We start from the raw sequence: 144,179 nt of genomic DNA on the forward strand, positions 1-144,179 counted from the left end.
AACTCCCTTTGTAGAGGAGTTTTGCTTTATAGTTCTCGTAAGCACAGAAATTTTAAACTTTTTTTGTCTTTTGTTTTCAAGACAGGCTTTCTCTGTATACCTTGCCCTGGCTGTCCTGGACTCACTTTGTAGACCAGGCTGGCCTTGAACTCATAGAGATCCACCTGCCTTTGCCTCCCCAAGTGCTGGGATTACAGGTGTGCACCACCATGCCCAATTAAATTTTAAACTTTTTAACAAAGTTAGTCATCAACACAACATTAGCCATCTCAGTATGATTTCTGACTCTTTTATTCCTTGTCCAGGTTTAGTTATTTCCTTACCCTCCCTTTTTCTACTTCAAATTCTGCCTGCAAAATCCTCAGAAGGTCCTGGACACAATTGGGACTAAAGTGACAGTACTCTCTGTTTGGACTGAGAAATATGGGTTGCTGTCATCTTAAGAAGATAGAGCAGGTACATGACAGAGAAAAAGGTAATGATGCATCAAGAAAGATAAGAACCAGATGCTGACCAGATGATGGCTCACCTATCATTAATCATTTTGGGTTAATAGAAGTAGGAAGGACATAGCCTTCTGTTCTGTTAAAAGTAGAGATGATCTCTCAAAACAGCTTTAGAATTTTTGGGGCAGAGCAGGGTGAAGGGCTCCCATAAAAAAAAATTGGTGTTTTATGTGCTATGATGCATAACAGTTTCCTTTGAGATTGAAATATTCAAACCTGTAGCAAAGATAGAAGAAAGTAAACAACTCTGGAAGTCCCTGAAATTGAACAGATTCACTAGGCCCTTCCATGCCAGAGTAAGCAATAAAGATGGCTGACTCTCAGACAAGACAGCTGCAAAGAAGAGGCTTAAATAAACCAAGCTTCAAAGATGAGTTTCAGACAAGCAAAGCTCAAAGAAGACCCTGTCACAACCTGAATTGCCTGGAAGAAACAGAAACCAGCAAAGCAGTCTGGAAGAGATTTAGGCCAACTGAAGCACCTGGAAAGGACTCTCTTCACCCTGTTGAGCTGCCTACAGGCTGTGCAGTGTGTTCTAGATTTCCAGCTTTTGTGAGCTGTCACCCATGCTAGGGTGGGCTTTTGCAAAGCAGCTGAGTTATTTCTGCTCCTGTAAGTAATCCCTCTCCTAAATTCCTATAGGTAACTACAATGAAACTCGTTGATTCAAGTTGGACTTCAGTGGTGTCTATGTTTTGATCTGTTGTGGGCTCCCTATCTGGGATGGATAGACATGTGTATTATGTCTCCCCAGAAAAACTCCAGGAAAAGTCTTGTTATACAGCATCTGGAGTGCACACACACACACACACACACACACACACACACTACCTCCATATGGCAAAGTAGTGAGAAAGGGTAACTGTTAGTGTTAAATACAGAGACAGGCATGGTGGCACACGCCTTTAATCCCAGCACTGGCAGAGGCAGAGGCAGAGGCAGAGGCAGAGGCAGAGGCAGAGGCAGAGGCAGAGGCAGAGGCAGAGGCAGAGGCAGAGGCAGAGGCAGAGGCAGAGGCAGAGGCAGAGGCAGAGGCAGAGGCAGAGGCAGAGGCAGAGGCAGAGGCAGAGGCAGAGGCAGAGGCAGAGGCAGAGGCAGAGGCAGAGGCAGAGGCAGAGGCAGAGGCAGAGGCAGAGGCAGAGGCAGAGGCAGAGGCAGAGGCAGAGGCAGAGGCAGAGGCAGAGGCAGAGGCAGAGGCAGAGGCAGAGGCAGAGGCAGAGGCAGAGGCAGAGGCAGAGGCAGAGGCAGAGGCAGAGGCAGAGGCAGAGGCAGAGGCAGAGGCAGAGGCAGAGGCAGAGGCAGAGGCAGAGGCAGAGGCAGAGGCAGAGGCAGAGGCAGAGGCAGAGGCAGAGGCAGAGGCAGAGGCAGAGGCAGAGGCAGAGGCAGAGGCAGAGGCAGAGGCAGAGGCAGAGGCAGAGGCAGAGGCAGAGGCAGAGGCAGAGGCAGAGGCAGAGGCAGAGGCAGAGGCAGAGGCAGAGGCAGAGGCAGAGGCAGAGGCAGAGGCAGAGGCAGAGGCAGAGGCAGAGGCAGAGGCAGAGGCAGAGGCAGAGGCAGAGGCAGAGGCAGAGGCAGAGGCAGAGGCAGAGGCAGAGGCAGAGGCAGAGGCAGAGGCAGAGGCAGAGGCAGAGGCAGAGGCAGAGGCAGAGGCAGAGGCAGAGGCAGAGGCAGAGGCAGAGGCAGAGGCAGAGGCAGAGGCAGAGGCAGAGGCAGAGGCAGAGGCAGAGGCAGAGGCAGAGGCAGAGGCAGAGGCAGAGGCAGAGGCAGAGGCAGAGGCAGAGGCAGAGGCAGAGGCAGAGGCAGAGGCAGAGGCAGAGGCAGAGGCAGAGGCAGAGGCAGAGGCAGAGGCAGAGGCAGAGGCAGAGGCAGAGGCAGAGGCAGAGGCAGAGGCAGAGGCAGAGGCAGAGGCAGAGGCAGAGGCAGAGGCAGAGGCAGAGGCAGAGGCAGAGGCAGAGGCAGAGGCAGAGGCAGAGGCAGAGGCAGAGGCAGAGGCAGAGGCAGAGGCAGAGGCAGAGGCAGAGGCAGAGGCAGAGGCAGAGGCAGAGGCAGAGGCAGAGGCAGAGGCAGAGGCAGAGGCAGAGGCAGAGGCAGAGGCAGAGGCAGAGGCAGAGATCTCTGAGTGTTTGAGGCCAGCCTGGTCTACAAAGCAAGTCCAAGACAGCCAGACACAGAGACAGGGCAGGGTCATTTCCCTGAGGGTGTACAAAGGCTTGCCTCTGGATAGAGGAAACAAATAGGAAACCATAGGAAACCATAGGAAAAGGATGTTTATAAAGGTAAAAAGAGAAAACCCATTTTAGGATGAGGTATTTAATTTTAAATGGTTATGTTAATTAGATGAACCAAAGGGGGCTTTTGATTGCTAGACTTTAATACTTTGATAGCTAGACCTTAGTTGTCAGCCTCAAGAGGAGGAAGTAGCCAAAGAAGGGAATGGAAGGGAATGGACCTTAATGGATAGTTTTAGGAATGTAATGGTCTTTAGCGAGACCAAGGGAATGGGGGAAGGGCACAGCGTGCCAGAGCAATGTCTGCATGCTGGGTCAGGCTAGAGTTCCTTTCCTAAGTACTTCCTCACACCAAGTGCTTCCTTCACACCAAGATGCAAATTTTTATAACTTCCTTTTATGTTGAGAATTTCATATATCCATATAATAAAGGTCAAGTCCTTCTCCCTTTCCATCCCTCTAATTCCTTCACTATCCTCTTCACATGTCCTCTATTTTTAGACCCTGAGTCCATTTAGTGTTTTGTTTTGTTTTGTTTTTTAAACTGCTGGTTATTCCTGATGTCAGCAAGTCTCGGGGGCAGGGTGAAGGAGTTGACCTATGCATGAGCTGAATAGGCAAGCCAAGTGAAGATGGCCACTTTACAATTCATCAAAGACCAACACTGTGATCTAGGTAGTCATGAGCAGTTATAAAGCGTTGAGACCCTGTAGTACAGATGGTGGTAGATTTCATCTAAGGCTGTTTCATTCATTCAACAGTCATCAAATTCATTAAAAATGTGCCACAAATGATATTAACCATTACTGCAAAACAATGATGATGTAATATGATTTAAAGGACAATGTATTACAGGTGTTGTCCTAGCCTGTGGTGCTTTTGGAAGGGGATAGGGCTTGAAGCTACAGCCGAGCAAGAGGGTGCCCTTTGGTGCATGCCCTGGAAGAATACACTGGGATCCCACCCACTTCCCTTCCTTTCACTTACTCATTACCAGGAAGTGAACAGCCCCTGTCACATGCTCTCACAATAACATATTGCGTGTCCACGCGCCTGAGCAACAAGACCAAATAGACATGAGCAGAAACCTCTGAAACAATGAGCCAAAACAAACATTTCCTCTTTTATAAGTGCTTCATCTAATATATTTTTGTCTCAGAAGAGAAAAAAATAACACAAACTATCTATTTAAAAAAAAAAAGTCCTTGAACTTCAAAGAACATCCTAGTGGCAGTTTTGAAGTGTCTAAAAGTATTAACAAAGGAAATGAAAACACAGTAAAACCCAGAGCTTTTGTGGTCAGAGCAGCTAGAGAGCTAGAGCAGCTAGAGAGCCTGTCCAGCTATCTGGCTTACCACCATTTTACCATTCTACAGAGGCTCAGATGGGACAGGAAATGCATATGGGCATCTCAATCTCAAAGATGTTCACAGCCATTCTCCTTCATGCACAGCTCTTTCTGAATGTGTAAAACTGTGATAAGCTAGTGTGGACAGGATTGCTCCAGGGTTTACATCTGCTAATCCAGTTCTGGAGATCTGTCACCCCAGCATTGTTATCTTCTAGTCAAAACATCATTGTGAAATGGTTGTGTAAAATGAGGAGTGTTTGGAAGATACTTATCTTTTAAGCAATTACTACCTGTGGGTTATCTGTACCATTCTGGCAACCGACTGAAACAGATGGCAGCCTTCTGGCTGCATTGGACAGAGGATGGTGAGCATTAGAATGGCAGAGACCTACTTGAGATGAGTTCATAGGAAGAAAAGAAATGACATATTTGCACACAAATAGCTTATCAGAGTTCTTTTCTTTTCTCTCCTTGAAATCAGAAACAATGGCATATATTCTCTTTTCTTCTTTAGCATCCAAAGTACAGAGTGTATTTTGTTGAGTTCTCTTGGTTATTCGACTAATTCATTAATTCATTTGCATACTATGCTTATCATGGGTACATATTTCAAACAACTTTACTGAGATACAGTTTATTTACTACATGACTGAGTCACTAAGTGTACAAAATCAGTGTTAATATAATCTCGTGGCAATATTATCAGTCACTACAATTAACTTTACTCTTACTACCATCAAAAGTAACTCTCTGCCTCTTTTTCCCCAACCTGCCCCCATTTCCTTTGCCTTAGCAATCCACTAGTCTTCTTTGACTATAGATTTGCTTATTCTGCATATTTCATAGAAATGTAGTCATACAATACTCGACCCTTTGGTTTCTTCCAATTAGCAAGTTTTCAAGGCTTAGCTGCCTCATAGTGTGTATGTATATATTTGTGTGTGTGTGTGTGTGGAGACAGGGTTTCTCTGTGTCCTCTGGCTGTCCTGTGAGTCACTTTGTAGACCAGGCACGCAGAGATTCACCTGCTTCTGCCTCCTGAGTGCTGGGATTAAAGGTGTTTACCACCACTGCCTGACTCACAGCATAGACTTTTATTTCTTCTTTACTGCCATGCAAGTATTCCATTTCATTGAACTGTGTTTGTCAATTAGTAGATATTTGTGATGTTCCCTTTTTATTATTCTAAAATCCACTGTGAATTGTTGTATATGAAGTTGTATTTGGACATGGGTTTAATTTCTCTGAAACATATACCGAGGAGTGAATCTGCCAGGTAATGTTGTAATTGCATGTTTAGCAATTTGGAAAACTGCCAGACTGTTCTCCAAAAGAATTGCAGTTTTAAAATCATGCTAACAATATGTGATCGTTTTGATTTTTCTTTTTCACCCACTTTCTATTTCCTGTCCGTTTAATTATAGCAGTCCTACTGGGTGGTGTACTCTCCATTTCTCTGGTGGCTAATAATATGGAGCATCTTTATTTGTGCTTATTGGCCATTTGCAAATTTCTTTGTAATGGTGTCTGCTTATATTAGTGCCCCTTTTAGTTGCTGTGTTGTTCTTTTAGTATTAGTCATTGTTCTATTTTCTAATATGCTCTACAAGACACATGCACCCTCTCATTCTACTGTTTGCCTTTTCACCTTCGCAAATAAGAGGGATTTTGAAGGCAAGAAAAAGGTTGAGAGTAGTTTACAACTTGTAAAGACAGCAGCATTCGATGGACCTTACCCGCAACTGCCTGTTAAGTGTTTAAGTGTCAGTAACTCCTTTTTCCATTGTTTGGTCAGCTGTCCCCTATCCAATCTGACTTTATATGATTTAGGGGAACTGATTGCTTTACCCAAGCTCCAGAGAGCAAGAGGCAGGATTGGCCAGTTAGAACTTCTCCATTAGCTCAAGAGGGAGAAAGAATCACAGCACTTAGGCAAACAGAGAGTATTAAAGAAATGCTAATTAGATATAAAGTCAACAACTGTTAATTAGAATTTTCCTCACTGTGACAAATACATGACAGAAATAATTTAAAAAAGGAAAGGTTTGCATATCCCTGCAGGTTTGTTTGTTTTTTTTTTCTTTCTCTCTCTCATTGGATTAATTGTTCCTTTGCATCTATTTGTATTAAGAACTTGCTGTTTTGCTGGGCGATGTAGCACTTGTCTGCAATCACAGTGCTTGTGGAGGCAGAGGCAGGCGGATCTATCTCTATGAGGCCAGCCTGGTCTACAGAGACAGCCAAGGCTACACAGAGAAACCCTGTCTCAAAAAACAAAACAAACAAAAACAGAACCTTCCAGTTTGCCATGTTGAACATGGTGAATTCTTAACTCTCCTTGTCCACCTATTATTCTCAGGCAATCAGAATGGCTGCCTTACTCCAGCATGTAATGATGACTGTGATCTCCACTACTCTGCCCATGAGGGCCTAGCTTTTGATTTACTCTCCTAATAGAAGAAATCCCAACAACTTAGACTTGACTTTTCCTACCCTAATAATACATTGTCTATACATGGAGACAATATGACGACAGATACAGTTTCCAAGTGTGTCTAACAACTATAAATTCTGAAGCTTGGGGGAAACACCATTGGGCTAACAAACCTACTGTGCTTACTCGACTAAGAACTTATAACTCAGCTTATCTATCACCTAATCACAATAATCCCCAATGTGAATGGAGGACTAATAAGTGGGTCTAAAGGACAACACTGAAATGTAGACCAGATTGTTTTTGGAGCTTAAGCAATGATAGTTACAGTAAGCAGTTTTACTGTTTTTTATATTAAATATCTACAAGACAGTTTCTAGTGTTAAATACTTGTTGATGAGGGAGGGTGCTACAATCAGGATATAAAATGAATAAATTGTAAAAATAATAAAATTTAAAAAATGTTGTATTTAAGAATTGAGACTCTTACTCTGTTTTGTTGGGGGCGCCAGGGGCAGGAGATGAATTCTTTTCTCACAATGCTAGGTGAGCACTCCACCACCAAGTATCTTCCTAGGCCTGGTCTTGTTCATACAGTCTAGTAAACCACAAAGTCTTTTAAAGACTAAATTTGATACCTAAACTCTATGGTTTACACAAAGTACTTTTTTGAGAATTATTTTAAGATCTAACCTAAGCTGATAGACAATACTGATGTAAGACATCCTGGCCACAGCCATCTTTACCAGTTGTTTAGGAGAACAGGTAAGGGAAGCAAAAATGGCTCATGAATAACTTGGCTTAGACTGTTCAACCTTTCACTTCAAATGTTTGGTGGGTGCTGGCATAGTTAGTCATTTCTAACCCTCCTAGCAAAACGTTCCCATGTTCCTATAATGAAGTATTATTTGGGGGGCAAGTATTTTAAAACCATCTAACTTAACATTACATGTTAGGAACTCTGAGACAAAACTAAGACGTGTTGCAATTGGCCAGGACTTTTTTCTTGAAAATCAATTTAAATTTTTCTTAGACAATTTTACACAATCAAAATGGGCAGTGACTACTCTCACCTTCCGTCCTCCCACCATTCCTGCCGACAGCCTCCCCCTTCCCACACATCTCTCATTGGGGCCCGCTATGATTCACCAGAGCTGTCTGTGTGACTATGTCTTTGAAGCTATCCTTTGGAGCATGGTGGGTTCAGCAGTGGGTACATGACAAAAGTCATGATGCTCCACCCCACCCCACCCCACCCCAGGATCTACCAGTAACAAATGGTTCAGAAGTAAACAGTAGGGCCCCGTGAGACCCTCCCCAACCTTGAGGGTCAATAAGGCCCATCTCAGTTGGGCCTAATGCAGATTACAAGTTTTGAGTTAATGATTGCAGTGACTGTATCCAGTCTAGAAAATAGCATTTTGCAACCCCTCACCCCATCTTCTAGCCCTCTTCAGTATGTTTCTTGAGACTTGGATTGGGTGGTACAAAGTTTTCTTTAAGGCTGGGGTCACAACTGTCATAGTTACATCTTAGGGAGGCATGAGTCTCTATATTAACCATCATTCATTGCAGAACGAGGCTTCTGAAAATAAGGCTGGGCTTTCTGGTTATGGGTGTAAGTACCGCTATGTAAAAGGTTGTTTACTGCCATGTCATTATAAACAAGCCTCAATAATAACCTTCCCACATGGGCCTCCTGCCCAGGTCTGGGTGGTTAGCAGGATTACAGTACCTGGAACGGTCCCTCAAAACACTCCCCCATTTCTGTGGAGCAGGCTAGGGCTTTGGATAGTCTTGGATGGGTGTAACCAATCCTTCTTTCCCTCTGTTTACATTTAAACTAAACATTCTTAGGATAAATTAATATAATAAATGGCATATTTTAAAATATTATAGATTTTGAACTTCTCATTCTACCTACACGTGAAAAAAGTATTATTATAATTGTCAAATCACAGCTGTGTTTTACATAGATCCAGATATAAACATTCCTAATTCAACTGAATAATTTGAACACTTCATCAGGATACCAATTCTTAGAAAACTGTTTCAGAATTCTTGCCATTAAGGGATAGTATTCCTATCAGCTACTAAAAACAAAAATCATCATCTCATTGAACACACTGGGGCTGAAAAATAGGTTTTCCTCAGGACAATAAATAAACAAGATTTTTTTAAAAATGACTTTAAGGTAAGAATCATGTAGTTTGTAATAAAGTATTCCATGGGGAAAATGTGGCAGTACTGGTTGGTAACCGTACAGAAAATCCAAAAACTGGGTCATGAGGGCCTTTGCCATGTTACTGGGCAGTGTAGAAGACAGGTCCGATGCTGTGAGTTTCAGGAACAGCAAACAATGGAACAAATTTAACCATGCTGTGTGTCACTCTGTTTACCATGAGTAATGCTGAAAACGAGTCTGTGACACATAAATACCCCAACATTTATACATTAGAAAATGGAAGGCAGATAGCTGCTATTTCCAGTCTACTGAGGGCAGAAGGTAGCACTACAGTGTACAATCGACAGAGAAATTCAGCAACTGAATGTGGAAGGTTTCTCAGTGTCCAAGAAGCTACTTTTATCTTATATTATCTGTACAAATAATGGGGAATTCTGGCCCCTTTCCCCTTATAACTGAATTTTGCAGATTACATTTGGTATTTTTGTGCAGGTGTGGTTAGACGAGAACTTGTGGGAGTCAGTTTCTTCTTTCCACCATGTGGTCTTAGGCTCAGAGTCGGTCATCAAAGTAGGCAGCAAGCATCTTTACCCTCTGAGCCATCTCACGGACAACAGGGCTGACATAAATGTGGGAGATGACTCAGTCTGTCACATACCTGCCACACTAGTACAAGGAACTGAGTTCAGAACCCATGACTCATACAAAAAGGCATGTTCATCAGTCCAGGCTGCCAATCCCAGCACAAGAGAGGAGCCAGGAGGATCTCTGGGCTTAATGGCCGCCAGTTATCACTTGACTGGCAAGTTACTGGTTCAGTGAAAGACTCTGACGCAAAAATAAATGTAGAGAGTGACAGAGGATACCTCATGCTGACCTCTGGCCTCTTCATTAACACACACACTAATGCATCCACCACACATATACATAACCACTTGGGAAGTGAGAATGGAGAAACCACTCTTGGGAGAAACCAGATACAATAATTTTATAATAAAAAGTATCCCCTAAAGCAAGCAACTGAAGATGAACACTGACAAAGAAACCCAGCCACTCTTTAATTTAGGGCAAAAGTGTTTGTGCCAATATTAATTTACAAAAATAAGTTTAGTCCTTTGCTATAAACACTTTCACAGTTTTAAAGGGAAATGAGTCTCACACTGTCTTCCAGTGTCCACAGCACATCATCCTTCTACACCCTGCTGCTCAGAAGGTACTTTCTGCGTGGATCTGTTCCGAATCCTTTTCCTTTTCCTTTTCTTTTCCAAAGCAGGCGACTTTGTGTCCTGCGGTTTCTTCTTTTTCTTCAAGCAGCTGAGAGGATTGGGGCCACCCTTCTTCTTTTTCCTCCTCCTCCTCGGTTCAGGGTTCTTCACTAAGCCTTGCTCCTCCTTGAGTTGCTTTATACTTTGTTTCTCATGCACGGAGACCAGCTGGCCTGACTCCACTGCCTTCACAAAGGCCACTGTTTTGGGAGAAGGCTTATCCAAGACTATAGTGTTCTGAATAATGAACATGAGGGGAATTCCAGGACTTCTCTTGACTTTCACAGATAAGTTCTGATCCTTTTAAAAAGAAAATGGATTTAGTTTTTCAACCAAGTTTAGGTACCTAAAATTAAATTTCTAAGAGATTACAAAGTAAGCTGAAGCTACGTGAGTAATAGCAGTCTGGGCTAGGAGCGATAAATTATCAACTAATGAAAACTAAAAGCATTAGGAAGTTATTCTCTCAAAACATCAATGTGAGAAGAGGGTGAAGTGTAGTAATGAGCTAACTCAGAAATCATTCTGAAAGTATAGTTGAGCAAATCTGCATGTGTTTTAGTATCAACCTTGACAGTCTCTCCTTTTGCCTCCCAGTCTTTAAATGACTTCAACATTCCATGCTATTGCTAGTCTTTTAAGGTTTATTTATTTTTGTTGAGGTACACCAACACTGAGACATGTCCAGACATGTCTAGGCCTCACTGCCTAGCATAATGGCAGAAATTTTGTTTTAAGTCTCCATTTTGATCATAAGATGAAATTAAGTTCAAGTTCTCGAGCTCTGCCTGCCTGAAAACTAGAATAGCCTTTTATTTACATATAGCTCAATACTTTTTCAATGTTCTGCTTGAATTAATGATATCTGGTCTACTTAAACAAAACCACAATACCCTATGTTCCTTTCTCCCAGAACAGTGGGGAGCAAGAAGGTCCCCACACTGCTCCCATACCCTATATCCTAGACAATCAGTTTAAAATGCTTTGTTTAGCTCGTCAAAATGATGTATTGCTGCCTTCCCTGTGCTTCCTACACATGGTAATCTGGTTGTTATCTGGTTACGGTTTTTCATACAAAAAAGCCTGCCTTAGAAACAGACTGGCATCACAGCGTGACACCAAGTCCACTCTGCCTCTGACTGGTCAGTTTTTGTTCAGTATTCAATAAACTTTCATCATTCTGAATGGTGAGTGTGGGCTATTCTCCAACTCCAACAATTATGTGTATAGATGCTTGCCTGTGTATACATGTGTGTATGACATGTATGCCCTTAAAGGCAAAAATTGGATGTTGGATTCCTTGAAACTGTAGTTACAAATGGTTGTGAGCAGCTTGTAGGAAATATAACCCCAGTCCTCTAAAAGAGCAGCCAGTGCTCTTAACTACTGGGCCCTCTCTCCAGCCCATTGATGCCAGTCTTAAAAGATATGCACCATGACTTTCTGAGAAACAGTATGAATTCAGGAACATGAAAAAACAGTTCCAAATACAGAAGGCAGACACTTTGCCCTACTCTTCCCTCCTTGAAGAATCCTGAAGCAATCAACACACTTCTGCAGCAACTCATCCCCTAAAAGGAAATGACTGGAAGAAAATGTTCCGTGGGTGGACTTAAGGTTTTCTCCTCATATGATCAAGTAACTGTCTACGCTGACTCCATTTAAAACGTGCATTTTTAAAAGTCCAAACAATGAAACGTGGACTATAGCTAAGTGACAGAATCCTTGTCTAACACACAATAAGTAAATGAATAAAATTCCAAACACTAAATTCTCTCTCCTGATTATTTTTTGATTATAAACAGCTCTACATGAAGTATTTATAAAAGTGGTTACAACTGCCTTACAGTTTTAAAAGTAACATTACCTGTGTTGCCACAAAATAATGGTGAGGATTCCCCTCATCCACCATGGACAGGAGACATTCTGATCCACTCACTGCACCTTTGAAATGAGGGCAATTTCGAACCTGGAATTTCTGTGCAATCAGTTTTGCTCCATATAATTCCTTTCCCAGTGTTTCTAACTCCTTTAACACACACCTGAAGGGAAAAAAGTCATTAGAAGCCCAGAATCACAACTGACACATTCCTTTTGTTTATACAAAAAAAGCATAAACACAATACTCACATTCTTAAAATAAAAAACTACAGCATTAAGAATTTGAATTTATAATATGGTTGCCATTTTCTTCTTAAATGAAGACTTAAAAAATATACACTCTAAGCAGAAAGAATACCAATATCAGGATATAATGAGCACTTGTGTGTACAGCAAGTATGCAAACTGGTCTTCACATATATTATTGCTTAACCTCAACTGACTCCTGAAGCTGGGTGATAAATTTAATTAATTTCTAACTTATCCTCAAATCGGGCTGGAGAGATGGCTCAGAGGTTAAGAACACTCGCTATTCTTCCAAAGGTCCTGAGTTTAATTCCCAGCCACATGGTGGCTCATAACCATCTATAGTAAGATCTGGTATACAGGCAGAATGTTGCATAAATAATAAACAAATCTTAAAAAACAAACAAACGTATCCTCAAATCTGTACCTCTTTTAGAGGTGCAAGATACAATGAGCCTTCCAGATGGTATAGGGGACTCCAGATTGCTATTAAAACAAACAAACAAACAAACAAACAAACACAACTTCAGAAAATACTAACAGAATCAAAAGCAACTTGTATTTTGTTTGAATCCTGATTTTTTTTTTTTTAAATGTTCTTCATAATTGTAGGAGCCAGAAGGGTCAAGGACACCAGGAGAAGACAGTCCACTGAATCGACTAAGCAGGGTTCATAGGAGCTCAGGGACAGAAACATATGTCTTGGAGCCTGCCTGAGTCTTGAGCTAGGTCCTCTGCATATATGTTATGGCTGTGTAGTTTGGTGTGTTGGTGGAACTCCTTAGTTGGAGTGAGGCTGTCTTTTAACTCTTTCACCTGCTCTTGGAATCATTCTTCTCCTACTGGGTGACCTCATGTAGCCTTAATGAGGGGTTTGTCCCTAGGCTTAATGCCATCTTGTTTGCCATGTTCAGTTGACATCTCTAGGAGGGCTGCTCTTTTCTGAAGGGAAACAGAGGAAGAATGGGTATTAGGTGTTGAGGGGTCCTGGAAAGAGTGGAGGAGGGAAAACTGCAATTGGGATATATTTTATGAGAGAAGAATTTTTAAAAGGTTACTCATAATAAACAGCAAAAAGTTAAGAGATGCTCTAACTCGAGCTTAATGAGGTAGAGAAGAGATGGAAGTCAACAAGAATGAGCACTCTAGTACCTGCAATTGCTGGGTATCAACTGCATCATTCTAATTTTGTGTTGATGAAAAATTTCCAAAGTAGCTGGGTGGTGGTGATCCACACCTTTAATTTCTGCACCTGGGTGGCAGAGGGAGGTGGAATCTCTGAGTTTGAGGGCAACCTGGTCTACAGAGCATGTTCCAGGACAGCCAGGGCTTCACAGTTAAACCCTGTCTCAAAAAGAAGAGAGAAGAAAAGATTTGCACCCATTGGGCAGTAGTGGTGCACGCCTGCAATCCCAGCACTTGGGAGGCAGAGGCAGGCAGATCTCCGTGAGTTCGAGGCCAGCCTGGTCTACAGAGCGAGTTCCAGGACAGCCAAAGATACACAAAGAAACCTTGTCTTGAAGAAGAAGAAAAAGAAGAAAAAAAAATTTCCAAAGTTAAGTTTTTCCTCCTCTCCTCCTGGTCTTCCTCCTCCCATCCCAAAGATAGGTCCTTGCTATATATATAATCCAGTCTGACTTCAATCTCATGGTAATCCTCCCTGACTTAGCCTCCCAAAGTGTTTATAGTATACATGCAACCTGCGTTGAGAGTCTCAGAAGTTAAAGTCCTTAGGAAAAAATGCTAGAGGACATGTATAAATATATTACTTGTCAACCGTTTTGCATCATAGCAGTGTATTAATATTACTATGGTCCATGGAATAAACAAATTACTTATGCTCAGAAGCAACCAATTCCAGGGGAGAGGCTGTCAAAGGTTATAGAGGGATCCCAAGGCTAAAAGGATAAAAAAATTGAGAGTATTAGACCCGTTAAGCATTTAAAAGTTTGTATGTATTGGGCTGAATGGTGGTAGCACACACCTATAATCTCAGCCTTCAGGAGGCAAAATAGGGTGTTAGATGACCTGGACCTGGAGTTACAAGCAGTTGTGAGATCCCTAATACAGATGCTGGAAGCCCTCGTAGGTCCTCTGGAAGGGCAGAAAGCATACTTAACCACTGAGCAATCTTCCCAGCCTGTGATTACAATTTTGAGGTTATCTGCAACTCAGAAAGAACATTCCTTGAGAAATTCTAGATATGAAAGGCTGTTCACTGCAAGGCAGAACATTAACACAGCACAGCTTGGTTTGTACAAATGTATACAGAACACTCTGACTTTCTGAGCTGTAGTACTATAACTCATCTTAATTTATTTGCTTAAGTAAATACTGTAAAATCTACTAAAACTTTTAGTTGTTCATGGTCTAGCTTCAGTTCACCTTTTCCTTACTTTCCTGTCCCACAATATTAGACACAAACTCTTCTTCAGGCATTGATCAATTCTATGTGTTCCAAAGTTCTCTCAAACAGTTAACACCACTCTCTCTACCATTCAAACAGACTTATCCCCTCAGGTGTGAACACATCTCGGGACTCAAACATCGACTCCATGAAGCATTTTAAATTTTGTCCAGCCTCCTGCTCGCACTGTTCTACCTCAGATGTGTTTACATGAAGCGAGGAGGTACGGATGTGGAATGAAAACAGACATCAGATGTTGACCTTACAGACTTCAACCTGCCTATAAGGCATCCTCAGTGTCTGGAGCAACGCTTGGCACACGCTTGGTACTTATAAATGGCCTTGGGCTAAGTTTTCAATCTCCAGTCTTGACTTCTTCTCCTAGGAACTGAAGATACCTCTTTGGCAGTTGGAAGGCTTGAAAACATTTGGGTAACAACCGCTGGAGAGATGGCTCATCGGTTAAGAGCGCTAGCTACTCCAGAGGACCAGGGTTCAATTCCCAGCACTCACATGGCAGCCTGTAGCTAGCTGTGTAACTCCTGTTCTAGGTGATGCTACACCCTCACCCAGACGTACATGCAGTCAATGTCAACAGCAATGTACATAAAACAAAAATAAATTTTAAAAAAGCCAACATCATTGAAAGGGGAGTGGCATTTTGAACGCTGAAAATGTCTTATGTACACTATACCTCATCTGACCGTACATCAACTTTGAAGAAGTTATGCAACTAAGCTTTTCGGTTTGTTTTTGCCTGAAATCACAGCTGGTTTTGACTGGGACCAGGAGTCAAAGCCAAGCCCACCTTCTACAGAACACCTGTTCTGATTTCCGCAGCGATAACAAGGAATATTCGCAGGGCACAGCACCATCCGCCTGACTTAGCAGTTTCTACACGGAAACAGACTTGTCTGTTTGCACCTCGAGAGTTCTGGGCCACACCCGCGACCCCGCCCCGCAGGCCCACCTCGTGGTGCACAGCTGGGTCTCCCCCATAAGGTAGCGGGGCAGCTGGTCCCGCAGCTGGATGCGACCCCGCAGCGCCGCCTGGCAGAAAGTGCCGTCCAGAAGGATCTGGTAGGGCTCGCGGACCCCAAAGTTGTTGCGGAAGAAGGCAAGATGCTTCTTAGCGTGTTTCTGCCTGGTGATCTTCATGCCTGCTTAAGCTACCGACCCACGGGGGCCAGCCTCTCTTCCGCACTCCTAGCAGCGAGGCTCCCCCGGAAGCCAAGCGCCTTGGCCCGGAAGTACATGGCCTTGTGCCGAAGGCCCGCCTCTCTGGTTTACGTCCTTCTCGGAGGAGCGCTCACTCCGGCCTCCAGAGGCAAGCTTTAGGGGGCGGAGCGTCCGCCTGAGCAGAGACGCCTCTGAGTATGCAAATTCACGCAGGTTGGCACTTGCGCAGTCGTGAGCTGGAGTAAAAGTGTTCTTTAGGTAGCTTGCTGCCTGGCAAGTAGCAAGTCTCTAAAAGACTAGTAATATGAAAATAGCCAATGATGATACCATTGACCTAGGCAGTCAGTAATTTGCCGTTTACCATGTATCATTCCCAAGAATGTTTTTAATTTCCAAGTGAGGAAAATGAGCCAATGTTGGACAGCCATAACTTGGGAGGTTTTGCTGGCTGCTAGTCTTTAAGGAAGCAAAGCACTTTTGCTCAAGGCGCAAGGTTCTTCAGTGTCTTTTTTTTTTTTTTCTTCAGTGTCTTGAACTCATATTGACTGCCTGATGTTCACAGGTATTTTACCACACCTTAAGAATTGACCCTATGATATAAAAGAAAAAGGGGGGGGAAGGTTTGTTAATCAACACACAGGCAGTCTCTACCCCATTAACCCAACCTGGAGAACCCAGTTGAAAGAGCCAAATTTGCTGGTTGTGGTAGTGCACTTGCCTCCAGGAGGCAGAGGTAGGCTTATCTTTGTGAGTTTGAGGGCAGCCTAGTCTGCTTAATGAGTTCCAGGACAGCCAGAGCTACACAGTGAGATCCTGTCTCCGGAAACAAGAAAACAAAGCTGTAGAGCAATTTTAATTCAGAACATGGCTGCTCTGGCAAGAGATCACACCTAAAAACCTTCTAGGGCTGTGTAATCCAGCTGGAATGCAGAGATGCTGAGTGGTGTTGGCATACACCTTTAATCCAGGAGATAGAGGCAAGCAGATCTCTGAGTTCAAGGCCAGCCTGGTATAGAACAAGTTTCAGGTAAAGAAAAGCTTAAGTCCAGGAGTGGTGGTACACACTTTTAATCCTAAACAATCAAGGTAAAGTCAGTTTGTAGAAGGAAACACCCATGTTTGAAAGTGATGTCTAATTGAGTGGAGGAAAAAGTGATAAAACAGAGAAAGATTTGACAGAATAGAATATGCCAAACTCTCAAGAGGAGAGAGTAGAAATGCAATCTACTTAGGGGAGCAGCACAGAGAATGAAAGGAAGGAGGCAGTTTTACTGAGAGAGTTTTACAGAGGGAGGTTGAAGAAAAAACAAGCTAGACACATGTGAAGACAAAACAAGCCAGATAATGAGAAGGAGCCAGATGAGAACAGATTTTTAGAGTTAGTTTGAGGGCAAGCAGAGCAATTCAGAGGCCAAAAGAAAAACCAGATTGAATAAGTCAGCTGGGAGAAAAGTTTGAGTCAGAACATTTGAGTTTAACTAGCCAGCCATAGTTCAGAAAAAGCTAGAAAGGGTGAACTAATTTGCCAGTAAGTCTCAGAGGCTAAAAACATTCTAGGCCTAGATTAGATTGTACAGAGGCTACAAGCTTCCAGGACTAGGCCTACATTAGCAGAAATAGGCAGTAAACTTACATCAGGCAAATAAAAGGTACTTTTACACAAAAACAAACAGTGAAATTAATGGTAAGAAAACATTTGCTTAGGAGAGATGGCTCAATGGTTAAGGTCACTGTCTATTCTTCCTAGAGATCCTGAGTTCAATTCCCAACAATCACATGGTGGCTTACAACCATCTATACTGAGATCTGATGCCCACTAATGGCATGCAGGTGTACATGGAGATAGAGCATTCGTAAACATAAAATAAATAAATACTTTTTAAAAATTTGCTTAATGTGGCCAAATAGAGAACAGGGCCAAAAACTTCCAATGACCAGCCACTACTGCAGTCAAATCTCTGAGGTCCTAAAGTGAAATTAATGTATACATAGGTAGCCAGAGATATGAATATCTAACCCAGTGGTTCTCAACCTTCCTAATACTATGACTTTTTAATATAGTTCCTTGTGTTGTGGTGAGCCACAAGCATAAGATTACTTTCACTGCAACTTCATAACTTTATTATTGCTACTGTTGTGAATCGTGGTGTAAAATAGCTATTTTTCAGCCAGGCAGTGGTGGTGCACATCTATAATCCTAATACTTGGGAGGCAGAGGCAGGCAGATCTCTGTGAGTTCAAGGCCAGCCTGGTCTACTGCATAAGCTCCAGGACAGCCAAGGCTACAACGAGAAACTCAGTCTGGAAAAACTCAACAAAACAAAACAAACAAAAAACTGTTTTTTGATGGTCTTAAGGGACAACAGTTGACCCCAAAGGGGTTGTGACCCACAGGTTGAGAAACACTGAATTTTAACCAATCCTTATTAATGTGTGGTGCAGCCCACCGTTGACCCATCTTTTTCTGTGCATCGGTCTTGTCCTGCAAATTGTTCTAACAAGGTGTTAGAACTATGAACTCTCTTTCCCAGCAGACAAATTGAGTTCCCCCTTGATGCCAGGCTCTGAGCCTTTTTCTTCTCCCAGCAAGAAATTCCCATTTCTTGGGGTCAGTTGTTTTAATTGAGAGACACAAAAGAATACTTTTATTTCTGACAGGCCAGTTACAGAGCCGTTATTTGTAAATCCTCATCCTAAAGCCAAGCCGAAATGACTCTGTTTTAGAATTCCCAAGAGTTCCATTATCCGCAAGTCTGTGAGTTGAAGGCCTGATCCTACCACTGACCTGAATTGTTTGAGCTCAGTGACTCTCCAAGGAAGCTGTGCCCAGCTTCTTTTTCAAACCAATTTGAAGGTTGATTCAATTTTATAGGCATTTTTGTCCATAGTTTCTAACATCAGAAAAACACATACTAGGTTAAAAATAGGAACCCACATACCTAATTTAAATAATTTAGATGTTACTTAGTCAATTTGGTTAAATGGAGACAATGAACAAGAGGTTTTGAAATTTGATTAACCTTGAAGGTTATCCATTTTAAGGTAAAATGATCAAAGAATGGAGAGTATGGATTTTACATTTTTGTCTCTGCCTGGAATCTGTCCCAGATCTAGTTTTGGCAAAAGATTGAAAGAACCATTTTTTAAATGACTTATAATGTGATTGAAACGTATTGCTTGCACTTGGCATTTTATTTCAATTTATAGGTTTATGGAATTGAACTAAGGTATTCTGTAAAATTAGCCCCAACCTGAATCCCAGCACTACCCTGAGATGGCTGCTTTCATTTAACTGCAAATAAAATTAGGAATTTGAGATCATGAGAAGCTGTAGTGGGGCTGGATTCGTAGTCTTTTAAGCATAATTGCTTACTATTTTCTACTTTAATCCTTCCATTACCCCTGTATGCACACTCCTTGTCCTGAATGACCCTCATCACCTAGAAATATCATCCCAACCTTGTAAGACAATTAAAAGCTTTTTTTTTTTTTAAAAAAAAAAAAAGGCTCACATCTTTCCACCCAGATCTAACTTCTAGCACTTTTTAGTTGTAAAACAATGTGGGACACAACTAAGAATTTGAACCATATTCTATTATTTTTTTTTTTCTTTAGCTTACTGAACTACAGCATAAGCTTTTTCCAGGTCTATGTTTGACTGCCAATTTGCACATGTATTCTTCTTTTTAAAAGTATAAAAGAACCTTATAGCAGTGATTATGAGGTTTGAAATCATTTTCTTTTGATGTTTTTTTAAACATGATCTCCAGATATGCAGTGAGAGCCTTAGCGTGCTGGCTTAGGCACGTTATGAATATTGCTGCTTCAGAACAAGTTTTTCTGGAGAGATTCTACAGCAGCTTTGCCATCTTAGACTTTCTCAGTTGGGGCCTGAAATGTGGATAGTAGTGACCTCCAGATGGACTGCGTCTCCTCTGATTGATACAAGCCTGTGATAAATCTTAACTCATACATCATCACAGTAGGAAGTAGGTGTCAACAATAAAACAGAGCGGCTAATACTGCAATCAAACTTATGTGTTGTTCTCTTGTCTACGTCTGTGTGTAAGATCTGGTTTTTTGCTTCAACTTCCACCCACCTACAAGGTTTGGTAACTAAAGGTTTGGTAATATGTACAGTATTCAGACAGAAAGGCACATGAATTATGAAAACTTCTCCAAGTCATTGCCACGCTTGTTAGCGTTTCTGGCTGACTGTTTGCGGAAAAACACTACTGTTTAACCAACATGGTATTTTCATTAAGTGATCTACCAAAATCATTTTTGTTCACATGCCAAATGACCTAGTATTAATGGCAAGTCAATATTTTGTCACAGCCAAAGCAGAAGCTAAACATTGCCATTATTCAATAAACTATTAGGATATAAGTTTAATTTTTTAAAAAAATAATTAATCCTTTTGAAAAAAAATTCTGTGATATCATTTTTAAAGTACAGTAGTCTTTACCTTAACATTGCTATCCATTATCTCTGACTTGGGTTGGTGTACTGGGTACTTTCTATGCCAGACATTTATATTCAGCTGAGGTGGGTGGAAAATTAGTTTATTTTTCTTTACTTTAAAAATGCTCTTAATATTCATTATTGTGTCTGGATCAAATATAATTTATAATGTGACATTATTGTACATGGTCTTGGAGGTTTTTCTTCATGAAAGATTGATGAAACCAAGATGACATGAGAATGATTTATTCTTGGAAGGTTGTGACTAATAGGACTATTTCATGAAAGATTCATTGTCTAAATGAAGTTAAATAGGTAAACATTAGGTTCAGTTCATAAAGATTATTTTGTTTCACTCATGAATGTTGGTATAATTTTATTTAATTTCATGGACATCAGGGGATGCATGTAATATATCTATTGTGATATTATCTCCCTGGTATTCATGGTTAAATATTTATAAACATTTGTTAACATGGCATTAACTCAAAAAGAATATTACTTTCTTCCTAAATTATGCATAACATTCTCTCTAAATAAACAATTTAGCTAAATAAATTGTATTTTAGAACAAGTTAGGTAAATTGCTATATAGTGAGGTCCTATTAAGCTCTTCACTGTATAGGAAGATAGAAGCATGCAGATGTATTTCCTTCTGTAGGAGAGAATCCATGAGGACTGGACTGACCCGCTGAAGGTGACTTAAGGTTAAGCATAGAAGAGCCTGGTGCGGTAGCGCACACCTGTGATCCCAGCATTCAAGGAGGCAAAGGCAGGCAGATCTCTGCGAGTTTGAGGCCAGCCTAGTTTGCAAAGTGAGTCCAGGACAGCCAAGTATACACAGAGAAACCCTGTCTTGAGGGAAAAAAAAAAAAAGATTAAATGTAGAGGTGATAAATTTTTTTAAGTATTTTAAATTTCAAAATACAAAATTACTCATGTCAGTTATAACAAGTAGAATAAGAAATATAGGACGTTACCTCCTGTTGTATAGCAACAGCAATACTTTATCTGGGGAGACACAACACACATCTATTCACCCCAGATACAGAACCCAGGACGTATCACCAAAGTCCAGCTTGATGGTGAGTTTTATTGCAGTTACAAGAATATGGATGAGGGGTTACTCATGGGAGCAGAAATTACTCAAAGACAACTGTATCACCAAAGCCCAACCCAATATGGTGACAGTCTACAACAACTGGGAACACATGGCATAGCCTGTAGACAGCTCAACAGGTTTGAAAATGTCCTTTCCACGTGCCTCAGTTGGTCTTAATCTCTTCTGGACAGCTCTCTTCTGAGAGTTTCTTTACAGCTGGGCTCTGCGTACTCTGGCAAGGAGGAACCTAGTGAATCTGGTCAGTTTCATGGAGTCCTTGAATCTATCATCATCATCATCATCGTGAGTATTCAGTTGTTTCCTTCCTGCTTAAGGAGTTACCCTGCAGGACAGAATGTTTTAATCTAGGAGAATGTGGCACAACTTCTTTCCATCGTTCCTAGACAACACGCCAACAAACTGGTGTGAATTCATCGACACCTCCATGTTCATATACTCACATATCATTTGCATTCGTATTAATATACATCTGTAAAGCAGTCTTCACAGAAAACTGGAATCCCATTTTACCATTTTTAGAGATTTTCTTTTCTTTCCTTTCTTTTTAGAAACAGGGCCCCACTCAGTTACCATGATTGGCCTGAAACTTGCTATGTAGACCAGGCTGACCTTGACCTCACAGAGATCTGCATGCTTCTGCCTTCTGCATGCTGGCACTGAAGGTGTGTGCCACCACAGAGGGGTACATTTGCTTTCTTGCTTAACAGTCTTGTAGAAATGACCTTGATATAGAGGTGGTACACAGAGTTCTTGTTTATTATTTTTAATGATTGCATGCTATCTTCCACAAAATCAAGGATAATATAATAGATGTGGTATAGGCTGATTTTCCTCCTTGTGCCTCTTCTCTCTTTTATAGGTTTTTAAAATTATTTATTTTTTTGTGTGTAATGATGTTTTGCCTGCATGTCTGTCTGTGAGAGGGTGTCTATCCTGGAGTTACAGACAGTTGTGAACTGCCATGTAGGTGCTGGGAATTGAACCCTGGGCCCTCTGAAAGAGTAGTCAGTGCATTCCACCACTGAGCCACCTCTCCAACCCCTCTTTTTTATAGTTATAGAATTCTATTTTTACAGCAATGTGCCAGAAAAGAGAATTTATATCAGCCTATTGTGCCTTTAGGGATAGATTTAACTAAAGATACGTAAATATCAAGTATCTCAATAACTGTTGAGACGACTGATTAAAGAAATTGATGTGGCTTGGCAATGAACACCTGTGTTTTCCCCTCCTTTCTATGGGCTATAGATATGATGGATACCACTCCAGCATCCTAAATTAAGTCACGAGGTCACTGCCAAGATAGAAGCCATGAACTATGCTGGCAAAGCAAGAAGAGGAAGCTTATGTAGCTTGCAGTAACAGTACTAACTTCTAAATCTAGACTTTCTGGGTTTAGTTATCAAACCACAGGTCTGACGACTATACAATTAGACCACAAAGTTTACTTGAACATCATACAAGATTACTGCCCACTTTGACCAAAATGAATGACATTCAGTCTTCCACTGTGGTATGGATAGTATTCACCATTGCAATTTCACGACAGCACCTTTAATTTTTCATTATCACGGTGTGTGTGCTGGGGTGGGGCAAAGTACTAAGTGGAGTGAATGGTTCAGAAGTAGCACCCATTTTGAATATTGTCTGTTAAAAACGAAGCAGCTGCTTTAGGAGTTTTGCCTTGATGAAAACACATTGTCATTTGAAATTCAATTACATCATAATAACACGGGTGGAGAAGTTCAGACTGTATGTGAGCCATCATTTTAAACTAGCAAAGCATGCTAAAGATTACTGAATCCTTGATAAATTACTCTAGGTAAGCAAATATTAGTGCTGTAACTTCAAGGAGCTTAAAGATTAAAAATTATATCAAATTACAGCTATAAAAGATTTTCTAACACCCCTATTTATTTATATAGAGCAAAATATTGAAGACAACGTTTTCACCCATGGTTATGTATGTATTTTTAAGCGGCAGGAAGACTTTGGGGTAGAAGCTTAACTCCTGGAGGAAAGAAAAATAAATGTGCTCTATTAATACAGTAGAATATTATTATAAAGCCTAGTAATTATAATTGAATTACACTAACATGAGGTATTAATTACACAATATACAAAATAATCTCACTCTTAGAATCTTTGCTATTTTCTCAATTCAAGCTCAATTTGTCTTAGTATTAGTCAGTAAGTCATAAATCAACATACTGGGATGGAAAGGTCAAAGGTCATTTTAAAAGTTATTATTTTAGCAAACTTACAGAAAATGGCCACATGCTGAGTCTCATGAAAGTGAATATTATTTCCTTTTTAATGGTTCTTACTTTACCCTCCTTATTATCCCTTCTATAGCATTGAAAAAAATCACTTACCTTTTCAAAGCATAATCTCCCACAGTGCTGCACATAGGACAAAAATGGAGTTAAACTGATGCCAAGAAGAGTGAAGTGCCCAGATATAGTTGGTCCTTGTGGAGCTCCTGTTCTTTCCAGATCTTACTAACTCCCCCTTCTTTCATATGATTCCCTGCACTCTGCCCAAGGTTTACTTATGAGTCTTAGCATCTGCTTTGATACACTGCTAGGCAGAGTCTTTCAGAGGCCCTCTGTGGTAGGCTCCTGTCCTGTTTCTTGTTTTCTCCTACTTTCAATGTCCATCCCATTTGTCTTTCTAAGTGAGGGTTGATCATCTTACCCCAGGTCCTTCTTGTTTAGCTTCTTTAGGTGTACAGATTTTAGTATGTTTATCCTATCTTATAGGTCTAGTATCCACTTATAAGTGAGTATATACCATGTGTGTCTTTCTGCTTCTGGGATACCTCACTCAATGATCTTTTCTAGATCCCACCATTTGTCTGCAAGTTTCATAATTTCCTTGTTTTTAATTGCTGAGTAGTATTCCATTGTGTAAATGTACCACAATTTTTATATCTGGGCACAGGGGTCTTTTCTAAGACTGATTCTCCAACCAAGGACCATGAATGGAAATAACCTAGAACCCCTGCTTGGATGGAGTCCATGGCAGCTCAGTATCCAAGTGGGTTTCCCTAGTAAGGGGAACAGAGACTGTCTCTGACATAAACTCAGTGGCTGGCTCTTTGACCTCCCCCACCTCCCACCCCCTAGGGAGGAGAAGCCTTGCTAGGTCACAGTGGAGGACATTGCAGCCAGTCCTGAAGAGACCTGATAAGCTAAGGTCAGATGGAAGGGGAGGAGGACCTCCCCTATCAGTGGACTTAGAGAGAGGCAGGGAGGAGATGAGAGAGGGAGGGTGGGATTGGGAGGAAATGAGGAAGGGGGCTACAGCTGGGATATGAAGTAAATAAACTGTAATTAATATAAAAAAAAAGAGTGAAATGAAAGACTTTTCCTGTGGTTGGCAGTGTGGTTAGAATAGAAAACATTCCCATAGGCTCAGGTGTTTGCATACTCGTCTCCAGCTGTGGGCACTGTTTTGGAAGGTTCTGGAAACTTTACATGGTAGAACTAAAGGAAACGAGTCACTGTTGGAGGACTTTGACTGTTTTTTTTAGTCTGGCCTCACTGTTTGTCAACACCCTGTTTTAGTGAGATGTAAGGAACTGAGCAATCCTAGATCATACGCCTACCATCATGGAACTGCCAGTCACCATGCCTTCTATTACAGATGGGCTATATTCTGTCGGACTATTGGCCAAAACCAAGTCTTTGCCTTTCAGTCGCCTTTTATTTTTAAAAGTCAGAAGTCACTTGGAGAGACATTTTATGCTCTTATATTTCTAAAGATATTTTAAGGAGCTGGGATTCTCTCTCTCTCTCTTTCTCTCTCTCTCTCACTCTTTCTTTCTCTTTCTTTCTCTCTCTGTATGTGTGTGTGTGTGTATGTGTGTGTGTTGTTTCTGGTTTTTTGTTTTGTTTTTAGAGACAGGGCCTCACTGTTTAGCCCTGGCTCACCTGTAACTTACTTTGTAGATAAGGCTAGCTTGACCGCACTGAGATCTGCCTGACTCTGCCTTTTCAGTGATTGGATTAAAGGCACCCAGCCCCTTTCTTCCTTTTAAATTGACTATTTGACATATTTTATAAAAGTGACTGAATTCTGGCCAACACAGTATTTTCTGACTTTGTTCTCTGTTTTTCATTCCTTCAACTTAACTCATGAATTATGATGGCCCTGTGTTGGTATAATGTTCTTGTGGCATGTATACAGTTTACCCTTGTTCATTCAAATGCTGATTTCTCTACCCTACTATCTGGTTTCAACCGAGACATTGCATTGGGTTGTTTATTCTAAGCATCATCTGTCTCAAATGTAAACATGCCTCCATTTGTTCTTTGTATTGTCAATAAAACAGCAAGCCAATGCCGAGCAATGGAGAGAATAGGGTGGGACATCCTCGTTTGGAGGGGAGAAGGAAGCAAGCAGGGGAGTTGGAGAGGAGCGATCGGCTGGAGAGGACTTGGAACCATGAGGAGAGATGAACCGGACTTAAGATATGACTAAAGCAAGTGTAATGTGTAAAATTTGAATGGTAGGATACTATGCAGGCTTGGAGGTTTAGGACGGACTAATCATTGCCCAGCATTGTGCTCTAGGTTAACTAAATGCATCCTAGTCTCTGAGTGGTGATTTGGGTATACAGCTGGTTTAGGAATAACTGCTGTTTAAACGATAAATAAAAAATAATATTGATAATCTACAACAGCCCTAAAATAATATTGATAATCTACAGCATTAGAAGTAATGCTTTTGTTCCCATTTATGAGAAGAGAGGGTTTATGATACTTCTCCTGAGTAGTGTTAGAAGGTGGAGTTGCTCCATCCTCCTCTACTCTGTTAACATGACTCCCTGGAGGAGTGGCTCAGCTCATGTTTTAGTAGATGCATAAGCATAGTATAAAAATGGATACTTTGCAAGAGAACAGATGAAGATTATAAACTGTTATCCTTTTCTCCATCTCAAAAGATAAAATAAATTTTTAAAAAGCCAGAGAATAGATATTTAGCCTCCACCGCAGCACGATCTGAATAGACAAGAAAATAATAAGAAACCCTAATGTAATATCTTGTTAAACATCTCATTGTTTAAACTTAGCTTGTAATTGGCAATATAGACACACTCCACCTCAGGACTATGACATTCATGCAATGTCTTATGGATTAGGAGGAATAGGACATGGAATGGCTGATCTCAGTGTGCCTGGTTCCATTGCAGCAAGGCTATAATGATGCTATAAAGGTTGGCCTTGAGACCCAAGCAGAAACGTTCTTTATCTTTTGGTTCCTGTCCCATCACCAAAGGCACTGCTTAGAACCAAGACTGGTTTGGGGACTCCAAGTTACCTTGCTCCTGCCACCACAAGAAAACTGGTCACAATGGGAACAAAAATTCATGTTAAAAGAAATTCCCCAGTGTTAAATAACATTGAGTGATGTTTAAAAAGTATAGTTTGCGGGGGCTGGAGAAGTGGCTCCGAGGTTAAAAGCACTGGCTGTTCTTACAAAGGTCCTGAGTTCAATTCCCAACAAGCACATGGTGGCTCACAACCATCTGTAGTGGGATCTGGTGCCCTCCTCTGATGCACAGGCACACTAGCAGGCAGAATGCTGTGTAAATAATAAATAAAAAATTTAAAAAAAGTATAGTTTGGTCCATCTTCAGTGTTTCTATTCTTTGATTTTATTGGTTTGAAAGGGGTTTCAGTTAAGTCTTAGCCAAAGAAGAGAAAGCAAGTAGGACCAAAAGGCTGGGAGGCACTGGGTTTCACTTTCCTACTGCTTAGAGTTGTTCTGCAAAACCAGTCACACTATCTGTTTTGTTTTTTGTTTTTTGTTTTTTGTTTTAAGTATTTTTGTTTATTTGTTTCACTTTTCCACTCAGGTAATGCAGGCTGTTTGTGGTTCCTGTCCCCAGGCAGGAATCACACATCTGCAGAGGCTCTGAACTGGGTTTGAAGGCTCTTAGTGCTCCCCCTCCCCCTCACACTTGTTTTTATCTCTCTTCCCTTCCCCATACCTGTAATTAAATCTGAACTATTTTAAGCAAATAGAGAACTTCCTCCCTCCCCCCAAAAAACAAGCCTTTAATTTCTATGACAGAGAAAATGAAGAATGTAGGAAATATAGGTTGAGTTTATGTTAACTAGTAATTGAGTACTGGCAATAAAATTGGTGTCTGTAATACTAAACTGCCTTCTTGGGGCATGGAAAATATAATGGAATCACTGTGGACAACCATCTTTGGGTGATACTTGGTACTCCTGTCTAATTTACTATTTCTTTTCATCAGGATGTTTTAGGTCTCTCTCTCTAGGTTTGAAAGGGACTTTTCAATTATTAATTTGAGACATCTGGGTTTTGTTTGTTTTTGATTTTTTGAGACAGGGTTTCTCTGTGTAGCCTTAGCTGTCCTGGATTCTTTTCTAGAGCAGGCTGGCCTAGAACTCACAGAGAGCTGCCTGCCTCTGCCTCCTCAAGTGCAATGATTACAGGCGTATGTCTGTAATCCCATCTGATTTTCTAAACGGGGCATTTAGCTACAACTTCCTGTTCAGTGATAATATGTTCCAAAAATGTTGATATTTTATATACCCTGCCTTTACCTAGTAAAGCGTGTGTGTGTGTGTGTGCAGGAGCACATTACTTTTCAGGTGCATATGCACAAGTGTGAAGTTGTGTGTGTGAAGTTATGTGTGTGTTTTATTATATGAATGTGGGTATGTGCTTATATGTATATGAGTGTGCAGGTATATGCGCATGAGTCCAAGTAGGTGTGTGTGTGTGTGTGTGTGTGTGTGTGTGTGTGTGTGTGTGTTTATGCCAGAGGGAACCCTCAGGTATTGTTCCTCAGGCACCATGTGCCTCTTTAAAAGAAATTTAAAACAACACTCATTTATTTATTGTGGATTGTGTATGTCTTTGGCATGTGCCATGGTTCACATATGGAGGTCAGAGGAGAAACTGCAGTAAATTCTTTGCTTTCACCATGTGGATTTGGGGGATTGAACTTAGGTTGTTAGGATTGGCAGCCCAGTTGATTACCCACCAACCCATCTCACAGGCCTCACTTTTTTCTGAGACAGAATTTTTCACTGGCCTGGAACATGGTAAGTAGGCCAGGCTAGTCTGGCTTGTCCAGCAGGCCTCAAGAATATTCCCTAATGCTAGGATTACAAATATGCTCCACCATACCCCACATTTTCATGTGGGTTTTGAGGATCAAACGCATACCCTCATGCTTGCATGACAAGTATTTTATGGGCTAAGTTGTCCAGACCCTATTTTACTTCCAACATTATTAAATCACTGTGCCTGAAGTGAGTTTCTTCTGGTCACTTATGCATGGGTTATGTTTATAGCTATCTTTTTTGATATCTATCTTTTGCAATTGATATATCAAGAACATTTATATTTTTGTAGCTATTGATACATTAGTACTTAGGCCTGCCATTTATTATTTATTTCTGATTTATTGTCTTTATTTTATTTCTTATTCTTGTATTTTTTTCCTTTTGTTTTGCATTCTTGAGGGTTATTTAAATATTTTGTGAAACATTTATTGAGAATTGTCTTATTCTATAGGCCATCATGACCTGGGAGGAACTCCCCATCTTGCCTTAGTTTCCCCAGTTCTAGACTTAAGGTTTGCATAAGCATATCTGGTTCTGTTAGTGTTTCATTTTAATTACCTGTCATATTTCAGCATATTTCTCTGTAAAGTTTATTAGTCCCTCCTCTAGGTGTTATAACTTATTACAGCTTAATTAAAGTAACTGGCTTAAATATTTGTAACATACATTTTAACTATAATCTGCAATTTAAAAAATTTTTGCTCCAACCCTTAAAATATTTTAGAAATTTCCAACTATAAAAAAAAATCTAGTTTTACTTTTCATGTTTTAATTATCAAGGTCCAAAATTATTGTTTTTTTCTCTTTTTCTTTTTCTTAAGAGGAACTTCTTTGATCATTCTTTTTCAGTTGGTGATAGGTAGGGGAGATGAGGTTGAAAGAGGCAATGCCAGGAGACATAGCTAAATTGAAGGACATTTGAGGGATAGTATGGAAACCCAGTTCAGTGGAAACTTTCTTAAATATATGAAGACAGTCCTAATTAAATCTCCAAATAATGAGGAAGACACAGTCCCAAGTGGTCATCTCGTCAATAAATGAATTTTCCAGTTCAAGGACTTAGGTTACAGCCAATTGAGTTGCTGGTCTAAGAGGTTACATGGAAATTCCTAGACAGCCCAAGCTGTTGACAAGATAGTAGGATGTAGGCATAAAGTTATTGTGTAATTCAAATGCTGATTTGGTTGCAATTCTTGTTCTGAGAATCTCCTGACTCAAAGTGTTTAACCACTGCTCCCCAACTGTCCCCTGATATGTCAATAAAGCAATTTATAGCCAAGCGCTTAGCAGGGAGAGAATAGGGCTGGACTTCCTGATAGCTGGCTTAAGAGAGAAACTGAGAACAGACACAATTTTATAAAAATAATTTTAAGAGTAGGTTGCTTTCCACAAACTAACAGTAGGACACCATTGCTAGGACAGTACCCATACAACTCACGGGACATGGAGAGATTGATCTGATGCCTACATAGAACCTTTACCCCTACATTCTTGGGTCTTTGGTGCAGGAAGATAAGTACTATGGAGGCTACCAAAAGAGAAACATAAACACCAATACAGCCACAACTCCTTTGATGCTGTTTTGATGATGCTGTCTTGCCTGCAAAATATGCTAGGGCAATGGTAGCTCAAAGCTTGCGGGAGGAGAAAACCAATGTTTGATTTGGCTTAAGGCCCAGTCCATGAGATGGAACTCATATATGACACTTCTTGGGTCACCAAGAACCAGAGGCCAGATAGTCCAAGACCTAGGCTAAAACCAAATTCTACTAGTCTTAAAAACAAACAACAAAAACCAGAAAAACAAACAAACAATCCAACAGAAAAACAAAAGAAGAGATAGGAGGTGGTGGCACACAGATTTAATCCTAGCACTTCAGTGGCAGAGGCAGGCAAATCTCTGTGAGCTCAGCGCTTGCATGGTGTACGGAGTGAGTTCCAGGATGGCCAGGGCTACACAGAAAAACCCATTCTCAAAAAACAAAATCAAACAAAGAAATAAACAAATTGATAAAATGACTCCTAATGATATTCACCTATACTCATAGATCAGTGCCTTCTTGAGTCATCACCAGAGAAGTTTCCCCTTGCAGCAGATGGGAACAAATATGGAAACCCACAACCAAACCTCTCTCTCTCTCTCTCTCTCTGACACAAACACACACACACACACACACACAAGAGATAGAGAGACAGAGACAGATAGAGACAGACAGACCCTGGAACACAGAACTTTAAAATCCCCCCACTCCCCCAAGCTAAGGGAATCTCTCAGAACAGGAGGCAGAAAGAGTGTTAGAGCTGGAGGGGATGGAGGACATCAGCAGAACAAGACCCTTTAAATCAACTGAGCAATGCTTATATGCACTCACAAAGACTGAAGCAGCAAGCACAGGGTCTACATGAGTCTGCACCACGTCCTCTGTGAATATATTATATTTTCCAGTTTAGGGTTTATGCTTGTTTGTTTGTTTGGCTTGGTTTGGTTTGATTTTTTTTTTTTTTTTTGAAACAGGGTTTCTCTGCCCTGGCTGTCCTGGAACTTGCTCTGTAGACCAGGCTGGCCTAGAACTCATATAGATCCGCATGCCTTTGTTCCTGGGTGGTAAGATTAAGGGCATGTGCCACCACCTCATGCTTTTTAAAATAATTTAAACATTTATATCTGTGTATTTTGGTGCTAACCTCTGGGCTATTACTTTGGCTGCTTCATATAATACAGAGCTTGTAATGCAAGAGGAATTAATAGGACCTCTGTGAAGGACTCTAGGCAGCCTGAGCATGGCAAGCATGGTTCTGGCAGGCCTTGCCCTTCTCCTCCAATCCCTCTGCCTAGATTAAAACTGTTAAACACCAAGGTCTATTTCCTTTTGGTCACTTCCTCCTCCTGAGGGTAACTACCAAGGTTCAGCTACCAAAGTATTGAAGTCCAGCAATCAAAAGCCCCCTCTGGCTCACCTAATTAAAATGTCCAATTAAAATTAAATACCTCATCCTAACATGGGTTTTTCTTTGTACCTTTATAAACATCCTTTTCCTAGGGGCCACATCTGTCTCCTTTCTATCCAGAGGCAGTCCTTTTGTCCCCCTCTCCAGGACATATATACCTCCTACCTCTCACTCATTTCCTTCTCCTTCTCCCTAGTCTTCTGTCCCCTGTCTTTGTCTGTTATTCCCTACCCTCCGTCTCTCTGGGGCAAACACATCTCCTTTGTGCTGAAAACTTGGTTTTGGGAGGCCTAAGCTGATACCTGTCATTCCATTCTCTACTACTCTTCTGAGAGGATACAGTCATGTTATGTGTTAATGCCAGGACTCCTCTGACTTTCATGAGGATGGTTAATTCCTTGTTAGGCTAGGGAGATGGGAATTTCATCCCTCCCTAAGCATTCAGTGAGTGAGAAGAGTCTCATAACTGTTCTACACAATAACATTTTCGATACCACACACTATGTATTACCTTATTTCCTTCTGGCTATGTTAAACTCTTCATTGTCCTCTAGGTACCTCTGAAGTCACTCTATCAGAGGGTGACACTGTGGTGAGCCTGGACTCCTTCTCATGTGGTCTCCACTCCCAGTGTGCAGGGAACAGGCTTTTGTTGGCAATTTTGTTGTTGTTGTTGTTGTATATTTTTTTGGTTGCTATTTGCTTATTTTTGTCTGTGCCTGTAGCTATTTTCAGCTCAATGAACTTTAGCTCATGTCTGAAGTATGTGAAGAAAATTGACAACCTAAGAAATAAAAACCATGTTGTTCTTTGGTTGTCAAAGTCAAAGCTGGTGCACTTCTTCTCCCCTCATTCATATTTTTATCATCTCATCTTATCTTTAACATACAATGTTCTTAGGTTTATTTGAACTTAATGGGAAGAATTGGGAAAATACATCTATATCTTCCCAGAAATACCAATATAAAGTCTGAATGCCCGTTTTTGATGGAATTTATAACACTTTATGATAGAAAGAAAAGCAGCATAAGAGTTGAAGTATTACCAAGAGTTTTGGTTCTGTTAACAAAGCATGGAGTTATCATCAACTTATATGGAGAACAGTAGGACTATTTTATAGAAATGGTAAGCCTGTTTTATATGGGGTGGCATTTGTGGATTAGTTTTGAAAGGCTGAATGGAAGGTACCTATTAGACATTGACATGGCAGGGAATAGGCAAGTGGACACTGTTTTGTGGATAGTGGAGAGTTATATAAGGAATATAAAGTTGGGAACATCAGCCTATGAATTACATTTAAGATCATTGAGAATGGATGATAACACCATGAAAAGGAATAAATGTAAAGAAAAGTAAAATTTGAATGCTTAGACTGAGTCATTTTCAAGAATTAAAGATTGAAGAATGGTAGACAAACCAACAATGACAAGTGAGAAGCGGAGTTATGGAATGAAGAGTAGAAATGCAAATGAAGAAATCACTCTTGTTTCTAGGCTCTTTTTCTGTAGTCAGGGTGATCTTACAGAATTATGTTTTGATTGTTATATTTGTTTGTTTGGGACAGGGATTTTTCTGTGTAGCCCTGCCTGTTCCTGGAACTCACTCTATAGACCAGACTGGTCTCAAACTCAGAGATCTGCCTGCTTGTGCCTTCCAAGTGGTGGGATCAAGGGTATGTGACACCACTGCCCTGCTGATCTTAACTGAATTCTTAATTTAAATTTCAAATTATACTTCATAGTTTTTTTCTTTTACTTCTTGTATCCAGGGTATTTTATACAAAAGGCACATAAACTGTCTTGGGACAGGTAAAAAAAAAAAACAAATAATGTGTTTGGCAGATTTGACTGCAAAATCCTAGTGAGATGTTAAGCAACAACAACAACACTACAAAGACATTTTATCTTTTAATTTTATTGATAGTGAAAATGTTAGTATTTTATTATACCAACATTATGTAAAACTATTATAAAAATGTGTTATGCATGTTGTAGGATTAGCTAGTTTTTTTTTTTCTTTTTATATACCATACAGTTTTAACTCCCATTTAAATCTTTCTAACGGTTTTATTTTTGCTTTTTACCTTTCTGCTACTGGTTTCTAGCGTAACTCTTCTACGATCCACCTTTGATATTTTCTTGTGGAAATTTTCCCTGTGGTCCAGGAAGCTAATATTTCTTATAGACTTGAAAAAGCAGACATTAAATCATTAATAACATTTCAGGTGTAATAATTTGTGCTGTCAGATTGATGTATAACGGACAAAAACTGTAACATCAGGACACAGTATTTTCTGCCATACTGTAACCGTTTCATTACTTTTGAGTACTGAGTGAAGGAATACTTATTGCCAAAATAAGGAATAGGAAAAAAGTCACTTTCAAGTAGAGAATTACTTAAAATGGATTCCTACAACTTATGAAGTGTGCTGCAGCCTTGATAACACACATTTCAGAGCTGCATATTGTAGGTCAACATTCTTTGTAGGGAATATATTCTGAATACTAACTATTACATCACCGTCAACACTCCAAAACTACATAAAAGAACTTTGGTCTTTCACTCAGGTAAATCTTTGATTCTGGTGACTCTGATCAAAGTTAACCACGTTTTAAGTATTTTCTTGTATATTCTGAGTGGTTACAGACTGCAATCTGAAACTTCATAAAACAAGAAACTCAATATGGCTTGTCACTTGTTGACGTTATCACCTTGTCTTGGGATCCTTGACAGTTGGTGAGGAGAGCGGGAATTAAATTAGCAGTGGAGCCATTTTTCAGCTAATGCTCTTCCACCTGAGCTATTTCGGCCCCACCCAAAAGAAGGCCTTTGTACATTGGAGACGCTACAGAAATTCGTTAGTCGTCGGCCTAATGGAGAATAAGTCCACATTTAAAAAGCCTACTTGGGTTTTAAGCAGTGAGTGACCATCCCTAAACCATGCACAGCGGGTGGAATCTGACACCCTGGGCGTGTGCGCAGAGGATGCCAGCACGCTCGGGAAGAAGGGAAGCCACCGGCAAGACGGCTGAGTTCAAGGCCGGTGGGGCTACCCCAGACTCCGCCCCTAACCTTTTACAATGACGTCACGAACTCGTAATTCCGCTTCCTGTGCCTCACGCCTCTCTTTCTTCCTGTCTGGCTGGAAACATGGCGACACGCAAGGACGGCACCGGCTCCACCGCCGCTTCCTCGGGCTCGGCCGGCGGCGCGGTGGGGAAGGGCAAGGGCAAAGGCGGCTCTGGAGATTCGGCCGTGAAGCAGGTGCAGATCGACGGCCTGGTGAGTGCGGGTCGCGCTCACAGGCGCACGCGGGGCGCAGGTCCCTGCCGAGCGCGCTTCCTGCCGCTTTCCCCTGAACAGGCGGACCGCGCTCTCCCCTCACCGCCTTGCTCCTTCATCGTCACTTTTGCTCAGAAGACACCACAGCCTTCCCTGTTTTCCGATGAGAGAGCTGGGGACTGAGAAGAGGGGCCGGAATAGGAATATGTGACAGGTTCTGGCGGCCTTCTTTTTAGATGCTCGGGAGAGGGAGAAAGGACTGGTTACAACCAGGTGACAGTTGTGATGAGAAGGATTTAGGGCTCTCTTTAGGGCTCTAGGAAGGGGAGAGAGAGGAAAGGAAACGCCGTGGCTTCACGGACGGGCTTTTGACAAGTGCGTTCTCAAGAGATGTACTACTTTTTACCATGCTTTTGTGCTAGTTCACCACTTTACCTGGAATTTCAAAAACGGGGTAAACTCTCAGAGTCTTCAGTCTAAACCACAAAAAGCCATAGCCTTAAGTGTATTTCTGGTTAAGGTTCATGATCTGGGGTCCTGTGGAAGTTGGGCGTAAGGAAATGGGTGGAACCGAAAAGATGCGAATCTAAAATGATTTGTGTTTCTAAGCTTTAGAAGAGTCCCTCCTGCAGGTTGTGGTGGCACGTCTTTGCACAGCACTGGTAAGGCACAGGCAGGCCAGTTCAGGAGATTGAGGCAAATGGGAGGTGAGATCCTGTTTCAAAAAGAAAAGAAGGCATTTGTAGAGGAATGTTAATTCAGAACATGGCTGCTCCAGCAAGAGATCACATTCAGAGACCTTCTAGGTCTGTGTGATATGGGTGGAATACAGACATACCTTTAATCCCAGGAGACAGAGGCAAGCAGATCTCTGAGTTCAAGGCCAGCCAGGTACAGAGCAAGTTTCAGGTAAAGAAAAGCTTCGGTCCAGACATAATCCCAGCACTCAGCAGACAGACATGTTGCTCTTTGAGTTCTAGTCAGTTCTTTCCAGTCACTTCGCTTGAGTCAGTGAGTTGAGAGGCAGTGCTGCAGGGGAGTTGAGTTCATGGCCGGTCAGTTCCATGAAATTCAGAGGCAATTATCTTGAGAGAATTTTACAGAGAAAGGTTGAAGAGAGAAGCCAGAAGGTTAGAACATATTGCCAAAGTTAACATGAGGCAAAGCAGAGCAATTAGAGGCTGAGAGAGGTCAGATTAAATCAGCTGGGAGAGGAGTTTGAGCCAGAACAGCTGAGTTGAACCAGCCAGCCAGAACTCAGCAAGAACTACAAACAGTGAGCTTATTCATCAGTAGGTCTCAGAGGCTTGAGAACATTCTAGGCCTAGATTAGATTGTGTGGAGGTAGGAAGCTTCCAGGACTAGGCCTAGGTTAGGAGAGGAGGCAGTAAGCCTCTGAGATGACAGTTACATCAGGATGATACAAATTACTTTTACAGGCATACTCCTGACTCTTCCCAAAGCACCTTTTTTTTTTTTCAAGCCAGTTTTCTAGATATTTTCTCCTAGCAAAGATACTTGTAGTATGGCTTTAAAATTGATGTGAAAATTGTGATTGCAGCAGGCAGTATTTAAGTGGAAATTATTAGTAATTTCACTTCAGAATATAGTTGATTTTTTAGATTGACATGAGGTTTTTGAATTGTCTTTGTTTGCGTTTTAAATATAACCTGATACTTAAAAGTCTAGTTTTCTCAATTCTGCCAGCTCTAGTCCTGAGAAAGATGTTACCCGTGTCAATTATGTAATGTGTTGAGATGGAAGTGAGTAGTTACGCATGGGTGTGTGGTTTGGAGAAACCTTTTTATGTGATGATCTAGAGTGAGCATGTGAGGCTCTAGCTCTGGTTTTTGTTGGCTGTGATATCTGTGGATGTTAGAGCTTGAAAGCTGCAGGGAAGAGCTTAGCTTTGGAAAGTTTTATCACACCGTAGAATGTCATTTGCATCATACTTTGAAAAAACAGTACGATCTCTTTGACTTAGATGACAGTTTCAGCTTTCAATGGCTTTTTGAGGCAGGTGCCTTCTGGAATAAATATTACGTTTTTTTGTTTGCTTGTTTGTTTTCCGAGACAGGGTTTCCCAGTGTAGCCTTGGTTGTCCTGGAACTAACTCTATAGACCAGGCTGGCCTCACAAGAGATCTGCCTGCCTCTACCTCCCAAGTGCTGGGATTGAAGGCGTGGGCCACTACCGCTCAGCTAAATAGTGCACTTTTAAAGACTGCAAATTAGTTCTTAGGTTTACTTGTAGAAGTGCCATTTCAGCACTCAAAAAGTATTTTAATTCTTAAGAACTGCTTTTTTGTATGTTTTGAAATCACTCTTTGGATTACTTAGCTAGTTACAAAAGGCAACAGGTAGCTGTTATAAATCTGTTTGGTGTATGTAATTACAAATAAATATTTTAGGAGTGGGGTTGGGCATGGTGGTACACTTGTAATCCTAGCACTTGGGAAAGTACAGCAGGATGTGAGTTGTCTTGTCAGCCTGGGCTACATAGTGAGACTGTCAAACAAGACAAAACAATTTTAGGGCAGTCTTGTCACTGCTGAGCTGTCTAACGTGGGGCAGTGATATAAGCACAGCAGCAGCAGTGTCGGGTGCCTTAAGAAGTTTGAAGCAGTAAGATTGCTGCAGGTGGCAGTTGACACAGGGTTATTTGAGTTCAGCAAGCAGGCAGTGGGCTCAGGAAAGTCAACACATTTGTTCTCAGTTCTGGATTCACTGTTTTCTTATATCTGGGAACTGATTAATTACTGCTCTTCACAAGAGATTGGGTCAAAAGTTTAGATACTGATAATTTACTATGACTTTTTGCGGACAAAGTACTTATCTTCAATCAAAAGGGCCTCTTAATTATGAGGTGTTTTGGCAAAATCATGTTGAGAATTTGAAGCTTATGACCTCCCAATGAGTCACAAAAAGGGACTCTCAGGTTAAGTACCTTTACTTGCTTAGCCATCATGCTGGCCCTTATTTCAAATCGTGATACCTCCTTTAATGAAATCTTATTTTTTTCTCATTCATTTAACTTCAAAGTTCAGATAATACTTCAATAACTCTTTTCAGTGACTTTTTCAGTGAATTCTAGGCCCACAGAGGTATAGTTAGTCCTTGCTGTGCCCTTGTTTGTTTGTTTGTTTGTTTGTTTATTTATTTATTTATTTTTCCCTCAGCTCTTTCCACATTTTTATCCAGAAGGTATGTTTCAGTTCCATGTGACCAGTTAGCCTTTCCCTGACTAGGTCCTACAGTTTGTCTTTCTTTTGTCTATGGCATTTCTCGTTCCCTCCTTTTTATGTACAATATTAACAAATTTGGCTTTATAGAGCTGTGTTTTTAATTTCTATATTCTGTTCTTAATTCATGTATTAAATTCTTGGATTACCTATCTTTTTTTTGTTTTTGTTTTTTTGAGACAGGGTCTCTCTGTGTATTTTTGGTTGTCCTGGAAACTAACTATGTAGACCAGGCTAGCCTCAAAGTTCCACTTTTCCTTTTCCTTCCCTACCACACCCAGCCCAGCTATGGTTTACCTATTTTTAGTAACATCTAGCTCTGCCAGGTGCTGGTTCTTTTGGTGAACAATGTACCACCCTGATCATACTTAGCCTTGCAGGAGAGCCACTGGATCATTAGCTATGGAAGAAAAAGCTTCTAAGAGAATAGCTTCCATACCATAGTTTACTAATTTCCCAGAGTGGTGATCATCTCTAAAAACCTCACACAGTTTCTCAACTAGATAGGCGAACCAACTAAAGGGTTTTAATTTAGGCCAGTATCGATGAGAGGCAATGAGTAACAGGAACTGTCAATTCTTTCTCCCTGACAACACAGAGGCTCAGCTTATCAAGAAGCAGGACAAAGGATTTCCATAAATATCTCAGCTGTGAGGAAGGTCACATTGTGCGTTTTGATGCTACCAACACTATCAGAGAATGACGATCATTGATTCTGCAGTTTGCTAAAGAACATGGTTACAAGATCTTTATTGAGTCTGTTTGTAATGACCCTGACATGATTGCAGAACACATAAAAATGGAGCATGAGAGAGGTCAATACTGGAGATTCACTGATGCCACAGGGCCTCGGTGGGCAGAGCAAGCCTGAGCTTGCCCAGTCCAGAACCACATTGCTGGGCAGGCAGAGCATCCCTGAGATCACCCCTACCTGGTGCCACATGGTATGGGTAGGACATAGCACTACTGAAGTGATCCAGACGACCAGAGGCCCTGGGAGCCACTAAAATGAACAAGTGGTGGAGAGATGAAAGAGAAAGAGAAACAAGGATGTGTGCACAATGAAGAAAGGCAGAACTGGAGATTTGAGGGTAGTGAGAACAGTCTGATGTGAGTACCCAGCAATGCCACCTAAGACTGTGGTAAGGTCTTGGCCCATATTGCTGCCGAGGGCCATGTATGGGTCTGTTATCAGAGGCTAGCAGACTTACCTGTTCTGAGTTATCACATGGGGCAGTGTTGACATCTGAGGGCCATGTAGAGCTGGCATCAAGGGACACCTGGCCCCAAAGGTGTGAGAGCAGGAGAGCTGGTCTGGCCCCTTGTCAGCTTGAGCACTGGGGAGAGCGGGCCCTGCACCTTGCCCAGGAAGCACAGTGGAGCTGGTCCTGGTTGTGGAGGTGGAGCATGAGCCAGCCCTGAGGTTGTGAGTGTGGGAGAGATGGCCCTACCACCTGTCTGCTGTGTGATATCATGGGTGAGGAAGAGATGCTCCTCCCTTGCTTCTTGCTACCTGTGGCCTGCAAGAGAGCTGGTCCCAAGGTCTTAAGTGGGAGAATAGGCCCTGCATCTTTCCTGAGCAGCATAATAGAGCTAGCCCTGAGGACATGAGAACAGTGATCCTGCCTCTTGCCAGTTGTAGCTTTGGTTGAGTTAGGCTAGCACAGTGCTGGAGAGCTCTTCCTGGTGGTGTGGGTTCAGGAGAGCTGGTGGGCTGACCAGCTCAGCTACCACCCAGGTCCAGATCCAGGGCTTTGAGTTGGCCCACTCCAATATCTACCCCATCTTTGAATTGCTTCAGAGTGTAAACGGATGGTTCTACAGATCCAAAGCTGCAGGATCTCCATGACACAGGGCAACAATAGCATATGTGAGAGGAGTCTGGGTGAGGATCCAGTATTGATAGGTTAGCAGAAGCCAGAGGCCTCGAATTAGACGAATGACTCATTATAGTGAACATTTGCAAGTAAGGAAGTGTGAACAAAAGGGTATACTGTGGGACTCACTTTGACACATGCTTAGTTTCAACTCTACCTATTTGTTTAAAAATGGCTGGGAACTTGCAAGAATGGAGAATGGGTACAAAGGAACAGGGAGTAGATTCAGTAGTTCTCAGGTAGAAATGAGAGTAGCAAAATTACAGTTATGAAGTAGCAACATAAATGATTGCTGGGGTCAACATTACACCTTAGGACTTGTATTAAAGGGTTGAAGCATAGGAAGGTTTAGAAGCACTGAAGAAAGGTAAAGAATAATGTATTCCTTGTTCAGTTGTTAGAAAACACTTTCTAAAAATTTGTTCTCTTACGTGATATTTTTCTGACTTTTTTTTCATGTACCTTAGATAGTTCCTTAGACAAATGTCTGATTTTAGCAGTTACGTGAAATCTGGTTGTGTTTGCTTTTACAAGGTAGTTCGTAACTTTTGTATGCTATTTAATCCATGGTACTTGGAGAAATCTCATTTGGCAAGGTATAAGGTAGTATATTTATTCAAAGAGTTGGCTTCTGTAAACTGCTATTAGATGGTCATTCTGTAAAGTGGCTGCATCCAGTCAAGATGAAAGACCAGAGTGCAGAGTAGCTTACATGCCTATCTTACTGAGGACAGGTTTTATTTCTTTCAGTAAAACTAAAAGCTTAGAAAGGGATACTTACATATGTCAGAGTATTATTAGTACCAAGACCAAGCATATAAAATTTATATTCAGAAAAATAGTGGTGATTCAGCTTAATATAGTCAAAATATGAAGCTTTTACCACTTCAGTTTGAGTATCAGCTGCATAGTTTTTTAAAATTTTATGTTCTATTCCAGGTAAAGTTTCTAAGTGTCATTAATACTCACTGGACCCTGATGGTTGTGTGATGTTTTGTTTTGGTCATTCTATCCCTTCTCTTATCCCCTTGTACAACTAGCTTCATTATGTAAGTGACAGATGCCTCCCTGTGATACAGTCCATAAAGTATAATTTTTAAGAAGGAAAGCTTTGAACACTTATTGTAAGGGAGGTTTGGAGAAAACTCAAAGAAGAAAATTATTTTGGGCTGGTTCACACTCTTTAAAATTTGGAAATTATTTTTCTAGCATTTTTCCTATTTATAAATTAGTTATTTTTAGTTTACGTACATTCTCCCTGAATGTATGTCTATGAGGGTGTTAGAACTAAAATTACAAACTGTTGTGAGCTGCCATGTGGGTGCTGGGAATTGAACCTGTGTCCTTTGGAAGAGTAGCCAGTACTCTTAACTGGCTGAGCCATCTCTACAGCCTCTTTCCTACTTTTTAAAACAAATATGTAAAGTTGAAGTGAAGTGAGTTGAGGACAATTCATGTTTCTAATCTGCTGAGCATGCTGCCATATTGCTTTCTTCAGTGGCCATACAATGCTCTTTATTCTCCCACCTGCAGAGTATTGGCTCCATTGCCAACTAAATGCTTTCTTAAAAAAAACCAAAAAAAACAAAAAAAAACCCTCTCTCTATTTTAAAAATTAAGTGTTCTTGTTAGTCTGCTTGTTACATTGTTGATTCTGTTATTAGTGATTCCCCTCTCTGCCTAAGTCATCCAAGCTTCTGAAACATTTGTTTCCTAAAGGATTTCCTTGGAATCTTTGAAGATCACTTCTGAGCTCTCTTCATTTCTAGCTCTCCTTTCTCATCTCTTGAAAGAACCTCAAGTAAGTTGTCTTACAGGCTGTTTTTTTGTTTTGTTTTTTTTTTTTTTCGTTTTTTATTTTTCATTGTCCCAGACAGTGCTGTTAAAGTGAACTTTTTTATGGGACAGCTGTAGCCCTAAAACTCAAAAATACTGTGGAAAATCCCCATATATCCAAAGCAAACTCACTTCACTGTGTGATATTTAAATTCCTCTTTTCTTTTTGGAGAGAAGAAAGCACATTCTGTGAGTACTTAATCATCAGCTCATTCAGAGGTACCCTGAGCAGGAAGATGAACAGCCACTTTAGGAGCTTACTAGAGTATACTTTCCCCTCCCTCACCTGAGACTGAGTCTCTTTGTGTAATCCTGGAACTCTCTTTGTATGCTAGGCTAGCCCCCAACTCAGAGCTGCCTTCCTCTGTGCCACCATGTCTGGTTTATAGTATGCAGTTATAGTGATGAAAAAAAAGTCTGTTTATCTGCACACCTATTGCACTAGGTAACTTACATGTACACACAGAACGCAGACTGTGAGAAAAAATGAGCAGGCAAGAAACTGAACCACCTGTGTTCCATCCATCTTTCCTAGACAGCCATAATTAATTACCCTTTTAAATGGTCAGGGTTACCTACCCTTTTTCCTGGGCCTACGTTAGCAAGTACTGAAGCATGTGATAATCTGAGTGCCCCCAAATTCCAGAATGGCCTCTTAAGTAGTAATTGCAGTGTTTTAAGGAATACACATTTTGTTACAGTTCTGGAATTTTATTTATTTATTTATTGCTTTGTATGAGAAAAGAAACCATTTTGTTCCAGGTAAGCCTTTCTGTCACTAATTTTACTTTAGAATAATTACCTTCCAGGAAAAATTCCAGGTTAGAGTTACATATGATAATGTAAAAACTTGTGAATTAAGCATCCTCCTTAGTTAACACTTAATTTTGCTTGTATACATTTGGTTGTACCATTGTGCTTCCTGTGACTAATTGTAGGATGAAAGAACTGTTACTCTGTAGAATGTCATGAAGTTGGACTTCCATTCTCCTTCACAGCAATTAGTTGATTGAACTTTAAAAGTGTGAACCATCAGTGAGCATTAGATCCAAGAGAATAATTATGAATGACACATGTTCTTTTAAAATGAAATATTATAGAGGTGATATTGATGAGCTATTGGAGAGCATTGGAGCCAAACTCATATGTGTCAGGGGCAAAATAACTACCGCCACCATTGAAGTTACTTAAGTTTCATTCATACCAAAACTTTACAGCAGTGATTTAAATCCCATTTATTCTTTGACTCAGCCAGTTGTGAAATGGAATGCCTATCCCACTTGAGCTGTAAAATGTGTTAAATTTAAAACTAATGCAGTGTTCTGCTTTTTGAATTTACATTTTGGCAATAACTACTTTCTTTGTTCAGTGTTAGAAAAAAACGATCTAGGCTTAACCAAATCAGAATATTCAAAGTTCACAGATCTGACAGTGAAAGAAGCCAGAATCAAGTGAAAGTCTAGAGATTGACTTTAAAGAATATGCTAACAGGAGATTTTGTGACATTACACTTTCTTTGAGAATGAAATTCTTCTACAGTAAGAAGAATTTGTCCAAGAATTAGCTGGTCTTTGACAGAGATTGATATGAGATGTACAGGCTGTGGGCCTCACCTTGCAGAAGCTGCAGAAACCGAGTAAAGCCAGCGAGGAATTGTTCATCTCTCCTGTGCTCTTTAGCCCAACAGTGCCTGCTGCAGCTTGGGCCCTGCTGCCTTGCTTTGAACTTTTAAGGGCCTCTCAGTGGACATCGCCATGGTTTGTAGCTAGAAAATGTGATTTCTTAAGTGAGAACGTTTATAACAAATACCCTTATTCCTGGCTTAGTTGTATTCTAAATTTTTAAATACAGATTTTAAATCAAGAGCCCTAGTTCAGGACTTTCAAGGTAATGGTATTGTAAGTGCTTTCTCAGACCACTGTCTCTCCTGAGTAGTGCTGTTTAAGTTTAGTGTTAGGTACATTATTATTATTATTTGTTTGTTTTTGTTTTTGAGACAGGGCTTCTCTGTGTAACAGAGCCCTGGCTGTCCTGAAACTCTAGTGGTATTAAGTGATCACATTATATTATGTGTTGTGCTTGTATTAAATATTACTGTACTGGTTAGGAAAAGAAGCTGTACTCTAAACCAGATATGAAAATAGTGTATTCCAGTACATCTAGAGCTACCTGTGAAGAACACATCTCCACTGTTTACCACAGTCCAACACTTCGGGAAAATGGAGGGAGGTGGAAAGATAACTTATCTTAAGAGGAAGTGCGAGCCCAGGGGTAACACATTTCAGCTGCACAGCAGGGTCCAAATGCTCCCCAAGTTCCTTCACACTCGTGTCAGCCTGGCACTCAGCTCACAGACCACCTTGCAGACCACAGGCCCCAGCTGAGCAGTGCTGCCTAGCTGTACCTGTGACAGGTGTGGCTGAGACAGCAGATGGTACTTTTTTCCCTTTCCATTCGGTTGTGTTTCGAGCTCTTATCCATTCAACCAACCCCAGCTGCCTTGCCTTCACCCTGCCTCTGCCTCCCAAGTACTGGGATTACAAGTCAGGCACCAGTCCTAGGTTTTTGTTTTTTTTTTTTTGAGAGATGGAGAGTGCATGCACAAGTGAGTGCAGCTGTCCTACAGTCGGAAGTGTTGGGTCCTCCATACCCACACAATTAGCTACTTAGACTTTAGAATTGAATAGTTTATGTCACAAAAATAATGTTTTCGAAATACTACAAATTAATAGGTGTGAACTTCAAACTGTTTGGTACCAAGCTCCTGGTTTTCTCTACCAGCCCCACTGCTGCTTACAGATATATTATATTCTCTTCCACTGTGGTCATTCCTATTATTCCCTTAGCTTTAACTCTATTCTGCACAGTGTATTTTTATGAGGAGTGAAGATTAATCTTCTTCCTTAGCAAGGTTTCTCCTTGAATTCCAATCTCTCTACGACAGACAATAAGACAGTGCCATATTCATCCAATTAATAAACCTAGCTGGAAGCTCAACATCCCAAAATCTAAGTGCCTTCCAGCTGCTACCTAGTAACAGGGACTTGAAAAACACTGTCCACCCTAACCACCTATCACACAGGACCAATTAAGTCCTCAGTAAACACCAGCAACCTTACAGTGACTACACCAATATATAGCCCACCTATTTTTATTCATCTATATATCCAGCAAACATTTAGTAACTGAGTAAAGTATGCCAAGATCTAGAGGATACTGATGCTACTATCCCTCTAGAAGTTTATATTTCAACAAGCTTATTTTTTCTTTTTAATCACAACAAAATGTTAATTGTAGCTATTAAAAATAATCTATCTGAGGTAGGTGGTGGCGCACACTTTTAATTCCAGCACTGGGGAGGCAGAGGCTGAGTTTGAGGCCAGCCTGTTCTATAGAGTGAGTTCCAGGATAGAGAGGTGTTGCACAGGAAAACCCTGTCTCCAAAAAAAAAAAGTTTTTGTCTTAGGGTTTTTATCAGCGTGAAGAGAAACTATGACCATAGCAAATTTAAAACATTTAGTTGGGGCTGGCTTACAGTTTCAGAGCTTTAGACCATTATTGTCATGGTAGGAAGCATAGTGGCATACAGGCAGACATGGGGCTGGAGGAGGAGCTGAGAGAAAGAATCAGACCCTAGACCTTGCTTGAGTGTCTAAGACTTCAGAGTCTATACTCTAGTGACATACCTCCTCCAAAATGCCACACCTACAAGGCCAACCTCATAATAGTGCTATCCCTATGGGCCTACTGAGACAATTTTCATTCAAACCACTACAGTTTGTTGGTAAAATATCAACTAAATGAAAGTGTAATGAAGTAGTCCTAGTCCTAAAAGGATGAAAAAAAAAAAAAAGAAAAAAGAAAAATCCTATAGTACTAGAAGCCAGAGTAACTGCTGACTAAATTCTAACTTTTAAAAAGTTAATTTATCTTTGAAATTTCAATTAAATTATTTTCCCCTTTTCTTTCCTCCCTTCAAACCTTCACATGTACCCCTCCCTGTTTCCCCATAGACAGACAGACAGATGGATGAAAGATTCCTAAATACATAGAAATACAACTTGCTCAGTATACATGTTACTTACATATATGTTTTCAGGGCTGACTGCTATTTTATGAAATCAGCAGATATTAAGTAATGTTTGCTTGAGTTCTGTAAGCCTTTTAAAGCAGATTGTTAAACCTGAGAAGGGTATTATGGCAACACCTGATTTATAGTCAGTTGCTCCGAAGTACCTGAGACTGAAAGGAGGATAGTATTGTAGGATGGAGCTCATAACTGTTGGGATCTGATACTCCAGGTAGAATTGCCTTCAAATCTGACACACTCAGATTTGAAGTGTGTCACACTCCCTACCCAGTACACTCCTTTATAGGATTCTAGTTAGCACTAGATTTTGAGTCTTGAAGTCACGTCACCACCCTGAGATGTACTGGACTAGGGAAAATTTATGTGCTTCCTAGGGTTTCTGCTGTTTCTCTTCCCTCTTACTTCTGTACTATAATGATCTTCCAAGTAGAGCTGAGCTTCTTTATTAGGGTGATATTTTTGCTTTTATAAATAGAATATTCATATTCCATCTCTTTCTTACTGTACTTTGTTGGGAAAACTGGAGGACATGCTTGGTATGGAACCCTCTCACATATTTGAGTGAAAACAAAGGGAAACTGTATTTGACTTGCTGTCCTAAAACTTGGAACCTCATGAAAGCATAGACTTTATTCATTTGACTTCATATGATATTCCCAGGGTATGGAAGAGCTGACCTGGCTGTAGAATTAAGTTGGTAAATATCTGAGCAAATGAATTAATTAGGGAATGAGACAGGTAGAAAGTGGCAGAAGCCTGGTAAATCTGTGCAGAACATATTTGCTAGGCAACGTTCTTCAAAGGTGTGCGTTTGACAGAAAACAGTTATTTGTCGAAAAACATTTGTGTTTTGGTAAGATTTAAAGTCTTTCCTGTAGGGCATTAAAAAGGGCCCTTTACACCCTCTCTCTCTTTTATTTTTTATTTTTTAATTTTTTGTTTTGTTTGTTTGAGGCATCGTCTTTTGTAGTCCAGGCTAACCAACTGACCTCTTTTGTAGATGACCTGGGGTTCCCAGTACTCCCCAGCCTGTGGGATAGCTCCTAATTTAGTTACAGGGAGGTCGTAGGGAATCATGAAAAATTTTGCTCATCGTTAACACTTCATACTTAAGCATTACTGATAGCTAGTGTAATAAATAACTTATTTGGCTGTTTTGGATTCCTATTTCTATTTCCCCCTGTATGTTTTAAACTGTTTGCTTGTTTTTGTTTTTACAGGTCTTTCTTTGTCATTCTGGCTGCCCTGGAACTTGCTATGTAGACTAGCTTAGAAAGATCCATCTGCCTTTGCTTTCCAACTGCTGGGAATAAAGGCATGGGTCACCATCACCTGGCTTGTTTTAAACTTTTTTATTGAAAAATATTTTTTTGTACAATTTATTTTGATCATGTTTTCCCCTCCCACAATCCCCAGATCTTTGCCACCTCCCTACCCAGTACTCCTTAATAGGATTCTAGTTAGGATTCTAGTTAGCACTAGATTTTGAGTCTTGAAGTCACGTCACCACCCTGAGCTTCTTTATTAGGGTGATATTTTTGCTTTTATAAATAGAATATTCATATTCCATCTCTTTCTCACTGTACTTTTCAGAAACAATGAGAAGTCTTAGAAGAAAGAAAGCTTATGGTATTAGAGCTTTTGAGTTAAACCAACAAAATAAAGACAAAGGAAAGCTGACTCATGTTCATTAAAAGTTAGACTAGGGTTGGAGAGATGGTGTAGTTGTTAAGAGCACTCACTTTTGCTCTTGCAGAGGACCCAAGTTTAGTTCCCAGCACCCATGCCAGGTGGCTCACAACCACTTGTAACTCCTCCTGTAGCAGATCCAGTGCCGACTTCTAGCTTTCACAGGCTCTTCATACACATGGGCAGATACCTGCATGTAGACACGTATACCTACATATAATAATTAAAATAAATTAAAATTTAAAATATTAGAGTTAAGTAGGGTGTTATAGTAACCTGGAGAATCTAAATGCAAAATTCCCCCAAAATATACACATCTAACTCAGATAAGTTAGCTCTGAATTCAGAGAGTAGGATTGGGCACAAGTATATTTTAGGGCTCCATAGACAGCTTTAATACATATCTAGTATAGTGACTTTATTTATTTTGAAAACATTTGTCACTTCATTTTATTAAGCTGACAACACGTGATGTAGGGCCTTGGAGGGAGTGGAATCATTTAGGACACATTAAAAACAAATTATATATATTTTGGAGCCTTCTGTGCACCTGCTTTTGAAAACAAGAACAGGGAGCCTGACAGCAATAAGCAGGATTAATTAAATGTCATCACTGTTTTATGGAAAAAAACACAGGTGTTTGGAGGGAAAGAAAGTGACCAGGTGAGCATGGCTGGAAATAGGATTATTGTGGGTGGACATTCCCAACTTGCAACTTGTAGGTTGTGAGACTGATGCATAAAGATTAAAAGCTGCCTTGCATTTTGGAACATCTAGATAGTTGTTGGCTTTCAGTTACCAGGGCACAATTTGATCATCATCACCATTTCTTCACAGACTTCTCTTGCCTGAACTTGTAAGCTTGTCCTTCCTGTGTGAACCCCTTAGCTTGTAACCATAGGTACAGGAACATTTCTTAGAGATGCTGACACTGTATCATAATTGTCTAGCCTTTACTGTAAACATGTTTAGCACACCCATACTTTCTCAGTTATTTTGCAGTTACTGTGAAGTAATTTAAAGTGTCAAGGTTTACCTGAATAGTCCTTTCATGTCAGCAAACCTGTTTCTTAGAGAAGATAGGAAAATAGTATAATTGACTTTCTAAAAAGGTGGCTGTAAGGATTAAACCAAGTCCTTCATTGCATGTAAGACATTTGGCAGAGGCAGAGGGTTTAGTGGATCATGAATTACTGATAATGTTTATTTTCCTATTTTTTTCCCCCGAAAGACAGGGTTTTTCTGTGTATCCTTGTCCTGGACTTGCTTTGTGGACCAGGCTGGCCTTGGACACACAGAGATCCACCTGCCTCTGCCTTTCTGAGTGCTGGCGTTACAGACGAGAGCCATCATGCCCAGCTTATTATTCATTTCTTGAACAAACTACATTTGGAGTATCTTTGATGTGCCAGTGTCTGTGTTAACTGTGGAGGATGTAAAGCAAAGGAAAGCAGACCTTCCTTTCCTTCTTTAAGAGGAAATGCAATAAAAAGAATGTTGATTCTTCCCAGTCCCACACAGCTACAAAAGTTTTAAGCACATGTGTATGACAGACTCATGGTTATGTAGAATTATAAAAATATGTGTGCCAGGTTCTTCTGTTTAGGATATGCTTTTGTTCATTCAGTTGTTCTTTTAAAAAAGAAAAATCTATCCAATAAATAATTTAGAGGGGTTGGAGAGAGGGCTCAGCAGTTAAAAGGCCACATTGCTCTTACAAATGACCCAGGTTTGGTTTCCAATACCTATGATGTGGCTACAGGGGATCTGATGCTTTCTACTGTCTCTGTGGGGTACTGCACACACATGATGCACATAGACACACAGACACATAAAGTAACAAGTAAATATTAAAACAATTTACAGACAAGACAGAGTCAGGAATTGGAATGAAATATTACATGACAAAAGAACACATTCAAAAGATGAGCACGGGTTTCTCAAGAAAGAAGCACTTTTTCTTCCCCCCCCTTTTTTTTATTTAAGTCCTAATTTCAAGTTTGTGAAGGATTTTTACTGAGTTACTTGAATAAGAGATTTGTTAGTATAATACTCTTATGATTTAGATATGAAATCTCTTTCTAGAAGATGTTGTGTTGAAAGCTGAAATGCTACCTGAGGGGTTTTGAGACGTGATTGGGTCATGAGGGTTCTGACTTAATCAGTTAATTCATAGTTTGATGGTGTTGTTGAGAAGTGGAAACTTCTGTGGGGGGTTTGGCTGGAGGAAATAATATCTGGGGCCTGCTTTGAGGGGTTGTTGTTATATCTCTGGTCCTTTCTTGTCTTTTGCTGCCGGCTGCCACGGCAACTCCTCTATGCTGTCTGCATGATGCTCTGTCTCACTCTTTTCAAAACATGGTAAGGAACCCCTGAAACCGAGCTGAAATAATCTATCCTCCTTCCAAAGTTGTTTGTCAGGCACCAACAGAAAACTAACACCGTGTGCAGGTGTATTCGCATTGCTGTGTGACAAACAATTTAAAGGAGGAAGTTTTACTTTCGTTCATGGTTTTCAGATGGCTCAGTTGATGGTTGCATGGCCCCATGTGTTTCATGGAGTACCATCATAGTGGCAGGAGTGGATGACATAGGAGATTGTTCACCTTATGAAGATGGAGAAACATTGCAAGGAAGGCATTGGGGACCAGGTATGAATTTCAAAACCACGCCCCCAGGGACCTACATCCTCCAGTTGGGTCCAACCTTCTAGAGTTTCCTGAACCTCCAGAATACTATCACCAGTTGAGGCACAGCATTACACACAGGAGTCTGGGGCCATTCATATTCATAACAGATCAGTATGAAAGCAGGAAGACCATTCAATTTCAAATGATGAGTGAAACCACTCAAGTTTGGTTTTGTCTTTCTCTTCCTTCTTTCCTTCCTTCCTCTTTTCTTTCTTTTTTGGTTTTTTTTGAGACAGAGTTTCTCTGTGTAGCCTTGGCTGTCCTGGACTTTGTAGACCAGGCTGGTTTCGAAATCACAGAGATCCACCTGCCTCTGCCTCCCTAAGTACTGGGGCTTACATGTGTGTGCCACCGTGCCTGGCTAAGAACCTACAACCTCCTCAGAAATCCTTCCTAGTACTACCTTCTTTTACCTGTTGAAGTATAGTGTGGCTTGCTCAGGTTTGATGAGGATGTGGTTTTGATTTGTTTTTGAATGCTTTATTTCATGAGATTGAAATGGCAAGATCAGACATTTATTACTTTGGTAATGAAATCTTTCTTGATGGCTTTTTATTTTGGCCAGTTCTTTCTCATCTATCTATCCATCTATCTATCTATCTATCTGTCTGTCTGTCTGGCTGTCTAAATTGTAATCACAGGTCATTTACTTGTATCCCAGCCGTAGACCCCTCCCTCTTTCCCTCTCAATCCCCCTTCCCTCATCTCCTCCCTGCCCCCTTCTGAGTCCCCTGATGGGGGGGGGGGGTCCTCCTCTTCTTCCATCTGACCCTAGCTTATCAGGTATCTGCAGGACTGGCTGCAATGTCCTTATCTGTGGCCTAGCAAGGCTGCTCCTCCATGGGTGTGTGTGTGTGTGTGTGTGTGTGTGTGTGTGTGTGTAGAGCTTAATGAGTTCATGTCAGAAATAATTCTTGTCTCCCTTACTAGGGAACCTACTTGAATACTGAGCTACCATGGGCTATGTCTGAGAAGGGGTTGTAGGCTATATCCATGTACTGTCCTTGGTTGGAGAAACAGTCTCATAGAAGACCCCTGTGCTCTGATATATTTCGTCCTTGTGGAGCTCCTGTCCCTTCTAGGTCATACTAACTCCCCCTTCTTTTATATGATTCCCTCCACTCTGCCAAAGGTTTGGTTATTAGTCTCAGCCTCTGCTTTGATACGCTGCTAGGTAGAGACTTTCAGAGGCCCTCTGTAGTAGGCTCTTGTCCTGTTACTTGTTTTTTTCCTACTTCCAATGTCCATCCCTTTGTCTTTCTAGGTGAGTATTGATCATCTTAACCCTGGGTCCTCCTTCTTGTTTATCTTCTTTAGGTGTACAGATTTTAGTATGTTTATCCTGTCTTATAGGTCTAATACCCACTTATAAGTGAGTATATATCGTGTGTGTCTTTCTGTTCCTGAGATACTTCACTCAGGATGATCTTTCCTAGACCCCACTATTTCCCTGCAAATTTCATGATTTCCTTGTTTTTTAATTGCTGAGTAGTATTCCATTGTGTAAAAGTACCACAGTTTCTGTATCCATTCCTCCGTTGATGGACATCTGGGTTGTCTCCAGGTTCTGGCTGTTATGAATAAAGCTGCTACAGACATGGTTGAGCAAATGTCCTTGTTGTGTACTTGAGCATCTTTTGGAATATGCTTAGGAGTGGTATAGCTGGATCTTGAGGAAGCAGTATTCCTGATTGTCTGAGAAAGTGCCAGGTTGATTTCCAAAGTGGTTGTACAAGTTTACATTCCCACTAGCAATGGAGGAGGGTTCCCATTTCTCCACAACCTCTCCAGGATGTGTTGTCACTTGAGATTTTGATTTGATCTTAGCCATTCTGATGGGTGTAAGGTGAAATCTCAGGGTCGTTTTGATTTGCATCTCTGATGGCTAAGGATGTTGAGCATCTCTTTAAGTGTTTCTCTGCCATTCTGTATTCTTCTACAGAGAATTCTCTGTTTAGCTCCATACCCCATTTTTTAATTGGGTTGCTTGAATTATTGCCTTTTAACTTCTTTAGTTCTTTATATATTCTGGATATCAGCCCTCTGTCAGATGTAGGGTTGGTGAAGAGCCTTTCCCAATCTGTAGGCTGTCGTTTTGTTCTGACAACCATGTCCTTTGCTTTACAGAAGCTTTTCAATTTCATGAGGTCCCATTTATTAATTGTTACTCTTAGAGCCTGTGCTGATGGTGTTCTGTTCAGGAAGCTGTCTCCTGTGTTTGGCCAGTTCTTGAATGCTGTAGAAAATTATCCTTAAATTTGAAATGTTATTTGTTGAAATGAACACTAGTGGTTCCCAGGTTTATCTTTCCATGTAAGACTAATGCTGTACTACCTGGTAATTGAACTCAATTAGTCCTCATCACAGAGTTTTAAGACCTCTTTCCTATAATTACCCTTACTTACTCATTTATCTGCTGTATTTATTTATATATTTAACAGATAATTAGTGCACTATGCATTTCCCATCTCTTTTCAGTACGATCAATGGGTAAGTGTCCTTGGTCTTCATAAGGAAAAAGTGGGGTGATTGAGGAATGCTGGAGGGAGTATGCTTTATCTGCAACTGCTTGTTTAAGTACTTTACTAGCTTTTTCAGCTTTGCTTTCTTTCTTTTTTTAATATATTTTTTTATTTTTAAATAATTTTATACATTCACTTGTATCCCAGCTGTAGCCTTCTCCCTCTTTCCCTCCCAATCTTCCCCTCCCTCCCTTCTTTCTTTCCTGCCCCCTTCCAAGTCCACTGAGAGGGGGTGTCCTCCTCTCCTTCCATCTGGCCCTAGTTTATCAGGTATCTTCAGGGTGGTTGCAATGCCCTTATCTGTGGCCTAGCAAGGCTGCTCCTCTCTCAAGGGGGAGGGGAAGCTCATGAGTTCATGTCAGAAACAATTCCTGTCCCCCTTACTAGGGAACCCATTTGGATTATGAGCTACCATGGGCTATGTCTGAGCAGGGGTTGTAGGTCCTTGGTTGGATAAACAGTCTCATAGAAGACCCCTGTGCTCAGATATATTTGGACCTTGTGGGGCTCCCTGTCCCCTCTAGGATATACTAATTTCTCCTTCCTTCATATGATTCCCTACACTCTGCCAAAGGTTTGGTTATGGGTCTCAGCATCTGCTTTGATACACTGCTAGGTAGAGTCTTTCAGGTGCCTTCTGTGGTAGGCTACTCTTCTGTTTCTTATTTTCTCCTATTTCCAGTGTTCATTCCCTTTGTCTTTCTAGATGAGGATTGATCATCTTAACCCCTGGACCTCTTTCTTGTTTATCTTCTTTAGGTGTACATTCTTTTTTGTTGTTGTTGTTTTTTTTTTTTTTAAGATTTATTTATTTATTGTCTATGCAATGTTCTGTCTGCATGAACACCTGCGCGCCAGAAGAGGGCAGTATAGATGGTTGTGAGCCACCATGGGTTGCTGGGAATTGAACTCTGGACCTCTGGAAGAGCAGCCAGTACTCTTAACCTCTCAGCCACCTCTCAAGTCCCCAGCTTTGCTTTTTTTATGAAAGGAAATATTATTCTGACCTGCCTTCTTGGTGAAATATACTGGATTCTAAAGAGAATCTAAAAAGAGGCATTAAATCCCTCTTTTTACTTATGTAGATACAAGCTTTTAAGGAATCTGCTGTAACTTTCTTCTGAAAATTTATAGTAACCTCATATGTCTTCTGCTATCTGCTTACTTTGTTCTAACAAAGATTTAGTGATCTCATTAATAGAGCTAATATATGAAACTCATGTGAGCCTTAATATTTCTGTAAGGTTAAAGGAAATGGTTTGCAAGACAAAATTTGAGTCCTAATATGTAGTTTTGTGGTTGTGCAAACTTACTGGTGGTTTTTTGTTTTTTCTATAGAAATAAGTAAAGCAAACTAGTATGGTTTTTAAGTTCTCTTTTCTATTTTCTTTTAGGTAGTATTAAAGATAATCAAACACTATCAAGAAGAAGGACAAGGAACTGAGGTTGTTCAAGGAGTGCTCCTGGGTTTGGTGGTAGAAGATCGACTAGAAATTACCAACTGTTTCCCATTTCCCCAGCACACAGAGGATGATGCTGAATTTGATGAAGGTAAGGCTGTTGTCAAGTATGTCTTTACTGTTTATACAAATGAAGTCAACTCAGTTTCTTTTTTATATGCATTAGTGTGAAGGTGTGAGATCCCTTGGAATTGATGTTATAGACAGTTGTGAGCTGCCATGTGGGTGCTGGGAATTGAACCCAGGTCCTTTGGAGGAGCAGACAGTGCTCTTAACCACTGAACCATCTCTCCAGCCCTGTCAACTCAGTTTCTAATGGAACTTTTATTTGTTATTGGGAGTCTTACTGGGTTAACCTAAATTACTTGCTTTTTGAGTTTCATGGAAAAATTACCCATCTATGCAATGAGAATTTGTATAATAAAGTTCATTACTTTGTCCTTCTTGGCATCCATTGTCTTCTGTTTTAAAAGTGTGTAAGAGATGAGTATTGCTCAGTGCTTTAGGAAGGTTATCCTTGTAGTTAAAAGATTACACCAGACACAAACTTAGTATCCTGAAAATTACTCTTTCAAAATCTAGTTTAAAACAAAATTTTAAGCCAGGCATAGTGGCACATGCCTTTAATCCCAGCACTCAGGGCGGTAGAGTCTGGTGGATGACTGTGAGTTTGAGGCCAGGCTGGTCTACAGAGTCCAGGACAGCCAAGGATACATAGCGAAACCTGGTCTCCAAAAACAAAACAAAGGGGACAATTTATATGTAATTTTTTTTTAAAATTAGAAAATTGCTGCTTAAAGCATATGACAATTTCTTTTCTTTTTTTTTTGTTTTTTTCAGACAAGGTTTCTCTGTGTAGTATTGGCTGTCTTATACTGGCTTTGTACACCAAGTTGGCCTTGAAGTCACAGAGATCCACCTGCCTCTGCCTCCCTGAATGTTAGGATTACAGGCGTGCACCGTTGCGCCTAGGTGCATATGACAATTTCTTACCATAACCTTTAAAAAAAAATGCAACAGGCATGTCAGTAGATCTCTAGGAAGCTTTTTGTGATAGTGAAACTATCTTTTGACATTTCTATGTCTCTCACCTCTTGACAGTCGTGCTATATTACTCTCTGTCCTTTAGGTAACTGGTAAGTTGTATCATGCAGATTCTGAGGCAATATATTCAAATTTCACCCATTTTGTATCATATGACAAGATTTCTTCTGCTAAGACTTTTATTTAAAAGATTTTTTTTTTAATGTGTTTGTATGTGGTGTTGGATCTCCTGGAGTTGGAGTAATAGGTGGTTGAGCCACCTGATGTGGGTTTGGAACCCGAATTCCAGTCCTGAGCCATCTTTCCAACCAAGGACATCTTTTATTTATAAGAGCTAGCCTTTGACAATTTTATACACTGTACAGTGTATCTTGATCAGACCTCTTGCAATTCCCACTTCCCCACTCCTTCCAAGGTGTATCCTAACACATCACCCTCCCACATTTACCTTTATGGCTCTTACATTATTTTGTTTACCCTTTTTAAAATTTTTTATTTTGGTGACCCACTGGATCCAGTTAATACAAACTACATCCTGGAAGTTGACCCATCTTATTACCTTCACCTTGTTTGGGTAGCCACAGCTGCAATGAGTTCATAAATGCAGTGGCTGTGTCATGTGCTTCCACAGCACTCATCCTCCAGTTCTTAGATTCTCCCACCTTGTGTGTGTGTGTGTGTGTGTGTGTGTGTGTGTGTGTGTATGGGGTGGGGGTTTAAATGTCCCATTTAGGGCTGAGCCCTGCATTACCTTTTCTTAGCACCTTACCAGTAATGAGTGTCTGCATTGCTGCCTGCTGCAGAAAGAGGCTTTTCTGCCCAAGTCTGACAGCAGCACTAATCTATGGGTATAAACGTAAATATTTAGAAAGCAGTTTGCAACACGTTCATTTAGCAACAGTAGTAGGCTCCCAGGTAGGTCTGTGACCTCCAGAGCTTCGGTCTTTTGATCAGGTTTCTAGTCATGAATTTCCTTCTGTAGAACAGGCCTCAGATCCATTCATTCATAAAGTTACTGTTTCTCCCATAGCTTTCCTGCAACTGTTGTATCAGCAAGGCACATCTTGCCTGGCATTGCCTGGCAGGTTGGTATTGTAGAATTTGGGGTCCAGCCCTGGGTAATATGTTTTTTCTCAGTGGCCTACATAGCACCTCTTGAGGAACATTGATGTTGAACCACTTTTAGTATCTAACCAGTCTTTGTTTTTTATTAGGGATTGGTTCTAGGATGCCTTCTTAAATAAAACATTTCTTAGATGCCAGCTCCTTTTTTTTTTTCTGTCAAAAGTATATTATTTACATACAACCTGTGAACCTCCTTCTATGTACTTGAAATTATCACTATATTCATTTGCCTAATATGTGAGTAGTTAATAGTATATTATGAAACAAAGAAGAGAAAAATAAAAAACAGTCTACAAATGTTCAATACAAACACAAATTTTTTTTCCCACATACTTTTGATCTGAGATTGGTTGAATTTTTGAGAGTTGGTTGAATTATGGTTGCTGTGGATGTGAAGGGCCTGTTCTATTTGATAGTTTGAATAGCTTTTAGAGAAAAGATTATTTAATCCCTTTACCCATTTTAAAATTGAAACATTTTAAATCAGTTTACAATTCTTTGTAGCTATTAATTTTTCACTAGATAATCATTTGTAAAATATATTCTGTCTGTGAAGTGTCTTTTTATTCTGTTTGTTTTCCACCTTATGCTCTGTACTTGTTAAGTCTGAATTTTGTTTCATTTTTGTTGCCTATGTATTTAGTTATATTGAAAAAATTATTGACAAATTTTAAAGGAAACCTTTTTCCTTTTTTTTTTTTTTTAAGGATTTTTATGGCTTTAAATCGAGGTATTTATATGATATAGAGTTAACTTTTTTTCTGTATGTAAAGTCAGGGCCCAGCTTTCTTAGCTTTGGAGAGAAACTTACTCTTTTTCATTGAGCAGTCCTGGTATCATTGTTGATCATTTGACCATATATAATGCTAGGGCTTGACTTCCAGACTTTATTTTCTGTTGTTCTGGTTCAGATATCTGTCATCATACTGTTAATCTCACCGAATGCAAATAAAGAGTATTACCCAAATTCTTTTTCTCTTCTCTTCTCTTCTCTTCTCCCATCCCCTCCCCTCTCCTCCCCTTCTCCTCTTTCTTCTTTCTTTCCTTCCTTCCCTCCTTTCTTTTGTTGTTTGTTTTGTTTTTCAAGATGGGGTTTCTCTGAATAGGACTCTCTTTGTAGATCAGGGTGGCCTCAGACTTACAGAGATCCACCTGCCTTTGTCTCCCATAGTGCTGGGGGACACTACCACTGCTTAAGTGCACTACCACTGCTTAAAATATTAAATTTTGAGAAGAATTACATTGAATGTATAATGTAGAGATGTAGTAGTGATGATAAGTCTTTTGTCTCCTTGGTTCAGCTTATTTTGAAGTAATTGAATTGGGTAGTTTTCCTCATAGTTTTTTAAAAATGAAACTTTATTATTATCGTCAAGAGGCACATGTGTCACAGAATGTGTGTAGGTTAGAGGTCAGTTTTCACTTTCTACCGCTATGTGGATTCTGGAGATAAATCTCAGATTGTCAGGCTTGCATGATGAGTGTTTTCGACTGAGCCATCTTGTTGGTCCTTTGCACTAAGTGACATTTAACTGGTTTCTTTTTTGTTTTCTGTTTGTTTGTTTTCAGGACAGAGTTTTTCAGTGTAGCCTTGGCTGTCCTTAACCGGTTACTTTTAACTTAATAAAATTTCACTATTTAGCCATTTATAAGCAACTTGAACATACAAATGTAAAGTACATTCCTTTTTTTTTTTTAAGATTTATTTTTATGTGTAAGAGTGCTCTATCTGCATGTACACCTGCATGCAAGGAGAGGGCATCAAATCTCAGTATAGGTGGTTGTGAGCTTATTATGTTTGCTGGGAATTGAACTCAGGACCTCTGGAAGAGCTGAGCTGAGCCATCTCTCTAGCCTGTAAAGTATATTCTTGCAGAGGCTGATATCATCACACCATCATCATCTGGAAATCAGTTTCTATTAAGTTAATATCTCTAGAAAGTCACAATCCTGCTTTTGTTTCAGATATCCAACTGCCTGTGTGTCATTTTAAAATTTCTGTATGGAAAGCATTTTTTACCCCACTTTAAACAGGCCAGTTTTCGTTTGGATTACTGTTAACTTAAACGCCTTTGATAGGATTTATGTTGAGATTTTTTTTGTATAGTCTGTTAATAGCACTATTGGAAAGATCAGTATCTGGAGACACAGGTGTAATTTAATAATCACATTTTTAGGACTAGGGACAAGTGGTTGTTGATATGGTTGTTTTCTCCTACAAATGAAGAGCTTTAGAGGTTTATTGAAGCAGTGTTTGGTTAGAGTAGAAACCATTTCAGAATATATAATGCTGATACCTGATTTTGTTGGGTGGTAGTTATTTTTTTAAATAAAGTTCTTTAGAGTATGAAGAAAGGATCTTTAGTACAATTATACTCTGTAGAACTTAATCACTCTAGGTTAACCTCTTATGAGTTAAGATAAAAAGCTAGTGAACATGTACTTTGAGAAGCTTGTTTAAGGTTTAAGAATTTCAAGATAACAGAAACTTTATTTAGCAGTTAGTAATACTAATAATTTTAAAATCCTGGGCATTATATCCTGTTCTGCTCAGTTTAAGATTTTTATCAGTCCTATTTTCTGTATTAGGAAACTGAAGTGTGTGTCAGAGATTAGAATACATTGAATATAAAACAGTGTAATTCCTTAACTGAAATCTATTTATGTAAAACAAGCTTAAATCTCCTGGTTAACCTTTAAGAGCTAATGAGGGTCTGGGAAGGTGGCTTAGTCTGTTAAGTGCCTGCCCACACAAACATTGAGAACCCAAATTTAGATCCCCAGCACTCACAAAAATCCTGTGTGGTGCATGTCTGCAATTTCATGTCTCAGGGCAAGAGGGTGGGGTGGAGGAGGAGCCCTGTACTTCATTGGCCAGCGAGTGAAGCTGAGTGGATGAGTGTCAGGCTCAGTGAGAGACCAAAGTATAAGTGGTTGGTGAAGGCACCTGCCATTGTCCACTGAGTGTGTATTCTGAGTGTGTATGCAGCACACTCAGATACACACACAAATGTGTACATACAGCACAAAGCAAACTACTAATGAGGTCCACACTATACATGTGAAAGTGTAATAGAACACTTTCTGTTTCTTCAGAGCCTTGAGTTTCAGGTTCAGTGATCCAAGCACATTTATTTTCTGAATAACCATCAGAACATAGTCATCGTTAGATTTCTTTTGGTCAAACCTAAATAGAAATGAAAGTTCCTACTATGTTTGGGTATCTTAGATTAGTCCTAGATATGGATTATTTTGTGTCATGGTAAAGGCTACTTGTTTTACTTGCTTATTTTCCATTAATGAAACTAAACTATCAAATATTTCATTGTTAGGGTAATTATATAACTTGGGTTTCTTAAGAGTTTTTGTTGGAATATGGGCTTGTTTTTTTCTTTTTGTTTTGGTGCAAACTGTAAAGTGAGGGGTTTTAATCTGTGATACAAATGAAATATCAGTAAATGTTTAAACTGGCTTGACAAATTGGTCCCTGTATCTGCTGTAGTAAATAAAGTTTTATTGGAAGGCTATCCTATTTGTTTATGTATTAGTAGCTATATTCCTGCTACAGTTCTTACAGTAATCATTTTGGTCTTTAGCCTAAAATACTTACGTTTTAGTTCTTTGCAAAGTTTTGACTGATGATATAATTCTCTTACTCCCTGTTCTCTTTATCTTGTTTGGATAAAGGATAAGATGATGGTTTGTCTTTATTTTAAGTATACGGTTGTTTGTTGTTGTTCAGTGCCATTTCTTTTGGATGTTGTGCTTAACGTTACAGAAGTTCAGAAGGTAGTATGAACAGCAAAAGGAAAATTGTGATACTATTGGATTTATTTCCCTGGCAACCCTGAGAAATATCATGGCAGGGAGCTTTTGCTTTAATTTTAGTGCCTTTCCTTTTAAAGAAAACAACACACACTGAGTTGTTGATGTTTAGGGAACTAACTATAGATAATGGGCAGAGCTAGGTATGATTCACAGGCGTCAACTTGTGCCTGTGTTGTGAGAGGTTCATTCTGGAGCTCCTGTGACAGTAAGTAACCTAGGAGCCATTCTCCCCTCCCCCCCGACAGATTTTATAGTACTTTTTATTTAGCAGACACTGATTGCTCGTTTGGAGAGTATGAGAAACAAGAAGACAGTGTCTTGTTTTTTTGCCTTTTTTTTTGCCTTGTTTTCTTGGATAATACGTTATAGGGTAATATAAAACCTAGAAATGGGTCTTTTTTGTTTCTGATATTCTCAGTGTTTTTTATTTTTTAATTCAACATAGGAAATTCTTTGAGTGGTCCAATTTTGCTTAACATATTTTAGAAAATTTGTTTTTTGGTGAAGGTCAGACAACCTACTCATTAGAGAGAATATATGCTTTTTTTAAAATGTGAGTTTAAAAAACCTCAAGTTAAAATTCCCATTAGGGGGCACTATTATCAAGCTTAGGAGAACTGTAGACTCATTTGTTTTCTCAGACATACAACCTGAGGCTTGGTAACAGCAAAAAATATTTTCGTCTGATAAGATTCAGATCCTGTTTTATACAACTGAATTCCTTAAATATATTATAAAGTGCACTGAATTAAACACAGATTCAATAACTCACTGTCTTGTTTTCTAGCAGACTAAATCAATTTAATATTGCAGGTGTTACAAAAAGCTTACCTTTTCTGCATCAGAGCCAAATTCATAATTTTTATATTTGGAACAAATTGTTAATTTTGCTTGCCTCAGTTTAGTCTTAGAGTGGTCATTGGCCTCCAGAATCTGTCTCCTTAAAAAGGAAGTAGGGAAATATAGGGAAATGACTTGGACTGTCCTACTTTGTGTAGTCTGCAATTGCTGTGAAGAAAGCAAGTCCACTTGATGCATGAGACCCGAGCTTGTTTGGTTAATTTTTGTGTGACAAAATTGTTTTGTTCAAAGTTTAGTGTTAATTTAAGTACAAACTGTTCTACAGAGTTATCTCAAAATGAAAGTTTAAACAGAAAGTGTTGTGAGAACTCTTGAATGGACTTTTCAGAAAGAAAGAAGGAAGGAAGAAAAGAAAAAGCTTAGTGAAATAAGATGCTTTCAGAGTAGCTTTTCACAGCTCTGGTGGTGCTATTTGTGTCACTGGGTTAAGGAGAGTGGCATCTGTGGTTGTATTATTTGCAGTATAAAATGTAAGAACCCATGCGGGATGTTGGAGACCGTCTTAGCTTAATTACTTGTTGCCTGGTCACTTTCCTTTTCTTAGATTGCCCAAACACAAGCCAGAACTGTTAGGAACCTACCTGAGGCTCCTCCTTCAGCTTGCTGTTCTTCAGAATTCACGTCATGGTCAGGCTAGAACAGAACTCATAATTTTCAGACATACGGAAAATATTTTTTGGAAAGACGTGATGTTTTCTTATTCTGTTTCCTTGTCTATTTGTAGTTACTAATCACTATGATCTGTTAAGTACATTCATTCTAAAAAATGTGTTTATTTTGTTACTTTTTTTGAAAACAACTTTTTTTGGTAGAAGTATTAGACAATACTTGGTAGAAAATTAGACACTTTGAGTGCAATTCTTGATGCTTTTTGGGAAGATTGTAGGAACATTTTTACTTAATGACCTCAAGTATGATAGAATGCTTCAGATATTTCGTAATTTATTTCAGCATTTATGTGGAAATGACATTGTATAGGTAATGAATAAAGACAGAAAGATAGCAAATCCTAGTTATAGCCGTGACAGGTTTTAAGTAGGAGAGGCAAGTGTGTAAACAAGAGTTTAAAGTGTATGTGGAATGAGGCGAGAGAATGGTAGGAGAAATTGATCAGGTGTTTGGTTTTGTGAGTAGATGCCAAGTGCAGTTTTAAGTAATTGTTAAGGTTACATTCTTTGTGAATCCTCATTATCCACGTTTGTGAGACATAGCTAGTGTAGGCATCTCAAGAAATAAACAGCAAACTTATGTGATTATTTACATTCCTTGATGGTACTGATGTGGTTGTTCTGGTAGTATGTAGGTCTCAAGGCTTTTGAGAGCTGTGCTTGTGCTGAATAGCTCTGACTGTGCTAGTGTCAGGCTTGTGGAAATTTTTGTCCAGAGTACAGATAGCTGTATTTAGAAAAATGTTTAATACACTTTAAAATTTATTAAATAGTTCATTTTACACATTGTCCAGGCAGCAAAACATGAGACTATATATTATGTTATATATAATAAGACTTATATATAATATAATAATATATACTAATTTATAATTCTCCTAAGTTCTGGTTTTTCTGTTGTTGTCATTGCATTGTTACTCATTGTAGTGTTTGAAATGTGAAAACGTAAAGATTTGATGGTTTTCTGGTGACTGTTCATTATACTGTACTAAGTTATTTTGATCACTCAGACTATGAGTTAGACTTTAAAATGATGTGTTTTGTTTTTGGTTTGTTAAGGTGATTAGAAAATGAGAAATTCTAAATGTGAAACTGAAATCTCAGTATATTTAGGACTTTCTGTTCTTTTCCTTGAGTTTTTCAGGAATAACTATAAAAGTGCGAGCAAAATCTGGCATTGTTTAAAAAACTTTCAAAAGTGTTATTGTGTTTATTTCATGTTTTAAATTTCACTTTTAAAAAATTAGTTGAGAAACACCATTATGTGGAAAATGCACTGTTGAAAATTTGGTCCATGTGAAAGGCTTTTCTGCTTAAAGAAACGAAAGCGCTTTACCCTGTCCTCACCCGCGGTCCCCAAAGTGTAAGTGCTATGGTTTGGAAAGGAGCCAAGGAAAACCTGTTTGAATTTTGTACAGACTTAAAGTAATACTGTAAGATTTGAAAATTACAGGTGGATATAGTACTTAAATAGTATTTAAAATTCCTAAGTTTCCCAAGTCTAAAAACATAATCCTTAAATTACCATTCCCAGTGGTTTAGATTTTAATTAAATAAAAGCTGTCTTATTTTTGACCCACAACAATTCTAGGTAAGATATTTGAATTATTATTAAACTTCAAGCTGATAACCATTAAGAATGAACTATTTAACACTAATTAAAATGTCAAAAAGCCACAATTAGGGTATGTAAGCAAAGGCCTTTGTTATTTCTGTTTTTCTATAAACCATTTCCTAAGAAGCAAGTTTAAGCTCACTTCCTGTTTTGCCCAGACATGTTGGCTAATTTCAGTCTTCCAATTGAGTATATTACCTAATCTGTAAATTTTATATATATATATATATATTAATTATAAATAGATTTGATTTTTTTGATGCTGATGTTTCATTTTCCAAAGAGATAGCTCAAAGACATGAAATCAGTTTGTAAATTAACTATTCTCTGCTGAAATTTTTATAGTTATGCAGCACCCTGTCTGTTTTAGATTGCCTGAAGTAAGCTTTTCATACCTTTACCACTTTCCAACATGACTTATTTATTACCTTTGTAGAAACCAGTAACTTTCACTTGGTAAACTTTTTCTACTTTCTGATGTAGTGAAACAAAGGCAGTGCTTATTTTTATCTAATATCACAATGTAGATTTAATACATCCTGAATTATTTGGTGGTCATACTCTATGTGCATTCATTCACCTTTGTTTTCTCGAACATCTAACTTTCAGACATTGTTTATTATGTAGACAGCCTTGGCTTGACTAGGGAGAGGGGTGTAAGTTCATCTCAGCACTCTGTAGAAATTCGTTCACATTATTTCTGTTTGACAGAACTAGATAGGTGGTGATGCTGTACAGCAGGTAACTGAGCTTAGAGGCAGCAACTGTGGCAGCAGGAGTCAGGCTGCAGAGCCTAGTTGGGACTCTTGGGATTTGTGACCTGCCATTAGCCTGAGCATTGCAAGGATGACAGCACTAGCACTAGCTGGACATCTGCCAGTTGTCCTTCGGCTTGATAGCTTCCAAACTCCATTTATATTTTCACCCCCCATTTCTTATTACATCGATTAATATTTAAAGAAAACTACACGCCTAGCATTTTTGATAGCATAGCTTACCATGTCTACTAGGATTTTTTTTTGGGGGGGGGATAGGAGTAGGGACAAGGAGAGGACCGGAAAGGCCTATTGAAAGAATTTGGTTGTTCTGAGCAGCACTTTGATAGGAAGCCAAATAGTAAATCAGAGAAGTATAGGGTGAAGACTAATGAAGCGAAATTTCTAGATTGATTGCTGTCCATCCATCCCTCCATTCACCCACCCACCCATCCATCCATCCATCCATCCATCCACTTACCTACCTACCTGAAAGGCAAATATATACAAAGCTCTACATTGTCAATTCTGTGATTTAAAATGAGTCTATATATAACAAAGTAATTTATTTCTGAAAGTTTGAAAATTGGATCACCCTTGCATTGTATTTTTAGACATGTATATATCTTTTTTTCATCTCATTTGGTAACAACTCCCAAAGCTTTAAATGTATTTAGTGGGTTGTTTCTGCTGTTGCCTGTTTTCTGAGGCAGGGTCTAATGTAGCTTGGGCTGGACTGGAAATGTAACCAAGGATCTTCTCAAACTCATCATCCTCCTGTCTCTACTTCCTGGGTGCTAGCATTACAAACAGGAGCTGTAACACCAGCTGTACTCACATAGTTTTGAAGTGTATTACTAAAGTTCCTGGTGTTCTGAATTTCTCCCTTAAAATTGTATTTTCTGATTTATCTCATTTCTATCGCCAGCTCACCTCTACCCCTAAAACATTGCTGAAACAAAGCATTAGGAAATTCAGTACTGTAATAGGATGAAGGATTAGAAGAAGAGTAGTGAAGTAATACCTTGATAGGTGCTAGCCTTTTTCCTGTGGTGATGAAATAAGGGTAGTATAGACAGGGCAGGAATCCTCAGAACTTGATATGTGTACGGGTTCCTACTGCTTTGTCAGATACTGGCTGTGAATGGTGGTGAGACTGCCACTGTTTTCTCAGAGTCTAGCTTTGTGTTTCTTTTTGCATTGTTTCCTACAGGGGCATTGATTAGAAAAAAATATTAGTAGCTAATTATGAACCACACAATTGGCGTTTACTCAGAGAAAGTTACATTATATATTATATAGCATGATATTATAGTTCTCACTTGGGAAAAATGCTAAAAGTCATACACTTCCATTGCCAGCATTGGAGAGGCGTAAAAGGAAGGAAAGAAGTCCAGACTCAACTTCCAGTGGTTCTAGGTTTGCCACCAAGTGTCATCTTTTCCCCAGCTGGTTTCACATTGGTAGTATGGACGGACCATAATGTGGACTTTTCTGAATCTTTAGCAGGTAGGTAATTGAGGAAACAGAAGCACGAGATTAAGTTAGTGGCAAATCAAGAGAGGGAAGCTCCACCTAAACATGCCTGTTAGGATCCAGTTTAGGAGAGGTGGAACGATCCTGCTGGCTTGTCTGGTGGATAGCTGTCAGTGAATGACATAGACCCTGAAACGGCTTACAGGTGTGCTGTGTTCACTTAAAGCACTGTTTGGTATTATTGCTTACTATTGGCACAGCTAAAGTCAGATGGTTGTTAAATTTAACCTAGGTTTCAGAAAGTTTAGTAAGCTTTTATATGTGTACTGTAGACATTAATCCAGGGCAGCTCTAAGCTTTATATGAACCGTAAATTAGTAGTGGTTGAATCAAGTCAGCTGGGCATTCTGAATAGTCAGTTGTGGTTGAATGAAGTCAGCTCAGGCATTCTAAACACAGTTGCTGAAAGTCAGCATAGCCTTTAGTATTTGCTACACGGAACGGAGAAACTGATTGAGCTGAGTAGGGCAAGTTCTTACTAAATGCCACTGACTGCATTTACAAACATCTCAAATAGATGGTTTTATTTAACTTAAGAAGTCAGTGCCTGCCTGATGGCACAGGCTTTCTAGAATACATTGCTTTGCCGATGACTTAAACAGACAGTACTGATAAAGCCTGTCATGTGAATTTCCTTCTTTACTGAGTACACAGTATGGTTAAGTGATATGTTGTGCAATGCTTCCAATCTGCTGCTTCTGCCATCTGGGCAAACAGAATGAAAGAAAAGCACGGGAAGGAAGCAGATCAGATCCCTTAGCTGTAAGGAGTCTCTGTGAACACTGGGTGCCACTCATGGCTTACTGAGCTGTGGCGACTGTCTTTGAAACCAGTCTAAGCAGCTGTGTGTAAAATGGAAGCCTGTAACATGAACAGCTCCCACCGCTCCTATTGGATGTCCTGGAAACTGGTTGAGACAGACCAGTCCAGCAACAAAAACATTCACATCCAGAGGAAAAGGCACTCGTTCACTTGTTCCTTCACTGTTTTCAGGCAGTCCTTCATGCTGTTCTAGTGCAGACTCTTCCCAATGATTGCCTTTTTACCAGTGTTTTAGGGGGTGGGTTGAGCTGGTGAAAGAAGGCAGATAAATTAATTTCTTCCTCTTTAAAGTACAATGCTGCTCCAGTCTTTGGCACAAATGTTAGGTAGATGTCATATCCCCTTGCACTTTAACTTCACCTAAGTGAAATCCTTTTGGAACCAAGTTATGCTCTAAAGCAATTTCCCCAAGGCATTGAATTTCCCTTTTAAAAGGCCACAGTACCTACAGATGGGAAAACTGCTTCAAAACTTACACGTTTTACCAATGGGGAACCTTTTGAATGATGATGTTGTGTTTGGAGGAAGTGTGTACCTTTGTCACTGGAGACATCTATTCTTTGAAGCCTTAGTGTAAAGCAGGTTTTTGTGCTTATGTTTGCTTTTTATGCTGCTGCTTCTTGTTACTGTCATAAAATATCTGAGCCCTTAATAAACTGCTAACCATGGTCATCTGGTACCTCCTTAGAAATTAACATAGCCTTGAATAGATGGCTAATAGTACAAAGCCACTGTGGTTTCTGAGGTTTACCAACCATGGCTCCAGTTCTAAAACATTCAAAAATGAGACCACTCATTTTTCTTACCTTTTTTTTTTTGGGGGGGGGAGACTTGTCTTATCAGAAAACAGGGTAACTTGAGAAGATTCACAACTGGGAGGAATTAATAACAGAAAGTGGTTGTTGACACCAGGAAGTAGGTTAAATAGTGCAGTGGGCTAATAAGGATCATATATGATAAGGCCAAGCCACCTGGGTTTTATTAGATTGCTTGATACTTTGATCACAATATTATTTCAAGGCTTGTCTATTTAAATTACTAAGGTCTCTTGACATCATCCTGATTTAGACCATGATTTCTTTCACTGCAAAGAATTTTTTTTTTTTTTTTAAATAGAAAGATTCTGGCCAAACCAAAATTTAGAGGAGGTACAGGTTCAACAGCTAGAAGAACCTTAGAACAAGAAAACCAGTACACAGAGACTTGAAGGCCATTGGATCACAGGTTCATCTGACCTTCGTAGTTTTTGCTTAGATCCTAAGTATGCTTCATATGGTAGGGAATGCTATAAGGATGACTGGTATAATTCAATTAATTATTGTTTGATATAAATTACATATTTGAAACGGGTATTGTTTTGAGAGGGTACTGCTACTCTCAGCTTTCCCTTCCAAATACTAAGTTGTTTTAATTAATTTCTTCAAGAATGTATGGAATGACTTTTAACCGCTTCAGCCATAATGACTGAATTATACTAATCACAGAACTTAATTTGCTTGATAAATTGTCTTTCTTTGCCTTTGAACCTGAAATCTTTAAACTTCAGTTAGCTTAATATCAGTAAATGAAATTTTTACTCATCAGAATTTTCTCCCATTAATTTTCTTTATCATAGAAACAGTCTTTCACTGATATTTAATGGTTTCTTTGTTATGTGTTAAAGCAAATGCTTTAGCTTGGAAAAACATTTGAGTAGTGGATGGAGAACAGGAATGATTTAATAATTTAGGATACTGTTTTTATTAGCTTAGTAACAATAGTCATTCAGCAATGTTTAACATATATATGTAATACGTGTTGTCCATTTAAACACATTCTTACTAATTATCATTGTTTTGATACTTGAGTGCCCTGTTATAACTACTATAATTTTGCCTCATTGTTTTCATTTCCCCATGTAACATAAGCCTGGTTAAAAGCACTTAAGAACTTAAGTCTTCTTTGATTTGACCTTGGTAAGTAAAAGAAATATGTGAAATTGACATCCAGTATCATTTTATTTTCTGTGATCAGGAAAAAATAAAAATAAGTAAAGGACTTTTGTATTGGAAAGATTGTTTACCAATAGCTATGATACTCTCTCTCTCTCTCTCTCTCTTTTTTTTTTAAGTAGGACTATATTTTAACTTGTCATGTACAACTTGTTGAATCAGGAAAGATGAACTCAAAGATAGAGGCCTAGATTAGAGACATACATGTGATATAAGCATAGAATCAGAAGATCTGTCAGTTGAAGCAGAGATTTACCTTGGAAATGGCTGAAAAGATAGTAGGTAGAGTCTGATTCTGCAAGACTTGAAAATAACGTGGTCTTGGAATAGTCAATCTGTATCCTCTAGCATAGGTGTGAGAGTATGGAACATTTTGTAGTTTAGGGAGGCACATCAGAAGCAAAAGGAGAGATTGGATGAAATAGCTATTAACAATAGGTGAATACTAGAGAGATGGAAGGAAAGGTAGAGCTCAAGGCTCATTACCCAGTAACTAATGCCTTATGTGTACCAGAATAATTCAGTTTTTGTTCATTCTTCCTTCCCCTTTAAAATATTTCATAAAAACACCTGTTCAGTGATAGTGGTATGTGTAGATGGATGCAGTAAATGTAAGTAAGCTATTGGAGACAGGCCGGGAGGTATATATATTTACTAATAGCTGCCATTTTTACTGAAATGAAGTGTTTTAAATTTGGTAATTGTGGAGTGTTGCTTAGGTCATTTAAAATAGATAGAGAATGTGGAACAGTCTGTGTGGTGTACATCAGCTGTGTGAGCTGATATTTTTAAGACTGTCTTCTAGGAAGATGATTATTAATCTTCAGCTAGAGCTCAGACCTATTAAAAATAGAAAGAGGTCCTTACTCCTTACTCCTCATAATTCCTCGATTATGCCATGTCAGGTACAGTTTTAGCAACTTGTTGACCTGATGGATTTGTTCAATAGGTATTTACTAGTGCCATTTATCTCTGGACCTTTGTAATGCTGAGGAATTCCACAGTCAAGTGGATGGGGAAGCATTAGACTGTAAAATAACCATCTTGTGCTAGGTGGAAACAGTAAACAAATATATTTAGAACAGTGACCCTATGTGAAAGGTTACACCCGAGGAATAAAAAATAACTCAGCTACCTGTGGTGGCTGCTGCCTGGGATTTCAGCACATGAGTAGCTGAAGCAGGAGGACCACTGTAAGTTCAAGGTCATAAGTACTAGGGCAGGCAGCCTAGACTACAGAGTCAGATCCTATGTGACCAGACAGACAGAACCAAGTGTGTGCAGAACCAAGAGCAGAGGAAGAACAAGCACAGAGACCTTGCATTAGGCTAATGTTGCTTATTAAGATCCTTTCAGCTGAGAAGCAAGGGATATTATTCAGAGCATCCGAGGATTGTCATACTTTCTGTAATTCCTTGACTTACCTGAGATCTGCCTTCCTGGACTTGCCATTTGTTATTTGAAATGTTTATGGAAACCCAGGTTGATTTATTGGTGACGGTATTTATTCTAAGAAAGTTTAATGTCTACTAGATAACCTTCACAATATAGAATATCTGGATTTTTTTTCAAATAAACTTAAAATTACTTTAGTAATTTTACATTAAACTCCAGAGACGCATGCAAATTTCACTTTTTTTTGGCCATTATCCTTTGCCTATTTAGGATTAAAATGTAGGGTATAGCTTTTTCACTGCCATGAGTCCAAGCAGGAGGCTCCTTGAGAATGGGAGAGCAGAGTGGTTTGCGCTCAAGCTCAAGCCGGAGAAGCTAGGCAAGGCTCTGGGGCTGCAGTCCTGGGTGGAGGCAGGAGGCGTCTTTTGGCCTTTATCCTCCAGGGGTGCGCGTGGGCTCGCCTAGGCTCTGGGAACATCCCATTCTGGGCCGCGACTCTACCTCTTGAGGGTCACATGCTGAGAATTCACCTGACCCCTTTCCTCCTGCTTGGATGGGTGCTCGAGGACTCAAGAGGCTTGGTTCCTGGGAGCCAGCCTAGTGAAGGTTCAGCTCCCAGTTATATTCAAAGCTTTTTGAGTTAATGCTCATATTAAATTTGTAAGATTTGGGGATTTTTTTTTCCTTCTACCCTTCCCCCGCCCCAATAACCCTTCCCAAGTATATAGAGCCCTCGAGTTTCAGCCCAGACTGTCACAACCCTCCCTTGCCACCTAAATCTTCAAAGAAGAGAAAACAGAGGTTCCTTAAGGTTAAATCTCTGTCCTTCTTGGCAGAGATTAAGAAGTTAGTAAAAATATCTTGTAGGCAGAAGCGTGGGGTTCCTGCTCCTCCGTTGACTTTAAATAAAAGATGAGTTGTTTTTTGTTGTTGTTGTTGTTTTTTTTTTTTTAATGTAGGGTATACATTATATTTAGTTCTCATGTTTTGGGTTTTGTTGTTGTTGTTAGTTTTCTTTGTTCTCTATATTTTCTCTTTAATGATCTGGTCAGCTTTGAGGAATATGATGAAATATTTTATTTTTGTCACCTCTTATTTGATATGTTTCATTTTTAATTTTTGAAAATTTATAATCATATTAGGATTGTAGGTTTTTTGTTTTGAGAGACAGTCTCATTGTGTTGCATTGGTTGGTCTGGAACTCTGCGTGTTTACCAAGTTGGGCTCAAATTTGTAGAGAGCAGCCTGGCTCTACCTCTTCAGTGCTGGTATTAAAAGCCTTTGCCACCATACCCATGGAATAATGTCCTTCTATTCATTCAGGAGGACCATCATACCTACATAGTCATTGAGATGTTTAAGTCTCATCTGATGTCTGAGTCACACATTATCTTAGAAGTTTTTATAACCTAGGGAAACAATGGGACATGAATGCTTCAGTCAAGAAATGAGAAGTTCACATCTTTTGCATGAAACATTTAAAATAGCTTTTCTTGTACTGCTTAATTCTGATATCTAATATTGATAAATGTATATCTTTGCTAACATATCTTTATGCAGATGGAAGTTTTATTTGTACAGTCACATCTTCATCAGAATCTTATATAAATTTCCATAGGTGGCATAGATTATGTCTTTGACAGAGTTTGAATTAGATGTTGGAGAATATTCATTATAGTCAAGCAGGATATCAGCATGGTCGGTACTTACTAACATTTCCCAGAGTGTTACTGATGTAGTTCATTCTGCTGCAAAATATCATTTATACCAGAAACCTGGCTATCCCTCCTCCATTGCTGGTGAGAGTCCAAACTTGTACAACCACTTTGGAAATCAATCTGGCACTTTCTCAGAAAATTGAGAATAGCACTATTTCAAGATCCAGCTATACCACTTCTGGGCAGATACCCAAAAGATGCCCTACCATTCAACAAGAACATTTGCTCAGCTATGTTCATAGCAGCTTTATTTGTAATAGCCAAAATCTGGAAACAACCTAGATGTCCCTCAAAGGAGGAATGGATGCAGAAATTGTGGTACATTTACACAGTGGAATACTACTCTGCAATTAAAAACAAGGAAATCATGAAATTTGCAGGCAAATGGATGGAACTTGAAAGATCACCCTGAGTGAGGTAACCCAGACAGACACTCATGGTATATACTCACTTATAAGCAGATATTAGCCATATAATATAGGATAGCCGTACTAAAAGCTACAGGCCTAGAGAAGCTAAACAAGGAGACCCTCAGGAGGATTCTTAAATTTCATTCAAAATAGCAAAATATCATTCAAAATGATGTCTGGGTAGACACCAGAAGCAGTGGAAGGGAGGGAACAGGATGGGAGCCTACTAGAGAGGGTCCTCTGAAAGCCTCCACCCAAAAGGGATCGAAGCAGGTGCTGAGACGCACAGTCAAACTTTGGGCAGAGCACAGGTAGTCTTATGGAAGAAGAGGGTGGGATAGAAGGACACGGAGAGGACAGGAGCCCCACAAGGAGACCAACAAAGCTGAAAAACCTAAGCCCAGGAGGTCCTGCAGAGTCTGATTCACCAACTAAGGATTATGCGTGAGAGGACCTAGACCTCCTGCTCAGATGCAGTTGATTGGCAGCACAGTCTCCATGTGGGTGTCCAAGTGAGGGAGCAGGGGCTGCCTCTGTCATGAACTTGATTGCCTGTTCTCTGATCACCTGCCCCTGGTGATGTTGCTTTGCCAGGAACATCACAGAGGAAGAGGATCCAGGCAGTCCTGATGAGAGTTGATAAGCTATGGGCAGATGGCAATAGTGGAGAACTCCCCCTTTCAGTCCGATAGGAGGGAAGAAAGAGGGAGGGTGGGACTGGGAGGAGTTGAGGGAGGTGCCTTAAATCAGTATATATAATGAATAAATTGTAAAAATAATGAATGGAAAGACTAAAGGTTTAGAATCACTGTTCTTCTAGGGATCGCCTCATTTGTTGATTACTCTTCTGTTAGTAAAACAAACTAGCAGCTACTAGCAGCCATGTTCATTAATAGTAATACCAAGGCTTTACCATTAGCAGATTTTACTATTACTAGGAACTAGCTGTTAGTAAAAAGCCTTTTCCTCTATCTTTTAAACTGGGATAGATCGTTGAAAAGTAAAAGAACTGGCCCTAGAGGTTAGTTGTCAGGTGGTAGTAACTGTTCATGATGATTAATGCATTGATAATGCTGACATTCTAAGCATGGTGGTAATCGTTACCACTTTCTGAACGTTTGGCATGTACCAAACATTCAGTTGAGCACTTAGCAAGTATCTGTTCAATCCACGTGAGTTACGTGAAACTTGATTTCTGCTATTTTAGTCCATTTGTAGAGGTAAGGTTTAAAAAGAAAAAAGTAAAATAAATAACAGACATGGCAGAAGGCAGTGCAGTTTGACCCTTAATTTAAAATGTGTAGGACCAGAAGTACTCTGGATCTTGGAGATGTATGTTTTTCTTTTGTGACTTTTTGCTTAGTTGTTATGATTGAGCATCCCTACTTTAAAAATCCAAAATCTTAAATGTTCCTAAAGCATTTGGGCATTGCTAAGGCACTCATATTGGTAGTGTCTGAGTTATATGTATTTAGGTTCTGGACTTGATTCCTAGCACAACTAACAGCCAGGGGTGGGAGTTCAGATTTTGTAGTGTTTCTAATGCTGGACTGTCAGAGGTGAGGTGCTCTCAATATGTGGCTGTGATGAAATGACAGAAGCGAGGCACAAATAAGTAAAGGAGTTCCTTTTAGTGGGAGGTTGTTGTGGTTGGTCTACCTGGGATTTGATCAAGCTGGGTCTTTAAGACATGTGGTTCCTGTTTCTTACCTCATGTCTCTCCTTATTCTGCCAGCTGTACTCAAGTATGTGTTTACCATACAAGTCAGAAGTCTACCATGTTCCTAGATAGTGATTACCCTTTCCTCTCCCCACAGCTAATTAGTTTCTGCTTCTATTTCAGGACTCGGTTTAGATATCCCTAGAACCTCCCCCCCCCCCCCATAGCTCTGAGGCAAGCCTGGCTACTTGCTCTCACAGATCATACACTTATCCCACAGTGGTGTTTACCAGATTACAGATATTGAAAGCGTTTATTCTGAAATTGGATTTACAGAGTTTGCAGAGATAGTACCTGCACTCCTGGCATATCCTTCACTCAGCATTTTTTAAACGTTCATATCTTTTTTCCACATGGAGAAGATGCTCTTTATTTCTGACTCCTCTGGTTTGGGGGTGGGGGTCTTGGATACAGCATCTTACTGTGTATCACAGGCCGACCTTGAACTTAAATATTTCTCCCTGAATCTCCCAAGAGTGCCAGAGTTGAAGGTAGAAATGACTTCATTAATGGCTGCACCTAAAGGTCTGTAGAGAGTCATGCTTTTGTAATTTATCATTGGGTCCCAGATGACATTGTCAGCAAATTAGCAGCTCATGTGCCCACTCAATTAAGAAAGTATTGGTTTATTACCAGAAACACCAATTTAGGTTATATTTAGATTCCTTCAGGTTTTCTCCCTCAAGTTTTCTCTGTCCTTCATCTGTTACAGGGTTCAGTCTAGATTACTGAGATGCATTGAGTCATTATGTCTCTTTTGTCCTCTGTTTTCTTCCTTTTTCTGAACTTGGCAGACTTTGAGGAGTACTTGTCAACAATTTGTGTTTTTGCTGGTTTGGCTTCATCTGATTTGATTTTGGTGGAGAAAGTGATGATATGCTTGTCCTCATTGCTCACATCCCGGGCAGTGCTTCTCAGCACATGTTGACTGCTATGGACATTTGGTCACGTGATTTTGCCCGTGACCATTAGGTTTGCCCACTGAACACTTAGTGTTTTCTTTTCCCATACTTACCTAAATGTAGCCTGCATTCAGGACGCTGTTTAAATTCCATGTTTTTGTGGGAGGAATATCAAACACCTGCAGATACGTGAAAAGCGCTCCATAATTAATTAAGAGGACTGTCATATCCTGTCTTTTTGTTAGGATTACGCACTTCTGTTAGACTGAGTTCTCACTGAGCTCATGGGCTGACACTTTTTTAGTGTGTCCCCTGTTGATGAACTAAATGCTAAATAAAATATCTGTTGAGTGGAAACTGGAAGATTGTAAATTATGTACATGGAAGGGGTAGTGCAACTTGGCGTAGAGCTAGGTCATAGGTTAGTGTTGCTTATCTTCTCTCTGACGTGAATGTATTCCAGCAGTTTCCTTTGTTTTTCATTTGTTTGAAATAAAGCAGTTTTTTTAATTCTCAAAAAAAAATTTTTTTTAAGAGAAAATTTTTTTTTCTGGGTAGCCCTCGTTTCCTTAGAACTTGCTCTGTAGACCAAGCTGGCTTCAAACACAGAGATTTGCTTGTTTCAGCCTCCCTAGTGCTGAGATTAAAGGAATGTGCCGCTGCCTGCCTGCTCTCTTATCTATCTATCTATCTATCTATCTATCTATCTATCTATCTATCTATCTATCTTACAATGTTCTGCCTACATGTATGTCTGCACACTGGACGAAGGCACCAGATCTCATTATAGGTGGTTGTGAGCCACCATGTAGGTGCTGGGAATTGAACTCAGGACCTCGGGAAGAGCAACCAGTGCTCTTAACCACTGAGCCATCTCTCCAGCCCCCCTGTTCTCTAATTTTAAGATAGTATTTTTTCTCAGGTTTTTGAAGGACAACTTATTAAAGCTTTTTGACAATATCAGTAGGCTAAAAGTCTTGTGATTAAATGTAGTTGGTTAAGTGTTTTTAATATACCCTGCATTTTAGAAGGGTGGAATTAACTTAGGAAAATTATGATTTCTAAGTATTTAGCAGCGATAGAAAAAGTTACTGGCTCTGCAGGTAAAAGCACTTCCCAAGCAAGCCTGGTGACGTAAATTCAATCCCAAGAACCCACAGTGGAAGAAGAGAAGCAATTCTAGAAAGTTGTCCTCTGACCTCCACACGTGTACCATGACACACATTACAGGCTTATTTATTTGATGAAGTTTATAGATATTTTCACTAATTTCATGGCCAATTTTTCCAGTAACTCATCAGCAAAACACTAAACTGCCCAATGCAGTACTCTTCAGTTTTCTAGTGGTATTCTGTGCCTAAACTCCTCTGTATTTAAGTGAGTTTTGAATTATGCCACATAGAAGAAAAGTTACGCAATTAGTATCTGTGTGCACTGGCCCCTCATTTCCACATGCATGTTATGACATGTGTGCCCCACACAGAAACACTAAATAGGCCTCCTCCGGGAGATGCAAAAGGGTACATTTAGCATTTGAAAGAAATCTTTAAGAAACAAACCACTAAGGAACTTTGTAGCATCTTTGTGCCACAGGATACTGAAGATTGTCATTAAGGGAAGGGATGAGGAGTTAGGTCTGTTGCCTTGTATGTTCATTCACCTCCCCTTTCCACCCTGCCAGCTTTCTTCCCAGCATCTTGTTTGTCTTTCAAGGTATCACTCATGCACACAACGAATAGATTTAATACAATTTAATTTCTACATATAATTTAACCTTATTTTACTTTGACCTGTATTGTTAACATCACCTTGGTATTTACACGTCTTCAAACACTGACTTTCTCAGTATTGGTTAAATCTCAGTAATTTGAGCCTTAGTCTTGGGAGGAGGGTTTTAAAAGATGAAACATTTTATGTTAAAGACATGTCATGAGTCGTGACAGGGGAGATTTATCACTCTTGTGTTCAGATTGGGATTAGTGAAGTGTTAGTGAATTAGCCTCCCAGGTTGCTCGTTCAGTATTCTCTGTCCACTTAAAATGCAGCAGTGATTTTTCTGTTCATCACCATCTTGTGTGGTGCCATTTGAAAGTGTTTAAAACTTCGTTTCTGAGGGGAAATCAGCTCCCAAAAGTGGTACCCCCCCAAGTCGGGGGTGGGGTGGGCAGTCTGTTAATCATGTACTTTAAGTCATGGAGAGACAAGTACTAAAATAAACTTTTCCAACATAAAAATGATTAGGGATTAAAAACATAGTTTTCTCCAAACTAAGCATTATGGTTTTTGGTTTACTTTATCTGCATTTGGTTATGTAGCACAACCAAATTTAGTATTATGGTTTCCTTATTTATTACTTCATTAAGATCACAGAAGGTCTGAATACCTTAGTGCCCATGAGACAACAATTCGGTGTAATTGTATGCTTTCAGGACACAAACTAAATCTTCAGAAATCTTCTCAACAAAGTTATTTGGACTTATAGATAATCTCTTTTATTCCCAAGCAGAAAGAGGTGCATAGGAAGTATTTTATTGCTGCAAAGTTAACTTAAGTTTGATGCACGATTGAAGAGTTTGGGTTTTATGAAGAAGATAAATCCTCCATAGGTTATAAAGACTAGTTAAAGGCCTGATGTTCTCACAGTATCTCACAACTGATATTAATCTCTCGGCCAATTAAAAATTAAAATCCACCTGCTCCAGAGCAAAGACAGTTATATTTATTTGGGGGTAATTAGGATTGCAGTCTGGGGAAACTCAGAGTGTCACATTGTGCTCCATGGTTTTATAGAAGGTGGTGATGAAAGTGTAAAACCAGGTGTATGGTGGTGCTTGGACATTTACCTCTTGTGGATTGGCAGAATCAAGGTTCCTTAGAAGAAAAGGATTGGGTTTTGACTGCTTCCAAGTCTAGGTACTGTTGGGAGTTGGTCTTCTGCTATATATTCAAATTTTTATTTTAGTGCCTTGAGATATGGTTATAGTCTTGCCATGGATATTGTTGCAATGATGAACTATCTCCTGTAACCACATGATAAGAAGTAATGTTCTCCAATTATCCCCGATTGATTGATTAAAAAGCCAATAACTGGGCAAGGTAAAGGTGAGGTGGGCGGAGCTAAGGTTCCCAGGCTTTGGGGACAGGAGAATCAAGAAGAAGAGGAGTAAGGAAGGAGGATGCCAAGATGGGTTAGCATGGAGAAGAAACTGAGTAGGCTGGGAGGAAGGACTAGGAAAATGGCGTGGCTGGAGAATAAACAAGGATTTATGGAATTATGGATGGAAGCTAGGCCAGATAGGAATGGCTTAGGTGGATGGCATTGCATTGGGGCTGGGGGGGGTGAATGGGGAGATATTGAGACAGTGTAGGTGGAATTATCTGCCCAGCCCAAGGTGTTACAAGGCAATTATAAAATCTAACAAGTGTCTATGTCTTATTCATTGTGATAGCAGGTTAGATAATACTACCCTAATAATTATAGGGCTAATAATAAATATTTAGTCCAATAACATTTATTTTCAACAACAAGGCACCTAGAGAAGTGTGGGATGTGATTGGCTAAGGAAAGCTAGGGAATGGAGGACAGCCTAGGCTGAAGGTCTGTGTGCGTGTTTACCTGTGTGCAGGCAGGCACGCTCAAAGTGAGCTGGTGATGTGGCTGAAGACTGGCTTTGCAGTAGTCTTCTGGATGCTGTTTTAAGTGCCTGAACCACTGCACCCCGATTTGATTTTCCTTGACACTGCTATTTTAGTTTAGAGAATGAATTCGCTAAGTATAATTATATGAACACAGTTTTTAAAATATTTTAGTGCTGCAGTATAAATATAATGAAGTGATGAGAAAGAAATTTCCTGTTTGAAAGGACATTGTACTTTTCCTGATTGCTCCTTAATTGTTCTAGGAATCTGCTTTTCATTAAGTCTTAATCACTTATTCTGCCAAAACACTCTCTGTGTGATAAATTCTAGTAAGGTTAGACTATATTTTACTTTTTTTTTCTTAATAGGATAGGTGATATTTGTATCATAATATATAATTGGTCTTTGCCATATTGTTGCCTTTTTGGTATGATAAAAGTTGTGAAAATATATATAGTTAGAAATCTTTGTTCAAAGGACTCTTGGAAGTATTTATAATATCTAGGTGAATACTTCTTTTCTCCTGATTTCTTTTAATTTATTTCATGTTACTGGAATTGTGCTAACCTTTTACTGAATTTAGGGAGTTTGCATATAATATACACGATGCTCCTCATCTGTGGAAGATACATGCCAAAACCTTTATAAATATCTGAAACCATGCATATTATTGAATATATTTACTTTTCTTAATGTCTGTGCCTATGATGAAGTAGACACAGTAAGAAATGAACAGTGACCAACAGGAAAGTAGGGCAGCTACCACTATATTCTGTTAAAAGTGATCGTCATTTGGTAACAGAGAAGGTTGAAGTTCCAAGAAAAAAAAGAACACATCTGCAGATTCTGCAAGGCTGATTGCCCCACTGGGACATGACTGTAGAGGTGTAATGTTACAGAGTCGGAGCCACAGTAACTTGGGCTGCTCTTATTTCCCTTCAGAGCATTTGGTTCTTCCATTCAGTATTTAGCCTACTGTCACTGATTTCCACAATCTCTAAGACTGTTACCACGTAGTTTCTGAAACCCATTATAGCTGTACTATACTTACTTAGCTGTAGCTCATCTGTCTTTTCCCACCAGCATTGACACATGGCCTTCTGTTGTTCTGTAACTGTAAAATGTTTGTGTAAGCATAGTAAGGACTGCACAGTAACCTATAGTGAATTAGAGCAGCGATGTCAATGTCCTGATGCATGGCAGACATTCTTGTAACATGGTGAACCAGTATTTCTGGACCGTGGCCACTCATATTTGGCTCAGACAGAAATATGTCTTTCCCTTTAGGTGAGAGCTGTGTTTGGGGCTGGTAGTGGTTGTTCCACACTGTGGGATGATTCCTACACAGAAAAGCATGCAAATGAAAATGTACATAATTTAATATTTTGTACAGAAAAGAGGATTATTATATGTCTTTGCTTATACTGTTGTCTGTTCTGTACCTTACTTCAACAGGTAAAGGATGGTAGTACTAGGAAAGATTTCTAAGGAGTTATAAAGTAAAAGTAGGCTCTTATTTGCTAGATGGCCATATGAAATCATGAGTGAGAAGAAGAAATTTTGTATTACTGCTTACCAGTTGTCAAGACCTCTTTCCTCCAAGTGGAATAATGTGCAAGATCATTGTGTCTAATCTGTCAAACCTTAAAATCAGAGTAGAAAATGAAGATGTTTTCTGCCCTCTGTTTTCCAGGTAGGGCATTGCTTTTGGAAGATTCTGCCTCCTTTTTTTTTTTTTTTTTTTTTTTTGATACAGTTTTAATTACTGAAAATATAGCATGTGGGGTGAAAAAGAATAGCCTATGTTAAAAGACCAAATGGACAGACACTTAATCCTTTGGCTTTTTTTGGAGTGTCTCTAGAACTTTTCAAGAAGCCTCCATCCCCACAAACTCAACCTTCAGGACTTGGGGAGTGAATGTAACTAACAGGTGGGACTTTGTGTGAGTGGCACTTAGATGCAGTCACTGCTAACAGTATGAGGCATGGTATCTCTGTGTTAATGGACGGACTGGATGGACACAGTCTACAAATGGTTGTTGTTATGGGAAGACAAGGAAAGCCATTCTCTTTCTGAGTGTAACTGCTCGTCCTCCTTAGGAATTTCCCCTACCCCCCAAGATTGCAGCAGGATGGACATAACTGCTTAGAACTGAAACAGTAGGACAGTTTACCTGGATGACCAGCATAAGGCCGACACATTGGTGTCAACCATTTGCATGGGACTTTGTCTGAACTCAGCCATAAGATATGGAAGTTTTTCACCTTGCTAATCATACTCTTCACTGTGGAGAGAAATGGACTTCTAGTTGTTTACTTAATGTAACATTATTACATCTTTTCCTGCCTGTTTCTACTGCCTCTGTTCTATTTGAAATGATTACAGAGAGCAGAACTAATCTTTGAGTATTTGCTGTGTCTAATTATATTAGACGTCTTTCGTATATACTGAGACTATAGAAAAATAACTTATAGCGTTTACTGTAATTCATGTCCAGAAATGGTAGTTAGCTTCAAAGTAATATTATAGCTACCTGGAAGGATTGATAAAACCACCTCTCCATTTCTTAGTCCTAATTCCTCCAGAGCATTCTTTTTAGAGTGTACCTCAGCCCAGAACATTACATCTTCGTAGGGTTTACCTAGTTTATTTCTGAGTGTTTTGGATGAGAGGGATGAAGGAAGGGATAAAGGATTAAAGGGATAAAGGAAGAATAGTTATTCCTTTTAACTGCAGGAACTCTTCATGTTACATATTTTCAGTAAAGACATTGATTTCTACAGTAGCTGTTTGTGGTTCATCAGAGGTTTGTTCTAGGTCAGCACATAGAATATTAGGAAACAAAAGAGCGAGTGGAGGTCATCCATCATAGAGAAAGACCTGGGCTTGGGATCTTCAAAGTCTAATTTCTCTTGCTGTGAATTTGCTTTTACTTCATTTCTGGGTAATCATGTAGCATTGAATCTTGTACGTCTTGCTTCTTTGATTTAGTGTAACATTTTCAAGGTTTGTCCAATGGCAGCTTCTCAAAAGAACTCAGATGCCTTATTATGAGCAAGCAGAATTTCGTTATGTGCATGTCATCTCTTTTTGATTCATCACATGCTGGGCATTTGGTTGTTGCGAACAATGCAGCTGTAAACACTTGTTAGTATATTACATTTTCATTTCTCTTTAGTGTATTCCTAGGGTAAGATGGCTGGGTTACATGGTAAGTACATATAACTAAGGAACTGCCAGGTAGTCTCCAGAAGTAACTATATAAAATTTATACAGTGTTTTTTAGAAAACTGAGATATACCTTTGCTCATTAGTTTTGAGATCTTTGCGTCACTTAAAAATATCCCACTTAGCAGCCAGGCATAGTAGCACATGCCTGTAATCCCAGCACTTGGGGAGGCAGGCGGAACTCTTGAGTTTGAGGCCAGCTTGTTCTACAAAATGAGTCCAGGACAGCCACGGGTACACAGAGAAACCCTGTCTCTCAAAAAAAAAAAAAAAAAAAAAAGCCATTTAAAATCTTTTTTATTTCAAAAGATATTACAGGAGAAGCACATAAAACAAATGAAGAGCTTGGTGAATAATTAGAAAGCACACATCTCCAGAGCTATTACTTTGGTCAAGAAATAGAACATAGTATTATAGACTCTCTCCAGTCTCTAGAATGTTTTTGTTAGACCACAATCCACCTTTTACCCTGTTAGAACTAACTGGCATTCTGACATCTATGCCAGTTCATCTTTTTGGTTATGCCAGCTGTGTTTTCATTATGATTTTGAGTTTGTCTGGCTTTGTTTTCTAAATGTGAATCTTTTCTGTCTTGCCTCTTTTCCTTGGCTTTAATGCTTCTTAGGCTCATCCTTTCTGGTTCATTCATTTTCTTGCTACATGCTTTGTAGCAAGAAATATATTACGCTTCGTATTTCTCCTCAGAATATAGCTGGGTTGTTCACACTATGTGGAATTTGAAGATTTTAAAAAGTACTGTATGTCAAGGCATAAGGTCTGTTTCTCTGAGTTCATTCTGTGGAAGATTCTTTACTCTAGCTTGTGGTTACTTTGTTAAGTCGTTGTTTGTTGTAGAGCTATTTGAATTTTTCCATTGAAAACCCATATGTATGGTATAAAGTGAGGGAATTAGGAAGTAAAGTGGACTAATAATTATTGTGTTTGTGTATTTTTTCTTTTTCTTTGTTTTGTTTGTTTTTTTGAGACAGGGTTTCTGTGTGTTACAGCTCTATGGTGTTTGTATATTTTTTTCTTTGCATTTTTTGTTTGTTTGGTTGGTTTTTGAGACAGGAGCTTCTCTTGTGTAACAGCCCTGGCTGTTCTGTAGACCAGGCTGGCTTCACAAAGATCCACCTGCCTCTGTCTCCCAAGTGCTGGGATTACGTGTGCACCATCACCGCCTGGCTTTTTCTTTGCATTTTTCTTTTTGTCGTTTTGGTTTTTTGAGACAGGGTCTCTGTACATAGCCCTTGCTGTTTTTGGAGCTTAGTGTTTAGATCAAGTTGGCTTTGAATTCACGGAGATCCACCTGCTTTCCCCTTGAGTGCTGGGATTAAAGTAATGCACCACCACGCCCCGCTCTATGTTTTTATGCCTAAACTGTAGTCAGAATATGTCTATTGACCTTCTAAAACTGTTATTATCTTTAGCAAGCTTGTATCATGAGGTTATGCAGGCAATAATCAGAGCTTGGATCAATTTAGAATGGTCTCTGTACCATTTTTAAGTTCTTTGGGCTTGTTTTTCTGTCTTTGTTTCTTTGTTTGCTTGTTTTTAGAGGCACTGTCTCACTTAAGTTAGTCTGGTAGCCAAGGCTAACCTAGAACTGGGCATCCAACCCAGGCTGGCCTTGAACTACTGGCAGTTGTCCTCCCTCAGTTTATGGAATGGTAAGATTACAGGTGTAGGCCACCATGCCTGTAGTCCACCTTCTTTCATGTGAATGAACACCTTTGTGAGTTTCTAAGTATCTTTAAGAGGAATCAGGTCATACATAAACAACTTGACAAACCTTATTTTTATTAATTTCAACAGATTTGATTTTATTCCAGAAATGAATATATAAATGGGAAATACATTTTTGAAACTATAGTTTTTAAACCTTGTAAGAATGCCTTTTATCAAATAAATTTCTCTTTGTCTTTCTAGCTTTATCAGGTAAAAAAAAAAACAATCTATAAAGTAATTTACTGATATCATATGTTATCTTACATAACGCTGTAATTATAAATCATGTCAGTTTCTTATTTGAGAATATTCAGGTTGTACTCTTGACTTGTGGATTTTATGAGGCCAACCTGAGGTGGCATTTTTTGTTGGAGCACCGGAGTTAAGGTGCAGCCTTGAAGTCTCCTCGAGAATGAAGGTGTTTTGCAGTACATGCTCACTAATCTGCACTGTGCCTCAAGTGTCATTTATCTTTTTGATATCACACATACACATTGATAAGCCCATATTGTAAGTAACATGTAAAGTTGTAGGTCCTCTACCAGTTTTCATGTTAATTCTTTTAACCTTTTCAGATTACCTCAACAGTTATTGCTGTATTTTCCTGCACAGTTTTGTTGTTGTTTGTTTTTGGCAAGTCTCTTCCTTTTTGGCTTACCCTCCATTCCACTGCAGTGTCTAAAGCAGTATCTTCAGAGTCTGCATTAAAAAACAAATAAAAGTCGATTTTGTCAGTAGAGTTCCAGTCTCCCTGGCCTTCGGCCCTTTGAGACATAGTACAGAACTATCAGCCCTGCTTTATTTCTTGTTCTTTTGCTCGTGGATATTATATGATCTGAGATTGTTAGAGGTCTCCAGAATCTTTATTTATGCCTTATGCCTCTGCCGAAGACTCAGTGGTATTCTTTAGGAGAGGCTGGGATGAAGCTTTGACTTTCGGTCTGGCTAGTTTATCCACCTTTCTACTCTAGCATAGGTGACATTTTCTCTGAGAAGTCTTTTTCAGTGCCTCCATTTCAGTAGTCCCTTTTACATTATTTTGCCTTGTATATCAGTTAATTGCTTTTTTTACCTGCCTTCCCCCCCACACCCTTTAAAAATTTTTTTTTAAATGCATGTGGCTACTTGAAGGCAAGGGTTGTGTCTTTATTCAAGACTGGCTGTTAGCTTTTACTATAAGAATAGGTACTCAGGAAAACCTGGCTGGAATATTCCAGAAATTAATTATAAAGTGACTTTTTTTTTGACAGTGTCTGTCTAAAAAGTCCTATCTGACCTAAAATTCACTATGTAGACCAGGCTGGCTGGAATTCAGGTACTTCAAGGCCTGTGCCACGACACCCAGGCTTAAAGTAACTTTGGATTTCATTTCATTTCATACCCTCTTATTGTTCTTATAAAGGACGATATTCTCCTTGTTGGTCAACCATCTTTCACTTTTCATGATACGTAGACTGTACTGTCCTTGCTGATAGCTAGTTTATTTAGAAACTACCAAGATAAGCCAGGCTCACTCTATGTTTGGAACCAATAATGACCTTGAATCCCCATCTTTTGATGCTACCCCATAAAGTTTGAATAAATTAGGCTCTCCCCATCCCATCCCACCCCCAGTTGTTCATTCTAGCACTGGACGGGTAGAAGTGTTGTGTTAATGAATCACTGCTTGGTGATTGCAGTCTCTCTTTTGCTGTCAGTGAAGCTTGCTGTCTTTCTCTGAGCACTAAATGGAAGTGGCTGATGGTGTGAGATGATGGAAACAGTATTTTGAGTAGTTTCTAACAGTATTCTGAGTGGTTTTTGTTACTCTAGGAACAGAAACCTGTGTCTTTCACAGCTGTCTGGAAATCTAAGTGGTTTCCTCTTCCACAATGCAGAGCATTCCTTGTTAGGGAACTTTTCATGGCATACAGTTGGGGTTCGTAAAAGTATCAGAAATGTATGGCAATGTTGTTGTAAATAAAATCGGTATTGAGCTATATTATGTTTATTATTAGCCCATTTAATATCATGGTGATATATTTTAACCTGCCATCACAATCAATAAGATACAAACACCAGATAAATTCTACAATTGCCTTATTTACTTTGGGCTAGGCAGACACCTCACCTCACCTATGCTGTCTCAGCAATCTCACCATCCACCTCCCAGCCCTTATCCAGCGCCATCCGCCTTAATCATCCTTATCTGAGTTACCTTCCATCCATATATAAATACTTGCTTGTGTTCTTCATCTGGGCCTTTCCATGCCATTATTGGAGTCCTTCCTCCTGGCCCACATGGTTTCTTCTCCATGTTAACCCATTATGGCATCCTCCTTCCTCCTCTCTTCCTATCCTGTCCAGCTGTCTATTTCCCATGATTCTCCTGTTCCCAAAGCCTGGGAACCTTAACCACACCTGCCCCATTCTGCCCTGCCCAGGTTTTAGGCCTTTTTGTTTGTTTGTTTTTTGAGACAGGGGTTCTCTGTGTAACAGCCCTATGGTGTTTGTGTATTTTTTCTTTGCATTTTTTGTTTATTTGTTTGTTTGGTTTTTGAGACAGAGTTTCTCTTGTGTAACAGCTCTGGCTGTCCTGTAGACCTGGCTGACCTCACAAAGATCCACCTGCCTCTGCCTCCCAAGTGCTGGGATTACATGTGTGCACTACTACATTTTAATCAACCAATCAGGTATAGTGTCTTAGGCAGGTTTACACAACAAGGATAGGTGTATCCAGGCAGTAATCAGATCTTGAAGGCCAGTAATTAACATCAAAATACAAGCTTCAGAGCAACCCCCCAAGAAGGCAGTTTATACTGCAGCAAGTGTAGATTTTTGTTGTCATTGTTGTTGTTTATAGCATAAAATTGAAAGCTGGAGGTAAATGGGAGAAGGGCTGCTGAGCATGGTTGGCCTTTTGTGAGTTAATAATACCATTTCTTCTGGTCATCTGGATTTTCTCAGTTTTCCTTTACTGATTTTCCCCCATCCCAGATCCTTTTATTGGTAAGTTTCAGAACAAAAAGGGCAAAATAGATTGAATCACAGACAAGAACTAGCCCATGCACCCTGTCTGTTGATACATGTGGAGGAGGGATATAATCAGCAGCCGGAATAGAAGCAGTAAGAACACCTACATGCTTGGAAGGAATTTGCAGGAATGTGTCTCCAAATTCTCTTGAGTCTCAGTTGTTAGCACATTGCCAAGAAGAAGAAAGTATAGTTAAAGAACATGCTTCCTCATACATTTTTATTCTGCATTCTGCTTTTGCTGTTTTACATGGAGGTCACAAGTCTCTTGCTAGACCCTAACTGTAGCAGATGTGATCTTGCTTGAGATCTCATCTCAAGCCTCACCAGATCTTCTGCTTCGCCTTAATGTTAACTCCTGGTGAGTTGCTTATATCACACACTGTTGAAAACACAGAATTTCAGATTTATTTCAGTAAGGTAAGAGGATGATGTGATTTGACTAGTAGCAAAAAGTTGTGTTGCAACCAAGTCTTGTGAATAGCTTCCTGACATCTCTATGTACTGCATAAAAGAGCTTGGGAAAATGTGTTTCAGCGAGCGTCCCCAATGAGTATATGACAAAGAATGATTTACATATCTTTCTCAAAAAGCAGATAAATATTCTTGTTAATTTAACTCATTTTATAATTGAACAAATTTTGTATTTTCTTAATTATTGCATCTGCAGGATATTGATTTAGAAATACTGTATGGTGTTGTTTTCATGCTATGCTTACATGTGTGCTTACATTTCAAAGGAATTATTCTCTTTCCTTTTTTTTTTTTTTCCCTCCAAGACAAGGTTTCCTTGTGTAACCTTGGCTTTCCTGGACTCATTTTGTAGACTAGGCTGGCCTTGAACTCACAGAGATCTACCTGCCTCTGCCTCTCGAGTGCTGAGATTAAAGACATGCACCACCACTTCCTGGCAGGAATTGTTTTCTTACCAGTGTCCTCTAATCTTTGAATTTTAGCGCTGATCATAGTTCTAAGTCTGGAAAGATTGAGTGTGTGACGAACATCTGTGTCTTTCTTCCGTCAGGAATAATGTAGTGCTTCTACTAAAGACTGTTGCCTCATGAAACAACCATGTAGCTAAGAAGCAATGCAGAAGTGCATCACTTTGTTAGGAATAGGTTAACTGCACAGTAATCTTAAGTTCCTGCTGGAAACATCATTTTAAATTTGGGCCTTCTAACTCTCTATTTCAGAGGGCTCCAGTAGGAACAGCCTGCTTGTAGATGGGCCGTAGATGATGACTCTGTTTCGCCTATTTTCAATCAAAGACTTTTTGGGAAAAGTCCATGTCTGTGAAATTTTCTGTCTGGTGAAAACTTGATCCCATCCCTGTCTTGTTTCATCTTGGTCCTCTCAAGTGGCTGTACTGGAACAGTTTCTCTTTGGAATTAAAATACAAAGCAGGGATGACAAGATAACTGAACTAGTAAAAAACCTGGAGACCTTAGTTTGATCCATGAAGCCATATAAAGGTGAATGGAGAGAACCAAGTACATAAAGTTGTCTTCTGACTTTTACACTGGTACTGTGATGTGTGGACCCTGTCCCCCACACTCACACATTTGTGCACCCATAAAAATAATTTAAAACAGTATGAAGGGAGCCCCCTCCCACTTTTTGGTAATAGTCAAATAAAGGGTTTTCTAGAAGCTGAAAATGTTCACTTATATGGAGTAGCTCATCTTTTCTTCTAAAAAGTGAGTACAGTAACTATTTCCCAGTCCTGGATCTGTTTGAAGGATCAGCATAAATATATGAGAAGTGCCTGACAGATACTTTTACTATCTTCTTACTAAACTAAGAATAAATGTAGGTTATTGTTGATCATTCTGTACCTTTAAAAAACATATAGTTAAGGTGGAATTGGATATCTTCTACTTGCTTTGGTTTTAGAAATCACTTTGCGATGATGTGACATTTAGAATATATTGAGTGACATCTTCATTATGAACAGAGATGGTGTTTTCACTTTGCAAGCATGTAATGTTTCTAATATAGTCCTTTCTATGAATATCGATATTGCTATTTTATAGAAATTGTGCCTTAAATAAAATTAATTGATGTCAATCACCCCATGTACACAGTCAGCTTAGAGATAGTGAAATTCAAGTTGTTGTAGACTAAATGTTTGTGTTCTCCTTAGCACACCCCCCCCATACACACAAAGTGTTGAACCCTAACCTACAATGTGATGGTTTGAAGGTCATTAGGGTTGGATGAAATTATGGTGGGGAACTATGGTCATAAAGCATACTTGTAAGAAGAGACATCAGTAAGTTTTCCGACTCCTAGAACATGGTCAGAAGGGCACCTTCTGGAAGCCAGAAGAGTCCTGCACTAAATATTTGTGCTTTGATCTTGAGCTTTCCAGGATCCAGAACTGTGAGAAAATAATAAACACCTTTATTTAAGCCACCTGATCCTTTGTGTTTTGTTATGATAGCTCAAGAAGATTAATGTACAAGTAAAGTTCATAATGGGAGTAGATAGGTATGTATATAGGTATACTATATAATACAATTAAATTTGTCACATGAGACATTGCAATAACGAAGTCATTTTGCTCAGTGTGTGGGATATGGCATTATTTACCACCATACTTGATAGCACAGATACTTGTTGAAGGTTTTGTTTTATGACGCCATCTGTAAGATGTTATTGTAGGTGGTAGGTTCCCTAGATGGTTTGATCTTTAACTCTAGTGTACTTTAATTGATTGTCTCTGGACATGTACTGACTGTGCTTGTCATAATTTAGTGTCAGATGATTATCTTCTAAGCAGCGTTCTTTAGGAACAACTTCACGGGTCACAACCATAGCAAACCATGTTCTTCAGCAGTGCACTATGTATATTCTCTTGATGAGGGTGCTGGATAGATACACAGTGTCTCACTGCACCTAGAGCTCACTGGTTTGGTTAAAGTTCCTGGCTAAATTGGGTTACAGGCATGTGCCACCATACACCCTGCCTGGTTTTTTTTTTGCTGCCATACCAAACTATTTACTTTGGTGCTGGATATCTGAACTCATGTTTGCACAACAGGCACTTTATGAACAAAGACATCCTCTCATTCTACAGGTTTTTGTTATAAATACTTGTTTTTACCTGGAGTTAAGATAAGGTTCTAGTAGTGCTGCACTCCTCTGTCTATACAGGCAAAATTTTTCATAACTGGATACAACAAATTGTGGGGAGCCTGGCCCCAATAGATACCTCTTCACCAGAGCTTTCACTCATCTGGGCCCCTATAGGGAACATTGTGGAAGAGGGGACAGATCTTTTAAGAGCTGAATACTGGGAAGTCTTCTATGAAGCAATCTGTCCTAGAAATGGCTGCATAGACAAGATTAGAGTGGCAAAATCAGAGGACATGTTAACATGGAAAGGGGGTGACCCCTAGACAAGAACTATAGGTAACTAATGATGCTGTAAGGAGAATTAGCCTCTTCCAGAGGAGAGCCTCTTAACTGGTTGTCCGATAAAATGCTCACCCTTGAAGCCTTATACCACAGTTAAATGAGAATCATCAGATTGTGTGTGTCTCATTTATAATTTGTGCATACCTATGCGTGCGTGTGTGTGTGTGTGTGTGTGTAACAAATGTAGTTAAAAAATCAGCTTGTGAGTAGGGGAGCATAGGGGTTGGAAGGAGGAAAGGGATGAAAGACTAAAGAGAGAAAGACAGAGTGAAACTTTTTTTTTTTAATAAAGTTTCACTCTGTAGTCAGTCTGCCCTTGAACTTGGAATAATCTTGCCTACCTTTCTGAGTGCTGGTATTGTAGTTGTGTGACAACATGCTCCACTCAGTTAATTTTTTTATGACCACGGACATAGTTTTCTTTCCCTCAGATTTTGAGTTATAGCTTTATTCTGTATCCCTATCAAAGGAATCAGTCACTGGATGTATTACTATAGTTTACTGAAAAATAACGTAACGTTGGCAGTTTGGAAACTCTAGCCTTAAGTTGTAATTGTTGGGTACTTACTGTATAGGCAAGTTATACTTGAGTCAATTGGAAAAATGAATACCTGTCTTAAATAGGAAATTGGAAAAATATCTGATTGAATGAGTGAAATACAGGCACGTAGTAAAAGGAACCTTTATTAGTGCCAGTATTTTTCCTTGGAGCTTGTTGCTCTCGGTAGTGGGAGTTCCGTTTAACTGTGTGCACACAGTATTGCTCTAGTCAGATAAATGCTAAACCCTGGGCTTTAGGACCCAGCCTCTCTAGAACATGTGTTCCTTTCTCCTCTCTTATGCTGCACACTTTTGAGATGAGAATTGTACAATTTCAATTTAACTTCTATTGTGAGTAATGTTGGTGGGAAGTGAGGCTGATTTGCGCAAGTCCAGTTGGTCCCAATTCTGAATTTAAACGTACCTGAAACTTTTCTGAAGAAATGTAATAAAAATGTCTTTATAATGCCTAAATCTGTTCTAAATCTAGAAAATTTCATATATAGTGCTTATTAAATTGATATTTGTGAAAGCTTGAAGTCTTCATTGCATTTTAGATTGCATTCAGGAAATTTCCCTCTTTTCCTTGGTAGTCTTAATCACTCCGGAGTGAGTTTGTAAATGTTATCATTATTATTGGGTACCATAAAGACAGCTACTCCAGAACTCATCTATATCCTTTTTGCAGAGTCTTGATAAAGAATCTCTTGTTTGTAGTGATGAGGCCATAGTAGTTTATTTGGAAAGATAAAGGCAAAGCAGCAGTTAGAGCATGGTGAGACAGCTTTCAAAGCATGTATTGCACAAGTTGCAGAAGTGGCTTTTTTTTTTTTCCTGAGAGAAGGAACTTTGCAAGCAAAGGCATGGCTCATAGGTAGCCATTCTGCCTGTGTGTATGGTAGCACTGTCATGTTTGTTCAGGTTTGTAGTCTGTTGATCCCCTGTGCTTTATTTGGAGATGTGATTAAAAAGACTGCTTCTTCTCATGTACTTCATTGTCTTTACCTTTTTATTCTGTTGTTGTGTTCATAGTCCCATCTCAAAAATGTATCACAGTCGATTGTTTAGGCATCAGAATAGTGACGTTATTTCAAAATAATGTGGCACTTGAATGAAACTCCGGGGTTTAAACCATTGTTTTCTAGACAACCAAGGAGAACTTTCCCTGAGAGATTGTGCAGTTTGGAAACATTTTTGATGGTTATAACTAGAGAAGTATGTTTACCTTTACCCCATCCCCCCAAAAAATAATTATCCAAACAGAATATCATCATTGCCCACATAGTGAAACCTTGTCCAAAAATAGTATGTGGATCTGCAGCTGCTGAGAATGAGGATATAGGTGTGTGACTGCAATTGAAAAAGAAGAATGAACAGAAATTATAATGACACTTGTCTGAAAATAGGTTTTATTGGCTTATTTAGTCATTTGCCCTTCCCTGGAGCTTTGGTCTAGTTGTAAAATGTTAAGTTGTGGCATAGTGCCATCAAAATGTTCCTATGATTTAAAAGTAAGTTGTGATGACGTTTGACATTTGTAAATCAAGCAAGTTTTTCTTACATTTTCTGAAGAACTATTCCCTAAATATTCTCAAAAGATAAGCAATCTCTTCTGCCAAAACAACATTCAGATCAGGACTTCTGCATACAAAAGTCATGTTATGGCAACACACACAAGACCTGTTATGGAAGAGAACAGTTTAAATTGGTTACAAATGTTAAGGAAAATTATGTTTGGGGAGAAAGCAGTCACCATGTCATTTCCTTTATAAACTAGTGATTGAATGATATTGCCTAATATGCAAAAAGCATTTGCTCATAAATATATATGCATGTAGGCCCACAGTCAAACTAAACACGTGTTGTTTCCATGCAGAACAGTGTTAGATTTCTTGTATTCATCACGGAAAATCTGTGATTTCAGTGAGTTTTTATCGCATAATTATTAATGTGAGCTGTGAAGCATGGGTGGAGAAAAGTATGTTGGAGTTGGTGCTGATGGAATGCAGTTGTGTTTTTAGAAGGGGCCATACTGTCACAGATCACCCACATCCTACTTTCTTTACAGGGACCAGCTCCTACTGTATGTCTCATAGTCAGCCTCATTGTATGGTGACAAAAATACCTGGCATAGTTTAAACAGCTCTCAATTTTCCTTATGCTGGTACCCGTTTATATAGTTCCTCATGTTGTGCTGACTCCATACACAAAGCATTATTTTGTTGCTACTTTATAACTGTAATTTTCCTACTGTTATGAATTGTAAATATCTGATGTGCAGGATATCTGATATGCCACTCCTGTAAAGGAGTCCTTTGATCCCCAAAGTTATGAACTGCTGGCACAAAATAAGAGAAGGTTTATTTTGGCTAATGGATGACTCCATTGTTTGTAAGTGAGGAGGCAGTGTCATTTTGAGGGAGGAATACGGCAAAGAAAAGTGGCTTGTTTCCTGGGATTGGGAAGCATAAAAAGAGAAAGGAGCTGGGGACCCAGTTTAATTTCTAATGCCTTCATCTTTTTTCTTCACTGCTTCCCAGTGATACCGTATTATGAATCCAGCAAAGGAGTAAGACATTAATTAGATCAAGTTCTTGGGATCTAGTCATTTCCCAAATGCCCATCAGCGGGAAACAAGCCTTTGTTACATAAACCTTTCAGAAAATTCTTCATATCTAACTTATAACAGCAGCCTATACTCCCTGGTTGTCTTGTAATTAAAATTGTTGGCCTTTCCTGCTCATACTCAGTGGAATTTTAGACTCAATGAAATAACATCATGCTTTTTATTTTAATTCATTGTAGAAGTAAATAGTAAAAACAGTAAATTTAAATTTTGGCCTCTAAGTATGTTTCTTTACAGTGTGCTTGATCTCACTTTTCCAGCTTCGATGTGAGAAGGTAGACTTACATTTTACCCTAAGTTTATGGCACACTTCATGCCATTGAAGTCACTCTCACATTTGTTCAAATAAGGTGGCATACTGTAGCCTAAGTGTTTCCACTTTAAGTAAGCGTGGTAATTTTTACTTAGAGAGGAAAAAGTTGATGAGATTGCTTGACATTTTAATATCTATATACTGCAGTAGGGTGCAAGTAGCTCCCAGTGTTTAATTAAGTCAAGGATCAGACCTAATCTATTTTCCATAATTAAAATGTCTAGTTTTAGCCTGCTTCTTAGGCAACCACTGTGACATCACCATAATTCTCTGTTGATTTAGCTAGTATCCCCTAACAATGCCAATGACCACTATTTTGACCGATGCTCCTCTTAATCTGAGTAAAGAACCTTATAGACTGCAAACATCCACCTACTACCTAAGTAATCCACCTTGAAATGACAACTCAAGAAATCCAGTTTTTATGAGTGTCCATTAAACGTCTACAGATGATGAAAGCTTGAGAAATGCTACTTCTTTGAAATGAGATTAAGCCAAGGACAACTATTGATGTCTGCTTGGTTGGTTCCCTCTCTCCCTACCTCCTTTCTTTCACCCTCTCTCCCTTCCCTTCCTTCCACCCTCCCTCCCTTCCCCTCCCTCTCTCTTTTTCTCTCTTTTTTCTCTCTCTTTCCCTTCCTTCCTTCCTTCCTTCCTTCCTTCCTTCCTTCCTTCCTTCCTTCCTTCCTTCCTTCCTTCCTTCCTTCCTCTCTCTCTCTCTCTCTCTCTTTCTTTCTTTCTTTCTTTCTTTCTTTTTCTTTCTTCCTTTCTCTCTTTCTCTCTCTCGTTCTTTCTTTCTCTTTCTTTCTCTTTCTCTCTTCCTCTCTCTCTCTCTCTTTCTCTTTCTCTCTCTTTCTTTCTTGACAGAATTTTGTTATAGAGCTCAAGTTAGCTTAGTACTTACTGTGTAGCCTAGGATAACCTTGAATTCATAATCAAGTGCTGGGATTTCAAACCTAAGCCACCATACCTAGCTTACTGATGCTTTGTAAGAGTCCTCTTCAGAGTAGTCTAAAGAGCTCCCATAAGCTCCTCTGTCTTGTTTTAGAACAAAATTGTTATTTTTGGTATGTGGCTGTGCTAGAGGTGAGTGCTATTTGTTTATGTATGTGTGTGAGTGAGTTCATGCATATGTGTGTGCTTAAATGTGATTTCTTGATTCTAAGCTACACCCTGCAACTGTCATGTCACTTCAGAAGCTAATTCATGCTGCTGGCCTCTGGCCACTCATGTGAGCCTTATTTTCATCTTCATTGTATTTGTGTGTTTGCTAGGTTTCTAGAACAAAATGTTAATAAAACTGACTTTTCCCACTTCTCTGCATTTTTACCATAGTCATACCAGTTGATCCTAATTTCAAAATCAAGCAAAGAAACAACTAGAATTCTGTTTACTTATCTGGCCCTTGCTTTCAGATTCTACTTTACCACACCCAGCATTTGCCTGTTTACTGTTGTCACCATCACAGTGTAAAAGCACCAAACAAAATCATTTTTTTATTGCATAAATTGAATGTAAATTATTTCAAAATGAGAGCCCGGTCATTTGGACATTTTTTCCTACTTTATTTAATGGCAATATTGCAGCATAAGCCTCTTGTTTGCTTAGACCGCAGCTGTTTGCTTACATTGTATTAACTTTGCCAGGTCTGATGCCAAGCTTTTGACTTCTAAGCTTTGCTTCCTGGTTGCTCCTGACAGTAGCTTGTTCACTTTCATAGCCTGAAGAAGTGTGTACAGATCGTCCACCTGGCATCTGCGGAGACCTTCATTGTTGGCTGCCATGCCCTGTGCATGCTTGTTTTCCCCTTCACTAAATATCGGGTGTGTCTTGGCTGCGCTGTGCTTCTCAGCACCTACAGAGTCTCTACATTTGAGCTCAGGGTGAATATGAGTGTATGAGTTACATTTTCTCCCTGCCCCCTTTCATTCTGATTCCCATATAAAAAGGAAGAAGCATAGGAACCTCTCAGTGGCTGAGCTGAGTTTTTGTTGGGAAAAGATGCTTGTCCTTTTAAGAGGAGGCTGGTTTGAGAATACTTTGAAACATGGTATCCTGTAGCCTGAGTCCTTATTCCCACACTGCTTACTTTATACCTGGCATATTTTCTCAACGTGATTGAGATAAACTGGCCACTCTGTAACTGTGGGAAGAAGTAGCCCTACTAAATGATTATTTGTGCGTATTTGTGTGTATTTGTGGCTTTCAGCTTATTTCTATCACTGTAACTAAAAGGAGTGAATTCCTTTTGAACATGGAACAGGAACACATAACAGAACTCCTTGGTCTGTTTTATAGCTTCCAATACATTCTTGGACCCATTTTCTTGCCTTTCAGTAGCATTTGCTTCCCAATACACTGTATATATATTGCCATAACCAAAGTGACATTCCATAAAAAATATTTTTATGACTTTAGATTATACAAGGACATGAAACAGTGACTTTTAGAATTCTCTGTAAAAAACGCTACAGGTTAAGATCAGTGAGTTCTTTGAGAAATGATGCTTGGTTGTTAGACTGTAATGTTGTACTCTAAAGTACATTCGTGACAGCAGAATCAGAAACATTTCTGCCAGAGGTGGTGCTCTCCCAAATGTGTGCCTGTGCATCTTTTTCACACGTGTGGACCCCAGCTTCAGCACTCTTGCCTTTTATAATAGCCTTAGTGTACCAGCTCTGGTCTTAGCATTTGCCAGGAGGTGTGGGTGTTTCTTTCCTGTCTACCATGGGAAATACTCATCTGGATCATGAGATAATGAGGGACGCCTTCGTTTGCTAGCCCCAGCCTTTACTTCCTGTCTCAGTTGGAGGAAGGTAAGAAAGAGTGTTGTTCTGGCGAGTCTCCTGCTGACAGCTGCTGTTTTCTGTGAACCTCTGGCCTGCCTTTGTCTTCTATAAAGGCATCTCTTTGATGGTCAGCGCTGATTTGTGTTACTCCACAGCTGTCCCCTAACTGGACTGATTACTGCCTCCAGCCTAGGCTCCACCCTGCTTCCTGCCCCACAGAGGACAGATTTTCCCTGAGAGCCTGGGATGGGTCAGCCTTGACCTTAGTACCTGTTAACCTCTCTTGGATCTTAAGCCTCTTTGAGAATTTGCTGAGAGCTTTAGGCTCTCTTTCACCCTCAGAAGTCAGATGAATGTGATTTGGGGAAATTGACCCTGAAATCTCAGACGAAGGCCCCTGAGTTGAATACTGTCTCCTAAAACAGTATCTGAACAGGAAATGAAATAAGGTGTTAAGTAAGCCATGCATTGCTGGCTTCGGATTTATCCTGAGTTGTCCTGAAATATTTCTGTGTGGCTATTTTTCTGAGCATGAAATTTCTGTGTTCTTTATCCCATAAAAATGTTTGGAAGAAGCAGAGTGTGCAGGAAAGGAGGTAACAGATGAGTAGTGGGGCGTGTCATTATGAAAATGTAAACATTTTTCTTATTCAATGAACCCATAGGAAATTCTTTTTTGTTTTTGTAGTTCAACAGTAGTATTGTTACTTCCTAGGTTTGCCAGCCTCTCATCTTTAAATAGCAGTTGAGGATACCCTTTAAAAATTTTAGCCCTTAGACATTTCTTCATACCTTGATGGGGGTTTTTTGTTGCTTTTTGTGTGTATGTGTGTGACAGGGTTTCTCTATGTAGCCTTGGCTATCCTGGAACTTGCTCTGTAGACCAGGCTGGATTGGTACTCAGAGATTGACCTGCCTCTGCCTCCCGAGTCCTAGAATTAAAGGCTTACACCACCATGCCCAGCTATATCTAGTGTTTTTAATACTGCTTTTAAAATACAAATGTTAATGCTTCAGGGAAAAACTGAACTTGCCTTTGCACAGTTAAGGTTATAGTAGTGGACCAGCTCCTTCAGCAAAACATGTTGTGTTTTAAAGCTGTTTGCATTTTCTAGTTAGTTGAATTAGTACTTTGCTTGGATGGTCAGTATTCCCAAGTAGCCCCTGCTCCCAGGCCTCAGACCTGAACGTGCCTGTACCACTTGCTCCTCCCCCATCAATGGCTTTGTTTTAGTCATCTGTTGGGGACAGGGGTTTATTCCCTCTATTTTAAAGATGTAAAATGGAATCAGGAGATAGAAACTTGTATAGTACAATATAATTATATTGTTACATTCACAATAATAGAACACTCAAGATTACCTATTTCTGAAATCTAATTTCTGTAGCTTGTCTCTCTTTTTATTGAATCTGTTCTTTATTGTATATAATATAATTAGCTTATAGTTTTAGTACTTAGAAGTATTTTTTCTTTGTAATTCTTCTTATGGTAGATTGTTTTGTTTTTTTGTTTTTATTTTTATTTTTTTGCCACACTTGTATTTATACACTTAAGTTTAGTTTCATGAGACTAATGTTAATGAAGTCATAATACTTTGTCTTTTGTGGTCAGGTACAGTCTCCTTTGCCCTTCCATTTTCTGTATTCCCAATATAGGAGTGATAAATCAGGGCTTTATATAATATCTGGTCATCAAATTAACCAAACCCAGTTTTCCAAAACAATTGATATTGAACCCAGGTAAGTACTGTTTCCTTGATTCTAAGATATTTCTGAGTACCAGGCAATAGTGACAAGCTCGTTATTTCCTTATGAGGTGATTTGCCACAGCAGATTTAGAATTATCCTATTTTACCCTCATAACTTTAAGAAGTAGAGTGTCCTGCTACTGTTACTAGTGTGACCAAAATAATCAAAAGAAAAAAATAGTAACAATTATGAAAGCAAAACTTCTTTGATCTTTCTTTTTGGGAGAGTTAGCAGCATTGCTGTTTTAACCATTTCTTTACATCTTTTTAGGCATCAGGCATAACCCAAGTTGTTTCCATTTTGCTATTAGTAGCTTAACAGAGTCATATTCTATGTTGTTTCTCTTGGTGTCTCATGAATGTTTTCCCACACTGTTATTTTTTCCCCCTAAGTGTTTAAATGATTTTAGGTATAGAAAAAACTGAATTCTCATCCAAATGTGTTTGGCTGTATAAGCTGAGTGAAGGAGTAGACACAGTGTGCGCACTGAGGGAGAAGTTGGAAGCAGCAGACTCTGGGGTAGAGTGATGGTCACTTGGATTATTATGGTTTCCTCTGACAGTATTGGTTAGCAAAAGACATTTGCATAGAAAGTTAGCCTCGGAAATTTTTGTCAGCATCATGTTTTTGAAAGTTGAAATTGTTTTCTAGTTGATGAAATTAAGATCCTGAAAGGTGACTATGCTAGCCCAGTTCACTGGACATCCTGATTGAGGAGGACACATTCCAAAAGATACTACAGCTCGCAGGCTCCTAGTTTGAACAGTGCTTAGTTAAAGACTTCCTGAGTAGGAAAGTGATTCTGTGAATCACCTGTCACCAACCTTTTGTAAACTGCAAACAATCCTAGGACATTATTAGCTTTCTTTTTGAATCCTTAGTATGTTCAGCACTGTGTATCCCACTCTGTTTTTGTTTGGTTGGTTGGTTGGTTGATTGGTTTGGTTTTAGAATTGGAGTTTGAAGTTGATGCACAGGCTCATATAAGATGAAACCTTTGATTTATTTTGACAACCAGTTTTTCTCATGTTTATTTCTTATCCTCACAGTACTATTTTTGTTGTTGTTGTTTTGAAAAGTACTCATGACCTCTTCTCGTACATTAAAAAAAAATCCAAAGTTATAGGGATGACAAATCAGATATTTTCATTGTAGAAGTAAATGTCCATTGCTTAAAACCATGCACAATAGTTTTTATTGACTGTATTGAGTGCTAGGTACTAAGGAGAGTCTTTTCTCTCCTGTTGGACAATGTAAATGATGATGTTTCTCGTCTTGTTTTTAGCATTTGCCAGGAATGCCAAGAACCAAAAGTTACCTGTTGTCTGACTTGTTCTGCTCCCTTACAGTCTTCGCATACCCTGCTAATGCACAATATTTCTGTCCTGATGCTACTGGTTATTTTTTATAATTTAGCATAAGCTACTTCAAACCCTTTCTAGATTGGGGCAGAACACGAACACTCACTGACAATTTTTTTTTAATTGTTGCCTTTTTTAGCATATTATCAATGGTTTTTCAACATTCCATTTCTTCAGAATACTTGTAGCATCTAGTTTTATCGTCACTGTCAGGAAAGATCTCCTAGATGTCAATAAATCTGAAAGAGGTTTTCTGCCTTCTGAAAGGGCTTTATGAAATATTTTTGTCCAAACTTGGTGTTCTCAGTTGCCTTGCTATATGCTGTGCTGGAGTGGTCAAAAAGTCATATTTTGACAATTTTTCACTTAGGGAAATTCTGTGTCCCTGACCTACAAGTAAATTAATTTTGTGTACATTAACTGTCAAGTGACACACAATTAACTTCCCAGTTAATTTCTTGACTGTATTTTATGACCAGATTAAGAAGACATTGTGTGTTACAGGGTGAATATGTGATTTTTCTCTTTCTTCTGTTTAATGGACAACTCCTTAAACATACTAACACATACATTTAAACATAATGTGTTCCCCCTCCCCCCCCAAAATATTCCAGTGCTGGTCAAAGTCTTTCAATAGTTTTAAAAGATACAGTAGAATAATCACCTTCCCACCTTACTTCTATTTCCTTGTTCCTAGCATGACATTCTAAATATGTTGCCAGAATTCATAATTGGTTTAAGGAATACATCTAACCACTCAGGACAAAGGCAGTATTTTGTCATTTCTTTTATATAGGACAGAGTGGTTTGTAGGTAAAGAACTTATATTGGATACTTTATTATGAAAAATTGAACTGTTACCAAAATTTATAAGCCATCACAGGAGTGGCATTAATAACAGATGTTTTAATTGAAACAAGGGATAAATACATGGGATAGACATGGTGAAGAGAATATGGAACTTTTGAGAAATCTGTGTATTCCATCATTCTCTCCGCCCAAAGTAGACTGTATTTAATTTTTTTTTTCAAATGCACATTCTGTTTCCTTAAATCTACATCTGCTACTAGCTTTGAACATTGCCTGGAACGTATGTGCGGCTTGGCAGAAAGTTGCAGCATGAAAAGGAAAGCATAGAATAAAGTTTGTCTTGCTAAATAGTCGCAGCCTGAGTGCTCCTTTGGCATCCCATGGTGCTGCAAGGAAAGAGGCTTGTAATTGTTTTCTTCAAAGTTCTCTCTGACTGCAGTGCCTGAACATATAGGAGATTTTTATACCCTGCACTTTCTCAATATGACAATATTTGTTGGAATCATTAGTTTGTTTCAGGGCCATTGTGTGGTTTTGCTTGTTTTTAAAGCCTTTGCATCTTCTGATTTAGATTTTTTTTCCTTTGCTTCATTACTTTGTCTGCCTGCTTGATCTGAGCCAGTGTTTAATGACAACTCAATCTTGACCCAAGTTTCAAATACTAACAAATTATAATGTCTTGCAAGTCTGATTTCACATTTGCTTTGGCACCTGAAAGCCTTTGGTAGTAGCCTCACCTTAACTTGCTACAGTCACCTCGAGCGTGCACAGCCGCCTTGACTTCTCATTGTAGCTTCTGGTGTGCGTCTGTTGCACTTCATGAGTCAGATGTCATTACTCACATTCCCCACAAGATTCTGTGAGTGAGTGGTGTAGGCTTTGGAGTCAGAGTCTAAAGGCAAGTTGAAGTCAGAGCTGTGGTAGATGGTTTTTCTAAAAGCGTTCCCACAATTGTGATTAGCTGGTTAGAGTTATTGTGAGTTAGATAATGTGCAGGCCATTTGGGAGGTTGGACTAGTAAATGATAACTAATGGCTGGTTTCTTTTCACATGCCTAGATTTGGGGTTATTTTAAATAATGTCATTAAAACCGTAGGCCTTTAAATTGTTTTTGATTTTTAAAATTCAGGTTAGTTTGGCCTTCAAGAGTTCCCTAATAACACAGCTGTAGAAATTCTTTCAATCTACTGCACAGAGATCTACTTCTTATTTTAATTGTTCTACAGCTTTATTTATGGTATTTAGCTCATCCCAGCATATTCAGTGAAGAACTGTTTCACTAGGGTTCATATAAAGTAGCCAAATAGAGGCTAAAAGTGTTTCAGTGGGTAGAGGTGTTGACTACCATACTTGATGGCCTGAAGTCAGTGTCTAGGACCTGAATGGTGGAGGGAGAGAGCCCTCTCCTTGGCTTATACATGCACATAATACACCATTTTGAAAATGTAAAAGAGGTGGTATTTAAAATGGGAGTGAGGAATTGAAGGTGAAAGGAGATGGTTAGTAATTGTAGAGTGACATTCCCCTTGTCCATATGGTAGGCTGCCAAAGCAACTCCAGATACAGCAGGTCAGCATACAATAGTATCTTATTTTCAGGGTTTTCTGATTTAAAAACAAAAGGCCCTGGGAATGTGGGGTTTTGAGGCTTAGTTACAGGACAGTCTGTCTCAGCATAGTTGTAGCTCTGGGCACTTGTTCTACTGTTAAAAAAAAAAGTTAAGTTAAGATGAGTCTCAGACGACCTGGACCAGCTACTCTGGTTGCCACCAGCTCTCTGTTGCTTGGGAGGGCCATGCTAGTTAAGACAGTGGTAGAGGATGAAAGGATTTATGAGGCTTCAAATCATACAATAATAAGCCTCCTCAGATCATGGCAGGACCTCCCTCATATCAGAGTGCAGCTTTTATATTAATACTCTGAGTTGGCGTAGTGGTTAACTACCAGCTTCTCTACAACATTTATTAGCTGCTTGCAGCTTCTCAGTTGGTTAGGTGATTTTGCATTTTGAAAGTTCAGTACATTTTATTTGTTGTGTGGAGGAGCTACAGGTGTATGAGTGTGCATCTGAAGCTCAGAGAACAACCTGGGTGATTCTTTTGGTTCTGTCCTGCCACCCAGTGGGTCCCAGGCATTGATCTTGGGTGCCATCAAGCTCAGCAGAAGGTGCTGCTGAGCCAATTCTCAGTCTTCAGTGTTTGATTTTTAAGCTAAGAATACTTAAAAGGTTCTTCCTCAAACTTCTTGAAATGCAGCTCTAAGCCCTTCTGTTGAACATTATTACCAGTTTAAAAGTAATGCCTCTTCAGAAGGCCTTTCTTTTTGCCATTTTTTCCTTGGTATATTCCCAGGAACCCTGATCTATTAATTCAGAAGTGAATACCATTGGCTGACTGGTTCGATTAAGTAGGGAAGTTTTGCACCTGAGATGAATTAGCTTAGAAAAGTTGACATAGTGTTGCTTCTTTGGTCTGTATTAGTAAAGCAGTGGTGAGTTTTAACTTTCTATTAAGGGCCTTTTCTTTTTTTTTTTTTTTCCCTTTGTTTTTTCCTTGCGCTGGGCTTTCTTCCTTCTGTTATAAGCCACTCCCTACACAGGAATACTGGGTATGAAGTCTCCCAGAGCCTTGGCCTTTAACTTGGCCTCATCCATACACCCTGAGCCTTCTCCGATTATCTGTGTTTTATAGCTAAATGGATTCTGTGCTCACCTTCTCTGCCCAATGTTAATGGACTAGCATAGCCACAAAAGCACTGGTGTTAACCTAGCAATCAAAATCCAAAATGGCCATTCTTGTTAACTGTAAAACTTACAGTAATGGTCATACCAGCACTTTATGATTTGTTTTCTTGTGTCTCTACAGTAAGGCTGTAAAGGTAATTGGATGCCAGCCGGTATGTCACCTTAACTGAGTTGACTGATGGTGGCCGCTGGGAGTGTTGCTTTGGTATTGAGTTTAATGGTACAATCTGCTATTTACTTCTACTTAGTTTTAGCAACAAACTTCCTGAAGATTTGGGTGGGCAGAAGAAAAGCTAGATGGGGAGATAAAGACCACATATCTCTGTCACCGTTTGAACAAGGGCAGTCCTTAAACATCTGCAGAGATACTCAGTTCACATGACTATGGGCTCTGTCTGGGTCCTTAGCTTGTACATGGTAGAAAAATTATTTCCTAAGTTGGATCCAAATGACCTCTCAGACAGTCTAAAAAAGTCTAAAAAGCATATGCTTTTAGACTGGGCCTCTCTTGTCTCACAGTAGAGCTGCAGCCTCACATTTAAAGACTAATCTTTATTATGTCTGTGTTACACCTCCAGAGACCTTTTAAAATGGCTGTGTGTCTAGTTTGTGACTTGGTGTTGAGGCAGGGTCTCCCTTTGTAGTCCAAGTTGGCCTCAAACCTGAGATGGAGCCTTTTGCTTATACCCCTGTATGGTGGCATTACAACATTTGATTTAAGAATTCTCAGTTCTTAAAATTGAAGTGAACTCAGGATAGACAATGAACTAACACTTTATACAGAATGGGCCAGGTACAGATTTTGTTGTGTAGTGGTGAAATTTCAGTGTACTGGTATGTTTTGTTTGTTCTCAGAGTTTTTGTTTTGTTTTGTTTTGCTTTGCTTTGCTTTGCTTTGTTTTTATGTGTAGGTATCTGTGTGGCCTGGAAATCAGCACAGAGGTCAGGATGGCCTTCAACCAACTCATGAAAATTGATCCTCTTGTCTCTCTTCCCAAGTGCTGGGGTTACAAGCATGTACCACTGTATCTTGCCCACTTTGGGATTTCTGAAAGCAGTTTTGTTGAATCACATTTCTGTTCTTAGTCCTTTCATTTTTATATTCATTTAAAGTAGTTACAGGATTTGGAGAATCTTTGTCACTCTTTGGTGGAGGAGAGGGAACGGTATATTCATTTAAATTAATTAAAGGATTTAGAGAATCTTTGTCACTCTGTGGTGGAGAAGAGGGCACGGTGTACCCTTTGTTCCTTCCCATTATAATCAGATCTCTAGCTCTTAGTTCCCAGATTTATTTATATGTCCAACAGCCTTGGGGCTTGTGTCTCTGACTTTCTAGTTTGCAGAAGAGCTTCATTGGTCTTACTGGAAGCCCTGTGGACTAGGGAAGAGTCGGAGGAGCTAGGCATTAGAGTTTTGCTGGACATTGCACCTTGGAATTTTTTTAAACCTCTGTGAGGTATTCTGAAAGTGCTTTTGTAAAATCCATTTTATCCAAGCTATTTGAGGGGAGTCTTAGCAAATTTATACACTCCCCCCCCCAAAAAAAAAGTATTTTGATTTAAGTCATAATGCATGCCTGTTTTCACTAATAGACAAGTCATTGTTTGTAATTAGCATGTCCAATGAACAATGTCCTGGCATTTTGACTGGGATGAGTTCTCAGATGTCTTTAGAAACCAGAGATCAGAGAGAGCAATAACCCCAGCAATAAATGTCAGCCCTGGCAGGGACACTCCACCTCTTTCCTACTGTTCCCAGTTGGTAGATGGCACTAAGGCTTAACTGCTCACTAGCAGATGTGTGGTAGGTGCTGGTCCTCTTACACTAAGGATCAGTTATTTACTGACACAGGGTTTTCAAGTATTCTCTGTCTTGTCTGATAATGTCCCAATCTCCTCTTCATTTTCTTTTTAAAACAACCTAGCAAACTTAGTTCTAGCTTCCATTTTACCAATAATAGAATTAGGGCTTTTATTTGTTAGATTTGATTAAAATTAGTAAAATAAGTTTACATTAACTTAAGAGTATCAAGATGATTTGGTTTTTTGAGAGAGAATCTGTTAAGTTTTTTGAAAGGAGGTGTGGGGTGTCTTTTATATGACAGAAAGAGGTGGTGCTGTGACAAAAATACTTTTAAAAAAAGATTTATTTGTTTATCATATATACAGTGTTCTGCCTACAGGCCAGAAGAGGGCCCCAGATCTCATTTTAGATGGCTGGGAGACTCCATGTAGTTTTTGGGAATTGAACTCAGGACCTCTGGAAGAACAGCCAAAAGCTGGAGAGATGACAAAAACACTTAATATAAGATTATTGCTTTTATACTGACCACTTCCTCCAGGGTATTGGTCAATTATCAGGGTTGTGGCAGACTGCTTCTTTACTTTTGTTGGGTTAAGTAGGTAGGATTGAACTGAGGGCCTTCCATGGGCTAGGAAGGTGCTCTGCCACCGCCTCCAGCATGGTTATGTTGTTTTTAACTGTGGTTAGAATATAACACAGGTAATAAGGCTTTGTTTTACATGTTGTTTATAAAATTGTAAAAATAACAGGATTTATAAAAGTGTGTAGCATAATTTTTTTCATTTTATATGTATGAGTGTTTTGAGTACATGCATGTATATGCACCACTTGTGTGTCTGCTGCTCATGGAGATCAGAAGAGAGCATCACATGCCTTGAAAATGGAGTTATGAATGGTTATAAACCACCTTGTGGGTACAGGAGCTGAACTCATGTCCTCTGCAGGAACAAGTGCCCTAAACTGCTGAGCCATGATTCCAGCTTCTCCACTTTACCCTTTATAAAAGAAAAGAACAAAAGAAGTAATATAGCCAAAGGATAAGGAATGAGTAAGTCCACATTGAAAAGGGTTATTTGCATTTGTGTGTATCTTGACTATAGCACAGCATACATTTACAGTGGAAATGAAATTTGCTCCTTCCAGATATTGACAGGAGCACTTCTGGTCATTAGACAGTTTTTCAGTAGGTGAAGAGTTTGCAGTGATCTTCTTTGAAATAAAATCTGTAATTTCTATGCCTAATAACAGATGTGATCTGAGTCCTGTTTGCTTTTTGAAACCATAGTGCTAATGACCAAAGGAACAACAGTAATAAAATTTTGGTAAAATTTGATCAAGCTTTGAAAAATGAAGTTGTCAGGTCCAGTTAAGCAGTTGTGGCTATGCTATGTGGCCATGTGTTTATTCTTCATTATAGAAAAAGCTCAGGTAGTAAGTTGGCTATAAAACTTTCCCCTTTATTTTATATTTGGTCCGCATTGTTAGGCTGTGATACTTATTTTAAAAGATTATTTTTATGTGTGTGTATGTTTTTCTATAGGAGTGTGTGTACCTGCAGAAACAAGATGAGTGTGTCTAGAGGTGGAGTTATAGGCAGTTGCCAGGTGTCACACCTGGATGCTGGGAGCTAAACTCAGTTCTCTTAACCTTTGAGCATTTCTCCAGTCCTATATTGCTTTTTAATGTCATTTATTACTTTATTAATTGTGCTTTTTCTAATAATACTGCTTTAAATGAATAATATATATTTTAGTCATTAATTCAACAAGAGGAAAAGTCATTGAACCTTTCATTGTATACACAACGATTACAATACAACCAGTCTAATAAAAATCTATTAACACGAATGCAAAGAGGGGAGAATTTGCCTTTTTTTTTTTTAATATAGTATATGCAGTAGGGGGCACTAGATGAAGGCAAAAATGAATTCTTACATTGAATCAGCTAAAGCCTGTGTCTGGTTCATATGTAAGTGATGTGGTAATTGTTTCCCCTTAGTTTTCTTGATGGATTTAGTTCCAAAAGCTCCGTGTAAAGGAGACAATGATAACTTATCTTACCATTAATTAATATGAAACTATTATAAATTGTCTAATAAATGCATACCTTTTCCTTATACATTTACTGTTCTTAGAGTTTTAGAGAAAAGTATGAATTAATAATTCCTTGTGATTTGAAAACTTTGTTCTCTTTTTGCATAAAATAGATAATTTTAAATTTGGAAACCTATTACTCAGAACTAATGAGTAGCTAATGTTGGTGGCGTCATTAAATGCTTGTTTTTTTGTTTTTGTTTTTGTTTTTAATTCCCCTCTGCTGCTACATCATCTAGTCCAGTATCAGATGGAGATGATGCGTAGCCTTCGCCATGTAAACATCGATCACCTCCACGTGGGCTGGTATCAGTCCACATATTATGGCTCATTTGTTACCCGAGCGCTTCTGGATTCTCAGTTCAGTTACCAGCACGCCATTGAAGAATCTGTCGTTCTCATTTACGGTTAGTAGGAGCCTCCTTTATTATTCTTTTCCTCCCTTAATATTATTACTACTATTTTTGCTTTCTGTCTTTCTGCCTCTTAGAGAGGCCTGGCAGACCTTCTCAAGTAAACATCAGCTCGTTCTGCAGCAGCCTCAGCAGCAGCTACGTCTAGACAGGGTTTCCTTCTTTCTGTTTATTTTTCTTGCTATCAGAGCCCTGATGTGTACGTTCTGGAATGCTGGAGTAGCTGCTTCAATTCCCCCCCCCCCATCTCCCTCCCTTTTTGCAGGGGCTGGTGGAATGAGACCAGATGTCTAACAAACTCCCGATTGCTGGAGTGTCTGGTTCTGTACGTGACTGACCAATCATAATACAGAGTGCCAAGTTCCTTTCTTTCTTCCTTTCTTGCTCTCTCTTTTCTCTTTCTTTCTTTCTTTCTTTCTTTCTTTCTTTCTTTCTTTCTTTCTTTCTTTCTTTCTCTCTCTCTCTCTCTCTCTCTCTCTCTCTCCTCTCCCTCTCCCTCCTTACCTCTGACAGCAGCATTCTCTCTCTCTCTCTCTCTCTCTCTCTCTCTCTCTCTCTCTCTCTCTCTCTCTCTCTCCTTACCTCTGACAGCAGCATACAGAACCTGGACTGTTTCTCAGCACAAAGATTTTTTTCTTTTCGGCCTATTTAATGGTGTTTCCTCAAGCTCTCCAGACCAGATGTTCTGTGCTGTATCAGAACCGTAGGCAATTTAACAGCTTTATGGCCTTCCCCCCTCCCCAAACACTCACAGTTTGCCATATCTGGCAGACTCACATATAGTTTCCAGCTGAGAAGTAAATGTAACGTCCTGAATATCTGTCAGAAAAAATACTAATGAATACGATCAATCTTATGAGCTGCCCCAAAATTGTTTCAGTGTGTTAGCAATTGGATTACAGAGAGAACAAGTTGTTAAAGTGCACTTATATTGGCTGGAAACATTGCATCATCAGACCTTGATGAATTTTCCACTTGCTTCAATCTATTTTGGTTTTCATTTTATCACCTATTGCTAAAAGTTTCACTGTGTTGAATTTCAGACAACATGAATGTTAACACAGGTTTTAGGCGAACATTGGCACGCCAGACCAGTTATCATGCAGCAAGTGCTAAGCTCCCTTCCTTGTGGAGTTTTTAAGCAGTCAGTTTTGACAAAACTTGTTTCTCTAAAATGAAAACGACACTTTGTGATAGCACTTTGACTTAGTGGTTTTGTTTTTACAATCTGCTTTAATGAAGAACTGTGAACAATACTCACTGGGATGGATAGGTTTTGTTCCCAAGGCTATTTATTTTAAATTTATTGACTGAAGGGCAAGCAATAGTGTAGATAGAGATTTTTCTATATTTAATATGCATGACTGCTTTTCTTCTGTTTACACAGAATCTTAGAACTTACCGTATATTTAATTTTCAACATGTTTACTGGTTCTAGTTGAGGGATGGATTTAGGGGTATCTTAGCTAGATTTTTGACTCTCTTAGTTTTTGTTTCAAGATGGAAGTTTTTCTGGTTTTAATCAGATTCAAATTATGTTCTGATTATTTATTTTGGTCTTCATATTTCAAAGCTTGTATGATTACTTGCAGTGTACATAGAACTAGTACTGTTTGAGCACTAGTGGTGACAAAATTCTCAGTAATCGTTTTCTCTTCCTTTTTTGAGATCCCATAAAAACTGCCCAGGGGTCCCTCTCACTGAAGGCGTACAGACTGACTCCTAAACTGATGGAAGTTTGTAAAGAGAAGGACTTTTCCCCTGAAGCGTAAGTGTTCAGGCCCATGAGGTGTGTGGTAAAGGGCTTGGTGTTTTCTTTTAGGATTTTGGTTTGCGGCATGCAGTGAGTCTTTGGTTGGGCTAGAGTAATGCTCTTCTGTGTGGGTGGTGGAAGTTTGCTGCAAAGCGCTGCTCGATTTCTGTCTCCATGTTTGAGCTTGTCTGTGTGGAAAGTCTCACCTGCTGTTTTCACTATGGGGAATTCAGTTAGGGGGAATTAACTACTACCATATATGAAGGATTTCAAAAGTGGTAGAATAAAGGGAGGTGAGAAGGCTGGTTAGCACCACCAGATTGCAGGCTGTGGCCTGCTCCTGCACCGCATGTCCTGTTTCATAAGAAAGTGGAATGCATATAAACATTTCAGCGATTCAGAGAAAAAAAGGTGGCTTATTGGAAATTTAGGGGAATTATCTGTTCTGTGATCCTGCTTCGTGGCATGAGAGTATATATACATTTAAAAAATATTTAGAATTCTTTCTTTTTCGTGAAGTTTTTTTATATCGTATGAAACTTAACTTCAGACAGTTCATCACTGGTTTCCCAGTTGACTTCTAAAAGTGTGTAGCTCTGTAGAAGAGCTGAGTCACGCAGAGTTCCAGTGTGGACCTGCCTCAAGCTGAGGAGAGACTGTTGTCTTGGCGGTCCCCTTCTGAGGTGTAGAGAGCACTGCCTTTTTCTAGCTGCCTTAAGTTTACATTATATCATGGAACTTACAGTGGCATTTCAGTTTCACTGCAAATTTAAGAATTTCTGATTACAAAGGATAAGTAGGATTTTTGTTTTGTTTGCCAAGGACCTAATTTTCTGGGCTCACAGCTGAGATTCATATCGTTTTCAAAGTTACTCAAATCACGGGCCTTAGGCTTGACAATCACTCCCCACCCCTAAACCTTTAAAAGTACTAATAAAGACTGTGGAGAATTCCTGTAATTAAGTAAAATGTATAAGATACTCAGTTTAGCATTCAGTTCTGACCACCAGCCTCAAGTATTTTTAACATGCTTCACAGATTGAAAAAGGCAAGCATCACCTTTGAGCACATGTTTGAAGAAGTGCCGATTGTAATTAAGAATTCACATCTGATCAATGTACTAATGTGGGAGCTTGAGAAGAAGTCAGCTGTGGCAGACAAACATGAACTGCTCAGCCTTGCCAGCAGGTAAGTGACCTGCCCAATGAAAGTCCCCTGGCCCTTTTTTAAAAATCATTTTGGAAACAATTCTTTTTAGCGACTTTGCTTGTGAAATAAGGAAAAATTCCTGAGGAACACTTGGAGGTTACTAAGATAAATGTAATAGCCCGTACTGTTTTTCTAGCCCCATCCAGATCCCTGTGAAAACTGCCAGAGTGATCACTGTTATAGGAGCCCTCAGCTGCCTTTTCACTGTACCATTTGGACCTTGATAGGGCAAGCGCCAGAGAGAGCTTGCTGAAGTTTATTTTGACATTGTTTACCTATGCTGCTCTCCGAATATTTAATAATGATAAGGAGCAGAGAACAGTGTTTTATTTTACTGCGCTTGCCCTTGTTCGGATAGAGATTTCCTAAGTCCTATACCTTCAGTCATTAGAGTACTTGACCAGAATTAGCATTTTTGATCCTGACACTGTCTGTTGCTATCTTAGAAATTGCAGCAAGGCTGCAACTTCCTATACTGTGACTGTTTTAGCTATTTAATTGGCAGTAAATATTTTTATTTTGCTATAATACTGATTGAGATGCTCCAGAACAAATTGTTGCCTTTCCAAAATTACTGTTTATCTTCCTGACTTCTCCGATTTCTTGTTTGTTTGTTTGTTTTGTTTTGTTTCGTTTTTTCAGTTGCAGGGATTGAGCCCTGGACCCCACACATGCTCGCCACATCACAGACTGCTCCAGCCCCCACTCTTCCTCTCAGTAGAAGCGTCAGTCACAAACAGCTTCTCTTAAATGGCCCTTCAATTTTATTTGTGATTTTTTTTCCTTTGTGGTGGAAGGAGGTATCAGCAGACTTGTACTGTTAAATGAACAAAGTAGAGAATCAGTTGACTGAAATAGTTCCCCCCGTCTCACTATGTAGCTTTGGTACTCAGTTCTGCCTCAGACCAGGTTCGAGGCGCTGGATTTTTATGTGCATGCCAACATTCCTGGCTGAGATTTAATTTCCTAAGCAATCAGTTTAGAGCAGAACTTCAATTATTTATCAGATTTGTAGCCATCATTCAATAGGAACCTGTAAGAACAATAAAAAGCTGTGTAATTTTGAGAGGAACAAGGACTGGAGACGAGTGTTCTCCATGTTCTGCATGAGTGGCACGATGATTCAGGTACCATTGCATCACATTACTCCCTTGCATAGCCCTCTGGAAAGCTCTTGAAGGGCAACAAGCTAGAAATCTAATGGTAACCCCAATGCTAAATGATATAGCTAGATTTCAAGGAATCAAGTTCCCTGAAGTGTACTGTTTAGATGCACAGGTACTTCATAACAGTTCCTGCATTTTTCTGCTTGAGAAGATCAACTTTCTCTGTTGTTTTTACAAAAGTACTTGGCACACCCATCTTTAAAGCACCAAGCTACGAATAGTCTTTAAGAGCATGTGAGGTTGCACCTTGATGTATTAGTGTATAGTTGTAATAATTTTAAATTTACTACACGAAACATTTTGTATATAATTCTTTTCTTTGCCTCTTCCCTGACCTTTTGTATTGAGCATGCAAAACAACACAGCATTTATGCAGCTTTCAGGTCACCAGTGAGCTTGTCTGTAATTTCTGTTTGTCCAGAGCAACAATTGTAATAGCCAAGAATATTATTCTAGCTTGCCATATCACCAAGAATCCCCAAATACTATTTGATTATGGTTTTATCCTTGCTGTTGTTGTGACTCTGAAAGAAAGGCCCCCTGCTATCCCTGTGAAATTGTTTAAAGGGTAAATTAGTTTTGCAAGGGAGAGAGGCAATGCCTTAAAAACAAAACAAAACAAAACAAAAAAAAACCAGAATGTACCTTTTGTACATCCTCATTCATTGATCATGTTAATAGTATAACCTGGTAATACTTGGATTGTGTGCCTTTTTTTTTTTTTTTAAAGAAACCTCCTAATTAGACTCTTGTTACAGTTTCTTCCTTAGACACTAGGTTTATTTACTTTTCTGTGACCCATAATGTGGTTATCAGTTCTTTTACTTACAGTTAATTTGTTTTATACGTGCCTAAAATATAGTTCTTTTTGTTTAGAGTCTTTTTTTTTTTTTTTTTTTTTACATCTTGCTAAATGGGCATTCTAGATCAGGTTTTAATGTTTGTAGAGCACAGGCCTTGAGCTTTTCACACATGCAAAACAACTCTCTTTTTTCTTTTAGACAGTAAACTAGGGGTGAACATATTAAGGGTAATAAGCATGAACTGACACTATGGTGAGAGCCGACTTCTCACTGTCTTGGTTCACATCTGTTTAAGTTATCTATTTTCAGTTCTTTGTTTCCTTGGCAATAAAAGGGCAGGACTGTATTATAGAAGCTCCTCACAGGAACTCCCTGTTTTTGTATACTGGCTAAACATATTTTGAAAAGGTTTCCCCAGAAAAGTGTTTCTGGTGATAGAACTGTGAATGGTATCTGGAATCGTTACAAGTTGTTAATTCCTGATGCCCACACACTATGTGTCTTAGTTTTTCTAACTGATTGTGTTTCTAAAGACCATTATTATATATGTTGTAGTAATTTTGAAATCTGCATATCTGTGGTCATGGCAGTCTTCTTTTTTTATAATTGTGTGTGTGTGTGTGTGTGTGTGTGTGTGTGTGTGTGTGTGTACACACATGTATGCTCAGGCCAGAACAGGTAGGTAGTTATGAGGCACCCTAGGTGGGTGCTGGGAACTGAACTCAAGTTCTGTGCAAGAACAGCACACACTATTCACCAAAGAACCAGTGAGCTACCTCTCCAGCCCCAGAAAGGCCAATTTTAACTCCTTTGTTGCTAAAATGAGTAGCCAGTCTCTAAGACTGAAGGCCCAACTACACATGGTGGTGTCTTTGCATTTAGTGGTAACTCCTCTGCTCTCATGCCACCTCCCAGCTGTGGGACTGATGAGCTCTGCTTTCTCTGTCCCCTGCAGGCAGGAGTGTAAGTGTCTTACCTCACGCCAGTCATGTGAATGGTGTGTCTGACACTTGACGTAACTCTGTTCTCTCACTGTCTCCACCTCCTCAAATCCCACTGCCTCCACACTACAACGTTCTGTTCTTTGCATGATGTTGGGGCTCTCACCAGAGTTATAAAAACTTGCTTGTCACTGTGTGCCTGGACACACTTAGCAGTGCTACTGTTGCTAAATCTTCATGAGATTCTTTTCACTCACGGTGAACTCTTGCTCATTTCTTCTCCATTGTCCTCCCCCCATGGACACTGAGGGCTGAGCTCATCGTATTTCCATGAACTTCTGCTACTTTAAGCCGAAACGTCATTATCCTCTCTGTGTTTTTTTTTTCTGCTTTTTTATCATTAGTTTTAAATTTTTTTCTTATTTTTCACATCCTCCTTTTACCCCATTCCTCTTTCAAACTCTTGGTAAATGCCGACAGGGTGCTCACATTGCTCCTTTAAAGTCTTTGCAGGATTCCGCTGTCATTAGACCAGAGCTCATGATTTCAAAGGTCTGAGGGCTGCCAGCTGCCAGCCTCTGCACTGCTGTCGTGCTTGCCCAGGGGCCTCTGTAGAGGACTCCTGCCTGCCTACGTACTGCTGTAATGCTCACACCCCCAGTTTGAGTGTAGTCTTCTGTTCGCTGCTCCTTATACCCATCTCCTTTTTCACACTGGGGTCCCAGCACACTGAGCTGTATTTGTAGTAGGCCTTCCCACTCTCCTTGCCTGCTTGCTACCATCTCCTTTTCAAAAGCCCAAAATTTAGTTGTCAAATAATCTGGGAGGGTCTCATTTTATCCTACCAAACCATCTTTTATAAGCATCTGTTGTGCATCTGTTACAGCACTTAACCACATTTATGCACTTATCTCTTTACTTTCTTCTTGGTACAGTGTGTTGAGTGCAGTGATATCTTACAGTTCAATCCTTACCGTCTAAGGGAGCGACTGACAGGGAGAGATGGCCTCAGAATGAGTGTGAGATGAAGTATTGTTACATTAATTCTGAAGTTATTTGGGACACAATGTGACTAATCAGTGGTTCTGGACATTTGGTTCGCTACTAGGAAAAAAAATCACTCTCATTCATCATCTTGCACCATATGCCCAAACACTTGAGTCTGGATGGATTAAAATCAAACTATTAAGAAATTAGGAAACAGCAACAAATACCCAGTTCTCAGAGAAGAAATATTTTTTAAGTTAAAGGGTGGTTTAAGAATTTCATACTATAAATATGAAATGAGTATTAGTATTAAAGTACCACTTGAAGCCAGGTGTGGTAGCACATGCCTGAAATGCCAACACTAGGGAGATAGAAGCAGGGAGATGAGGGAGGTTGGTTCAAGGTCAACCTTAATAATAGCAAGTTTGAGGGCAGCTTGAACTTCATGACACCTGTGGGAGTAAAGAAAAGAAGAAGGGAGGGAGTGGGAGAGGCCAGAAAATACAGATTAGGTGGACTTCACTTACTGAGTCAGGGTTGTGTAAGAACTATTGGACTGGAATTAAACGGTAGATTTATTCACACATACACGCACCTCATTCTGTTATGCCATTTAGGAAAGAACCCAAAATTTCCAATTTTCTGATTACAGATGGAATCCATAATTTAGTTAGATTTACTTCAATTTGATCCCAAGCTTCCCAGCTTGTTTCTTCTTCAACTGGTTGGTCACTCAGACCAGTAAGCAGCCAGCATCCCCCTGCTCCTCTGTAGTGTTGTCCCATGTGTGTAAAGGCAACAGTTTTGCTCACTTTGCTGCATGCTCACTGCTGCTGTGCCCGGACAGGCTAGCAGTCTTTCTCTCCGGAATGGCACATCACTATTTTCGTATTTACATTCAGTAGTTTTGTTTTGTGTTTGGTATTTTGAGTAGCCTTGGCTGTCTTGGAACTCACTCTGTAGACCAGGCTGGCCTGAAACTCAGAGCTCCGCCTGCCTCTGCCTCCCAAGTGCTAGTGTTAAAGGTCTGTACCACCTCGCATTTAGCGTTTTTAAAGTAGATATAATTTCATCGTGCTGACCATTTTAAAGAAAACAGGGCAGTCTTTAACTGACCAGGACACTTTCACAGTATAGCTGAGAAGATTCATTCACACAGCCAGGGTTGGAAGGGAGGTGTGATGCTGCTGGGCTTCTTGGGTGGTTTTTATTTATAAATCAAATGGGTTTTAAAGTGCCTATTTCTTGCCTGTCTTGGGCCTTCATCACTTGTACTTATCTTTTCTCTAGAACATTTTTTGGCATAGCTGCCTCTTAATCCTCTGTTTTCAGCCTGTCATCTCCTCAGAGATATTCTGACATCCTATCTATAGTGTGTCCTCAGCTCTCCACAGTTGCAGGTCCAGTGATGATAGAGGTCGTGTCTATCTCCCTGTTTCCTATGGCTGACACTGGCATGTAATAAACTTTAGCAAATATCCGTGTGTCTGGAGTTAGTGATTGGGAGTACTGGTTGTCAGCCAGCTGCTGTTGGAGTATGTTTGTCTGTCAGTTGTCCAGGCTTGCTTGAAGCAGCAGATGATTGCAGGCAGCAGTGGCGTGTACAGGGTCATTCTGTCAATCATTATCATCCTTTTATAAATGAACCACAATAGGAATTTCTGTAGACAGAAGGGGGTATGAAAGACCACCTACCACAAGTCTAGGACTGGTGAGAGACAAAGACACCACCTGCTCTGCAGGCCCGTGCTACCGTTGTGTTCAGAGCTTGGTAGAAAAGAAGTGTAGGTGAGGAGCTCTGATTTTTTTTTTTTTTTTTTTTTTTAAACCTGGTTAAAGCCCCTGCACATGATGGAAAGGTCTTAAGAAAAAAAAATTCAGGATTACAGAATTTAAGTTAAACTTGATTTTTTTGTTTGTTTGGTTTGGTTTGGTTTGGTTTGGTTTTTTTAAATGCCCATCATAGATTTTCACTGGGTATGCTTTACAGTTGCTGGCCTTCAGCCCTATGCTTTGACAAAAGGAAGCCGAGCTAGCACAGGCACTCATTCCTGGGTTATGCTTGAGGCTGACTGGAAAGCTTCTTAACAAGCTTTTCCTGTTGGCTACCCTTACTTCTACATATGTGTGAGTTAATTCTGCTAACAAAGGCAAGTTCTGCTAACCTCTCAGAACTGTTCAGAGCACCTGACACATCAGTAGCCTGAAGAATGACATGTCAGTATACTTGCTTTTCAGCAATCATTTGGGGAAGAATCTCCAGTTGCTGATGGACCGGGTGGATGAAATGAGCCAGGACATAATCAAATACAACACGTACATGAGGAACACCAGTAAGCAGCAGCAGCAAAAACATCAGGTTGGTGTGGAGAATCGGCAGTCATCCATCTTCAGGTGTAATGCTCTAGGAGTCCTTCAGAGTTGTTGGGAAAGCACTGACTGCTAACCTAATGACCCTATCATATTTGAAAAGAATATTCTTTGTTATTTATTTATACCTTGTACTTAAAATACCTGACTTACAGAGAGCTGGTCTATTAAGCTCAGAGTGTAATGCCAAGGTTATGCAAATAGGTGATACATTATTGAGAAAATCAGAAGCTGAAGAGATCCACGGTCACAGCTCATTTCTTCACTAACTGTAATTGGTTTGGTAGTGGCTCATTGCGGCATACTTAGCAATCTTCAGTTCATTTAAAAACTGAGCAATTGTGATTAAGAGCAAGCAATTTTGATAGGAAATAATAGACCACCTGCTGTGAAGTAGATAGTACAGTACAGATGAACCCTAAGATTACCTGAATATTCTCATATGCACATGCATTTAACCTTTTCTTTGTTTGTGTTTCCTGATGGCCACATGGCTTTCACGATGACTTGTAATACTGTTTTTATACTCTAAAATGTTCTTAGCCTTTGATTTATAGATGAGTTGGCTTCACAATGTTTATCTGTGAAAATGGTGTTTACATATGAACACTGTGCTAAAAGGTACTATAAACGAGATGTGGTTAAACATGGTGCTAAGCACAGCTAGGAAGTTCTGAGAGTATTGTGTTTAAAAAGTCTCACATGAGTTCACATAGATAGTGAACGTTAAATACATGGTTTTGCCACATTTGAGTAGAAAAGGTATATATAAATTTGTAAAGTATTTTAAACTGAACATACAGCAGATAGTCTGATAAACTTTGGGGCAGGGTGTAGGACCTCAGCTTGGTTTCATTCTCTTGCCTGACTTGAGTAAGGAAAGGATTCACAAATTCAGTAACAGTTTCATGTATACTTTTCAAGAGTTTCAATGTATAGAAAACTTACATTGCTGTTTGTGCTTAGCAACACTGTTCACAATCCCTTTCAGGTTTGTGTCAGTATCTCTTATCCTGTATGAAGAAATCTTTGTAAAGCAAGTTATTCTTCTTTAGAACAGTTTTACCACTGATTTTCATAGGGATCCAAGTACTTTGAACATATATTAGTCCATGGTATTTTCTCATTATCTGATTCTACAATTGCTGCTGTGACAAGCCATCCACAAGCACTCTCTTTTCATAGTAATTTACATATTGATTTATTCTTATTCAGTGTCTTTGAGTGTATCACTGCCACTGCCTCCGAGGCTTCAAGAAGTTTGTATGTTTTGGAAGTGTTATGTGAACTAGTATGAGCTAATGCACAGGTGAGCACTAAGAACAATAGAGTAACAAGAACAGTAGTGGTAGCAACATTAGCGGAGTCACCATATTGGTATTCTTGTTGTTGATATTATTTTGGGTCAGTAGAGTAGTTTGTTACTTCGTTGTTAATGTTGGGATGAATAATCTACTACTTTGTCCAAAGTGTTAACCCTTCACTGGCAAATCATGACCCCCTGAGACCCCTTGCTGCCAAGCCTGTTTTCTGAAGCAGTAGTAGATTCTTAGAGTACACAATAAATTGGTGTGTTGATGAAAAATAAGGTCTTTTTATTGCTGCCATATTGAGCTTCACAGAAACCAGTTACTAAATATTGTCATTTATGGAAACTATTTGGAATTGAGAGCTACCCGGTTTGCTGGGTGTGTGTGTGTGTGTGTGTGTGTGTGTGTGTGTGTGTGTGTGTTCGACATCTTTGTTTTCTTGATTGAGAAAAATAATCAAATCATTTTTGCTTTGATTTTATAGTATCAGCAACGTCGCCAACAGGAGAATATGCAGCGGCAGAGTCGAGGGGAACCCCCACTCCCTGAGGAGGACCTCTCTAAACTCTTTAAGCCCCATCAGGCTCCTGCCAGGATGGATTCGCTGCTCATTGCAGGTATTACTACCCACAGGGACACGTGGGGTTTCTTGTCTTCTTCAGGGAGCAGGAGATAAAATTTCTCAAACAGCACCCTGGGTCATTAAAACTAGTGTTCAAAAAATGCTAAGGATTGGATCTCTAACACATGTAACCCTTTCTGTCTTGGCTCCTTCCAGGGCTTTACTTGGTATATGTATATTTAAGCACATCTGGGCTGCCATTATGCTTCTAAACTAGGTTTTATGTGAGACCTTTTTTGTTGTGGTTCGGTTTTTTGTTTTTGTTTTTTTGTTTTTGGTGGAAATCTACAATTGAAACCCTTTTCATCTCTTCTTATGGGTGTATTGGTTCTTGATTATGGCAATGTGGAAAAGAACCTTCTTTGGATACTTGGTATTGGCATCACCTTTCTGTGAATGCATTTGTTTCGTTTGATGTTGAGTCTCACTGTGTAGCCTGGCTGTCCTCTGAAGAACTGTGATCAGCAATGTGTACCACCATTGCCCAGCACAGTGTTTCTTTATATATTGTATATATCTTTTAATATATAGCCCCCCATGCTCTCATTTGGCTAGAATTCTATATAAATCTTGTTAAATGTGATTCTTGTCAGCTAGGTGTCTATGGGAAATGTATTAGAGTGAAATCATTAAATGCTCATCTTCTACAATTTACTAATTGTAAATGAAAATTAGATTCATAAAATTGAAAATTCAGATTCATAAAAACTCCAATACACATTGAGATGTCATGGTTTCTGTGAGCACCGTGCTGAAGGTGTCCATGATTAGGGCTCCTTGTGCTTTTTGTTAGGTCATGGTCTTCGTTGTATATCTGTAACCTCCACGGCAGCCTGGCTCCAGGTCAAAGTGAGTGATAACCTGCAGTCTCAGCTAAATGAGCTCTTCTAGGGTATGCTGCCCCAGCTTCTTCATGAACAGGACTTCTGAGGTTTTTTATTCTAACTTGTGGCATCCAGGCTCATGATTACATATTCTTATTGAAAGTTCCATCACTTGTGATCAGTACAGTTAGATTGCAGTGGCTACATTCAGAGCAGCTTTGCAGTGAACTTTGTGATTAAAATGAGATGGGATCATCAGCAAGGATTTTGAACTTGAATAGGAGGGAAACAAGCCAGGCCTGTTAGCAAGGGACCTTTTACCCTGGTTGGGCCATGAAAGTCTTATTTCTTCCTGTTCAGTGTAGTATTTAAGCTATAAATTCTAGATGGCACTGGCTGCCTGAGGATGTTACTCTCTCAGGAGTAGAAATGATTTCATTATCTCTTTTTAAGATTAATTGTATTTGTTTTGTTTGTGAAGGGAGTGGCATGTATGTCACAGCACACTTGTGGGGGTAGAGGTCAACTCAAGGAAGCTAGTGAAAACTCCCTTTCACCAAGTGGACCCTTGGAATAGAACTAATCATTAGCCTTGGCTGTAGGCACTTTTCTACAGTGAGCCAGTCTCATTGGCCCCCTTACCATGTTTGGTGGTCTCTCTCTTTAAAAATAAGTTATTTATTTTTATTTTATGCACATTGGTGTTTAGCCTACATGTATGTCTATGTGAAGGTGTCAGATATTGGAGTTACAAACAGCACTGAGCTGCCATGTGGGTGCTGGGAATTGAATCCAGATCCTCTGGAAGAGCAGTCAGTGCTCTTAACCACTGAGCCATTTCTCCAGCCCATGGGTGGGCTCTGTTTAAATTAAAAATTTGTCATGCTGCCCAGGGGCTTCCCTAGGTTTAAATTAGTCATGAGAATTTTTTAAGTGAAGATTTTACAATCCCTCCCCCTTAGTTTTTCCTAAACATGGTTTCTCTGTTTAGGAGAAACCTGGACTCACTTTGTAGATCAGGCTGGCCTCAGACTCATCGTGATCTGCCTGCCTCTGGGATTACAGGCGTGTACCACTGTGTCCAGCTTAGGTTTTGCAATTCTCAAATTCAAGGAACTGATTAAGGTTCCTTAAAGTTGAGTTCAGGTAGTCTGTAGAACTGTGTTTAAGTCTGGCCTAGCTTTGCTAGCTTCTGACATCCAACGCTCCTTGGAATACTTGCAAGAGGGCTGGGCTCTTGCTCAGCAGGGACCCCAAAGATCATCCTCCATCTAAGGTGGCTGTTCCCATGTGAGCCCTGGTGAGGTCCAGGTTGTGGTTAGTCCTGCCTGCTAAGGAAAGCACATGCTGTCTTGGTTGTCGTAGTCAACTGTTGGTGGGCAGCTAAGAGGCATGGCTTGTGATGATTGTCAGGAAGGTGATGTTTTCTTCAGTATTTAGGCCCCCATGAATGGAAGGTAGGTTCTTTGCAAAAGACATTTATCTCTTGTGGAAAAAAATGTCACTGGATTGTTTTTTCTTTAGTGACTTCTTGATTCAAAACAAACTACAGGTGGCTTTGGTTTCAGCATTCCAGGTTAATTTGCATTTTGCTGGACATTAATTATGATTTCTCTTTCTCAAATACACAGGCCAGATTAACACTTACTGCCAGAACATCAAGGAGTTCACTGCCCAAAACTTAGGCAAACTCTTCATGGCCCAGGCTCTTCAAGAATACAATAACTAAGAAAAGAAAGCTTCCAGAAAAGAAGTTGCGTAAACAGACTGTTGAGACTCCACCAGAGAGACTCTTAGGAAAATGTATTTCTGTACTGCAAAGTGGAAAGGCATGTCACTGCTGTAGTGTTTTTCTAGCCAGTAATAAAACCTTGGTTGATTATTCACTTGCCTTTGTGTGTACTTACTTTGTTTTGATTTCTTCGTTTCCAACAAGGTGAAAGAAGTCTTGACCAGAGGCTCCATAAGCTATGGCTTCCAGCACTCAGCTCACCTCAGTGGTTGTACCCACCTATAAATTATCTCCATATTTAGGAGGCAGAGGCAGGTTTGTAACACAAGTGTTACGGGAGTGTGCAGACAGCATAACCCTGGTCATTGACAGCCTAACTTGAGTTGACTCTGAGACATGGTCTCGAAGGAGTAAGGCAGACTATAAAGCTATCAGAACACCCCAACCAGCCTGTACATGTGTGCATAGGCACTGGTCTCCCAAACACAAAATGTATACATGCACAATGTATTTGTACGTCAAAAGGTGATGAGTTTTGAATGCAATATAGTGGCCACATCAAGCTAACCATGTTATCTCTCACCTCGAGTATTTGATAACCTGAGAACAGTTGGGATCCATCTGTTCTGTAACTTTGACATGCATCATGTTTCGGTGCTTAGCGAAAATCATCAAGTTTCATAAACTCTCAAAAAACTGTCCAGCCTTTGGTCATCATTTTCGTATGTTTTGCCATCCAGACCTTGCTTCCAGGAGCTCAGTTGTTTTAGATATAAATATTAAGAACATACAGCATTTGGTCTGTATTTGGCTTATGTGGCTTAGTGCAACTTTTGCTCTGCTATTCTATCCATGTTACAAATGATAGCATTTCTTCCCCTTTAGGGCCATGTAGTGTGCATTATTTTTGCACACTATGTCTATCCAGTCATCCGTTGGTATCCACTTAGATTGAATCTGTAAACTGGCTATTTTGGTGAACATGGGTTGTGAGCCTCACTAGTTTCAAATCTTTTGGGTTAGTGTTCATCAGAAGTAAGACGTTTATATCCCTTATTTTAGCATTAATGTACATTTTTAAAAGGTGTTCCAATAGATTTTACTATAATTTCTCATGCACAGTATTGAAATATTTTGTTTTCCTGTGTTCTAAAATGTTACTACAATGTTTATGTTGTGATTTTGTGATCTTGGGAAATTTGTGTCAGTTTCATTTGCTGAGATTGAACTCTGGCATACAGATAATCAAACATTATAAATTTTGTATTTTAGTAAGCTGTTTTTATAGTAAACAATTTTCAACCCACTTAATGCAATAAAGTGTACCCCCTTTTCTTTTTTCTTCTTACTGAACATTTTTCCCTGTGAAAGGTCTAAGTTCTTTTGATCTTTTTTATTTGCTCTTCATGTAACAAATACTTATCAAGTATCTACTGTGTGTCAGAAACTTACATTAGAAAGAAAAAGAACACAGATTCTTTCCCTGAGCTTGGTCCAGGAGCTTGTAAACATCCCAAGAGAGAAAGATGGGTGACCTTGGTAGCTCTGAGAATGCTTCAGGTCATCTTCTCACTGGAGCTATACAAAAGGGATGACATTCTCAGATATGGAATAGTGGCAGATGCTTTTGTGAGACTCATGTTGGTAATAGTGTAGGAAAAGCAATGAAGGGCTGTAGTGTAGGCAGGCATTCAAGTCCATTTACTGGACAGGGACTCATCAGGTGCCTGAACTTTTTTGATGGATTAGATGTGAGATTGACCTAAACTACAGGAGATACTGAATGAGAAGGATGGTGAACCTTGGAATTCATTTGTTTGAATAAACTAATAATGGCTTTACCTGTGGAGACTACACAAATGGACACTCCCTATAAAAGCGACTTAATCCTCTTGGCTCTATAGCCACTGGTGGAACCCAGGCTTATAGTGATTTTATGAATTCAGGGATAATGTTCAGGAGCCTACATGTCCAGTTTAGAAACTGTCTTAATTACTGTTCTATTGTGAAGAGACACCATGGCCAAGGCAACAAAAGGAAGCATTTTATTTGTGTGCTTGCTTACAGTTTTGGGTTAGTCCATAATGATCATGGTGGGGAGTGAGGCAGCAGGCAGGCATGGTGCTGGAGCAGTAGCTGAGAGCTTACGTCTTACCTACAAGATTGAGGCAGATACATACATACATAGATGGATACATGTCTTGTGTAGGCTTTTGAAACCTCAAAAACACTTCCAACAAGCTGTACCTCTTGGTCTTTCTAAAAAGTCCACCACTGGGAACCAAACATCGAATATATGAACCTATGGGGCCATTCTTAACTGAAATCACTACAAAGAGTTTGGCCATTTCAAAGAGCCTGATCTAGCCCAGACATTTATTTCTAAGTACCTTAGTCAATCATAGTTCTTGGATGCTTTGTTAAATAAGCTGTCATGTGATCAACTTATTACAATCACAGTTGATTGTGTGGTTCTACATGTTGGAAGTCAGTTCTTACAAGTTAGCCATTCTCTTTTTTTTTTTTTTATCTTTTCATTGAATTAATGACCAGCAGTCTGTCAAAGTTTGAGTAAGGCCTCAGTATCATTAAATAGTCCTCAGCACCTGGAGCCACCAGTTAAGGAATGGAAGACATAGTACTGAATGTCTCTTTATTTTAGAAGTCCTTTCCTAGTTTTCAAATACATGAATTCCTTCATGTGCCTTTCCCAGACCAGTAAGAATTCTAATTCTCGGGGCCTGGAGAGATGGCTCAGAAGTTAACACTGGCTGTTCTTCCAAAGGTCCTGAGTTCAATTCCCAGTAATCATATGGTGGCTCATAACCATCTATAATGAGATCTGGTGCCCTCTGCAGGCTCACATGCAGGCAGAATACTGTATAAATAATAAATTAAAAAAATTCTAATTCTCCAAGGAGGTTCTGTGAAGCAAAGATGAGTTCCTTTTTCAATTCACAGGTTACTGTTTTTACACTGAATACAAGAAAAAGAGCCATTTCAGTAATGCAGAACAATCCATTTCCAAGTGTCCTTATTGTAAAGTTGATTGCAGGAGAAAAACACTGCTTCCAGCATTTGTATCAGCCTCCAAACTCAAACTCAGGAGTCACTGTGTTTCAGTAGTAGTTGGTTCATAGACTCTTTACAGCACAGCCATTTTTCCACTTTCCCTTGTGGACACAGAGGCAAGGGTTTGTTTAACTTTCAGCTGTGTTTACTGTCTCTGGCAGTAAGTGACCCTTGTTTTCTCCTCTTGGCAGCATCTTACTTTGTGTGAAATGGAAAGGATTCTTACTTTGTGCAACACCCTGGACAGTCTTTCCTTGCCTTTGTTTATCTTGTCATTTGGCTTCATTGGCCCAACTCATTCTAAATTTCAGTCTGCCTGTGATTCTTCCATTTTGATTCTTGCCCTTTTTTCGTGTTGAGATTTTAAAGTTATGCACACACACCTTTTAAAAACAGTTGCAAAGATTTTAATTTGTTCCTTGATCTAACCATGCATCTCAGAATGTTATAATTCTCCCATCAGACAGGCAAGTGTCCCCAAAACTTCACTTAGATCACAGTGGTGAGGGGTTATCTTTTTCTGTGAGGCGTGTGACTCCCATTATTGCTAATGAAAGGTCTTCATGTGCACTAAGGAGAAACTAGGCCTCTAATGAGATACAGAGAAGAATTGCAGCTGATGACTTCCACTTCTAGCCCACTGCACTGTAACAGAAGTGTGCTCTCAGGAGGCAATGGGCCAAAGAAAAACGGCATGCATGTGCTGCCTAAATAAAATATCTCTTCTAACGGGAGGATTGCTTTGGCTTGTAGTCTGTGATGCTTTATACATCTTGAGGAGAGCCTTCTGGAGGCAGAAGACCAAGTATGGAGAAGAAAACACAAAGATGACAGCATATTTAAGAAAGCTTTAGGTGCTGTTCCCATGGTTAATATATTGCTTTACAACGTGCAAAGTACTTGTTCATATATTTTTTTCCTGTCCAGATAGAGTAGGAAGCAAATGTCCTTGGTACAGAAAAATACTGAGGGACGGAGATGCCAGCTCTAGCTCAGGGGTGATGGAACCAGACTTCAAACAGATTGTCATGAACCCACCCCGGATTGCTGCACTCAGACCGAGAACGGAAAGTGGCAGGTGCTTTGTGGCTCTCCCTAACACTCGGCTTTCTGTCTCCCTTTTGAAGCTTCAATTTGTGCCCTTGTATTTCACAGAAATGCGCTTGAGTCTTCTCAGTAACTTTGCCCTTCTGCAATTGAGTTCTTTACTTTCAACCTCAAAAACAACATCCTCGTGTTGTTCGAAGGTTTATTTGCCATCAGGTAGGCTCCAACAGATTTGGGAAGGTAGAGTCTTAAGAATGAATGTGCTGATAGAAAGAGATATCGGGAGACCTGATCTAGTCTTAGCCAGCACTAACACCCATTCAGAGGCAAAATATATGAGTCCCTAGCACTCTAGTGCAGGTCCTGCAACACTGTTTCTCACTGTTTCAGATGAGCCTGTGGGTCAGCCTGTGTCTAGGCCCGGATGTTGTCCCTTCTGTGGTTGCACTTTTCTGTTGGCAAGCTGTACTCTGATGCATCTTAGAGTTAGAACCCAATACTGCACACTCAAGGGGGAAGAAAGATTCCGATGAAATTGACAACTCGGTCTCCCCATCACCTTCCCTGCTCCAGCTGGGAAGCGAATGGGAGAGGTGAGCTTTGGCTGCTTTGCTGGGGATGGGTGGTATAAACAGGTGGCAGGGGATTCTAAATTTGGTCTGAGATGAAAACATTTCAAGCAAGCAGAATTCAGCTACATTCTCTTGACAGGGAAGTATTTCTTCCGAGATGCAGATGTCAGTTTCAGTGAAGTATAAATCAGCTTTGGAAAGAAAACACATGAGGGGTTTGTGTGTGGTTAAGAGCAGCTGCTTCTCACAGAGCTCTGGGTAGCTAGCTGGACGCCCCTTTGCCCTAGCTTCCAAGCTTAAGGTGATTTTGCAGAGACCCTTTCCTACCATGGAGGAAGAAACTGGCATGATTTGTTAGCAACAAAGCCATTTGCATTTGTGATGTTCCTGTCATTCTGTTCATGCCTCTGTGAATTCACAAATGTACAGAAATTCAGAACTCATCTGGGATAGAAGAGGGAGAAAGGGAAGGTGTTGATTTTAGATGCTAATGAAGCCCTGATGTGGCAAATCTCAGATGACAATCTCCTGTCTCATACTGATAGACCGGAGCAATTGGGAGGTGGGCGGGGGGGGGGGTCTGTAGAGGCGTGCGTGCATAGAGGCTGACGAGGCAACAACTGCCTGAGTCCTGAAGATAATCATTGTTAGCAGTAAGTCATTATTCTCGACTAAAGCACACTCGGACAAAAGATTGTCTTCTGTCTTGTGGTTCTTTCATGTGTTGCAAACGTGCTGTGAGGAAGAAAGCCCAACTGGCCAACCAGCAATAAGAAACCTGAGTGCTGCTCCTCTGTCAGTTAGCACTCTGTCGCTTGTCACTAATCTGGCTTGACTTCCCCAGGCAGAGCCTCCGCCCGGGGTGAGAGTAGAACTACACACTTAACACTTTGGAGAAGAGTGTCATCTTCGGATCTTTGCCGCACTTAGCGCAGTTCGGGTGCTCTCAATAAACGGCTAGATCAGACCCCCCTCAGTGCTGGCAGTGGCAGGGACACTGGTTTCTTAAGCCAAAGCTGGTGGCTCTCAAAGTATTGGCGTGTAGGCAGCACCTGCAAGCCTGTTAGGGCAGTGAGTTATTTGGCTTCAGCCCAGATTGCTCAGGAGAGTCCGGGCAGGAGGTATGGAGCCCAGCAAACCTTCTTGTGACTGGGTGCAGTTTTGCCCTGGAATCTGGCTGTGTTGCCTCCTGGGAAAGTTTTTGTTTGTTTGTTTGTTTGTTTGTGTGTTTTTTTAAATAAACCCATAAGGTTTAGAAACCCTCCCAATTCCCATTGCTAAGTTGCCTTTCTGATTATATCAGAAAGACTTTACAGAATAACTCACTGTAACCTCTAGAGGTTGAGAGGGTGATCAAGTCAGACCTTGGAGGAGATTAGAGACAGAGATGGGAAGGGTAGACAGGGGAGAAGGAGGCTGGAAGGATCTCAAGATGTCACTGGCCAATAGGTATTTAGAGGGTAGCGCCCACCCAAGTCAAGAGAGGGCAGCATGAGTGGCATTTTAGAACTGTGCACTGAGAAAATCCCCAGACTTTTCTGCTGGAACCTGTGTTGAATGACAGCATGGAGTGAGAAAGAAGGTGGGACAATCTATTCCATTCGCTCATCCTTAGCTCCACCAAATTAAGGGTTAAGAAGTCAGAGAAAAGTGAAAAGAGGAATTAGAAAATGAGGAGGAAGCCAGGCCGCGGTGCTGCACTCCTTTAACCCAAGTACTCGGGAGACAAAGGCAGGTGGAGTTCTGTGAGTTTGAGGCCTAGCTAGCCAAAGGTCTACAGAATATCATGGATTTATTTATTTATTTATTGGATTTGAAATGCCTCCAAAATATTGCCTGTTGAATCCTCTGAAGAAATTCTTGTGTAGTTAAGTGCTGTCAATAGAGCATGACACCAAGAGCGAGCAAAACAGACATCTGGTGAAAGGATTTCTTGTTCACCTTTATAAAATTTCCGGGAGATGTGCTTTTCGGTTAACTTCAGAATCCTTACCAAGAGCTTATTCAGGATGGGAACACTGGATCACAGTGGGGCTGCAAACCTGCATAGCTTATGGTCACAGAACAAAGCACCCATGCGCAGGGAGCTGATTTATAGTCTTTCTCGCTGCCAGTGTCCCTTTCTACTTGTTAATTCCAACTTTTTTTTTTTTTGCAGTGCATTCTGAAAATGATCTTTTTTTTTTTTTTTTTTTTAAAGAGCATATAGGAGTTTTAGATTTAATTTGTTACAGCTTGCATTTAAGACTTTGGAAAAATGAGAAGTAATTAGAAGATAACAGTAGCAGCTGCTTAGCCAGTTGTTTCAAAATATGGCAATAAAATCTTCAACTCGAGACTCGCTATTTTTGCATGAAGATGCCTGTCATTGGCTGTGATAGATTTTGAACCCCTTTACCAAGTAAATGCTTTAGGAGGGGTAGTGGAGACTGCTTATGACAGGTTAAGTCCTTATTCCCAAAGAAAATATGTTATAAATTTTACATATGTAAGAAAATTGTTCTCTTAGAAAAGGTGGGTGATAGTGATATGCCAGGTTGCTTAATTGTCTTACAGTATAAGGCAGCCTCATTTTCCCCACCACTATTGGAAAACTGCCTGGTACTGATTAGGCACATAGATTCAAAGGATAAAAACTTAAAGAAGATGGGCAGTTTTGATGGAAGATGCCGTTTTTTTGCATCATAAATTTGAGGCATGGGATGGGGAAAGTGTAAAGAGACACCCCTCACCACTCTAGGCTACAGCTTCTTTATTTCTGTAAGTGGAATTAGCCCACAGCAATATCGTGGACAATACAAGTAATTTCAGGGAAAGTGGGTTTCATTTGCCTGTGGAGTGAGGCAGAGCATGTTTTAAATTGGGCATGCACCAGAGCATTTGCGTGAGTCTTGACGGAGGCGGAGGATGGCTGGCCACAGCTCTGGAGCTTCGTGGCAGCACCTCAGTGCTGATGGGGAGGGGGAAGAACCCTTAAGCAGGTCTAAGAAACAGTGGCTTACGCTTCCTGTGCCTGAGTGCTACTTTGGAGGGATGGGTGGGAACTTTGCTGGCCAAATACATTTTGGTAAAGGCTCATTTAAATGGTCCTAGACAGTCATTACTTTGACATTTCCAAAAAGAATTTTTTTTAAAAAAATAAAGTGGACATATTAACAGAGGCAGCCAGCACAGTAAGAAGCATGTGGCCCTGGACCAGTGGTTTTCAACCTTTGGATTGTGACCCCTTTGGCAAACTTCTATCTTCAAAACTAATTACCTCACGATTCATAACAGTAGCAAAATTACAGTTATAAAGGAGGAACAAAAATAATTTCATGGCTGGAGGTCACCACAGCATTAGGAGCTGTATTAAAGGTTTGCAGCATTGGGAAGGCTGAGCACCACTGCCCTGACTTAGAGCTGGTCAGGACCTGAGTGCTTTCATGGTTTAACTGCCTGCTTCGGGCCACAGCCCCTCAGGCGCTCTCCTCTGTAGCAGTTCTCCAACTCAGAAATGATGCCAATTGCTCGATTTTTTTTTTCCATGAAATTGTTGTATTTGATCTATAAAAAGATGACACTTTCACTCGCTTGGGACCGGTCCCCCTTATCGTGTCATATAATAACAAGAACGTGTGCGGTAATTCAGGTCCCATGGGGTTAAATTAAATTAAAGCACTTGTGAAAGGGTGGACGTGGTGGACTGTGCGGCCCAGTGACCACAGAACCCTGCTGCTTACAGTAGCTCCCACGGCTGGCAGGAAAGTCCTGGGAAAGGGGCTGCCCGCCGAGCAGGGCTCAGACAACTTTTTCTGTAAGAAGCCATATGGTGTTTTAGGCTTTGCAGGCCATTGATTGCTCAACTCTGAGGTAGTCAGAAGGCCACTGTAGACTACGCAGAAATGACCACTGTGGCTGTGCTCTAGAGAAATGTCAGTTTCGGACTAAGGAGCTGATCGGGAGCTGCTGGTTTAGCGCGGGCCTGCTGTAGTTTTCTGGCCCTCGCTGAAGGCAAAGAAAAGCAGTGAGTGTGAACTAAAGTATGGAGACCCCTCCCCCCTTTGTTTCCCATTCTGGCACTGACCTTATCAAGAAAACTTTGAAGTGTAATTAACTGTTTTACCAGGTGGTTTAGCACAAGCTCATGAAAGTGCATAGAGAAAGATGCATTTACAAAGCCTGTGTAAATATATAGTTTTATTTATCGAGGATTATTACTTTTTATAGCAGGAGTTACTACTGCGATGGTCCTTGGGAATACGGCAATAAATAAGACCCGTTTCCCCTTGTCTGTACAGAGCCTACACTCTGGGGTGATTTACTTTTGGAGAATTGTATGATTTAAGTGGAAAGTGGTTCTGTGGATCGGCAAATACTGTTCCCGCTGCATTTCTTCCCGAGCAGGATGGTCAAAGCAATCTAGACAGTGAAGAACTTGACTTAGTGTTCCCGACAGCCAAGAGCTCAGCTCCGAGGGAAACTGCAGCTTCCTGTGGAAGAATCCTCCGCTGCTTATGCAGCAGGCTGCTCGCAGCAGCAGCTGTTTCCGGCACCTGGTTAATTAATCCAGGAGAGGCCAGTGCTCATTAAGATTCCCTAGTCCCAGAGCTGCGTTTTATGGGTGGGGAAACTGAGGTACTGCAAGGGTTATGGGATTGGGTCGGGCCCACAGCCTGCTGGAAGCTGAAGGGAGGATTCAAGCCAGCACAGCTGGTGGGCTCTAGGAACTGGACCAAAACCTCTTTCCCGGGGATGTCTTTTTCGTCTCAAGGGCAGCTGCTACTTCTCAGACCCACGACTCCAATTAAGCTTAAGAAAGGTTCAGATGACTGGAGGCCCTGCTGTGGGAAGGGGTGTGTGCGTGTGTGCCTTGACAAAAGAGGGGCTCCAATCGGGAAAACAGATGCTGCTTCCGGACCAAACCGCTTGACAACTTTGGCAACCTCATAGCGGAGAGCTGGAGACTGCCCTGTACGGCCACTGTGGCACCTTTGCCTGCAGAGAACTGTCCTGGAACCAAATGGGTTCCCGCCTTGGCGGCTCTGGTCCCCTGCTTGTCCCAGGTTCCAGGGCTGGAACAAACGCCATCTTCCTTCCCAGCCTCAGGCAGCGGTTGCCACCTAGAGTGAAGGGTGTGTAGCTTCCTCCAAAAATGGCAGGGAGCTGGGAGGAGTGTTCGGTAGAGCATGAGTCAGCTTACTTACTATGGTTTTAGGTTCTACAAATTTAACCCCGTTTTCTGTTCTGTGATTCGCTCCCAGGGTCAGGGCCTCATTGATGTTTCTTGGTTACCTGTGGTAAATCAGTGAGTTTAAAAATTGTTGGGGAGACGGACCCGATGGCTGGCCCACACATATAATCCCAGCACTCAGGGAGGCAGAGGCAAGCGGATCTCTGTGAGTTTGAGGACAGTCTGGTGTACAAAGCGAGTCCAGGATAGCCAAGGCTACATAGAGAAACCCTGTCTCAAAAAACAAAAACAAAACAAAAAACCCAAAATGTTGGGAAACTAGATACTTTTAATGTTTATTGACAGGGAATATATAAAAAGGTGGAGGGGGAGAAGGGACAGATAACTGTGGACACAGTCACAGTGATAAGATGAAGACCAGAAATAATCAAACGGTACATCTTAGGGCGGAAGGCCGGCTCCCTTCAGAGATGGCAGCGGGCCAGCAAGGGGGCTCTGCACAGCTGCAGAAACCAGCTCATCAGGGTGTATCAGGGTAAACCTGGATCTTTTGTCCAGCAGAAATGTTATAGGTGTTCTGGGGTGAAAGGCTGTGGAAAACCTAGCTAACTGGAGCGGCATCTTTCCCCAGATCTGGCACTTCCCACTGTGTGCGCTAACCCTTAGGGTTCCTTCAGTTGAGGCGGGAAGACGGGAATAAAATGTATATCTGCACACAGGTTTTTGTTTGTTTGCTTGTTTGTATTGAGACAAGGTCTCTCTACCTAGTCCTGACTCTCATGGAGCTCACTAAGTAAATCAGGCTGGCCTTCGGGGAAAAGAAGAGATGTGAGTGGAGGGCAGTGGGCAAAGTCTGCATGTGCTCATGAAATTCTGTCCCTGGGGAGGAGTTTAAACGGGAAGGAGAGGTCCGGGAGGAGGGGAGTCCTCGTCTGCAGCTCAGATCTGAGGAAGTTGTGGCAGGTGAAGAGGGCACCCCTAAGGCAAGTAGCCTGTTAGTGGGCACAGGGCCTGTACTCACTGCTGTACCGCGGGATGGGATGTTCCTGAGAGAGCTGCTCTGTGTAGAGAGGGACTCAGGGCCCAGCAGTCTGGGGCCAGCTCTCTCCACAGCAAGGAACTGGCACAACACAGTTTTGAAGGCTGCCATGCCGCTTACCTAGAGCTGAGGGTCTGGAGGAGAGACAGGTAGTCGGTATCGACACTGGTGTTCATTGTCGGTTGTCACCAGCAGAGGAGGTGATGTTACAGCACCACAGAGGGCCAATTGCTGGCCAAGGTCAGAGCAGCGTCCCTGAAGGGGCCTGGAAGGCACACTGGGCTCAAGAAAGATGGGAAGCAGGTATGATGGGGAGAGTGGGAGGTGGAGGCTAAGGGTTGAGCTAGAGAAGGCAGAGAGAAAAGGAGAGGGTGAGAAAAGGAGAGAAGGAGAGGGGGAGGGTGGGAGAGAGAGGCAGACAGGAGAGAGAGCTGTTGCCTGAATCTATTTCTTTCTTTTTTCCTTCCTTCCTTCCTTCCTTCCTTCCTTCCTTCCTTCCTTCCTTCCTTCCTTCCTTCCTTCCTTCCTTCCTTCCTTCCTTCCTCCCTCCCTCCCTCCCTCCCTCCCTCCCTCCCTCCTTTCTTTCTTTCTTTCTTTCTTTCTTTCTTTCTTTTTTCAGTTTAAGACTATAAAACATAGAATGGTACTGCCTGTACCTCAATTAACCTAATCTGGAAAATCCAAAACCCCTGAGGGGGTTTGTTTCCGTGGTAATTCTAAATCCTGTCAATCAAGATAGCCATCATGATATCTAATTCTGGGGCTCCCAAAACTTACTTTTCCCTGGAGCTGTTCCTTCTGCAGTGGATACAAAGCTTACCACAGGTCAGCAGGGCCTGTGTTTGATCGTCAGAACTGCAAACAAAACTAAAAACATGGTTAGAGACGAAGCTCAGAGGTAGAGCGTTTGCCTAGCACGTGCCAAACCCCAGGTTCAATTCCCAGCATTGTAAAAAGCACACAAACAAACAAAAAAGATATAGCAAAAGAAAAACAAAAGGATTTTTTCCCCTTGTCTTCCAAAGCATTCATTTTAAGGAAATCCAATGGAGACCTTGTGGGTAAAAATCAGAGCCATCAAGCCTTGCTCCTTGGACAGTGATATTTGTATATCTCATTAACTAACGTCTTCTCTGTATCATTGACACCAAGGGCCTCTCAGATCTGATGAAGGTTCCAGTCCTTACCACTGTGTTAGAAAATGATGACAAATCAAAACTAGATTATCAAGCTAGTTTTGTGAGTGTGTCTTAAGAACACACTATGTCACTTTAAATTTTGGAGAATAACCATAAGACTTGCTCTCGCTACTTTTCACCTGAGGTCCTTTGCAGGCCCAAGCATTGTAGGTGGCTTTGCCAGGTCTCTCTAGAAAGGTTCATAGTGTGCTGATACTGAGGACTGAGGGGCCAGGGAAGAAACAGCTTCTGATCATCTTCCTGGGCCTTATTTTGAAACCACAGCCTTCCATACACAGTAAGAAACGTTAGTTACTTTGACAAACTAGGCCAGGGTCCTTTCTTTCTCCTAAGCTTCCCAGCTAGCCCCTATGGTCAGGATAATCAAGGACATGACCATAAATGTTCTCAGATGATGAGTCCACAACTTGAGCTCTGAAATCAGTTCCCTTTAAGTTTCAGGCCCCTGTGTGGGTAGGAGTCATAGTCTTTTCTTCTTTAACTCTACGAATACTAACAATGGATTTAAGTCTTGGTGGTAGTCTCTTCGAGGAGAATCCATTCTAATATTACCTAAATAGATCAGTTCTGTGTAATGAAACTTCCGGTTCTGTTTCTGTCCATCTCTGCACCTGAAGTGTGATTCTTGCTAGATTATACTCCACCCCAGTCGGCATGAGCATGTAGACATAGGCCTTTTCCTGTGTCTACATAGGAGAGTCCTGACTCCCATACACGCCCACAGTGCAAAGGCCAGTATGAGGAACTCAGATATGTCTGAGGCTGCTCTGATGAGCCCTGGATTACTGCAGACTATGATAAGCAGAAAAGTGCTCCCAGAACATTAAAAGAAAAAATAAGTTGGAATTAGACTCAGAATCAGAAGGAGGCAGACAATGAGTAGACAGAACAAGAGCTGGGACTAGGGTGTACTGGGGAGGTAGCTTAGTTGGTAGAGTACTTGCCTAGCATTCACAAAGCCTTGGATCCATTCCCCAACACTGAATAAAACTGGGTTTGGTGGCACATGCCTGTAATCCCAGCAGCACTCAGGGGGTGGACACTGGAGGCTCAGAAGCGTCTCTTCTAAGTGGTATATTCAAAGCCACCTGAATAGATAGATAGATAGATTGATTAATAGGTAGACGATAAATAGATAGATAGACAAATGATAGATGGATGATGATGAGAGATAGGTGATAGCCAGCTAGATGGATGATAGATAGATAGATAGATAGATATACAGAAAATTAGACAGATTGATAGATGATAGGTAGGTTGGGCGATGGATAGATGATAGATAGGTTGATAGATGATAGATAATAGGTAGATAGATAATTAGATAGACACATAGATGATAGATAGGTAGCTAGATAGATGGAGGAGGAGGAAGAGAGAAGAGAAACAGTAGGAAAAGGAAAAGAATAGAAAAAGAGAGACAGAAGTTGCAAAATGGCAAAGATCAAAGAGGCCCTGCCTCCCTTATATGATTAGCTACATGATTGATGAGATCACCCTTTGAATGACAACTGGCATCTGCTATAGCATCCTATGATGGCCTTATTTGGATCTAATAGCACTGTATAAAATGCTGACTGTGATGTTTCTGGCCCACATTTTCTCATACTCTTCTTTGCCTTTGATGGCCAGCACTTAGGGTTTCCAAGGACATGATGATGTAGATGAGGTACAGTTTTAGAGTATGTACAACTATCAGTATTGTGGCCTCAATATAATTTAGGAGTCACAATCTTTAGGTCTAAGTAGGGAGGGCTACTTTTCACAGCCATTCTCCATGGTCTCTTCCCTCACTACTAATAGTTCTCTTCAGGAAAAAATAACCTGCAATTCCCTTTCCCCATTGTTAGAGAATCCTTGTGGAAATTGGAAGCCAGGTGCCACTAGCAGACATTTTTAGTGACTTGACCTTTGCAGACGGGAAGCTGGCTCCCCACTGCCCTCTAGAGCATTCAAACCTCACAGTTTGGTGGGTGATGATTTGGGTGACCTGTCCCTAGGTGCATCTTCCCCTCTCCCTGCCTCGCTTCCTTCAACACACCTTAGGTTCCAGGTGTGGAATCATGCAGCACTGCACTGTGCACAGAACCCAGGCAAGTGCTTAGAGGGGAGACTTGAATGCAGGTGCAGGGGACTGGCCAGAGAGAGGCTACAGAGCTGGGAAAGTAGCCAGGAATGTGGTAGCCACTCATAGGCTAGCAGTGCCTCAAGTCAATGGCTAAAGTAGTGCCTCAAGCCATGGCTACTGGGCAGAATGTGGGCTTGTCTACAGAAGCCACTGGATGGACAGATGTCAGGGAAGAGAGACTGACAGAGAGAGAGAGAAAAAAAGGGAGAGAGAAAGAGTGAACATGAATCCTGTCATTTACCTTCTATTACTCACCCAATTAGTTAAGCCTGCAGAGTTGGTCCCTAGCCATAAAACCATTTATTGATCGTTTTCAAAATTCGCAAACTCATTTGAATATTTTTTTTCATCCCTGGAGTGTAAGCTTCCTTCACCAGTAACAGTGCTTGCTTAGTTGGGTCTCTGCCCCTCTAATTATACAGTCCGTAACTGCAAGGGTGGAGACTGTTTTCACTGCCTACTCCCTGGACCTGTTGGAGAGGAAGGACTTCCAAGAAATGTTGCAGCCTACAAAAGGGCAGGGTTTTCAAGAAATGTCTTTCTGTGCAGATAATTCATCCTGGGACCACATGGTGGCCCGGAAAGTGGTCTTTTCAGATATTTAACCTGTTGTATGGATTGCGGACTGGGCAAAGTGCCTGCTGGGAAGAAACATGGATTGACTGTTCTCTGATCTTCAGAACCCTGAGTGGAGCTAAGGTTATGCTAAGTCTGGTTAGTTGTCCGGCTGTGTGCATTGGTGAGGTCTCTGTGTGTTGGTGATTAGCAGAGCATTGCTGCTGCCTTGGAAGTCAAAGGGTTCTAGGTTGCCACTTCCTTAAAGACCATGTTGCTCAGTTCCCTGTCCTTGTGAGCTTCCCCCTGGTAACTGGGGAAGTTCCGGGGACTCCTTTATAAGTCTATGGATGTGCTCTCCTCCATTCTTCCCCGTATCTTTCTTTGTCACGTGGCTTTGTGCTTCTGCCATCTCTTCCTGGTCTCTATGTTCTCCAGGCCTGCTTTCAGGCATTGGAATACATCAGAAGTTGTTCTGTACCAATCTAGGTCTTTGTCTCAACAGTTCTTGCATGTCTCAACCTGCTGCCAGCCAGGACCAGCTGCCACTGAAATACCACTACTGAAGCTATCTTAGACCAGCCAGATCCCTCCCCACCTGGCTGGTAGCCACAGACCTGACATCTATCTGAGCAGAGAACAGAAGAGCTAACCTAACCATCTGAGCCTAGCCTAGAGGCACAGAATCACAGAAGCACAGAAACCTGCTTCAAATAAATGGTTGTTAGTTTAAAACTGCACTGGGATTATTTATTATTATGTATTATTTATTATGTGTCACAAGCTAGCTGATAGTCAAAAAGGAAAAGGATTATATGGAAAATGCTAGATTACAAGAAACTTTCTTTGTGGTAACACTGCACAGTCTTCTGATTCTAACCTACACTGAGGAGTTCCAGGAGGGGATCAGCAGGTCATGCTTGCAAATGTGTGTTCTGTAGGAATACTGCCTCCCTACATTTTTTTGTGGATCAAGGTGTAAAGGAAAAACAACAACAACAACAACAACTGTATTTTAGATTGCATAAGGAGTCTTAAAATTTTGTCTTATTCACCAGTATTGAAAAATCAAAAAATAGGGCTGGGTTGGGCATGGTACAGTACAACTTTAATCCCTAAGCATGTTTTTGAGTTCAAGGCCAGCCTGGTGTATCTATAGACACTATCTTAAAAACAAACACTCCCAAATGCAAACCTAAAAACCAAACGAACGAGAAAATCAAGATTTAAGACTAAAATCCAAACATTTCTTAAAATTGAGCTTCAATTAGCATATTTTTTTGCATATTTAAAAAATAGTTTTTACCATGTATTTTCATACAACTAGAACAATAGAGTTCGTTCCTTCCCTTTCCTCTCCCTCCATAAATAATCCCTCCTTAGGTTTCATGTTACACATAATCTACCACCTTCATATTCTTGCTCCCTCCTCCTTACAGACCCTTTTCTCCTCTTACAGTTGCCTTCCTACTTTACACACACACACACACACACACAAATCCAGATTTCCTATGCCAGATGACATGTGGTGTTTATCTTTCTTGAGTCTAGTTTATTTTGTTTAACACACTGATCTCCATTTTCACTAATTTTCCAGCAAATGTCACAATTTCATTCTTCTTTACAGCTGAATAAAATTCCATGTGTGTATATACACCACATTTAAAAAAATCCATTAGTCTGTTGATGGACATCTAGGCTGGTTCCAGTTCCTTGCTGTTGTGAATGGTGCAGCAGCAATAAACATGGATATGCAAATATCTTGCTGGGATGTTGGCTTTGAGGCCTTTGTCTGTGTACCCAGGACTAGTAAACCTTGGCTACATGGTCGTTCTGCTGCTAGTTTTTAAGCAACCCCACACTTGTAAAAGTAACTTTTACTTGCCCGATATAATAGTCACCTCTGAAGCTTATTGACTCTGTCTGCTAATCTAGGCCTAGTCCTGGAAGCCTCTAACCTCCATGCAATCTAATCTAGGCTTAGAATGTTTTAAGCCTCTGAGGCTTACTGCTGAATATGCTCACTTTTTCTAACCCTTTCTGAATTCTGGCTGGCAGGTCCTCAGCGTTTCTGGCTGAAACTCCTTTCCAAGCCGACTGATTCAATTGGCTCTTCTCTCAGCTTCTGACTGAATTGCTCTGCTTGGCCTCATTCTAACTTTGGCAATATTCTCTAACCTTCTGGCTCCTTCTCACTCTCTGGCTCATTCTGTCTTCACCTGTGTCTAGCTTGTTGTCTCTTCAACCTGCCTCTGTAAAACTCTCCAGGTAAAACTGCCTCTGAATTCCACAAACCGAACTACCATGAACTCAACTCCACTGTACTGCCTCTCAACTCACTGCCTCAACCTAGCTGACTGAACAGAACTGACTAGAACTCAGAGACCTGCATGCCTCTGTCTCCTGAGTGCTGGGATTAAAGGTGTGTACCAGCATGCCTGAATCTAAGCGTTTCTTTACCTAAAACTTGCTCTATACCAGACTGGCCTTAAACTCAGAAACCTGCTTGCCTCTCTTGCCTCAGATTACAAGTGTACCTGTATTCCAGCTGGATCACACAGACCTAGAATGTCTTTGGATGTGATCTCTTGCCAGAGCAGTCATGTTCTGAATTACAGTTCCTCTACATATATTGGTTGCATCCGTTTCCATTCTTACCAGCAGTGGTAGAAAGATTCTTTGTCCACATTCTTGCCAGCATTGGATGTTATTTGTTGTTGTTATTGTTTGTCAAAAGACGCAAGATAACTTTATTCAGGTGTAGTGCAGATTAGAGAGGAATGCACTGTGAAGGTTGAGCTTGAGAGCGAGAATACTCAATGACCTCATTTGCTTTCTTGATGACGGCCATGCTGCCTGGGGTGAGATGAAATCTCAGTGCCATTTTACTTTGCATATCTCTGATTACAGAAGCCTGGCACTAGGTCTGAGAGGGACCTAGTGCCTTTCTCAGAGGGAGTGGCATTTCTGTGGGACGCTCTGGCTGTATTGCTAGTGGTCAATATTGGGTGTGTAAACGTTGCTTTTGTGATAAAAAAGACTGTGTACAAGGTTAAATGAAATGGATGAGTTTGCTGTCTGGGATGAGACTATGCACTGCAGGTCAGCCCAAGAGGTATTTACATAGGCCAAATGAAATAGAGTCCCAGGTTGCTAAGTGCTTTCTATTTTTGCCTTCTCATGGGTGTGGTAGAGCATTTACTTCATATATGAGGCATGAGTAAGCAAACACAGAGAGAGAGGGGGGAGAGGGAAAGAGAGAGAGAGGGGGTGGTGAGAGAAAGAAAAGACATGGGAGTTTTCAAGGATGTCACTGAAGTCTGAGAAGACAAACACCAAAGTAACATACTTGGAAGCTGTATGCAAATTACAGCACTGATTTCTATGGCTCTCCCTAACTGCAGACACTGACCATAGTATCTTTGAATGTCAACACAATTGCTTCTTACAACATTCTGAAGAGTGAGGTGCTGGATATTTCTTTATTTGATGCAGAACTTTCTTTCTTTCTTTCTTTCTTTCTTTCTTTCTTTCTTTCTTTCTTTCTCTCTCTCTCTCTCTCTTTCTTTCTCTCTCTCTTTCTTTCTTTCTCTCTCTCTCTTTCTTTCTTTCCTTCTTTTTCTTTCTTTCTTCTTTCTTTCTTTCTTTCTTTCTTTCTTTCTTTCTTTCTTTCTTTCTTTCTTTCTTTCTTTCTTTCTTTCTTTCTTTCTTTCTTTTTCCCAAAACAGAGTTTCTCTGTGTAGCCCCGGATGTCCTGGATCTCACTTTGTAGCCCAGGCTGGCCTTGAACTCACAGACAGACTTGCCTCCCTGAGTGCTGGGATTACAGGCATGGCCACCACACCTGGCTTGATGCTTTGACTTGGTAATAGATATGTAACACTGAGGGATTTGAAAAATGAAGCTGAAGTAATGAGGGTAGGTGAGATGGGATAGAGGCACCAAGTCAGATGCATCTCAGTTCAGTTCATGAGATCCACATGGTGAAAGGAAATATCCAACCCCCTTAGGCTGTTCTCGCTCTCTTTTTTTTTTTTGTTTTCTACTTATTTCTATTTATTTATTACTTTTTTCTTTTTTATTATTATTAGTTATATTTTATTAACTCTGTATCCCAGCTGTATCCCCCTCCTTCGTTCCCTCCCAATCCCACCCTCCCTCCCTCATCTCCTCCCTGCCCCTTTCCAAGTCCACTGATTGGGGAGGACCTCCTCCCCTGTCATCTGATCCTGTTTTATCAGGTATCTTCAGGACTGGCTGCAAAGTCCTCCTCTGTGGCCCAGCAGGACTGCTCCTCCCTTGGTGGGTGGGGAGATCAAAGATAGGCTGTTCTCTTATCTCTTCTTGTGTACCATGGCATCTGTCTCCCCACCACCATGCCCTTACCCTGGTTCAGCCTTGGTCTCCCAGGAGAGGGTTTGAGGCTCCTCTGGGGAGGAAGAATAGGACAGATGCCCATCGAAAGCCCTTAGGAGAGAAGGAAGTAGAAACAAAGGACTGAAGGAGTTCAGGCTGAGAGGCGTTGGACGGCGGTATGAACAGCTGCCTGGGGCTGATGACCCGGCAGCACGTGGCAAAGATAGCTGGTGACTGTGCACAGCGGCTCGGCTGTGGCTTCCTCTAAAAGTCACATTAGAACTGGATCACAGAACAGCGGACTGTGTCCATGCAAACCTCATGAATGGCAGCAGGTGCCTGGGTGGTCAGTCAGTGCAAAGTAGGGGCTGCAGGTGAGAACAACCTTGAAAGAAGAAGCCAAATACTACGTTCCTAGGTAAATCGGCATGTGTTCTTTTTTTCTTGCTGAATAGAGCCGCACAATTCACTTCATCTTGCCCTTTGGTAGATGAACCCCTCATCACGGATGCTCATGCTGGGCTCATGTTTGTCAGTTTCATGATGGTTTCAAGAGCCACAGATTCTCAATGAGCTTCAAGGCTACCTGGACAATGTCATATTAACAGAAACCAAATGCAGACTGGCTAATCTCTTGGTGTTTGTCAAAATGGATGTGTGCTTCTATTGCCTGACAGAGTGTTCTGGTATTCATGGGACAACACTGTAAACAGGAAAGTCTTCTACCGTATTGTACCATCCATATATTGCTACTGTCACGAGGCCTCTCCCAGATGGATGGATGCTCTCTTACCGGAGGCTGCAGTGCAATTTTTCTTTGAGTGACCTTGAAAAACATTCTTTGTCTAACTCTTCATTACAAATTGGATACAGTGAAGCTGGGTAGTGGTGGTGCACACTTTTAATCCCAGCACTCAGGAGGCAGAAGCAGTTGGATCTCTGTGAGTTCGAAACCCTGGTCTACAGAGCTAGTTCCAGGACATTCAAGGCTACTCAAAGAAAGTCCATCTTGAAAAAGAAAACAAACAGGACATGATGAGTAGCATGTAGGTATATTGTGAGGATGGGGTGACATCATGTTTAAATCCCAACACAGAACCAGGTACCTACTTAACCCTCAATAATCCCTCGCTTTTCTTCTTGCCACCTCTCGTTTATGTTTTCTTATTCATCTTTTTCTTCCTCCTTTCCTTCTTTCCCCATAATCTTCCTCTCTATCCCTTTTATCTTTCTTTCTAAAACCCCCATTCTCCCAATTATGAATACCATTTTTTTTTTTTGAGACAGGGTTTCTCTTTGTAGCCTTGGATATCCTGGACACACTTTGTAGACCAGGATGGCCTCAAACTCACAGTGATCCACCCTGCCTCTGCCTCCTAGAACACTGGGATTACAGGTGTGCACCACTACGCCCAGCATGAAAATATTCATTACAGATTGTATAGTGTTACAGAGCATTTGCTCAACATTACTCTGTAACAACCTTTGTATCTATGCTAATTTTCTCAGAATAGGCATAACACCTATCAGTCAGGGTTCCACCAAAGAGGAATGACATTGTCCATTTAGATAAAGAGAAAAATCCCTATAAAAGAGATAAATTCTGAAGATTTGGGGAGTGTACAGAGAAGTCACAAGGGGTATAGCAAAACTCTAAACCTAGGAATGGGTGTCATTATTACTCATAGGTGTAAGCAGACAGGGAAAGTGTGTCAGCTCACTTGTGATGTGATAACTGAAAGTCTCAGTTTTTCAGTGGCTTGTGGTAACACTCAATGCTTGTACAGGGTCCATGAGAGCTCTAGACTGGCTGTCGACCCATGATCTTGGCATCGCTATATGCAGCTTCTTATTTGAAAACCTTGCTGACATTGATCTCTTTTAGGGTCATGCTTTTCCCATGATGGACAGCAGTAAAAAGAGGGACAGAGTCAAAGCATACAGAAGGCATTTAAAACTTCTGCTTTGATGAGATGAAAGTCACCTCTACATTCATATTCTGTGGACCAAAATAAGTCAGATGGCCAAGTTCTAAATCAGTGGACTAGGCATTTTACTTTGCAGATAAATGCTTGTGATCAGTTGATTCGGTCTATCACAGCAGGGGTGGGTGCTGGCGCTGTGTCAAGGAGAAGAATGCTGCCAGTCAATGTACCAGGGAGTCAGCCAGGGAGCTCACAGGAACCATTTCTTCCCTCTAGCCACTTCTGATCTATTTGCCCTTTGCCTGGAAGCCAAATGCATGGGAGATTATTCTGTGGTCCTTAAATGCCAGTTTCCTGGGACAAGACACAGGATAGAAAGGGTCAGTAAATCTACTGTACAGGCACATAGAAGATGGCTTGGTTATTGTCTGTGTCATAATAAAGCTATTAAAGCTGAAGAAAATGAACCACAAAACATTTCTTAAAAAGCAGCAACTCTTCATTTCTAAATGACCAAGAAAAAATTCCAAGCTGACTGTTCATAAAGTTAAAATGGAGAAAAAATTAAGATGGCAATAAATCTTCCATGAGATCACACTATAAATCTGGAGAGAAACCCTTTTGGGTGACATAAGGCATAACCTTTAACAGCTAATAGTCTTGAAACTGTTTGTGTCTGACCGTGCCGAGTCCCTAAGTGGACTCCATTCCAAAATTGTCATTTATCTTGTGATATTTACTTTATTGTGGTAGGTTCCAGTGGTTTCTTTCTTTCTTTCTTTTTTCCTCAGTGCCTCTGTGATAAAATAAACTCACCAGAGTAAGATGAATGCTGTCTTATTAACAAGCTTCTCTTAGAGGAGAATGCAGCTGAGCTGGCCCAGCATGAGAGAAGGAGTTTTGCATTTTTCATTGGGTATAGCAGATGGTCATCTGTGTCATGTATTCCTGTGTTGTTACAGCCAATGTGAGAGAAGATTTCTGAATTCTGAAAGATTCTTGAGCAAAACAGGAGAAGAAAGATAAAGGATTCTACGGTATTCCACGTCTTGCTAATATATTTTTGTTTCTTAAGCTCTCCCCCAGCTCTTAAAAGACTTGCTCTCCAAGTATGTTCGATGTGAGATCTGGAGTTTCTATCAAAACTGCCTCTGTTGGAGAGAACAATATGCAGTATCTTCTCTCTATATTTTTGCTTCCCAAAAGTGGATGCAGAATTCTTCCTTTGTTTATCCATACAAGAAAGGAACTCGTTGGAGTGCTGGAGGCATCCATGAAGCTGTTTTCATTCTTTCCTTGCTACTTCCCACATGGGCTGGAAGTTTTCTGAAGGTCCTATTTCTTTTTTTCTTTTTTTGGACCTTTATTTTTTTCTCATTCATTTATTTTATTCACTTTACATTTTTGTAGCTCTTTCCTTCCTCCCCTCCTACCCCCACCCTCTTGCCCTACCCACTTCCCCCAAAGGGGAGCTCCCTTTCCCATTCACCTTAGCTCATCGAGTTGCATCAGGACTGAAGATGCCCACTTCCCCTTTGGCCTCTCAAGGCAGTCCCGCCAGGGAAAGTCATCTAAGAGCTAGCAAGTTCATTTGTGTTCCGTGCAGTCCCCACTTCCCTTACTAGAGTACCTTCTTGAAGCCTAAGCTGCCCATCTGCTACATTGTAGGGAGCCTAGGTCCAGGTCATGCATGTCCTTGGTTGATGCTTCAGTCTCAGCAAACTCCTCTGGGCCCTGGTTAGTTGGCTCTGTTGTTTTCCTGTCACTTCTGGGTGCTTTTCTCTTTCCTCCGACTAGTCCCCAAGAATCCCCATGCATCAACTAATGTTTGACTGTGAGTCTTACCATCTGTTTTGAGGAGCTGCTGGGTAGAGCTTCTCAGAGGACAACTCTGATAGGTTCCTGTCTGCAAACTTAGCAGAGTATTGTTCATAGTGTCAGGGGTTGACACTCTTCGATAGGGTGTGTCTTTGGTTGGGCCAGGCATTGGTTGGGCTTTCCCTCAATCTCTGCTCTATCTTTATCCCTGCACATCTTGTAGGCAGGGTACATTTTGGGTCAAAGTTTTTGTAGGTGGGTTGGTGTTCCTTGCCCTTTACTAGAAGACTAGTCTAGTTAGAGCATGTCCTCTTCAGGCTCTATGTCCTCTGCTCCTATGAGGCTCTGCTTGAATCCCCCTCATTTCCTCCCAGGAGTCTACCCCTGAGTTAGGTTTCCAGCTTGTCACAGGGATGCCCCCACCCTCAGCTTCTTTTTTCTCTATAAGCCATCTGTCCTCCCAACCTTGCTCTCCTCAGGTCTGTAGATGGTCCTATTTTATGTAGCCATTGTACTAGAGAAGTTTAATGATGAGAGAGCCATCATCAGCTATTCAGCTTAAGGCTTACTAGGCAAGGTTCATCATTTCTGTTACAGTGGAGAGAAGTTTGGAAGCTTCACGTTGCACACCAGCATACCTGAGAGGCATTGTTTCATGGGATTATTACGGGCTTGATTATACTTGAAAGAATCTAACCTTTTTTTTTCTCTTTATCTGTCTATTATGTATGTATGTATGTATCATCATCTATAATCTATCTACCAATCTATTATCTGTCTATCCACCTACCTATCATCTATCATATACAATGTATTTAATACTTGTTCATTTGATATTTTCTTAGACAAGAATCCTAGAGGAGAAGAAGTAACTTGGGAAGAAGACTGGACTTCAAGCTTTATTCTA

The 144,179-nt window shown here is 40.2% G+C and overlaps 2 protein-coding genes across 2 annotated transcripts; one reads left to right on the plus strand and one right to left on the minus strand.

Moving 5' to 3' along the window:
- Nucleotides 1-9,664: 9,664 nt before the first annotated feature.
- On the minus strand, nt 9,665-15,744 carry Utp23 (UTP23 small subunit processome component). The gene is made up of 3 exons (XM_021661280.2): nt 15,471-15,744; nt 11,834-12,008; nt 9,665-10,266 (listed from the first exon to the last, which is right to left on the minus strand). The coding sequence occupies exons 1-3, from the start codon at nt 15,656-15,658 to the stop codon at nt 9,886-9,888; spliced, it is 744 nt and encodes a 247-aa protein (XP_021516955.1). The 5' UTR covers nt 15,659-15,744; the 3' UTR covers nt 9,665-9,885.
- Nucleotides 15,745-34,428: 18,684 nt separating this feature from the next.
- On the plus strand, nt 34,429-120,545 carry Eif3h (eukaryotic translation initiation factor 3 subunit H). The gene is made up of 8 exons (XM_021661281.2): nt 34,429-34,609; nt 53,949-54,105; nt 106,501-106,668; nt 108,343-108,442; nt 109,466-109,615; nt 115,772-115,892; nt 117,698-117,830; nt 120,291-120,545. The coding sequence occupies exons 1-8, from the start codon at nt 34,478-34,480 to the stop codon at nt 120,386-120,388; spliced, it is 1,059 nt and encodes a 352-aa protein (XP_021516956.1). The 5' UTR covers nt 34,429-34,477; the 3' UTR covers nt 120,389-120,545.
- The last annotated feature ends 23,634 nt before the right edge of the window (nt 120,546-144,179 follow it).

The sequence above is a fragment of the Meriones unguiculatus genome, chromosome 8, assembly GCF_030254825.1.
Source record: "Meriones unguiculatus strain TT.TT164.6M chromosome 8, Bangor_MerUng_6.1, whole genome shotgun sequence".
In the NCBI taxonomy this organism is placed as follows: domain Eukaryota; kingdom Metazoa; phylum Chordata; class Mammalia; order Rodentia; family Muridae; genus Meriones; species Meriones unguiculatus.

Excerpts from the sequence above, each read along its gene's own strand:
- Utp23 (XM_021661280.2), bottom strand. The coding sequence starts at position 15,658 with ATGAAGATCACCAGGCAGAAACACGCTAAGAAGCATCTTGCCTTCTTC. Across the intron at positions 12,009-15,470 it reads ACCCAGCTGTGCACCACGAG|GTGTGTGTTAAAGGAGTTAG; the intron begins GTGGGCCTGCGG and ends TTTTCCCTTCAG. Across the intron at positions 10,267-11,833 it reads ATTATTTTGTGGCAACACAG|GATCAGAACTTATCTGTGAA; the intron begins GTAATGTTACTT and ends TCTTTTTAAAAG.
- Eif3h (XM_021661281.2), top strand. The coding sequence starts at position 34,478 with ATGGCGACACGCAAGGACGGCACCGGCTCCACCGCCGCTTCCTCGGGC. Across the intron at positions 109,616-115,771 it reads CTGCTCAGCCTTGCCAGCAG|CAATCATTTGGGGAAGAATC; the intron begins GTAAGTGACCTG and ends CTTGCTTTTCAG. Across the intron at positions 115,893-117,697 it reads AGCAGCAGCAAAAACATCAG|TATCAGCAACGTCGCCAACA; the intron begins GTTGGTGTGGAG and ends TTGATTTTATAG.